General features: G+C 39.5%; 3 protein-coding genes across 3 annotated transcripts; 1 reads left to right on the top strand and 2 right to left on the bottom strand.

Moving 5' to 3' along the window:
* The first annotated feature begins 43,073 nt into the window (after positions 1-43,073).
* Positions 43,074-103,376, top strand: LOC134547281 (spermatogenesis-associated protein 7-like). The gene is made up of 13 exons (XM_063391035.1): positions 43,074-43,587; positions 55,178-55,252; positions 59,675-59,767; positions 62,680-62,727; positions 75,202-75,323; positions 75,768-75,797; positions 76,605-76,936; positions 86,421-86,591; positions 86,684-86,744; positions 87,918-87,982; positions 88,562-88,633; positions 90,968-91,025; positions 100,780-103,376. Exons 2-13 carry the CDS (start codon positions 55,192-55,194, stop codon positions 100,900-100,902), a joined length of 1,236 nt encoding a protein of 411 aa, XP_063247105.1. The 5' UTR covers positions 43,074-43,587; positions 55,178-55,191; the 3' UTR covers positions 100,903-103,376.
* Positions 77,131-82,959, bottom strand: LOC134547280 (uncharacterized). Its single transcript, XM_063391034.1, has 2 exons — positions 82,726-82,959; positions 77,131-79,333 (listed from the first exon to the last, which is right to left on the bottom strand). The coding sequence occupies exon 2, from the start codon at positions 79,319-79,321 to the stop codon at positions 77,810-77,812; it is 1,512 nt and encodes a 503-aa protein (XP_063247104.1). The 5' UTR covers positions 79,322-79,333; positions 82,726-82,959; the 3' UTR covers positions 77,131-77,809.
* A 140-nt stretch (positions 103,377-103,516) lies between the features above and the next one.
* CENPF (centromere protein F) lies at positions 103,517-137,219 on the bottom strand. Its single transcript, XM_063391037.1, has 20 exons — positions 137,104-137,219; positions 136,432-136,636; positions 134,920-135,116; positions 133,513-133,628; positions 132,406-132,497; positions 129,793-130,060; positions 128,075-128,277; positions 126,548-126,673; positions 124,774-124,902; positions 123,145-123,267; positions 120,360-120,495; positions 116,437-119,879; positions 113,632-115,914; positions 112,934-113,074; positions 111,715-111,891; positions 110,757-110,918; positions 109,321-109,507; positions 108,146-108,625; positions 106,662-106,855; positions 103,517-104,194 (listed from the first exon to the last, which is right to left on the bottom strand). The coding sequence occupies exons 2-20, from the start codon at positions 136,591-136,593 to the stop codon at positions 103,994-103,996; spliced, it is 8,820 nt and encodes a 2,939-aa protein (XP_063247107.1). The 5' UTR covers positions 136,594-136,636; positions 137,104-137,219; the 3' UTR covers positions 103,517-103,993.
* Between the last annotated feature and the right edge of the window lie 6,960 nt (positions 137,220-144,179).

Genomic DNA, 144,179 nt, shown 5'->3' with positions numbered 1-144,179 from the left:
GTGCTTATGCTCCCCTGCATGCCTTGGCACGCCCCGGGGTCCTGCTGCACAGAGCCTGCAGACCAACGCCCGGCTACAGCGTGCCGTGGCTCATCCTCCAGCTGGGCCTGGGCTTCCCTTGCCACGGGAACGGGGTCTGCAGGATTCAGGGACAAAGGATTCGAGCACACCTGGGCCTTGCCCCAGTAGAGCAGTGCCACTCAGCCTGCACCTGCTCTGAGCACCAGGAGATGGGGAGCACTCGCACATACCATGGCACAGGAGTAGCCTGCCCACTTAAAGAAGTTGCCATGGATGCTACTTACCCATCATATTTAAAATCAGTGTGTGAATAAAGCCAAAACACAGTCACATATTAATTTAGAATGCCAATTATTCAAAGTGAGTTATTCATTTACTCCTTAACATAAATTTTCTCTTTAGTACAGACTACCAACTTTAGGTAGGTAAGATGTGTGCACTGGCCTCATTACAATAGCATATATATGCTAAAAATTGAGAAGTACTCTCTGTTTCAGTGATTCTTTAAGGTGAAAAAGTACTGTTATGACCATTTTTATCAAAGGGATCTAGAAAACAACGACTTGAGAACACTGTACAAGGACTTTCCTTTGACAGCTTGGGGTTTATCTTTTTGGGTGGTAAATGTGCACTGAGAGAACTGGGCCTTTTTTATCCTTTGTAACAGACATTTCTTTCTAAAATCTCCAAGACATATAAAGAATATTATGATCATGGATAGAAAGTTTCTTTCATCATGAACATTTTAAATACTTGCAATGTCCAGTATACATTTTTCACATTATTCTTTTACAACCGTAATGACAATTTCAATTTTCTTTTTTGTGTGTGTGTATGTGAAATTTCCCTCCTAATTTTTCCTTTGCTGCCTATATCTTAATTTAGTTTGGAGCTTTCTAATCTGTTTTTCTTTCTATCTCCAGATGGTTCTGGCCTTGTAGCTTAGGCATTCTCCCTAGGAGAAGAAGCACCACACATATTTCCAGCTTCTGTCTTCCTCAATAATAAGTAAAATTCTGTTTTCAAGGCCTTGAAATTACATTTCGTTTGTATACAGCTGTTATTGAATTGACTTTGTAACTGTACAACCTGGGCTTTTTTCTCTGTATCCAAACTGATTTAAGGTTTCATATTGATCTGGGTATCAGTATCTAGTTTATAAGCAACAATATCACTCATGCTCAAGGGCACATTTCAGTCATCTCAAATAGGGCTCAATCTGAACAATCTCCTTGAAAAAAGCTTCTTTGCTGTGCAGAATACTTATACTTCATTTCCTTTTAGGTATGGCTTCCCATAGATAGCTTTGTTTCTTGCAAAATAGTAGCTCAATCAAAGGCCAGGAACTGCTTTGTTCCCATTTGTTCTGACAAGTTGAAACTTTTGCATTACTTCTTTGCTCCATATGAGAAGGGAATTGTTGAATGGATTTTTAATTATTTTGTCAACCCTTTTTATTTTTTTTTTACTAAGACTTGCTTGTCAGTCCAATCTTCTGTAGCATCACCTCTTTTCTTTCTAAAACTTGCATTCTCATCCAAAAGTGTTCTCCAGACTGGCACAGTAACACAGCTGCTTCTAAATGTGAGCCAGAATCTCATTTCATATTTCTCTCACAATTTTGATCTCTCTACTGCAATCTGATCTCAAAATTAGGAGCTTATAAACAGCAAAATTAAGGGGTTTTTGAAATATAAATTTTAATTTTTTTTTTAATTTTAAATAAATTTCTCTTTGGAGTATATCACTTGCAATTAATCCTCTCAGAATTTCATTCTTTCAAAAGAGTGTGACTCTCTTGACATTTTTTGTTTTTAGTGCAAACTGGTAATTAGACTGCTCTTCTTTAATTGTAGGTTATTAAATTACATCCACTGCCTGTGGCCTGAGGTTAATGAAAAAAGAAGAGTAGCTAGTTTTTGCTCACCTCACTCTTTAGAAACTTTTCTTTTTGAGGGGAAAAACATTTCTTTAATCCTTCTGTCTGATGAATTTCATGAGAAGCCCAGATGCAACAGCGGCAGTCCGTACCTGCTATTCCAACTCCTTCATCCCTCACATTTTCTTTTGCTTTTTTGGCACCAAACACATGTTATTTTTTCTGCTTCTTCTTCAGATACCATAGAGCACTCTCACTTGTAATTAGTACAAGTGCCTGGGTTGGATCCTATAACCCTGATGAATCTTTCTAATGGTTAACAGGTAAACTAACAAATATTTAGCAGGGATATTTAATACTGGAACTTGGAAGAAATGGAAGCTGATGCTTGTCTTCTTCCTCTTGGTGTTGATTTGTTCTGGTTCAAAGCAACACATTGCACAGGAAATGTTACACTTCTGACTTAGATTGTTTGGGGTCCAGTTGAGCTTAAATCCTTGCTTCAACCTGACTCTAAGATAATCTTTGTGGCCACAGGTGACAGGAAAAAATTTTTACAAGCAGTAAGTCTCCAATAAGTGCATGGAGAGAACTAGTACATTATGCATAGAACCCAAAGTGGCCAGCTCCTTGAGCAGAAAGCCACCAAACATCACACATTTGTGGTAGATTCTTTCAGATGACCTACAAATAGCACTACCCTTGGGGGCCACTGTGTCCTGGTTCCTGATCCTCGCGTTACCACTGTATTAAAGACAAAGATAAGCCCCATAATCAGCTCAGCCCTTGCAGCCTGATTTAACCAAATCAAACAGAGGTTTTGTAAAATCCACCATTTTGCTCATACTGATTATTTTTGTTAGTATCAACAGTACACAGGAGGTGAGTTTTGGCCAGCAAGTGCCATCAGAGCACTGTATGCCAACCTTGGTGAAATTTCAGTGGGGAAAAGTGCACTTAGTTCTAGTCATCAGCGACCCACAAAGATTAATCCAAAGAGGGACAGTAAAGATTTCTAGATGAATCATGTCAAAAGAAACTGGAAGAGCTCAGCTCACTTAGTCTGGCAAAATGAATGCTGACAAGACTCTGATTGCTGTGTGTAGATCAATCAAAAAGTCTTTTTTGAGCTAAGGAACCAGGTTGGCAACAAATTCAGAATTTATTCTGTGAATAAATTTTGGCTGGAAATCACAAAAAGCAAGAGAAGAGCCAACTTTTGGAGCAATCTCTCAATAAGGAGGATTAGAACAAAAACTTAACATTGTAAAATAGAGGGTGGCCAATTTATAGAAAAAAAATTTATCTGACATGCTGCCTGCAAAAACAGGAGTTTGTTCTCAGAGGCTCAGGGGTAAGATGGTCAACTCTCTTGAACCCATAAATCAAATTCTCTAGCAGTCACAGAGCCACATAACTTCAGAGAGCTGTGGGGAGAGTAGGCAGCTCAGCAAGCCCCAGATATTTTAGTGTTCCCTGGTGGGTTTGGTCTGGATGGCCCCTGTTCCTCAGCAGCCTCCAAACCAATGCAGCCCAGCGCCACATGAGCGCTGTAACCCCAGCAAGAGAGTTCATCTGGCATGCAGCTCAAAAAAAAAACCCCAAGTCCTTCATCCCAAACCCTGCCAGCCACACATGGAAATGTAACATTCTTCCAACCCACAGCTCTCAGGTACCAGACTGTCTCTTCTCCAGACTGAGAAGGAAAATCATCTGGAAGAATATCTTTCGGAATAAGATTTTTTTACAAGTACTTGTTCTCTGATCTCTTGCAATTTTAGCAACAGTAGCATTAAGAATACAGTGAATATTTTTATGCTAAATTATTATCATCAGGGTTAAATGCTGTACTGATAATTTAAGAAGATTTGAGATTTAAGACGTAATAACAGTGCCCTGAACTGCATGTTCTACCAAAGTCGAAACACTCACAGCAAGTAAGTGTCAAAGCCAAGGGTATGTGCCATTTATTAATAGAAGATGAAGCTATTGCTGAGTTAAGAAGTAGCCTCAAGTTACTAGTATAATTAAAAACTGTGATTAAATATTAAGATGAATGAAATAATTTAAATAGTGAGCTGTCAAAGTGCCAAGTAAATAATTTAAAGACAGATTTAAAAAGCAGTGGGAACACCCTTTTTCTGCTTTTGCTACTTCTTCATGTTACCAAACCTTTTTACTCTTTCTAATCTAATCCTCACATTCTTCTATGATATTTGCATATGTTAGCAAGGTTACTTTCTCCTACAATATATTTCTGATTATGGGATCTGCTTGCAAACTACAGAAGAGGCTGTCCTTGTTCCTATGTAAAAAAGAAAAAAAAAATATATCATTGGCAATAGGAGGACAACCCTTTCTGGGCCAGCCACAAGGAACAAAATAGATGTTTGTGGATAAAGCAAGGAATATGAGTAAGGAAAGTGGGTATGCGCTGACTGAGTTGTTTGGTTATCCAAATACTTTCTTTTCAAGACTTTTCCATCTCCATTTTCTCTGCTGTTAAGAAACATTTTTCTCAGTTTGGACAAATAATACCTTTTTCTTCTTTCATCAAAAGACATCAGTGGCCAATGCTGATGAAGAGGAAATAAAAACAAAGGCAATTGCTGGCCCTAAAGTAAGACAGAAGTGTGTGCACTGACTGCATGGGTAGCCAGGTGGTCAGAAGATGGATTACTGCAGGTCAGGGCCCTCACCAGGAATATTGAACAGCAGTTAAGAGACAGTTTTACTCTGCTTGATCCAGCACCCTAGCTAGCCTGGCAGTATCAAGTCAATGCCCTATTAGCTCCATAGTGGAGCTGAAAATGGAAGTTCCCATGGGAAGCTTCAGTCAGACCAGTGCTTTTCTATGAGCAGGGGTTTTGTTTGTGAAGAACTGGCTTCTGTCATCAAAGATATTTTAATACACCTCAAAAAAATTCCCCACCATCTCCAACTCATGGGGGAGTTCCCCACAGATCCTTGTTCCCTCTATGCCAGATGTGCATTCCTGATGCCATGCTCTGTCTGCCACCAGCCTGGTGAGGCCACTGGTCTTTCATGAGTGTTGTACATCCCTAGGTGCTCTCTCTGCACAGATGCAAATAGACACCCATAGCTAAAGTACAGGGTATAATTACATCCATGCAGAAAAACTGTGCATGGCTAAGGCACTCTGAAAGGTTGAATAAGCTCAGTAAAAACAAAGATCCTGTCCTATCATTCCCATTCCCATCCCATAGGAAACAGATTTCTGACACCCATTTTAATGTCAGCTTAAAAGTGCCCAATGGATCAGTAAATACATTTTTGAAAAGGCAAAACAGAGGTTTCCATACAGAAGTCACCTAGCTGTAGTATTTTGAAAGAATGTTTGAGAGTTAAATAAAGAAAACAGCAGACTTTCCCCCCATTCTTAACCTGTGCAAGGAAGGTTAAGTTCTTCTCTGCTGAAGAACTGATGATTTTTTGCCTAGAGGTCTGTCATAGAGGCTGCTTTACATCGCACTCTCCAGTCATACAGCTGGAGGCATCCATAGGTCTGCCATCACTGTCCCTCCATGGTTCTGCTTGCCTATACCTTTGAATACACTTGAGGTTTTGTGGAGAAGCTGTTCTCTACCCACACCTAAACCCAGGATGGAGAGCTTTTCCTAGGATTCCCAAATACTTTAGCAAAGCTTGTTGATAAGAATGTTTCCTGGATATGGAAGCATTTTTCTTTCCTGTCATTATACCTCTTTTGAGAGACATTTTATGCCCACCTGTTTTAAATATGATCTTTTAAGCCACCCTATTCGATGCCTTTGCACTTGTGAAGATGATGTTCTCATCCTTGCACAAGGGTTCAGTTTTCTATGGAAGCAGTAGCATCTGTAACTTATAGAGGACTTCTATACAGGACTTCATTCCTCACCTGCATGCCTTCTTTTTACCACACAATAGCAGTCTGGGTGAGCTTTTCATGGGGCTATCCCCTTCTGCTGGATACTTATCTCAGTTGAATAGAAACCTGAATGAGTTTCTTGAATACAAGTCTCCTTACAGTCTGCATAAAGGCAAGATTAATGGAATGAAGCATATAAAAGACCAAAGATGTGTATTTTCAAGGCTGGTAACATACAGTTTCTTCTCACTGAGAATTTTACTTACGGTAAAACAGTTTTTTCTTCTTATTCATATAAAGAATAGGATTTTCAGATGCATTTTTTTATATATTGTGTATTGTTGATGAATACCAGAAATATACCGTTTGCTACAAATTCCTTGTTCATTAAATTACTCTTTTATTACCTTTGGTAAAAAGGCTAAGGTTATATGTCACCTTCTTTTGGATTTTTTAATATCAGGCTGTATTTATTCAGCAAGAGAACCAAGGCTCTTGCAGCAATTGTAAGTAAGATTCCCAGAACACTTCCTCTACAGGCAAACAGCATCACAGTTCATGCGCAGGGGCCAGGCAATTAAATAGAAAAACCATCTTGTTAAACATCTGGAATAAAATACTGGTTTCACTGAGCTTCAGCACTGATCTCCATTGAGTTTTACAATTAATTTTACTTTTATATCATACACTTTGGTAAAGGCAATAATTCTGCCCCACCTTGAAGAGGATAAGTACTGGCACTTTCTCTTTGGTTTTGTGGTCTTTATTTCAAAGGCTGAGAGTGGCCCTTTCTCAGTAACTCACAGAACCACTGTAAAGCCACAACTGTCCCTTCATGTAGAAATTGTCACAGGCTCAAAAAGCACTCAACTACAAACAGCACATACAAAGAGCAAGGGAAGCAGTAGCATGAGGCATCTCCTGAGTGTCTTGCCCTTGTTTGCTGATGTTATTAAAATACTTGATTGTGGGAAAAGTGTGAGAATGCTTATCATTTTTCATCACGTTATTTCTAAACAGACATCTTTCTACTTCAGTCCCAGGCCAGATTATATATGTAACTGTGGTTTTTTATACTCTTGTTGACCAATGGCTTTCAAAAATCCTTAAAATTATTACAACAACATTTGAAAGTAGTCAATGTCTTATCTGAAGCACTAGAGCATCCAACAAAAGGCCTTATGAAAAGCTTAGTAGTAGTAGTAGATATAATTTCATAGAATCATAGGATAGTTTGGGTTGGAAGGGACTTTAAGGACCCTGTAGTTCCAACCCCACTGCCATGGGCTGGACCACCTTCCATAGACGAGGCTACTCTGGTCAACCTATTCCAGTGCCTCACCACCCTCAAAGTAAAGAATGTCTTCCTATTGCCTAATCTAAACCTACTCTCTCCCAGTTTGAAGCCATTCTCCTTTCTCTTGTCTCTCCATGCCCTTGTAAATAGACTCTGTCCATCTTTCTTGTAAGTTCCTTTCAGGTGTACATTGTAATTAGGCCACTCCAAAGCCTCCTCCAGGTTGAACAAACCAAATTCTCTTAGCCTTTCCTTGCAAGAGTGGTGCCCCATCCCTCTCATCACTTTGGTGGCCTCCTCTGGACTTGCTCCAACACGTCCATGTCCTTCCTGTGCTGAGGACCACAGAGCTGGTGGAATACTCCAGGTGGGGTCTCAGCTGAGAGTAATAGTGGGGCAGAATCACCTCCCTAAATTTACAAATTCTATTTTGTTCTTTGAAATAGTCAAAGTTATTCTAGAATTAGCACATTTTTACAAAAAGTTTGTAATGTAAGTTCTGAGTGGTTTTCAAAATATTGCCCTCACCTCAAGTGTTTTATCTCTGACTGCCTTGACTTCTTCAGACGCAAATACTTATTCTGGGAGAGATCAGGCTGCATACACAAGGCTCAGCCAGTAACATGCATGTTACAGGTGGACCCTGCTGGTCTGCCTGCCTTTCTTCTGGACAGCTGGCCAGAGGCCATGCAGGCAGCTGTGGTGTTGAAATAGCCAAATGCAATCTCAAATGTACAAATACGTACAAGTTTGAGGGTCTGCCTAGTGCACATGAGAGGAACACTAGAGTGAAGGCAGACCTGCTCTGCCCTATGGATGGGTCCACAGGCACGACAAGCAGCTGCCATGGGCTCATTGGCTCACACCTTGAGAGCTCCCCCCGAAGGGGATGGAGATTCAACCCCCAGAGCCACTGAGGCTGTACAACCCTAGGCCATGTGTTTATGGTTGGGGATATGACCTGAGCTCTTCTGTGTGACAAAGATCAACCTGCACAACCTCTGGTACAGTCCCTGCATTCCTCCTGCCACTTCAGGGATGGTTCTAACATCCCTGAATGTGTCCTTATCCACCAAGGAACAGGGACAGAACAAGATTTTGAAGGGATCCCGCAGCAGCCTCCAGAGAGTTCTCTAGAGGTAGAGTTACAAGCCTGAGGAAGCAAATTGTGATGCCAGCACTTATTTTACCATTCTACCAACTTTCCTGTGTGTGCATAAGTGCTCACAATATGATAAATTGTTTTGTGAGCAAATATAAAGCAAATAGTAGGTGGGAAAATTGAAAGATCTATTTGAGGGAATAATGACAATATTAGCAAGATAAAATCATTATGTAGGCATGTCTCCCAATGAGGACTTTTTGTTTTGTACATGTATTTTTGTTAAGAGTGGGAACAAATAAAGGAGGTTTTAGATAGATCAGAGGAAATCCAAACAGATGCCCTTACCTCAACCTACCAAGAATCCAGTACACATCTAAAGCCAAGTCAATGGGAATTTTGCCTTATTCGTGAATGCTACAGTCCCAGGCACCCTTAGTGACAACATTATTCACTTTATAAATTATGCTACAACCCATATATTGTTTATCTGGTCATACAATGTGGTTTCTATTTAAATTTAAGCTATGTATTTCACCAGGTTGCAAGGGATTTGACCTTTTGCTTGCCTTTCTCTATTACTTACCAACACATTTTTCAGACTGTGATACATTTCTGGTTTGGAACATGATGAAAATGAAAACAGAACAACACAACAGCAAGCATTTTTCAGTGACATAAAGGATAAAACTGGAGATTCTGTGATTACTGTACAACTCAAGTTTTCAAATGAACAGTGCACCAAGCAACACTCCACTATTCAAATGATTTTTAAGAAGCTTTTTTTTTTTTCTGGTACTAACAGACACTCAGTTTATAATATGATACACCATATATTTCTCCAAATCTGTGAGGGAGAGAATGAGCCAAAATAACATTTATCTTTAATAACCTACACATATAATTTTTTAGTACAAACATACAAAATTAAAATACTTTTTTTTTTTCCACTTTGGTGCAAGGCTTGGTCCATGTTAATACAGAAATAAGCAACATATTTTGGCTTAGAACACAAGATTGGCACTGTTTCTTCTATTTGTCAGTCAGTTCTGAACTGCTTGCTATGTTGGTGCAGAATCCCACTGATTTTGTATATGGAGAATTACATATTTATCAGGCAGCAGGAAAAAGTGAGGTTATGAGCTTCCCTAAGCTGTTTTCCAGCTGAACTATTTGTGTCCAATACATCGTCCCAGTACAACAACAACAACTAAAACTACCAATTCATTTTGTGGAAAAAATGTTGCTCTTCTCTGGGCTTCTCTTCTTACCACATACCACCAGTAAAAAACATTATATTTTAATCTGAATTCTGATCCCAAAGTAAATAAAATAGTTTCCTAGTTTTGCCATCAAGCTCTTAAATAAGTGACTTTTAACTTATGAAGAGTCTAAGACTAAGACAAAAACTTAATTGAGATGCAAAGAGAGGTTGGGACATATTTGAGACTTTTAAATTGCTTCATATACAGTTTCAAAATTAAAGGAGGGTTTTGTTACATATAACCAGCAATAGGTATTCTTCATCAAATAGAGAGGGGTTAATGTTTAAACAAGTAGTGTGGGGTCTCCTGATGTCCCAGAAAATCCCTTTACTAAGGACATTCCAAATGATGGTAATAGCTTTTAATTTGACCCCAATCCCAAACCTTTAGGTTTTGATGACATTTTACTGACATATATCTGATTTTCAGGGATCACAATTCTTTTGGGTATTATTTCAAAGAACAAATATCCTGTAGCAATGAAACCAACATTTGATTCTTTGTGACAGTCAAATTTAACTTATTTCAAAGGAGTTCTCCATTCAGTTGAAAAGTAATGTTTGTGGGTCTATAAATGCATTAAATTATTTGTTTAAAATCAAAACATTTGTTTGTTTAAAATCAAAAATTAAAATATCCTTATTTTTACCAAGAACAGGCAGAGCATATGAACCAGCTTTACATGGACACACTTTTGCTGTTTACACTCTTTGGCACTAGTGATTTACTGTGGCCTCACATTTGAACACAGCCCTACACACACAGCACACTTCTAGAGCACAGCCATACACAGACAATACGTTTCTAGAGGACAGACATATATGAAAAACACATTTCCAGAGCACAATTTTCTACCTGCTGGAAGCAGACTTCAAAGTAGACTTTTGCCATTGTCACTTGTTTCTATATCCATTTCCTAAGCCAGAACTGAAGATGTGACTCCACACTTAAAACAAGAAAACTTCCTGGAAGTGTGACTTTGTGGCCCCTGGCCACAAAATATGAAGTCATCTACTACAAAAGGACTTTTCTTTCAGGAAAACAAAGAAGCTCTGCAGTCTTAGCATTAATTCAAGGAAAAATGAGGTACTCCGTGTACCTTGTTATTTATTATGTATGCTAGATAGGGGTGAAAATATCCTCCTTTTAACTTTAACATTAAATAAACCATTTTAGACATTGTAGAACAAAGGAGTGATGTTCTTTTTCTTTTTAAAAACATATAAACATATTGGGGGGGGTGATTCCAACTTATTAAACTTGAAATTTGCAAAATTTGATGCTTCAAGCTCACTAGTTGGAAATTTAATGCTTTTTCTGTTTCATGCATCCTGAGTTTTGTTTTTGATTTTATATTTTTCCTGAAGTAAATATAGTCATAAAAACAGATTTATGCTTGAAACATTATTGACTGGCAAAGGAATTTTGATTTTACGTCTAAGAACATCCTGTCTTTATTCTGAGTCCAGATTCTGGCAAGATGTGTGTTAAAGCATATTTTAGACTGCAATTATTAAAACCTCTTTCAATGTTATATAACATAGAACACATGAATCTTTCTTAAAAGAAAAAAAAAATTAAAACCATTGATTACTTAGATTGCAGTGTCCCTGCAATGCAATGGATTTATTTCAAGAATTAAAATACAGTCATCCTGTAGGAATGCTGGTTTCACTAAAGCTTAATAAAGAAAAAAAGCTTACTCTTAATGATGCTTTGTAAATTATCAATGTTTCAGCAAAAAAAGATTAAAGTAAAAATATTCAGCTTTTTCTGCCACCATTTTCTCTTATTTTACCAAAGAGGCATTGTTCTACTTTAATCACAGAAAGCATAAAGCAGTCAAAAGATGCAGAGTTGTACAAAGGTTAGTTTGGTGTAGTTTGATAGAGGTGAGAGTTTGAAAGCTCTGTCTCTATTTTGAAAGATTAGTTTGCCTAGATAAGTACTCAATTCTTCTCTCTTTTTCCCCTGATCATACAGACTGAGCACTAAACATCACAGTCTTGTCACTGCTGGCTCTGGACCACTCACCTTGTGGAAAGAACCAGAAATAAGTGTGTTTTTGGTCAAACTTTCTGACTGTTATGGCAAGAAAGATGTAATGTGAGGAGGGGGTCCCACGGCAGTGGTGTAGCCACTGCTCTGAGACTGCTCATCTTGAGACCCTTTCACAGTCCACCCTCCTCAACTCACTTCCTGGAGGAGGACTCTAAGGGCTGGCTTTGTACAGGTGAATAAAATCCATGAATTATCTAGTTTGCATAAGAGGTGTGCAAAATAAAGGGGATTGGGCCCCCTCTCTTTCTCTTTCACTCTTGCCTCACAACCCCAGCTCTGGACCATCCACATGGCAGGATCGACATCAGATCCAAGGACTGCTAATATTCTCTGTTCTTTCTCCTTTTTCTCTTTATTTCTCTCCTCCTTTGCTTTGTCTGGGCCACACACAGCTGTCATATTCTACCCCATGCTCCATACTGAAGTTTGTTGTGGCAGTGGGGAGACTGTGGCAGTGTGTTGTGGCTTGTGAGCCAGCGCCTTCAAGAAGGTTGCTGTGGGAGCTGATTGCTTATTGAAGTGTACTGTACAAAATCCAAGGACTTGTGGAAGTCTACTGTAGAATTTAGGAGCTAGTGAGGTAACACCTTTTGTGTCTAAACAGTGGGCTGGGTGCAGGAGTTATGGTGACTGCACAACAAAGTACAAAAGTTCCCAGGCGTGGTCCAGAGTTTTTGTTCAGCCTGATGAGAATTTGTAAGGAGCATCACTGCCACTGCTGGTGCGTTGGGACACCTTGTTCCTACCACCAGAACCCCTTGCTTTGACACTGGATCCTCACACACCTGCAGGGTGTATTTGTCTATCACAGTTACAGTCATTTAAAGAACAGAGCATCTAGTTATGCCACTTAGTCCTGGTCATGCCATTTCAAACAATAAATAAAACTAAATAAAACCAAATAAAACCAAATAAAACCAAACTCCATCTCCTTCCAAAGCTCTGGACCTGAAGCTGAACACTAAAGGTAGGCTCGTGTCCCACACCTGTTACCACCAATTTTGATTTAGGAGAGTGTTAATGCAGCAATGCTTCTGGAGGCCAAAACTCAAAAGTCACGGGCAATTTTTACTCAGTACTTATTCCGAAAAATCACACTGAACAATTTTGCCCAAATATTTTGTGTTGTTTATATAAACAGGAAACAGATCCTGTCCAAACTTTATGGGTCTTATTAGTCAACATGAGCAGGCAGAACAGTTAGGAAAGGAATTCTTAGTTCCTGGCCTAAACTCCTGGGGCTGGGAAAGAGGAAGTTGAAAAAAACTCCAGCAAATTTGCACTGTGGAAACCTGGATTAGGGTATATTACACTGCACTGTGAACATGCATTTTATCTTTACAGGAAACACTGCAGGAATAAAAATATCCCTCTCCCAGCTCACTCTGCCCTCCCTTTACAAACACAGGCTGAGGAACTCAAAAAATCATAAATGGACAACTCTATGGATTTACTGTAATGTTTCAAGTAGGAAGTGTTGTCTCAAAACTTGAAACTGCTTAAAAGTGGTCATAACTACTTTGAATCATGTACTTTTTTTTCCTCTCTGCCAGTGAAAAATAAAGAAGGATGTAATAAATAAAGTAGTGGAAGGAAGCCAAAAAGGTATTTGTCTTCATGTTATTTTGTGGCTTACCACATCATATTGAAGATTTCAGCATTATACCCTGTTGAAGGTTATGTCAATTTGCCTGCCAGCACAGAGTGGTTCCTTTCTCTTCCAAAAGCAGATGTAGGAAGTAAATCCTCTCTTTTAATTGCAGATTAGTTTAGATGGGAAGTGGTTATACAGTCAGGAAAGTTAACCTACCATTTATTTTAAACATATTAAAATAAAAGTATGAAAAGTCTACTTAATCTCAACATGATGCCCTTCAAATTCTCGAACATTCTTTGTCAGTAGTGGAGATCTTTTTGACTTCATATTTAACAGGTATTGGGAATTAATTTCTGTCTGGTTTTTCTCAATCTTTTCCAAACCCTGACACTTTATCTTCTTCTAAACATTTTTCAGCTTTCCTCTCTTCCTGCACTTGATATACGTCCAAATTCAAGATGTTGACCAAGTGGAATTCTCACCAAGGCTCAGGAGAAACATAAACCACACATACTAAGCATACATAAATTTAAATAATATTTGAAAACTATGTCCTTACAGTTGACAGCCAGGTGACAAATGATTGCCTGTATTTATTGATGCTGCTCGTTAACTAATCTAGAAAACTAGAAAGGTTAAAAACCAATTAAACAGAGGCTACAGGAATAAAACAACACTCATTTGGCTGGAGTGTGATCTAGGATGCTCTGAAAAATATTTGCAAGGTGAGCAACTAGAATGACTGCCAGTTCTGAGGCACTCTTTTACTTTGTCCTCCACTTTCCGACATAATATCAGAAATATTTTTTCCTTCTATTCTCCTAACAGACTTTCACCTCAGCTTCTCCAGCATCCTCAGAGAAAGATGTTGAGTTGCAGTTTGTGTTATTAGACCGTTTATGATTTTTCCTTATTTCTGTTCTTAGTTTACCTTTCTCATTTTAGATTATGTCTTTTCTAGAAACAACTGTCATGGACATACTAAGATAGCATCAATAACCCTAAGGATGTACATATTAAATGTTCATTACATACAACCTCCAAATCCCATCTGATCTTGTTGGTTTGTTTGCATTATGTTTTGGGGTTTGTATTTAAAGATTTTTATAGTATTTACTCCCACATTCCTCCCATATGGTGCAGCAACTTTCTTTTGAGATGCATTCCAACGTACGCTTCAGATTTTGGGCCACAGATAAGATACAGAAAAGGCCTATGTTCTGCTAATCCAAGCTCCTGTATGACACTTCCATTTCAGAGAAGACAGAGTTGTTTCTTCCTTCCCTTTACTTTTGAAAAGTACTTTTTGGTTTTGAACATTGAGTTGGTGCAATTTCTCCTGACAAGCAGCAAATAACTGAATTTATATTCACACATTCTATAAAATGCAGATTGCATAATATAGCATGATGGCTCTATACCATTATGCTTCATTACTAGGTTGGAAATTACTCACACAGTATGTTTTTCTCTTTAATACTCTATCATTCTAAATTATGGCTGCACTCTAGGTTACTCTATGTAGTAAATAATCTAAACACAGTTCCTGCCTGGCACCCTACTAACAGTGAGCAACACTTTCCTTCCCAGGTGAGGCCTTGCTTGAATTTTAGCTATGTAATTACATTCGACCTGCCTAAGGTCTCCTTTAGACTTTGCAAATGTATTCCTCATTTGTCATGATTTTATAGTGGTGCCTCAAGCAATGGAACAGCTACTTGGATGCTACAGTGTCGTGGTTGGGGGGAGGTGAATTTTTCTAGGGAGATGTGGGCAGTCTAATCAGTGATCAGCTTTTCTGCTGGCACCTGGGTTAGTCACTCGGAGGTTTGGACACGCCTCTGAGGACACAAAGAGTTAAAAGCAGGAGTCTGGGGGGTTCGGCTTCTTTTCAGATCCTGGTTTTAGCAGAAGGATGTGTCAGGCCTCCTTCCCCTGCCCGGCCACGAGGCTGGGTGGGGGAGGGGAAACACGTGGTCGGCTCAGGTAAGCCGGAGCCCTCGGGGGGGAGGAGAAGAGAAGGGACAGGACTGGAACTGAGCTGCCCCGTCCAGGATGGAGGGGTGGAAAACTGTGGAAGTGCCTTCTGTGTGTGCTCACCCCCCTCTTCTCCCCCCAAACTCCGGGAGAAAGTGCCGAGCCACGTGGGGGTTTGCAGAGCCTGGGAGTGCCTTGAGCCTGCAGCACCCTGCCGAGAAGAAACTGTTAACCCTTGCTTGGCAGAAAGAAACTTTTCTTAGACATTGATTCTCATGACTGGTGGTTTTCGGAGAGAGGGAAGCGGCCTGGGACCGAGATGATAAAGCATGATTGGAAGGAACTCGATGGAAGAATGAGAGGAGTAGCCTTGGAGCTGGACTTTTCTTGCATAATGTCAGCCATGGACTGAACTTGAGTCTCTTTTGAACACAAACTGCATTTTTGGGTAGATGCAGCTGCCCCTTGCTTTTGCTACAGTGACTGGCACTTGAAGAGTTGGAGCGAGCAGAGAAAAGAGGGGGAGGGTGAGGTGGTGCCCTCTGCCCTAAGGGCAGACCTGCTCCTGGAACCCCGGCCCCTGGGTGAAAAGGGGAGAGCTCGGCATGCAGCATCCTTAAAAGAGCCCTGTATGCAGTTTTGGCCTATGAGACAGCAGTGAGAGCGCTGGACATAGGAAAATGAGAGTGTCACCTTAGCAGACTTCTCCGGGCGGTGCCACGGGTGACATGGGAACACATAAGGGGTAGACCCGTGTTTTCTGAGGAACAGTCTGTGGTGCGAGAGAGACTCCTCTCTCCCTTGCTGAATTGAAGATTAGTTTGTTTTTGAGTGGTGATTGTTTAATCTAAAACCCAAGAGTTGGTCTTTGAAGAGTGATGGGTGGGGAGGTAGAAACTGGGAGAAGAAATGTTCTAAGAAGTTTTTATTTCTGTCTCTGTGTGTGTTTAAGAGTATTTCTGTCCCTGTTCTTATGTAATTAATAAAGTTTTGGTGGGGTTTTTTTTTGTTTTCAAGATTTAAGCCTGCTCTGCTCTGTTCCTGATCACATCCCACAGGAGTTGTTAGAGAAAAAACATATATTCATGAGTGCACTAACATCTGGCCAGTGCTAACCCATGACATACAGCAATCTTGGTACCTCAGTATAATTTACCTCAGCTCTTTTCCATTTTTAGAATCATGGGAAAAAACCTGATCATTGGATTAAAACCTGATAGAAAACAACTTGGTGATGGTGTTTGTTTTCAGTACTTAAAAGTGAATGATTGATTGCATCAGCTTCCTAAAGGAGTAAAACTGCTCATTCTTCAGCTTTAATGCTCATGATTGACAGGTTATCTAAAGCCTTTGACATTGCTTGAGAAAGCAGTGTAAAACTAAATCTAGAGGAAAGTATGTATTCACTGACAGCAGGAAAGGAAGTAAAACAAGGAGAAATCACCAGCAGGCTGGGAGTTTTTAATCAGTAACTCCAGACTGAACATCCGCCTCTGTGATACACACCTTAAAGCAGTAAAAGTAGTCTAAGGTTATGGTTCTATTATTTCAAGGAGAAGTGATCTTTCAGTTAAGAGGGTTAAGTACTTTGGAAGGCATCACTTCAGCATGATTAAACATCTAAAAGAAAGACAAGTTCTATTTCACTTTCAGAAATATTGAACAGCAGACAGTGATTCAAGAAACACACAGCTCTGCAATCAACAGAACTGCACCAGAGAACAGAGTTGCATGGCACTAAAGGTTCTGCTGTGAAGGTAGTAAGTTGTTCATGCCCAATCCAAGACTATTTATCACTAAAGATTGTGTTTACCCTTATGCTCTGTGAGGACTGCAGACAAACAAGAGAAGAAAATGTCTGTTTACAAACAAAAACCACATACACAATGCTGGAAGGAAGCAGACATTTTCTGAATTTTGGGGGAGGAAAAAAAGGCAAAAAAAACCCTCAAAAAAGCAAGGGAAATATTCTGAGCCCAGCTCCTTCTTCTACTAGTTCAAAGTTCAGAGATGAGTCAACTCATCTCTAATTCAGAAACCTGAAGTTCCCGTCCCTTGTCTGATAGAAACCTGCAAACAGGTTTTTCTGTTTCATGTGGTCCAAGCACTGAAGCATTAATTTTTTCTTTCTAAGATTTTGACTGAGATTTCCTCAAGGCCTGAGAAAACTTTGCAGTCCAAACTTACCTGCTGATAATTCCCAAATAAAAACACAAGGACTTCCAATATCTACCTGCGATAGTAACTATTCACATTAAGATGTTTAAGGGAACGCGTTGTTTTAGGGGTCATTTTTTTGGATAAAGATCACTGTATTCATCAGTTTCTTACTTTCCAAGCTCCAAATTAATCATCACATTGCTACATGTAAATAAATATGCACAGTATATAAGTGATATTTGTGATCGGGGCAAAGTTAAGGATATCTCCAGCTTCCCAAATAAACATTCTCAGTAATAACATACTTGATAACTGGTCTAATTTTCCTAAATATCATGCAGATATAGCAAACCTTCAATATACACAAAAGAGTTATGTTGAAACAGACCTTCCTAAAAATTGACATTTCAAAAAAAAAAAAGCCATTAACTAAAATAAGACACTCTTATTTAGAATGGATATATATGTCATTCAGGCATTTTCTACAATTTAATTCTTAATCAATAATCTAATTGGACATTCTAGTTCACCATCTCAAGTAATGGAGACTGATTAAAACCTGTAAAGCTTCACTAAAGAAAGGATTTGTCTTTAGTAGTGGTACTTACAGTAAAAACTATGTCTTGCTTGTGGGTTCCTCATTTGGTGATGCAATATTCAGAAGTCACCATGCTTTTGTTCTAAGATAAAGCATTTTCTTTATTGCCGTCTTTAAGAAGTCTTCTAAGCAAGTCATCTCGTCATAACATATTCTCTTCCGAAGCACAGTTATTTTCTCTCTCAGTGTTTCCTGTCCAAAATACTAAATGTACAAATACAGGTAAAGTGATAAGTTACTAATTATGACACATGGCATTTATACAATGTCATAGTATTTACAGAAGGACGGTGAAACAACATGATAGGAAGTGCTTACAAAACTGAACCAAAATTATTTGAGTCTCTTAAAAGATGGAATAATTGTACCTGAAATGTTCCAGAATGTTTATAGGAACATACCTTCATTAAATTAAATGAAAGCTGGAATTTCCATTAAGTTCTCCTTTCTTAAGCATCATTCATACGAGCTATATGCATTGTGCAGTCTAATTGCTGTTGAAAGGCCACCAAGATATCAGGTGTGCCTCCAGGTACAAAATTTGTTCCATTGTTTAAAGAAAGAATATGTACATCTCTACAATTCGTTTTGTTATTTATGAGTTTCCTAAAGAGCAGTCACAAAATAGACTGTTAAGCATCTTTTCTCCACTGTACCAATAGTTATTGATCAGGATGCTGATGAGGAGTTAGTGGCTTTAAGGAGGGAATAACAAAACCTTTAAAACTTAATTTTCTTTTTTGTAAGCTTTTTTTTAATTGTCTTCCCCATGTGCTGCAATATTATGAATATGTCAGATACACATTTTCAAAAGGGATCCTGATTCATTGAGGTCCTTACCTTCAGTTGTCCACAGACTTGCCAAGTTCAGATGTCATTAATTTGAGGCATATTGCTTATATTTTCATCAAATTCCTTAAAAGAAAATAATATGTCGCAATTATTGCATATTCTAGAAAATCATATCACAGAGAAATCTTGCACAGAAAATCTGGGCTGTTAGTCACAATATTTGTGAAAATAGAATTGCTGCTACAGTCTCGTTAACAAAGTAGACAAAGAATAGCATTTTAAGCCATGTGGTAATATGGCAGTCATATAATCTGATTCTTAAATTTCTGACACATTTTAAATATTTGAAGATATCATCAGGGATTAAGAGAATGAATGTAACCATCTCTCTCTCTTTTAAATATTCTATATAATCCATTTTTAAATACATGCATACACAAACAAAGGAATATCTTCATCATCAAAAGAAAGTCTAGCCTGATCTCTGGGATTTTAAAATGTAGCCAAACAATTATGCATGCTTCACCTTCAAGCCACTATTTAATATCCCAAGCCTTTTTTGGCCAAGAGACGAATTCAAAATTAATACAATCAGAAAAAAAACAGCACTTGAACTTTCGCTCATTAATTTCACAGGCTGCTAATCTGGACCCAGACTCCAGAAACAGAACCATGTGTCATGAAATTAAAACATAGTGCTCACGTACTGTCAAATTATGTAATTTAAGATTTTCATAGAACTCCTCAACAGGGAGAAGTGCCATACGTGAGTCCCTGTAATAGATACTTCAATACTTTCACACACCTAAATTTCACAACTTTCCACCAGGAGGTCTAATATTTCGCTTAAAGCCCTGAAGTCAGGCAAACAATGTAGACCACCAGGGCTTTTTTTCTTTGATTGTTAGTCTTTTTCTTGCAGTTAAGAGTTGGAAGGAGGAGTTGTAATTGATAAAGACCAAACTAAACAGGAACAGAGTAGTATTTTTTATCGACTTTGAAACTTTACTCTTACCAAGACTCAGATACCCATGGTGGAGATGGACATGCAAATTAAAGGAAAATCTACCTTGCAGCAAGACTTATCTGTGTGTTGTTACTAACCACTACTGTAAGAAGTTATTTAAATTAAAGAATGTTTTCTATTTTTGACCATTTACAGTACAGGGTCCCAGGTACTCTGTAAAAAACTCAACTGTTCTGATAGACACTTCTCTGCTCCCAATAAACTTGAAGCGATACAGATATTTTGATCCATCCTTCTGTCTGTGAAAATAAACCTGTACATGCTACCACATAAGAACCAACCAAAATCAATACCACAGAAAAACAAACCCCAGGAATTCTGGGGAAAAAAAACAAATATGGAATTCTTAGAACTACAAGAATCACCAAAGGTGGTCAAAGCAAGCCTGAAAGCATTATTGATTATGGGAGATTTTCCACATAGTATGTGTTTCTGCTCTAATTCTGTTTTGGTTGCTTGCCTTTTTTTTTTTTTTTTCTACAGGCAAGATCATTTGTCTGGTGTGCATGTTTATGAAAACACTTTCAGATGATTGATTCTCTTTACTGAGGCCATTTTTGATCATTTGGTTATTACAGTAGCACACAAATTGCCTGGTCTCATTTCTGTTAAATTGTGTAACTCATTTCTGTGAGCAGCTGCCACAACTCCCTGTAAATCTTGTGTGCCTGCACTTGGGTACTGACAATAATTAGGGAACTATGAATTGAGTTCACTGCATATGAGATAGTTAATGAAAACCTTCATGTGTAAATTCAGAGTAGGAGAGGAGTTACACTCTATGAATAAGAGACTAATTGACAAGTTTTCTTGGAATTCCTAAGGGAATGGGATCTCTGCTGGGTTTTCCACTGAGAATAAGGGCCAAATTATCTTTTCTTTGATAAAATTATACAAATCTCATTCATAGTCTAAAACTATGTAGCCATAACTCTGATATCAAGTCTCTTCATGATCTTCAATTTTACTAATTTTCATTTTCTAGAAACTGAAAAAAAAATATTACAGCTAGTAATATATAGTAATAGAACTTACACTCATTTCATTCTTGTCCTCACAATGTTTCCTCCCTTTTTTTTTTTTTTTTTTTTTTTTTTTTTTGCTACTCTTTTCTCTCCAATCCTGTCACCAAAAACATTTTTTTCAAGGATCTCTTAGTCTCTTCTGTACCTAGATGGTTCAGAAGATTTTCACCTCAGATAGAGAAAATTAGGTTTAGAAAAAACCCAGAAATTTGTTCCATAAGTTTATCTGCTTTATGACAAAGTTTGGGCTTTTTATTGTGTTCTGTATTTTTGTCCATTCATCTATAATTTTTTCCTGTGCTGATTGTAATTTTCAGCTGTGAATATATTCCTCCAAAAGTCCAAATTATGCATTTCAGTAGAGTTCAAGACTATTCTCAAAATTGCTTTACCTGTCTCTCCTTTCCCATCAAAAACTCCATGAATGAATTCCAAGTTTCTCTTGGCAGCCTTTTAGCACATGAAAGTACAGTCAGTTTTGATTGATGTGCCACAACCACACACAGTGCACACAAACAGCAATCCAGGCTTGGGAGCACAGCAGAAAAATACCCCTAACCTTGGAATTGACCCCAGAACCATTTTACCTAATGTACCAGAGAATTTTTTACTGTATTATATCAGCTAATAGAAGACAGAAAACATTCAAAGATTCTGCCTTCTACTATGAGGTATAAACCTGTTGAAGTATTGTAACAAATAAAACCAATTACTCAAATTGCCCCTCTCTGAAGAAGATAATAAAGGACTTTACTGATGACAAAGTTCAGCAAAGTTCAGATACTTCCCTCATACCTAAGGCATGGAAAGCTACCAAAAAGAGGAAACACCTCAATGTCCCACAAGACAATTAATACCAGCCAGTTGGTAAAAATACTAGGCTGAAGACATCCACTTACTTCATCATCTGGAATAACTGGCCTTAATGCCTAGTATCTGAGAAAATGGACCAGTTCCAAACACTGTCCACATTCAAAGGCAGTGCACAGAGACACCTGAACACACAGGAAAGTTGCTTCCTCAAAGTTTCATCCCATTAGCACACTTAGTCCTTGCCAAGGGGATAAAACTGAATATTTAGACCTCAACATCTTCCTAAACCTCAACATCTTCCTCTCTGTCTTGCACCTGAAGTTATGTCTTTTCCCTCTTGACCAAAACCAGCTGAGTTTCAGGAATTGCAGGTGTTGATTTTAACCAAACTCTGTGACTGGTTGCCTTACAGTGAATCTGCTTTTAGTGAGCTGTTGTTTGTTACCTCTTAGCTTCTAGCTATTACTTCTCACATCAGCCACAATGCCTGAAAATTGTCCCAGAGGTAGGCTGTAAACCTGCTAACCCCTGAAATGGGCAAGTTTAGCATTTCAGCAAGCAAACCCTAAATGAACATGGGTAAATAAACCAAGAGTGCACTCTCACGGAATCTGTGACTGTCTTTGTTAAAGTGACAAATGCTTTCCTTATTTAAATTTCCTTATTTAAATAAAGCTGTATCTTCACAGCTATATTGCTCTGTGAAGATATAGCTTTCCTAAAAGTGTATTGTTTTATATATTTATATCAGATATATCATTTAGAGGAATAAACTGCACCACTGAAAAAGTGACATTATTATGTCATGAATAAAACATTCAAAGCAAGTATTTTTCTTATCAAATCTTATCAGATTAATTTAATCCCTTTAGAAATCAATGACAAAGAGCACTTTGGAAAATTCCCACATACAACTCCTAAGAGTTAGAAATGTAAACGATTTTTCTAAGTAAAAATATGTATGTCTCTCAAAGACATACAAATCCTAAATAATCCTCTATATACAGGTTCCATAATGCTTCATAGAGATTCAATCTCATTTTACTGAGGTAATATTGACTGTATTCTACTGTAGAAATACAAATCTTTGGTCAAAATAAGGTACCTTAACTGTGCCAGAATTGGAAGAATTAGGGGTAAAACTGCTCCTGCATAATTGTTCAGTCCCTCAATTACACTGCAATTACAGAAAAGCCATGCAATGCCTACAAAATTCTGATCTACTGATATTGTTGGAGGGTAAGTGTTTGAACCCCTGCACCTTCAATAGCACCACAGGTAAAACTGTAGTATCAGCACCGTTGATTTCAGGCATAATTAAAGTATTTGCAATGATGATTTTGTTTTCGTCTAAGAAATAAGAAACAGATCCATAGGAACCAAGTTGTGAATTTTAGATGCAAAATCATATTTTAAAGGCATAGACATCTATATGCAACTGCTGACACTAAAAGTATTATTAAGTAATAGGAATGGTTTTGTGTTTTCATATTGCATATTCCACTGACATAAAAACAAAGCTGCAGTGAAAGTAAAAGATGATGAACTCAAAACTGAAAAGAAAACTTGTTTCACTGAATGTGAAAAGAATTCAAAAGATCCATATGAGTAGAAGCATTTATGTGACTACTGTTATGTAGAAGAATATCTGGAATTATGTACTTGTAATGAAGGGTAAAAAATAAATTAATTTTTTGCATCAATTCTTAATAATCTTTTTCTTTCATAAATCATATAGAAAGTTTAAGAAAGCGACAAGACTAAGGATGGATATGGAAAAATAGCACAAGAGTGAATATGAGGCAATAGCATTACAATGTAATAACAGAAAGACTAAACAGCAAAATGAATTTTAAGCAATGATTGATAGGAAAAAAAAAAAGCAGCCAAGAGAAGGTTCAATTAATATTTCAAAATTTGGTGAAAAACAAAAGAAAGTACAGACTCATTACTTCACAAGGGAAAAAGGAAACAACAGATGACTCAGAAGGTTGAAGCTTAGTGAAATCAGGAAGAATGTGCAATTAACATCGTCCTACTCACCTTGTTAAGATGGAGTCTCCCCCAAGAATAAGACACTCCATGTCTCCGTGGAAAAATCTATGTAACACTGAGGTAAGTCACCAGGTTGCTGTTAAATTAATATTTATGCTGTGGCTATTAAAGTCCGTGAAGGAAAAATGAACTACTACGGCCATTTCAGACAGAAGAGTGTGGCATGAGAATGTATTTGGCTTTTCGGGGAAAGGATAGGAGTATGACAACTTGTGTTTCTAAGAAAAGCACTCTCATTGTGAATGATATTGCATCAGCCTTAGAAATGGCCCCTTAGCCAACAGCTAGGGAAGGAATGACTGCTCATGAAAAGGCTGCCAGTTTGGAGGAGAGAATGGAGCACGAAAAGGGAGAAATTTGGGTAACCAACAATCCAATTCAGCTCTGTTTTAATCTGCCACAGCTTTCAGCTATTTACTGCATTCATTTTTTCTTGTATCATCCTCCCCCAAAGAGAGAAACACCTTTCCTTAAGCAGATGATCTCTTCATACATGCTCACAAACTGCCAACTTCAGCCCAGCCAAGGATGAATTTTGGAAAGCTGGATTCTGCTCCTCCTGGATGAACAGAATCAGATGGATGCTGTCTGCAGCTAGAGCTGCAGTAACTTGCTATGCCCAACAGATCTGTGGAGCCAGGTTTAATTCAAAGTCTGTGAGACTGTATCACTAGAAAGAGACAGCATAAATCCATACCCCTAGCATGAAAATGGAGTTATTTACTGTCGCTTTTCAGAAACTGACTAAAAGTTTGTCTCAATTATACAAGAGTACATCTCAGTTATAGTAAAGATGGGTGCTTTTGTATACTTGAGGCAGATGGATGGCTGCTCTGTCTTAGAAAAAAGAGCTGCATGTTAGAAAAACAATACCACATAAGATAATATTTAAATATTTATACATAAAATAGGTGATGCCAGATACTCAGACACTTTGCACATGTCGTTTGCATTCAATTAAGCTGTTGTGGTGGATGATGGCAATGTGACACTAGGAAATCATAACAAGACTTTCTGATGAGTCTGACTGCCATCCAAGTAGGATCTCTGGAGTAAGACTGGCTTCCTAAGTTGTTCACATCCCCACCACCCACTCAGCATTTCTACATTGCTATAGTAGAGAGGTGAAAAATCTTACCCAAGAAACATCAACACATAAATGGGTTGAACCAAGAACCTGCCTAATAGCTTCATTTCTCTTTCAGTGCTGCTGGGCAATGTATTCCTGATGGTGGGGGTGCTGTGAACCTCTCCAATTGCCTTCATCTGAAGAAAGGCAACAGCTCCATGGTCCTTTGAAAGGTCAGTATTAGTAATTCTCTCGGTAACAGCATTAAGAAAATCCAAGCCTGCAGGTTGCCTATTATTAAATACAATAATTATATTAATGGACATCCATTACAGCTGTACCTCATCCTTTCTAATGATTTCATAACCACGAGGAACAAAATGATTTCTATTTCCCATGGAGTACATATGTCAGATTTAATGGTCTGAAAGATGAATAAGAATTGAGCTGCTAAACTAGCATCCATGAAAATTCAAATGTTCTCCATTGCACTGGAGAACAAAGGGCATTAGATATTTTCAGGTCATGATCTGAAACATAATATAATATTTTGCCCAGAAGGCAAAAGGAGTAAGCAGAAATATTTCCAGCCATTTCTATACAAAGTATAGAGAATCACTGCTAAAACGTGAATCAGTTTACATCTGTACCCAAACTATTCCAAAGGACAAGGGATTTCAAAATTACTGTGAACTGTAATATTCTTCCATGGACTTATGGATATTTGCATTCTATAAGTAGATAGCTGAAAGCATGCATTTCCTCCTACAGCACTACAGGGAGATTCTGCTAATGGTGTGCTTGAGGAAGGGAATTTACTCCTCACCAACTCACCAGGTGAGAGAAGATTCATTCCAAAAATGGATCCTGTTTCTACTTCCTCCTGTACCATTAGTTCCACAGTCAAGAAAAAATCATATGTGGATACAGAGGTGTTCTCCCACTCTTGTGACAAATAAATTTACATTTCGAGGCTAGCATCATAATAGATGGGAGGAAAAAATACAGGCAAGGATGAATACAGGAGAGGACTCCATCTCTATTTAGACTGTAGCAACTTGTAAAAGCAAGTTGAAGACAGGGACAGGAAAACTGCAGAAGCTTTCACACCTTTTGTTCCTCCCAGATCCTTTATAAGCAAAGGTGGTTTCAACAGTCCCAGGGAAAGCTAAGGAATAAGTCAACGGGGCAGTGTAAGCAACCAAACTCAATCTCCTTGCCACTACTTATAATCATGACAAAGAGCAGTTAACCCAATTCCAGCCTTAGCTTCAACCATTAACTTTTGCAACAGAAATAAATTTTCCTTCCCACATTGCTGGAAATCTTTGCAGCAGCTCTGTCACAACACAAGTAGCAAGAGAAAAAATGTTTGACAACCTTGTTTAGCCTATATCTTCCCTGTGATGTGGGAATTACATCTCTCTGACCTTTCTTCTCACCAACCTGTCATTTTACATGTTGTTTCTGCATTTCATCTGAATTTTGCCAGTTACCAGAAGAAAAAAACAAATCATCACACATATCCCTAAATCCAGCTGAAGGCACTAAATGTAACAGTGTGATAAAATGATACCAATTACATTACATTAAAAATCCAAGCACCTAAAAGCATGAAAATGAATAATTAAGGACATCAATCTACTGCCCGTGATATCACCACATTATGCCCATTTCAACATAACACCATTAACTGTCACCTTGATTGTTTTAAAAATGTATAATTTTGTTTTCTTGATGTCAGTAGCTAAAAGTGTTCACTGAAAAGAGTGGGTTCTGGGTGGAATATACATAGAAACAGGAAAAAAAAAGAAGGAAGCATTACTTAGAAATGAGTTGAATTGAGTACTGCACCTAGGCTTCTACTAATGGGGAATGAAAGACATGAAATACATTAACTCAAACACATGCTGCAGTGGAGGTCTAGCAGAACCAGAAGTTAAGTCCAAAATACAAAGACAATCAGATGCAGGATGGTCATTTAGTCCAGGCATGAGACTGCTATAGAACATCTTCTCCAGCAAAGACATTCTAAACTTGCAAATGAGCATCCCCACCCCTAAATCTTGGCATTTCCCACCAAGTTTATATTGTGTCAAGGAAGTCAGACCATGCATTTGGAAAGGGGAATGAATAATCTGTTATTATTTTACACCGAGTCATTCAAAATAGAAAACTTAATCTGACCTCTTTAATGTAAGAATGTCATATTTCAATCATGTCAACCTGAATTTTTCTGCATAAAACTTATAGAAAAGAATTTGAATAAGCATTCATACAAATATTTACAAGTCAACAATTTCAGTTATCTTTGTATTCTCTTCCTTTAAACCAACAAGAGATATTTCATAGACCTGAACATGGAAAAGACATTTCAAAAGTGTGTTCACAACTCTGAATTTCACATTCTCGCATGCAGGAACTGGGACCTAATCTGAAACCAGTGTCTTTTACAAGTCCATGGGAACTGTGCCATTCACTTCGCCCATGTAAGAAGATCACCTACGTACCCGTTTAACTCAGGGACTAAAACATCAGGGCTGAATTTTGCAGGTTTCCTCTTGCACAATTTTTTTGTAGTTGTTGTTGTTTAAGCAGAACTCCTTGCAGTACTTGAGAGACTGCTTATGTTATTTGAACCATTGTCCTAAACAGAGACAAGAACAGCTTTCAAAGGATTCAGGTAGTATCTGGAAAAACACATGAGAGAAATGAAACCTGAAGATGGATTTCACAAGCTGAAAGAGAATAGATCATACTGAATTATTCATCCAGCTCCAAACATTGATTAAATCCATAGCTGGTGTCTGAGGGCTCAAGCCAACACAGATTTACAACTGAATAAAATTTAGTACCAGAAATAGTTCCATCAGTAGTGTTGCAGAGCAAGCTGCAGTTTCTCCTTCTCTCATTTTTGAGATACACTCAGTTAAGATCTTATTATCATGCTTATATAAGAGAGGGGGAGAAGAGGACTTACATTTTTCTAACTTGCAGTTCAAAGACAATGCCTCTGCTTTATAAAAAGAGATTCTTCTATAACATTATTTTATTGTAATGACAAGTATATAAGTTCAGGCAGTATGAGGAGCTGGCTTTAAAACAATGTTAAATATTGATTAAAGAATATGGATAATAGTTTAAATTCTTGAAGCTGCAACAGGAGCAGACAGAAGTTTTTTTCTGTCTTTAAACTCACAACATCTGACTAGTCGATATTTGCAAGCGTGAAGTATTAGGTCATGGCCATTGTAGGAAATAGGATATCTGACCTGATCCATCAATAGTCTAAAATTATTCAGAAAGCCCTATGTCTCTACATCCTCTAAAACTCATAGAAATGTGTGTGTTGCACAAGGAGGCTTGATAAAATCAGGCTACTCTCATGGTCTGCTCCTAATGCACAAGGCAGACCACTGCTGCTGTACCAAGCAAAAATTCAATCATATCAGATAGTTCTCAAGAGGTGCAACTTGTTGTTTGTGCTCTGCCTATGGAGAGTTTTGTTAAGGAAAGTCAAGTACTGATGAAATGCCATGGCTTTGCAGGCTCCCTTTTTCCCCATGACTATTTATTCTGAAGTTTAATCTGTCAAACTGGAGGAGTAAGAGGATGCCCTACAACGTGCCATGATTTCTTTACCAGTAGAGTGCATGCATATATGTAATTCATACTGAAATGACATTTGTCATCCACACACTTTCCTGTGTTGTTTAGGGCACAAAAGTAAACAAAGAGGAGTCATCTTTGTTTTGATTTTTTTCAAGAGAGTAATTAGAAAATGTAAATTTGACTTGTGCATAATGCTTTCAAAGGATTCTGTAATTCAGTTGTCCTATTTTGTTTTCAACTGGCAGAATTATATTAGCTTGAATGGAATCACTCTTGGTCTAGTCAAATGTGAGAACAAAACAATCTAATTCCTTTGTCTTTTCTAAATCAGCATTGTTGTGATACTCCCAGTTCTTTCAACACATCTATGATTTTCAAAAAATATCATGGTACAAAAACTAATCTTCTTTAATCTGCTCTATCTTGATCAAATTCCAAGCCTCATGTCATTTTTGTTGCTAATATTACCTCATTTTGAAATAAGTCTTTGTACATTTTTTCAGCTCATAACTTTCCTTAATATAAATGCTATAATTGTACTTTAACTAGAGAATTTGAATGGGTGAGAAAAATACCTTATTAAATCTATGATGAAGTAGAGACTGAGCAATTATACACTGGAAAGGGAAAAAATACACCAGCAACCACACATGACAAAGGTTGCAAAGTGCCATGATGATCTGACTGTGGCTCTCTGATTGATGAAGAACAGTAGATATGCATAAAAGAGTGTGGGTGCCTCAAGCGTGTCTCTGCCTTCAGAGAAGCCAGAGAAAAGGAAAAACTAAGCGCTTTGCAGAAGCCCACTCTCTTGCCCGGACTAATATGCATACAAAATAAAGAATATGCATTAAATATGAGTGAATGGAATGCAGAAAGTATATGTCCTCACACTTACTCTGTTTCAGCATATTCATCCAAATTAATCTCCTATGTTATTTCTGTGTAGCCATTTAATACAGAACAAACGTGGCTCACTCTTGACTTGTGTTCTGACATGAAGCAAACCAGTGACAATATCTGTGAATAACCAGGAGATCCAGCCCCTTAATCACCTGAGAAGTGGCAGTGTCAGGTGAGAGGGTATCCAGCCACTCTGACAGAACCGAGCAGGGAGCTCACCACAAATAGCAGAAAACACACAGTGCCAAGGGCAAAAGGCACCAACCGCTATCTGCAACTCTGTGGCCTTGCTGAGGCAAGTACTCCACCTTCTCCTAGACTCTGTGGGACAGACAGACACCAATCCCACACAACTTCAGCTGCCATAAACCTAGAAAAAAATTAATAATAGTTCAGCAGGGAGAGCTTTGAGAATCTGCAGAACAGAGGAACCACAGTAAAACACTTCTCAATCTTTATAATATCTGTATACACCAGAGTCTAGACTGGAAAACACTTCCAAAGAGCATTCCTCAGGAACAACATTAGTATCTGCACTTTCTAGAAGAGTAGCCCAGTCTTTGTAGCTGGTGGTTTTTAAGGGCTACATGGCAAATATGAACACAAATTTTGACCAAAGTAAGAGGATGTCAAAAATAACAGCGCACAAATTTTTAAGATTCAGGGAAATAAAATAATACAGAATTGGGGGGGGGGGGCAGGTTTTTTTTGTCTTTGTAACTAGTAAAATCAGGTGATGGAGAATTTATATTTGAACTCTTTTGTGTTCAACTTTTAAAGAAAGTACCCACTGACTTCACCTACATCCTGCTGTTTCATAGAAATCCTATGACAACAAAATTCTTCTGTAAAAGGCTACATTTTACTCACTGTTATAGTGACAATTCTCTCCGTTTTCTCTCCTCCAAAAATTCCTAGAAGGAATCATAATTTTCAGCAACACATACTTGTTTTCTGTAGTTACAATTATGGATCATACTAATTACATGCTGCATCAATGGGAAAAGTCCACTGACTGGAAAATAAGGTACTGAATTCACTGGACAAAAATCCACATTTGTGTTGCTAAAGAAATAATTACATCCAGTGTCTGTAGATATCACAATACTATTCCTTGCTACTATCTTACGCAGAAATGTCTACAAGTAATTCCCGTGTCTTAAAATGTAAACTTTATGGTGACTCAAGGAAATGGAGGATAAGTTTTCACAACTTTTATATGTCAGCAATGCAAGACCTATTTTTGCCAGTTTTTAATCAATATCTTCCCACTACTGTGTCCTGAAATTATAGATTTATCCCTGGGGGAAAAACCGACATTGAATATTTGTTCTTTTGCAATTTTCCTATTCGCAAAGAAGTTTCCTTTCCTTTAAGCCCAGGCTGTTTCAGTGTTTTATTTTTATCTGACCCAAATATCCCAAAATCTAAAAGTAGCTGTTTTTATCAACACACACTCATTAAGAAGCATCACACCGAAATAAACAGCACGCTTTCTGTTGCATCCTGTCTTAAAACTCAAGAGCCAAAGCAGCTTTTAGACTATCATAATTTAGTGGACAACTCTTGTTCCCTTGCATTCTGTACTCCTTAGTTCTTTTGGTATGACCTGGAAGATGTTCCCACAAGAAGTTATCCTAGAGCAAGTCAATTGTCATCTAAGGACTTGTATCTGGAACGTGGCCCTTTTTTTGCATGGATACTGGAGGAGATCAGCACACTGTAGTGCAGCCCTGTCATCCAAGAAGCTTTTCTGTCTGCAATGAGATCTAAGGCATCTTGACTTGGGCATTTAGAAATCTAGAGACTGATTAAAGTTCTGGAATATTCTGACAACAGCTGCTTTAAGCAGAAGTTACCAGATGGTAATATTTGTGTGGGTACCACGTCATCTGGCAAGGAACAAGCTAATGATGCACAAAATGCTTTGATGCACAGCCTTCAAGCAGTAAACTTAAAGTGATATGAGGCCATACAAGAACTCCTCTACACTGCTTTGCAATTCTGTGTGATGCAACTAATTTTTGCCAATACAAGTGCACAGGTAAGGAAATACGGAGTTATTTGGCACATAATGCTTGTGGTATTAAAATGAGCATCTTTCCTCAAAATGACTAATATTTGTGAACTTCTATGTAAATTTGCAGGAAGCTATAGATCACATTTTAGATATATTGCAGTTGGGATGGTGGGTGTTTGGAACATAAAAATCCAGCAGTCACATGGAGATTAAAGCACAGGCCTCTTTTAGTCACATTTTGGAAATGGAACACAATGGCAGCCTAAAATCCCAAAACCAACTGACCCTGTCAAGTTTAAGGAAAACCACTGGAAAACTCAGGAAATACTTCTTGTATGGGAATATCCTCCACACAGACAAGACCAGAGCTCTTCCCTGCAAAGAACAAGTTTGTATTTCAAGACAGCTGGTTTCAGAGCTATCTGTTCTATAAATATGTGTAAGAGCCTCTGATTCAACTCCTTTGATATGAATTACATGATTGATAACAGAAAAATGACAGAAAGAGTTAGTGAATTTCTTGTACTGGTCTTGTAAGGATGTGTGAAGACTCTGAAGGCTCAAAGCATCAATTTCCTAGGGTTTTTTACTTATTGAAGAAATCCATGGAGCGTTGTTCATGCAGAAGTAAAAGTATCAGTATCTATTTACCCATGTGCTATTTCAAGAAATACATGGTTGTGGTCTGCATTTCAATTCTTACTCCAGGGTTCACACATCCTATTTGTAACCAGTCAAGCTATGGAAAATGCAAAACTAAAAATAGGCCTTCACATGCACCTTGATTTCACTCTTTCATTCAAATCCTTGAGCACTTGCACTACAAAAATGAAAACATTTTCAAAGTATATACTTTTATAGATCAGGGCTCAGCTGGAGTCTCTCTGAAAATCACGTTGAACAGGTAGCCTGCTGATTTAAATTGCAGTGTTGAAACTTTTACAAAATAATACAAAAGAATACTGAGTGATTAGTTCAACATTCTTGTGTGCTTGAAAGCTCTGAATTTGGGAATTTTGTTTGTTTTACTGAAAAATGTAGCTGGCTTGGTTTGAAAGAAATAATTTACTTCTCAAAAAATGCATTTTTCATAAAAGATGTCTTCTGACAGATAAAGCTTGACCAAGGTCAGATAAATTATGTTCATGAATATATACCTTTATAAAGCACAAATATGTTACTCATTATTATTTTTACTTCTCTTAGGAAAGACTCCTTTAGTTATGCATATGCTGCACAATCAGCTTTTTAAAATAAACTAGGGTGAAATTCACTTTAGATAGTCTATGTCTGTTACTGGTCTGTGATTCTGGTGGTTATCCTTAGTTCCCCTATCTTGCTATTTAGGACTTCTGAGAAAGTAATTAGAGTGATAATTGCTGTCCTTAGAAATTTAAGACAGAATAATCACATCAAATAATACAAAATTATTTCTGTATTTTCTTATTTGTTCTGTTGGATGATTTCTCCAGGACAACTATTATATTCAATATCCTCAGTATATTAGCATCCTGCAGTAATGTATTTAGGTCGGGCATGTTTATTATATTTATTAACCAAAGGAAAAAATAACAGAATGAGATATAATAGAACACATACATCTTCTGTGCAGTTAGCAAGCAATGTATTTAATTGTTTCTCATTCATATCTGTTGATTTAACTGGAAGTCAACAACAGATCCTAAATTCAATACAATTTACTTAGTACAGACCAAATTCTGTTCCAGAGGTTGAGCAACCCTGAACTTTTAAGTACTACCATAGCGTTATAAGTTTCTGCAGCAATGGTGAGGAATTCCTACTAAAATGTATCGGGATGTCCGCATTGGGAAGGGAGGTATATCCTGCATAGCCCTGTGTCCATCAGCAAGGCTGTGGTCACACAATGCCCTGCCTACCTGTTGTGTTGGGCTCTGGCACTTTAGGAAACCTGGACCATGATCCCTCTTCATTCTCCCAACACCTGAGGTGTGAGAGAAGCTCTTGTGCAAGAGTGCAAAGCCAGAATCCAACCGTGCTCTTTGGAATGAGCTGGGTAGTAACAAGAGTGAGCAAGAGCTACAAACCACCCAAAATGCCAATGGCACAAGGCTCAGCACCGGGCTACAAGCACCTGAGGCCAACACTGTTGTCCCCCACTCCTGAAGTGAAGCTATCCAGTCAAGGATGTGGAAGAGTGGCACACAGCATCGCCTATTCCCATATGCAGAGGGGAACTAGTGCAGCTTCCAAGATCTTCCACATCCACCCACACTAACGAAACAGTCAGCCCAGCACCTGAGCACCTGTCCTTGAGAACTGACACAAGTGTGTACACAGAACAGATTACTAGGACAGCATAAACAAAATCATCTCTCTTGGCAGACCCTCACAGATTTATCACACATTTATCTCACAAATTTATCTGTCATCATTTTACCATTCCTTACTTCATCAACACTTCTACTTTCCCGAGAGCTGGGTCTTAACCAAAAATTTCACATGCAGCTCTAAATTCCTCTGAATTTTCAGATTAAGAGATATGCAAGAAATTTTAAGTTTATTTTCCCATAGCTGGGAAATTATTCTTACAAAACAATAGTTCTCTCCAGTCCAAATACAGTAAGTGGGCACACACTTGATTCTTCTGCCTGCAACTGTACAATTATGCTTTTCTTATGTTGTTTATTTGTCATGATTTCACTTTGATCACATCTATATACTGAAGTATTCAGCTGATGGAACCACTGGCTTTCTTTTTGAATACTGGATAATGAGCAATGAAAGTAGAGAAAATCTGCATCTGACGTGATGCTGGAATGCAGATACATGATAAAATATCTCAAGTGCTAAAGCATCTTATGCCTTAAGTCTTATGCCTTTAGTCCTGAATCATCACAGGACTAAAAGTGTTACATGGGGATGAAGTTGGAGACAACACAAAGAGTCATTTAGAACAGGCATTGCAGTCTTCAAATAAAATGTGGATGAAAATGGTAGAAACTCTGGAGGTCATTCTGCTGTCATCAAAACAAATTGCAAAACTGGTTCAGGGGAGAGGGAGCAGGAGCCAGCTATCTTATTGGTTATTAAATGCTGAGCCCTATTTAAAAGTATATCATTTCTTCAATACTCAGTCTTCAAAGCAATTTGTCATACATGATCTGGTTAACCTTCATAACATAAGAATTGCTTTTACATTTTGAAAATACAGTAACTACAAGGGAATTAGTGATCCTCTAGCAAAAGTGGGGTAACTGTGCCTCAGGAGCTGCCTCATTCTTTCTGGCTCTGAGTAAATGTCAGTATCAGGATTTAAAAACAGAATTTCTTGGCTTTTCCTCTCAGGACAATATCCAAAACACTGTGTCACTTTCTATGCTGCATGAAAACAGACTTAAAATAACACCAGCATCTTCCACCTTGTACTATGTATATCCCTAACTTTAAAAATATTTCATGTAACTCTATCCAAGCTCAACAAAAAGAACCCATGATCTGGATCCGAGCACACCAAGTATAGAACTCCCCAAGGTCACACCCTCACCAGCTTTTTTACACCTGCACTGCACTGCCTGCAAAAATAGTTACCCTATCGGCTAACTTCTGGAGAAATTCCTGCTTTTGTAGATCTGTTGTTGTTAGGATACAACAATATCAAAGTCATATAAGGCTTGCCAACTGTTTGATCATTGTTTTACACCCTGTGGGCAGAAAACAAGTAAAATTAAGTCAAAACTGCAGAGATCCAAGAATTTCGTATTTTTCTAATAGTGAACCTGTCTTTAACCCACAGCTCTGCAATGTGAATTAAACATAGACATAATGCGCTAGTAAATATTCTAGATTAACATTTCAATCACTCTCACTACCTTTGTAACAAAGAAAAAAATAATAAAATCACTGCAGGATTAAGTAGTTACTGTCTAATATTTCCAGTGTTATTATGATTTGTTCAAACCCATTACATGTACTTATATATGGCAATTCTCAGAGAAAGCAAATAAAAACTATCTGTGTTCAAAAATAACATTTTGTAGCATGAAGCACTCCTAGTGATGCAACACAAAACCAGTAGCTGGATAGAACAAACAGGGGCAGTTTGGTCCTAACAGACATTTAACAAATGGGATTTTCATGTCAGTCATGGCCTGCCATTTTTAAATGGCACCTCCTAACCCTCTGCAGGAATGGGCAAATGGTGCTGGATGCTTCCTAGGTTTTTTTGACACATGTGTCTTTAGGAGAACATAACCGTGTTAATCATATTTCTTCTAGCATACTAAAACAAAAACATGATCCTCATTGAGTCTATGCAGACACTCACGAGGTTTTTTATTTTGTTTTCTCTGTTATCAAGTACAAACTCAACTTCAGCATGAAGCTGCTATGCCCAATTTAGACAATGGTAAATCTCCTTTAGATTACTTGTTTTATGCTCTCTTTACATCAGTAAGTTGTATTAAAACATGTCTTTCCAATTGGTATATTCCATGTATTGTTTAAAGACTCTGATTCTAATAAGTTTGTCCACTTCAAGATCCTTTTATAACTTCCTGTGTAGGTAAGCAGGATTTAGCACAAAAGAGAGTGCAACTCCAAATATAGATGGTTGTGTTTAGCACAGTGTTTGTTACCACATTAATTTCCTGCATTCCTGTTCCAACATGAATATAATTTCCCAGTGCAGAGAAACCTCAGTTGTACACAGCTTACAGAGATCAGCCTCAGGCCATGAGTACTCTGGAAGAGAAAAGTTATTCTTTCCTTGGAGACTCGTGCCATTTCTGGAATGAAGGATGATTTGTCAGCATACAAACGAGGATATTAAGTATATTTCTTGGAGCAGGCATACCTGAAATTTTCCCAGGGATAGCAAAGATTGTAGTTTCCCTGGTTTCAGTACTGGTATTATATATTTTCAGAAGCAAAAGAATGAGGAGTGACCACACTCTGCAGAATGATCAATTCTTCTCCTTCCTACTATCACCAAATATTTCCAGACCCTTTCCCTCTCTCTTGTCAGGCTGATCACTCTCCTTATCCCCCTATTTAAAATCGTGAGCGAGGAATGAATGTTTTATTACTGTCATGAAGGAGTTGTTGCTCAGGGAGTAGGGAAGGGAACACAGATGCAGGAAACAGGTATGTAGGTACATTTGGGTTTGGTTCCCTACCTACACAATAGTCCATAAAGATTAATGGCACTGCAGCATTTCATAGCACATATTGCCTTGTGTACAGTTAAATAATTTTTTTTAATTTGGAAACCTAACATTCAGCAAGAATGCTGGCTTGGCAGTACACAGCAGCTCCTTCATCCAAGGAAGAATTCACATCTCCAAGAGGGACATATTCCTTCTGCTGTCAGTGAGCCATTTTCTACTTTGTGCCAAAGTGTCTGCAGAAGTCTGTCAGTCAAGACAAAACACATAGACTCAAAAACTTGGCCATGCCATTCCTCACAGTCTGCTACAGACCCGAGAGCAAGCCAGACAGCATCTGTGGAGGATGCAGGAGGGAAGGTGACCTCCAGTTCACCAGCGGGTGTGAAGAGATAGGAGAGATGTATTGATTCTGCTATTCTGGGTACATCCCACCCCAACACCCACGTTCACACACATCCATACGGAACATTGCTGAAACCCCCAACACAATGTGGTGCACTGCATCCTTTGCACATTCATTCAGGACACTCCAAGGATGGAGCCTATCCCACCTGCTTGTACAGCATCCTATGTGGGACTGTCCCACTCTCACACTGCCATTGCTACAGTTCCAGCCTATCCTCAGCCCTCCTGCCTTTCTCAGCCCCTGTGCAGATATCTCCGTATCATTGCAATTGCCCCAAGGCAGCCGTTCTTACCTTCACATCTTGCACCAGGGTCCTCGCCAGCAGCAGCTGACATAGATCCTGTGACTCACGGTCACAAGCCTATGTATATCCTATGTAGTGCTGGTTTGGTTGGGAAGAAGCTTTGGTTGGAAACAGAAGAGCGAAGAGACAAAGATGGATGTACCATTCATCTCTCAGATGTGACTGGAGGTACATGTTGCTGCAACAGATTTACAAGTAGACCAACACTTTTTTTCAATTTGTTTTCAGTGCTCAGAGTTATTTTTGGCCAAGAATGCTATTCTTTGAGTGTCTGAGCTCCTCTGGAGGCTTCTTCTTCCTGTGAACCATGGACTGGTTCACTGAGCAGCCTCCAAGTCCTGTGTGGTAAGCTATCAGTTCCAAGAAGAATGAGTCAAGTGTTTGCCCACATGAAATTCATTCCCTGTTATTTTAGGAAGAAGCAGAGAGGCTCATAACTCATTCTCATCATTGCTGGGAAGCAGTCACCAGGTCTCTTGCACAATGCATTGAACTGTGCTTTCATAGTGATTTAGGCAATATAATGTTACAGCCAAGGTAACACATGACATGGCAATGCCATGGAATGTGCCCTTGTAACAAATATTAAATATTTCAGCAGACAATTTCAAGGATTATCCATCTACACCCAGACTGAGATCTGTTGAAAATATTATAAAACAGATTCATCTAATTATTTTTAAACTTGTTAATGAAATAATTACATTACTTACAATGATACTTACAATGACTACTTACAGTAATAATTTGAATTCTTGCTAATACCATGAACTAAATTTCATACATGTCCATCAGCATTTATATTATTTGTTTTTCCTTTGAATGTGAAGGGCTTGGAATCATTGGATCATGAGTTTTATTTTGGAAAAGTTAAGCTCAGACAGCAAACCTATATTTGATCTTTCTTTTCTTTTCTTTTTTAAACAGACTGAATCTGTATTCATCCTTCCTTTCACGGTGCAGATGCATCTTCTGCAGTGCACACAGAAAAGCAATACTCAGCAAAGTCTCAGGTGAAGATGTTAACTCCTCCACTCCAAGCCTAACTTGACACATGGCCTCAAGATACTCTCCTTTATCAGCCTGAACATTTCTATCTTGAGTGTCACTCCAGACACAGAACTCCTGCAGTGCTCCATATGGCTGGTGGATGAGTTCATCAAGGCTGAGCTACTTCATCACTGTAATGCTTAATTAGCTCCATTATTTCAGGACATCTAGATTCAGCCGGCCCTGCCTACAAAGCCTGTATCACGACCTGAGGGTACTGATGCTGTACCCTCAACCAGGCTTAGAGAACAGACTTGTTGCACCACTCCCAAATCCGGCCTTCTCTTATGGTGCTGCATTCAGCTGTGTCGTTTCCTATGAAGGCTCAAGGCACAGTGCCCATTCTACAGATGTTTGATGAACCAGTAAAAAGCACAGAATAAAATGCAAATGCTATGCAAAACCCAAGTGGCAAGTGGCCACTGTAGCTGAGATTGAGGTTAACTTTATTTCTAAATCTTCTCTGTCAACAAGTTATTTAGGGCTTGCCTTAATATTTTTATCCTTCCTGCTGGTTTGAGTTTCTGGATCATTCCTGCAGATTAATGATAAATATACTAGTAAAATAGACTTCCTCCCAGTGGTTGGAAACATGTATTTTAGAAACTTGTTCCTCTACCAGTTTATTTCAGTGAGAATTAAGGTTTCCAAGAAACAAAGCAAGCTATTTATATATTAGATGAGAAATAGTAAGGATAGATTTTACTTTTTAAACTTCAGCAAAAAAACAAGAGTAATTTATAACTGTGCCATGAAGATGTAGTCTGGAGAAAAATGAGCAGATGTAAGTATATTTCTAAGTACCCATCAGTTTAGCTTGGTGATGAGTGAGAATGCAGATTTTTTACATCCCATATAAAAAAAGAAGATGTTGGAATAATTTCACCAGCATCTTAATTCTGCAGTCTTTATGGCGTGCTTGGAGTTGCAATATGCACAATCTCCACGGATGTTCACAGGGTAATGTAAGCATTGAAAGTTGGTAATTTCTCTAAAGAAGTAAAATCTGTGCTTTGGGGAGCCCCTTAAGAGAATGGTCTCCTCCCTGAGTGATAATTGTATATGGCAACCACAACCAATAAATACTTTTCAATTCTAATAATTTGAATCTCACATTGACTCAAATGTGACCCTTTGCTGATGTGACCACTTTGCAATGTGAGAGGTATGTTGGTTAAGCTCATGTGACTGCAGCTTCCTGGAAAGAAAATTTAGAATAATAAAGCCACAGACAACTGCAGAGAAAACTCTAAACACATCACAGTACACCCAGTATTTAACAGTATCCACCGAAAGAAACACAGAGAGAAAGAAGGCAGAGAACTAAAGGACAATATTAATTCATATGAAAATCCCACAGATGGATTAGGATTGCTGAAGGCTGGGATTATACAACTATGTCTGATAGTTATGGTTCTGCAAATTAGGTTCTTAAGCCTCTAAGGGATTTTTGCAGCACTACTACAACTGAAGTCCTAGACTTGATGGCTTTTTTTACTCCAGGATTGTTCTCTGTGTTTGGATTAGCCCTATACACTGAGATGGTGACTAACAAATGTAGTAACACAGATAGAAAAGCTCTTTAGACCTCTTTGGGGGATTCAGCAAGAGGAAGACTGACATAGATTGGTTTACAATTTAAAATGGAATGACATCACACTTTTGCCTTCCTTACCAATTCTTTAGGATATACCACACACAAGCAGGGAAAAATTCTGTGGTGTTTATCTGCTTTTGCTTATAAGATAGAGGATGGGGGGAGAGGGAAGCAGATAGGAGGGAAGGAGGGAGGGAAGGAGAGAGGAGAAAGGGCAAGCTAGTTAATGTTTTTCTTTCAGCTTGTTTTTTATGAGTCACACCACTAAGTATTTGCATTAGCAGGTCTCCTGCTGCTGCTAGATCATTCAACTGTTTGTTTAGTTGCTGTGCCTCTTGAAAAGTCCAGCAACACTGAATTTTTGTACATCTTTCTTATATTTTATTAATGAATTGAATCTTTAAGAAACAAAATGTTCCCATCACTGTTCTTCTACCTGTAGGAGTAGCAATCCCTCCAGTCTCAGTGCTATTACTCACACAAATAAAAGGTTACAGAATCAGACCAATATTTATTATTACTTCATTTTATGTTGTCTCCTGACCAAATTGTATCAGAAAAAGTGAAAATAACAATATAACTGGCATGTCACAATAATCAAGTTTAAAGTTCAAAGCTTCTTATTCCCACTTGTGAATTAAAATAAAAAAGTTGCTTAATCTTAAACATTTGCAAAGCCAAACACCATGTATAACTTTGACCAAATCACTTTGAAAGAGTTGTATTTCTTTCTTTAACTATGAGACAAACATTGTCCAGAAACATATCAAATCAGAAGTTGTGTACAGTAAGATTGAGACTGCCCTATTCTTGCAAAACTGGGTCTTCAAAAAAAATCTTGTTACTGAGTTTAACCAAAGTAAGGCTGTAAGCAGAACTCTAACATGGTGAGCATGAAGATAAACTGCTAAGTCTAATTAATGAAAAGGAAGAAAGAACAGCAGACAGCTTATTTTTCTTTGTGAAGATAACCAGCAATTTGCTATTTGATGATCTTTCTCTCTTGCCTATTCCTCAGCATTCTGAATTTCTTTAATAGTTTACTTTCAGCAAACCTGGTTTTTTTTCATTTTCAAGAGTGCCAGCATAAGATATGCTAATTAAATATAAGCCACAAACCTGCCCTACATGAAAAGACAATAAAAGCATAAAAACTTACCTGTTCACAGAGAAGGGTAGTTCAGACTAGAGATCCACTTTATGAGGGAGACAGGCTCTCAAGAGGAGTGCTTGTAAAGGAAGCTCTTCAAAATACCTCTGTATCTTCTACATAAGATGTTTGTTTTGGTTTTCCTCCTCTTTAATCAAAACAATGATTGATGGGAGAAAAGTAGGTATTTTAAGGATGTAAAAAGCTTATCTTGGTTGTAAAAGAAACAGCACATTAAGAGAAACTTTTCTTCATTGCAGGCGTGTGATCTACGCAACTTTCTCTTGGTTCCACCCCAAACGGCGACTGTGGATAAATAGTATCTTCTTACTTATGACATCTGTTCCCTGTGTGAATTCGGACATGCGTGTCCTGACTTCAATAACAAAAATGCTTTTTTTTCTAGCTACTTGTTATTCTTGCTACACCAACATAACTGGGAGAGTATGAGCTATAGCTCTCGTCTATCTTCAACAGAACTATGGGATAATTAAAGGACTACTCAGTTATTTCTATGCAAATTAACTGCCTAGGTGAAATTTAAAACATAGCTTAGTCTTAAGAACGTTTGTCACTTGTGGTGATCTGCTAGAAGACAAGAAGTTAAATTACAAAAATGTTCAGTTGCCTGGTTTAATTAATCTGGAGACTTTAGGTAGGGAGTCTGCCTTCCACTTGGCACATGAGCATATTTTTTGAAGTGACTGAAAACATCGAACAATTCTCTGAAGCTGGAAGTTTAACCTCCCTCTTGTACAATTACTGCTCCATTCTAGATCCATTCTTGCCCTATATGCCCTTCACTTGGGCTGAAGATGATTTTCAGAGAGGGGACTTTTAGGATGACTCTGAAACAGCAGGTCACTCTCTACGTAAAGAATGGCAAGACACTGCAACAATTTATGTGCTAAAACTTAGACTCTTTTCTGGGGCATGGTATGGATGTTTAAACCTCTTAATGTATACACAAGGAGCACCAGTGATCAGTATGTTCTACTCAGAGTGCCCTTCCTCACCTCTTACTCTACAGTGGTGAAACCCACTGGCTAAAACAAAGCTGATTCTCTGCCGTGGCTCGGGCACAATATGTAAGAGTGTATTATAACTGCCTGTTAAGTAAAATATTCCTCCAGGTGAAGTGCTAAAACACTATCTGGGCTCTGAAAATGCTAGATTTTATTCCTGCTAACAATCTTGTGAGGATTTTGCTTCAAATTTACACAAGCCTATGCTTTCCTCTGGTATAAAGTTTTTGCCTGATCCTATGACCTCTACTCTTCCACTGAGGTTTCTTCAGTTCCAGCTCTACACTGCTAGACAGCTTCTCAGCAGCTTCTTGGGGAGCTGCATGATCTGACAGGGAGTGGACACAGAGTTCTGGATAAACAATTTTTTAAAAACTGCAGGAAATGTCAGGGTAGTGCTCACATGGGGCCTAATTTATCCTCTGGTCACTTCACGCAGATAATGGAGGGCAGTGATAGAGAGTGCGTGCCCTGGGCTATTCGCTGGTTCATTACACACACGTGGCTCCCTTTAAGTTGAATGTGAATTTAACGTTCCAAGGAAAGAGAGGACGTACCCTTCAGGGTGAGTGCACGCTCTCAAAAAAGCTGATGAACTCCCACAATAATGCCTGTTTCTACGATAGCTCCAAAGACTGAATATTGATAACTGAGCACTTTTATGACTGATACTTAGGCTTCAAGTGTTCATCTCAATCAATAGCTCTTTACACCATTAACATCGCCCTGAACATTAAATGTGTGGGGAGCATTCCTGCTTTCAGACCTTGTGTTTTGGGTGACACCTTCAGAGATGCCCGGTTCAGAGGGGCAGTGAGGCACAGCCCTCGCAGGGCCTGCTGACCGCCAATATTGCGCTTGCGCTCGCTTGGGCCATGCTCACACCTCGGACTTTCGGCGCAGGAGCTCCTCTGGGCCTCTCCGGGCCGCCCCGAGGGGCTGAACCCCAAATGTTCCGTGTGCCCGGCGGAGCCTTCCCCGGGTCTCGGCGGCCGCCCGTGTGCCAGCGCTGCGGGCCCGCGCCGCTCCCGGCCCCTCACGCCCCGCCAGCCTCGGCTGCGGAGCCGGGCCCGGCTGGCTCTAAAAATAGCGCGCCTGAGCCATAAATAGCAGCGCCCGGAGCCGCTCCGAGTGCCCCCGCCAACGCCGCCGCTGCTGCTGCTGCGGGAGGAGAGCCCCCGAGGGGAGCGGGGATGCATGGATGGATGGATGGATGGATGGATGGATGGATGGATGGATGGATGGATGGATGGATGGACGGACGGACGGGAGGGTGTGGATGGCTGCGGGGCAGCCTGCCAGGGGTGGGCACGGCCGAGGCAGGGCACGGCGCTTCTCCCCGGGCTGTGTGGGACCGGGGCTCCCTCCCTCCTTCCCTCCTCCGCTGCCTCTCTCTGCCTGAGGGCACCGCGGCTCCCGGGGCAGCGGGAGGGCAGCGGGCGGAGCGGAGCCCTTCCAAGGGGCGCCCAGTGACACCGGGGGCCATGGGGACACAGCGGGCACTCCCTGGACGCCGGGAATCCCTGCCCCGTGAGGCTGGCAGAGCACAGGCACAGGTTGCCCGGTGAGCTCTCCGTCCTCCTAGCAAACATTCGAAAGCCGCCCGGACACGGCTCCGGGCCTCCAGCTCTGCGTGGCCCTGCTGCAGCAGGGTGCTGGACCAAACAGCTTCCAGAGCTCCCTTCCCACCGCCAGTGCCCTGTGATCCTGGGAAATCCTGTAGAGCCTCACTCGGAAATGGCAGAACTGAGGACCCTCATTCACGTAAGGCTTCCAGGACTGTGCTAAAATTTAGTAGGAGCTTTCTAGTCTGGTGTGTTGCTGGTGCTTACAGCTTTGTGTTGGAGAAGGTCTCTCAGGGCAAACTTTGATTGCAGCTAGCAGGCTTCCAGTGGAGAGCTGCCGGTGCCTTAAGAGAGCAAGCAGCAGGGAATTGCATTTAATACCTCCTCCTTTCACTTCTGACGTTCTTTCTGCAAGGAACGGCAGGGCTCCCCTACTATGCTGTATGATCTTGCTCTGTTAACTAATTTTGCCTTGTAACAGGACTGCTCTTGCTTGCACGGTGAAAATAATAATAATAAAAAAGTCTCGTGCCAGTAAAGCCTGTCGGCTTCATGGTGCTGTGGTTTTGAACAAAGTTGTTCTCTCCTACAGAATGCTCTGCTTGCTTTCTGGTCTAAGCTGTGCCTTGCACCGTTTGAGAAGATAAGAAAGAGCACACAAAAATCAGAAAACTGTCCCACACTGCTGTAGGTCATTTACCGAGAAGAAGAGCTGAGTCTCCATGATGAAGGCAGCCAGTGTTTTGCTGTAGTAGCCTGGTCAGTACCACCTTGCAAAAATTCATGCATCTGAAGATACTCAGACCTCCTTCAGAGGGATTCATTGTAATCAGATTATTTTTTCAATTAGATGCTAGCAGAAAGTGACTTTTTTCAGAAAATAAGTTTAGTTACAAAGATCCAGTAAAATTGCACATTTTGAAGAGTTCATTTTGTTAAGTCTTTAGCAGTCAACAAAGCCCCTTTCAGCCAAGCCCTCACGTTATTTGAAGAAACTGCTTGAGTACATAGTTTTAGAATACAAGATAGAGGTGTGGCCTCTGTTGCTGTCACAAACATGCATATACCTGCCCATATTTCTTCATACCTTCTGCTTGGAAACACCTGTAAGCTCCTAGAGGATCAAACTGTGACTTTATTGAGGCCAATGTCAACACTGTTGTGGACTTTAGTGGGGGCTGGAGCAGGAATCAAATTTACAATTGTGATTGAAAATCACAAGGAAAATGCACTTGCTCATTACAATCGTTATATATTTTTAAGTGCTTTATTGGGACAGTTGTATAAAAATGGGAAGCAGGTTTTATGGGGTGTTTTTTTCTCTCTACTTTTTTTTGGGTTTTTTTAATGAATTACAAAGAAATAAAAGTATGCAAAAAGGTGACCTGATACTTCTGGGCTAGCATAGCATGAAAATACTAAGAAATTGCAACAATATAAAAAAGTTCCCATCTAAATAAACAAAATGGTTATGAAGTTATAGAAACATGCTCACTCATACATGAAGAGCTGTAGCTGCCCAAAAATGCAGTGTCCAAAGATCTTTTTTAAGACACACCAAGGAATATACAGGTACAGCTAGGTAACTAGAGACTTCAAGATCTGGCTGGTGCTGGCAGCCTGATCCATTAAGATAATGAAAAAGTCTAAACTCTTTTAGTTATTTACAACTGCTTGGCCCCATTCTGCATGGGAAGCAAATTCCTACTGAAAGCTTTTATGTTTGTCACTTAGCAAAGACACATAAAAAATCATTCTTTTCATTCTGTAATAGCTGATTAAGCCAAGATCTCACAAACTTATGGTGATAACTTTACCACGTTTAATTCTCCCAAAATTTTGCTGGTCTCAGCCTTGGCTGAGTTTATCATTAATATCTGATAACGTATTTTTCCCTGTCCTCCAATTCCACATTAACTTTGTGACAGCGCATCTTTAGAGAATTTGGCTGTAAATTACGGGCTTAATTTTATCTCAGTACATTTAGACATCAGTGGCTGTCTTCAGTTCTTTAATTTAAAACTTTGAAGTTAATTTGGTCTCATTAGTTGAAGTGCTACAATATACAGTTCACAGGATTATTTGGAAAATTTTAAAATGCTGAGTTAATACTACTTGCCACTTCAGAGGAATTGAAGCATTTTCAAGGTAGCTGGTAAAGAGTTTGCCACTTCAAAAATGTATTGATAAATACTGAGATCTTGTTTCTCATCCTTTTAATTGTGCTTAAGATGACACAAACTGATACATCAACTACTCCATAGCAAATTCTAATAGAATTACTGGGAAGAAAAATTATTTTCTTCCTTTATTCAGAAGGTAACTTCTGGGTGTTAGAAGATGGAATATGAAGACAAGAACAGATTGGGTTATATATTCACTTGCTGAAGAGGTTTTTTTCAGCTACTTCAAAGGCAGTACCCTGTGGTAGGATGCTGAACTAAATGGACTGCGGTTCTGATAAAAAGGAACATTATTTTATTGACATATGTCACAGAAAGGATGCTTCTCAAACAGACAGTGCTCATACCCTCAGTGCCTTGTACTGGCTCTGTAGTTATCCCCTGAATTGTGCTTCATACAGCCTCATATGGGTTTTTTCCTTGGCATTTAGGAACAGAAGCATCACTGTTCCTGCTATCCTTGTGCTAGAGGCTTTATGACTAGATGGAGCAGAGCTGTTTTATTGGCTTTTGGCCACCAGGAATTTTACAGGCTTTTATGGGCTTTTTGACTATTCTGAAGAAATTTCCATTTTGCTGGAATTTCCAGTGCTTCACCCTCGCATGTCACTGCTGTGCCACACTCGTGGCTGATGGGGACTTTGCTTTGTGACATCTGACACTGCTTATGCCTCATCAGTGCCGAAGGTGCTGGACTGATCTTCCTGGCTACCCTGCCAAGTGCACAGCATGGCCCTGACATGACATAAAGAAAAGAAGAAGTTCCCAGTTTTTTCTTACTCCTCTTCAGCCATCAGTCTGTTATTTCTATCTGGTGCAGCTGCTGCAGGAAGAGGCCGTATTACCTCTGTGAACTGCGGAAACTTGTAGCTTACTGCTGTGAGCCAGCAGGTTTCAAATGGGAACTGCAGTTCCTTGTGAAGATCTTATGTTCAAGATGGTCACCTTTGACCTACCACATGGCATATCAGTGGTGGTTTACAGCTCTGGAGGTTGAAAAATGGAAAATAGAAATAATACTGTAATACTAAACAGCATGATGATTTAAAGGGATGAAATTCTTTTCTTGTTGAAATCCTAACAAAATAAATGATAGACTTATTCACGTAGTTCATTCATGCAATAGTGTAGTTTCAACAATTGTTCTGAACACTGGTTTTATCTTACAGTGCTTTATACCTGACAAAAACAGGGAAAATTCAGCAATTCCTCACTGTATAGAACAGAAGTTGGCTTCAAAATTTCTTGCTTTGTCAGGCAATAACATTCCAATGTCATATCATGTAGAAAAAGTCAAAGCATGTGCATCAGTGGAGGAAATCCAGTCAAGTAATGGAAAAAAAATCTAAAACTCAAGGGAGAAGAGACAGCAATTACCAGCTGCTCTAGTTAAATATTCCTTTCTGTGCTCTCTTTCAATCTTTTGATTTAATTTCTTTTTTTAAGGTACATTCTTAATTCTAAGTTAATGTCGTTCACATATGTCCTGCCATACCTTGACATGTAAACACTAGGATAAAATTAACAGAATAAGTCATGTGAAGGCCTGTTAATTAAGAGTGAATTTGCTCTGTTCTGTGGTGGTTTGTTTGTTGTTTTTTTTTTTCCCAACTAGGCATTATTTCCAGTTTCAGCCTTTGTAGGCAGGAGGAGATCAAATAGTAAATAAAATATACAAGTCTGGGGGAGCTGGGATTTCTTCTGTTTGTAGATCAGTGGCCCTGATGCAGTCTGTGGCTTTATATTACCTAAAATAATGGAGATGTGTTATCAGCCAAGCTATAATGACAGAAGAAACTGAGTCTGAATAGTTTTTTCTTTTCTCATTTATGACTTATATTGTAAATAATATCATTTATAGGAAGACTGTAAAAAGGCAAAACACTTCACCAGTGTGGCCCTGCATCTGACTAGAAGTTCATTTGGTCAAATATGTCTCCAGTACTGGCCATAAGTAGATGTCTGGGAAAGTCTAAGAACAGGACAAGAACATAATACTTTTCCTTTTTCCTTTCTCAGCCCTTTAGGGAAAAACGGCCTTCAATCTTTGGTTGACCAGTGTGGTGGACACATAAGCCTCTGGGTTTTCCAACAGCATCCATCTCGTGTTTCAGTGCTTATTTGTACTTAAATTGTTTCTCGTGACTCACTGGCTATGCTGGGCTAGTGCTTAAATGTGGCAGATCAAGACTCATTTTTTGAGGCACATGTCTGCACAGAGTGAAGGACAGCTATTGCCCTGAGAGACTTTAAACCTCTTGTTTAACTAGACAAAACAGACTGGAAGGGGAAAAGAAACACATCATGGTCCTTGATTCTCTAAGTTAGGCACTAATTATAGACATATTCCTAAAATCTGACAGATAGTGTATTGCTGCACAGTCTCTACGACAGAACTCTTCATAACAATTTGAAGCTCTAGGAAATTTCCATTGCCACAGCACTCAACATTCTTCACAGGGAACAGAGAGAAAACATTTGCTTGCTCTGGGGGAGAGCAGAGCGTGCTGATGGAGTAGGCTGCACATCTTTGGCTGGATGCTGCCACAAACCTCCTGGGCAGTAGAGCAGTGGATACTCCAAGGTGCAGACCATGTCCAAGGTGAGCCTTGGGCATTGATGTAAGGGAGACAATGTATTGCACCCATCCTGCTAAAGTCAATGTTCTTTCTGCTAAGAAGAACAGATTTTTGGAAGGAACAGGTAAGAGATGGGGGTAGATGTGATTCCAGGGCTTGAATTTTCAAAGGAGTCTAAAATAACTGAAGTAAAGTGCCAGCTACAAGTTCATATCCATCAGCAGAGACAGCATAAATTTATTTATATCTTGATTTTACCTGCCCAGGAAGGGGCCATTTTTCTTGTTGATAAATGTGAAGTGTTTCACTTACAGCGTGCTTATTTTAGAAACCCAAAAAAGTGTTCCTGCCTTTATTAAAATAAGTACTTGACTGTGATGCCCACTGAAATCCATGAGCTTCCACAGCATGCCTGTGTACTTGAGAGGTAGCTCAGTTACTTTCTCGGGCAATCATGTAATTTGTGCTTCATCAACTACAGTTTATATATTAATGAATAGGCTCCTTGCTACCAAGTTCTTTCATTTGGATGCTGTGTAAATGATGACAATTTGCAGATGAGCTCTGGCCCATGAGAAGCCCAATAGGAGTCATTTTTTATCCTGCAGGGCAAGAGTATAGGCTAATCAGTACTTGAGCAGCCCACAGATGTTTAATTGGGATAAAAGGACTGATACAATTAAGGTGCTCTTTCTATTTATTTCAGAATCTTGAAAGCTTTACTAGGAAATTATGTATCTGTCCCGGATGAGAAGAAATAATTGATCTGTATGCAGAAACGACATGCAGGGGTGAAAATGTCTGAGCACTTATAAAAAGAAAGACATCTTCCTAGTATCCATCACCAATTACATCATGTTCTGTTTTGCTAATTACAAGAGATAGAAAATAAAGAGCAGAGTCATAATTTTTCCACATACTTTTATGATTTTCTTATTATTTGTCTCCTGTTCTTATTTTTCTGCCTATATAGACACGCAAACTGTGACACCACCCTTATACATCAAAGAAATTTGATGAAGGACTGCCTTGATCTTTCTTGCTTTCATCTGTCTCTCATTGCTCCTCCATGTTTTCTCTGTAGCTACAGGTGGATACCACCCAGTGACAGCAAAGGCATTTGAAAAGCAGTGTCTTTGCTCTGTTGAGGGGCCTTGCAGCTGACAGGCACACTGCTAAAATTGGATCCCATGATCAGTGGGAGGATGGCTCAGGTTTGGGTTCATCTGTATCTTCACAGGGGCTTGCTAGGGTATCAGTTATGTAACTGTAACAGTTGCTTAATTTGCCTCCAGCTCCCAACAGTTAATCATATGGTTTATGATATCAGATAAATAAATACCACAAAATACAAATTTCATGTTCATCCCATAGAAGTAGGATAAACTTCAGTAGAGGCAGTTAAGCAACAGAACTATTCCACAGGAAGATCCAAAACAAAGGAAAAGAAATCATGCCCTATTAGAATAAATATTAGAACTCCTCTGCTTGTGCCTTTACATTATTTTTTCTTTTTTAATTGATTGAATCTGGAGGGTCTGTCTTGATTCCCAGATTCCAGAGCTTTCAAATTTTCACCTTTTTTTTTGCAATTTGTACCACAGTGAATCCTGAAAAGTCCAGGGGAGGGTCTCCCAGGGCTTCAAGACTCAGAGATTGGGCATGAGTTCTCAAAGGTCTCAGGTTTTGTGCTGCTCAGCAGGAAGGCCAAAAGTAGTTTTGGGGTTCAAAAGAGAGAGGATGGTTCTGCTACTTCCACAAAGCTGGTGGGCCTGGAAACAGCAAGTGTTGGACTGGCTGCAGACCCAACAGAGGGGATAACATATGGTGTGACTGAGTCCTGGGAGCCTCTGCTCTCCTGCAGCTGGCAGGATTCCTTGCAGGTCTTAGTTATGAATTTAGAGAAACCCTGTTCTTTCTCTGTAAAATATTTCTGTTTTGACACACCAACAAACAGTGCCACAAAAATCCTATTTTTCCAGAAATCTTTGGACCAGCTTTAAAGCCCTGCACAAACAAGAGTCAAGCTGAATTTGTTTTAATGTTCTGGATTAAGCTTGTAAATGCTGCTTCCATAGCTGATGCCTCACAAGGGATCCAGGCTTCTGCAGGTGTTGAGACATAGACCCAGAGTAATTCCAGTCCTCTAGGAAATTAATGTGGACTTTAGGATGTTGAAAAATAATACCTGTCTATAAGTCAGGTCTGAATGCCAAAAGCTTATCTTAGACACAGTAGCTCTGCATTCCTGTGGATAAAGTTCCACTCCTTTTTACCCTAACTTGCTCTATCAATAGAAAACTCCTACATCAAGCATAAATGCCATTTCTTAATAGGAATGATCAAATCTGCTTCTGTTTCAGAACTATTCTAAACTTTCCACATTCTCATCAATGGAAATGGCCTCATATGTACCCAAATTTCTAGCCCACTGTAGTATGTGGAGATGAATCCTAAAATATGACTGTGTGAAAGAGGATATTGTGTCAATAGAGAATAATAACAGAGGAGAGTAGACTGATGTTGGAACCTGCTTAAAAACTGCAATTGTCACTAACTTTTGTACTAAGAGTTAATTTTTTCAACACACATAGCCCTCAAATCTGGGAGCTGATGCTGCTCAGGAACTTACTGGAGACAAGTACAAAGCTTCAGAATCAAATCCCTTGTTTTTGGAGAATGATCCTCTCACAGCAGCAAATGTTTAGCTGTATGTTTGAATCTATTTCATTGTAGATCATTTAAAATATTCAGAAAGAGCTGGTCATATGTTTTCAGTGAATACCAATAGCAAGGTCATTTCTTATCTGTGCATTGTAATTATTGAAAAGGTGAAAGAAGCATCTCCTTTGCCTCTCACTTCCATTCAGAGCTCTTACCATCACCTTTTTAGGTGTGCTGTGGTTTATATTCAGTAGGTATAATTGCTATAGAATAGAAACCAATAGGTAAACCATTTTAGCATCTATCTGTCTGCTATAAAAATGACCCAAATTTTCTCGCATGGATTTACAGTCTGTGTCTCCTGTTGAAAGAACTGTGCATGGATGTAAAGTAGCAAAGTATAATGCTAACCAGTTGAACTGATTTATTATGATCCAGTAAAATTAAAGCAGTTTGGCACAAATGAATGTTACTGCTGCAGTGTTTCTGCAGGGAAACATTCAGGTGTTACAGAAATGCAGAAAACACCAGGAAATTGAAGAGACTGTGTTGACAACAAAACAAATCATTAAATAGAAATGAACTCCTGCTATATCTGGGTCTTGTTCCTTCACCTAATAACTGCAGAGATCAGGGCTTAATTTATAGTTGGGTAGGTAAGTATTGAGTGTTTGTTATAGATTCCCTACTGTGTCTTACACAGATTTAACAGAGGTGGTCATAAATCATGATGCATTTAAAAATTCCTCCATTCTGAAATTATCCCAAAACACAACTGCTTCTGTTTCTGTACCTGAGTTTAAGCAGAAGTGAGACAGAAGCTTTGCTCTCTCTGTCTACTGTGGCTCAAATTAGAAACTTCACAAAAATTAACACTATCTCTTCAAATGCTGTAGATTATTTGTGTTCATTCTAAGAAAAGGCAGAAATAATATCATCTGCATAGGTGCTGAGATATTTTAAATATAGCACTAAGGCATGGTTTTACAAAGGAAAGGACTTTAGCTCGTAAGGAACATTGACAAATAACTGCTTTTAAGAGACTGAAGCTTTCATATTCAGAAGCTCTTCAAGCCAGTTCTCATGTTACATTATCAGACATTTTGCTCTGGAAAATGGTGCCCATCATTCAAGTCCTGATCTTGCAGTTAACTGGAGGATGTTGCCAGGTCCATCACCTTGCCTATGCTCTGCTTCCATGTGTGGTGTTGATCATCCCAATGAATGTTCAGAATCTGAACTATGATCTGATTAGTTTTCAAAACACTTCTTGCCAAAATATTTTTTTTTTTTTTTAATGGCTTTCTATGGTGAAACACACCATTCCTTGGAGACTGTAGAGCTCCCTAAGTCAAACATGGCTGCAGCTACAAAATCAGTGCAGTTTCTTCTCATTAGAATGAAAATTCTGCATATTTCAACGAAGTTAAAAGAAGATGTCTTGAGCTTTATTCACAGGTCTGATACTCAGAAAATCAAGTTGCATTTCTTTGCCATTAAATCTTTTCATCTCGTTACAATGAACAAAGCCAGCTTTTTCAGCCTCCGCAACAAAGACAATACTTTTTCTTCCCCCTAACTGCTGTTTATCTGGTTTGCAAACTTCAGTTATAAACTTCTTGGGTCTGTTAATGAGTGCCTGACTGTTTGTACAGAGCCTGGGACAGTGATCTGATTGAGACTTCAGGAAGTCACTGGAGTTCAAGCAACAGCAGCAGCATTCTGGCATGAGTCAGCTGCTGAAAATGCTCCTGCAAGGGACTGGTTAATTACAGATCTGCCATCACTGTGACTTTGTTCCATCACAACAACTGTTTAGTGCCTGCGTCATGGGTTACATGTAGCACGCACATATTAAATTAAAGGTGCTTTTGCCAAAGAGTCACAATTTTTGATACATGCTCCTTCCATTTTATCTGTCCTCACTCAGAGAAGTTTCCCACTGATGTTTTTCTACTTCAAATAATCGTAATTATTGAGCTGAAGTGGTAGGATTGAATACAAGAAGATCAAGGATTACTCTGTCCTAAAGACCTCTTTCCAATATATCCTTCTATCTTTCATGCCTTTCAAAGATGTTTGACACTAAAAAGACAGCCAAAAGAAGCAAAGATTAAGCCAGAGATAATTTATATTTCAAAATAAAGAATCAAAATGGTTATTAGTAACTTATGAGATGTAGCTAGAGTAATTTGTTTCTAAATCTTTAGCCAGTATATATGAAGCTATGATCAAGTTCCACAATTTTCCAAAACATTACTGAAAATGCTTAAGAAATACAACTAAATAAATAGCATTTACAAAATAACCAAATATTTTGATGTGTTACCTTGGATTTGAGAGCAGTAACTTCCTTTGCCCATATCCTGTTGTGACTACAGAAGGATGTTTTCAAAAGACAAAAAAAAAAGCTGACCTTTTGATGATTTTATTAACTTAGGGACCCATGACAATTAGAAATATGAGGACAGAAGAAAAGCAATAAAGTTTACTCTGCTCCCATTTATTTCATAGCATTTTTATTTTATGTCTAAGGTGGCAGAGAATCTGATACAAAAAAAAAAAAAAAAGGCAAAAAAAAAAAAAAAAAGCATTTCTCATAATCTTTCCAGCCTTTGTTTTCTCAGAACACTGCCTAGTGCTCTCTGTTACCTGCATCCTTTTATCTTTAAGAAGACCGTTCTAGACAGGTGATTTTGTTAAAAACTAAGCTCCCAGTGTGAGGCCTGAATTTCAGAACCAATTGAAACTGCACTCTGAAAGAAACAGCCTCTTTTTCAGGAGCCATCAAATAAAGGTCTAAAACCTGACTAAAGTCTCTGCCCTTAGATTTTGTTTAAAGGTGTAAACATATGGTTTGCAAACTTGCAGCAATGCCTTTGAAACCAAAAGTTATTCTGAAATATATGTATGAGGACAAAGGAAAAGGTTTGATTGTTTAAGGGGCAGACATCTCTTGTTCCTCTCCCAAATTATGATGTTGCCTTGAAACCAAAGAAAGAATTGTATTGATTTTTCCAGTTCTGATGACACTTGGTATGTCCTTTGACATTCAGGATCATCTCTAAGGAGATATTTCCTTTACAACTGTCAAATCAAATCAGGCAAATCCAAGTTCACAATTAAACAACTTCTGCTGCCAGACAACCCTTTGGAGTATAAAGCTACTGAGCACTTCGTATGCCAGTTGACTTATCTGCCTAAGAAGCATGGAATTTTATGTGTGGGTTTAAAGTGATAAGATTTATCTGGTGGAGAAGATTATGTATGCACATTGCAGTGCTACTGGCTTGCTTCACATTAGAGGAGTAGGTTTAAGATGAATCAAAATCAGTCTTTAAACTGAAGACAGTCTATTTAAATTACAGTTAAAATTGTTGCTGTAACTTTTGCATATACACAAATAGTTTCACTAAGATGAAAGTAAGTTAAAAATGAGGACTGAAGTTTAGCCTCCATGATCAGATTTGCAAATTGAGGTACCAGCTTTTCCTTGATTTTAGTGGGATTTAGGAACAGGTTTGAGTTGAGAGTTTTCTGTCTCTACCACTGGACAGGTAGAGACAGAAATCTTCTGGATCTCCTATGAGTCTCTGTCAGTCTGACTCCTGTGAACTTATGTGGCTTTGGAAATTGAGACTTGGTCCCTTCAGCTGTTAAATTTTACCTTTTAGCTGTAAAATTTACCATTACTTGTCAGATAAATTCATCTCTCTGCAGTGCGACATTTCTTCATAAAATAGGTGGACTTCTGTGTATGTGGAATTTGTCTTCTTGCAACCTGCCCTTAATTCAAAATGAGTGGGGACTTGTTTGCTTTCTTTGCTGTGTTGGGTCTCACTTTTCTAGTCTGGCTTCTGTAGGTCTGGCTCCCGTAATGTGAGCCCGTACTGTTTTATGAAGTATCTTCAGAAAATCTTCAATGCTGTGCTTTTTTCCCCACCGCATCCCTTGGGCACATGCAGCACAGTAACAGACTGAGCAGTTTCTTCTTTTGCCTCGAAGTTGTTTAGCAGAGATATCTTTCAGATTGCAAAATATGTGACCTTTGCACAATGCCATGGCTCATTTTTGTGGCCTGTAGAAAATTGCCCTGCTAATGCTGTTGTAACAGAGAATTTTCTCTCAAAGCCTCTGGTGTAAAAGGTTCTATTAACTGAGAGGGATTAAACCTAACAGAAGAAATCTGGCAAGGAAAGTAAATTCCAAACTTCCAGCCTTTCCATACCTGTGTCAGTTGTAATGTGGCATTCTGGCCAGGACCCAATTCTTCAGTAATTCCCATAAGGACCTGTAGAAAGATAATCATTATTCTTAATATTTTCATTAATACATAACCAGCCTCTTTTCCTTCCCTGCAAAGGGTCCAAGATAACCATGGTGCCTACATACTCTGTGATGGGACCTTTCAGAGGACACATGAGTCTCAAAAGTAGCTGTAAGTATCCACATTATTACTTGAAAAGTAACTAAGTGCTCCAATTTTGGAATAACAGCTTAAATGTTATGACACTATTAAAAATACGTATTTTATTAGTGAAACAACATAAAGTAGATAAGCCCTTCAGGTATCTGCTCTGTATCTCAGTCTTAATTTAGACAAACAGCATTCCTGTTCAGGATCTTTGCCAAGCACCTGTGGAAGAACTGCTGGAAAGCTGTTCTGCCTTAAACTTCCCTTCTCAGAAATGTTGTTCCACTGTACCTTCTCCAAGTATTCCCACTAATAGGAATTAACAGTTAGCAGTGGTATAAACTCTCCTCAGTATAGCAACTCTGCAGTTACATTAGTCTTTAAAGAGTAAAATTGACATTTTACAGAGAACAGACTTTTACCCCAGTAAGAGGCAAAAAGCAGTGATATTGAATCAGCAGTGTGGTGAGAAGCAAAGTCACCTCTTGTGTTTTTCAAAACCTTTTTTTTGGTTTTCAGCTACATGGAAAAGACATGTTTTATCACTGTCATTGTGTATCAGTCAAACTTTAATACTGCTACGACTGGATTTATGGTATGGCATTATATCTCTAGACATGATGTATTCTCCAGACATGATCTGCAGAGGCAATATCTTGCAATTCAATCAGTGGAAAATAGGTAAATTAGTCATTGGGAAACTAGGTAAATTAGTCATCACACAAGTACACATTCAGGACTATAATAAATTGCTAGGAAAGTCACTATAAAGTTGGAAATAAAAAAGATTCACTGTTGAGAGGGTTGTCACTGTTCTTTATCATTCTTTGGAGTTGGTTTCGTGGAGATCTTTCCTCATGTGTAGAAACAAGATGTACATGTATTGGAAGTACAGTAGTCCTCAGAGTCTGGAAAGATTTTCAAAAGCAGGCAACTTCCTGTAGATAGATCTGTGCTCATATGTAGAACATGTTAAAACTCTGAAACATTGAAAATCTGGATAAAGCAATTTGCTGAATGTTGCAGCAAATGGGATCTGTGTAAGGCAGCAGAAAATACAGAACTTGGATCCTGTTCAAAAATGGGCTTACGAACATTGCCTGTCTTTACAGCATACAAAAGGGCTGTTTCAATTTGACTTGACGTGTGTTTGCACCGTCAACAGAGCCTCTTAACAGGGCTACTTAAAATTCCCGGTAGATTTCTATTTCCCATTTCCTTCAATTTGAAGTTGCTCAAAGAAAACATAAGAAAAAAATTGTTTGAAAGAGTAAACTTTCCAGTGAGTTCAAATGAGATGGCCCTCTGTAATGGTGGGAAATACTTCATTGGACACCTCCAAAGTCTCCCCATTTCATTGTTTTTACCCTTAAAGCCTTTTCTTTGAGAAAGGGGTGTGCTTTTTCATGTCCACTGTTCAGAGAGATTGAGACACAAAAACACAGAATAACTTGCCAAAGTTCAACAGAAAGTCTCTGGCAAAGAAAGGAATTTGCTTTTTTTCCTTTCCTTACATAGGAGTAACCACAATGTTGCTTATTGCACAATGTCAGTAATTTTCTGGACACAGCATAGAGTTAGATTTTATGAAAGACAAAAATTAGATTAAACTACTAGTGCCTTGTATATCTTTAGCATTTCAAATTTGGGGCAGTTATCCATTTTGAGAAGAATGTTCTTTTTATAAATGGATTTTTCCTCCCTTTTTAATCTTTGGATATTTTTTAGATTATTGCTTTGTTCTTCTGCCATGCTTTTTCACTGCATATATTGAAATCAGCTTGTCACTGCCAATCAGGGAAAGATTTGGGGCATTTACCAAAATGCTTTCTTTCTCCTTAGTGACAAGAGCCTCTAGCTGCTGTGATTTAGAGCTTTGCCATTCCTTGAACTCAGGAGAGCCACCCCACTTTAAACCAGCTAGGTAGGGATGGTGCTGGATGTTACTGAAGAGCTTGCTCCAGTTATTTTTGCCAGCAGGAGGTTACAGCACAACTGGCAAAAGGAATGAAAAAAATTATTTTTAGAAGTTTTGGAGTGAACAATTACAGGTCTCAAGCATATAAGAGCAGAACAGCACTGATTTTAACTATTTAATTTCGTTTTTATGGCATTGACATCCGTGAGTGGTTTCCCTGAATAAAATTAGACATGTAAAGGTTCATGATTATAAAGTTTGTCAGCTTTGTATTTGTCTGCTTCAGGTACCAGATTCCATTGCAGTGCATGTGCTATACCTGTTCAATTTAGTTGAGAGGAGGTAAATGCAATTTGCTCAGAATACTGCACCAAGTTCTCCATTCTTCATAGCCAACATGGAGTCACCATTTCTGCTGATGTCTCTGCACCTGCCTGTGTGCTGGTGGGAGCACTCTGGCTGTGCCCGTGTGCTCCATGCACAATCAGAATGGGTGGCCCTGGAGCTGAACAGCACCTTTCTTCAGCTCGTCATGTTGGGATGTGCTGCTCCTCATGGACCAGCTGTTGAGATCAAGTCTTCATATCAATGTCCTTCTGGCAGACTCAGAGTCACCTGCAGGAACACATCAGTGAATAATACTAAGTTGTTGAAGTTCTTGTCTCTTTCTAGCTCCAAGGTCAGGATAAAGATACACGGGAAAGACAGATGTCGAGTTCGGTCTTGGAATGTTTATTATTTCTTATCTAAGTTACTGTTTCACGAGGTGTGAGCCCTGTCCAAAAGGCAAGAAAATGGCTACTTCTAACCTGTTTCAAGGACTTTTAAACCATAAACAAAACCAATTAAAACCTGACACCTAATTTATTCTTATTTGTAACCCAATTAAAGATCATTCAATATTCGCAATGTGGGCTTTCACTAATCAACCAGAAAAGACCACCCAAACCTGAGAAGAAAGACGAAGAAGAAAGTGAAGAAGAAGCACAAAGACAACACCCAAAATCTTCTGTCTTATCTCATATGTATTACTACACACTAAAACCCCAAATCTAAGTTTTCACCCTGTGAAATCACACAACACTGTCTAAACTACACATACACTGTTTCTGTGCTATCACTCAATTCATGAAGTTTTTTCCAAGGTCTTAGGTCAAACAAGGTGTTTACTTGAGAGCTGGCACCCTTCAACTCAGAAAGCTCAAAGTTTTCAGCCTTCAGATTACCAGCACTAAGTGAAGCAACAAATCCAGCATCAGGTGTTCTGTCCTGCTCTTTCTTATGGTGCTTGTTCAAAAGATGACACCATAAATTGAATGTATTCAAGCTCCCTGGCAGGGAAAAGCAGTTTGTATCACTGGCTCACTTTGGTAGGCAAGAGATAAGAAAAAGCAACACAGCAAGGATGCAGCCAAACTGAGATTAGAAGGATTGATTCCCAGACTCTCAACCCAATGTCTCCTATTCTTTCAAAACATAATATAAAAGCTATGAAAAAAAGTTATTACCTTAAATTGTACATTGGGGACGTGAACAATGAAACAATAATTTATTTTGTTGGCTCAGAAAACCAAATCTGGATAGGGTTGGATGGGCTGATTATCTCAGTGTAAGGGTCATTCTGGGTCTTTGGATGGAAAATCAGGCACATTAGGTTTCTGATCTCCAGTATTGTGTTGATTTTTTAATACTATGTGCTAGTAACTTTCCATCTACAAATCCTGTCTGCTAGGAATTAGAGAATTTTCAGAAAGAAATAATATTTTTGTTAGGAAGCAGATGGAAAGAAAATTATCTATCTTAGCCACACTGGCAGGTTAAAAATTACAACAAGTAATTTTTACAACAAGCTTATCTGCTTCTCAACTTCTTTTTCAGAGTTAATGAACTTAGGTCACATACAAATTTTTCTGAATCTGGGAAGTCTGGTGAATTGGAGATTCAGAGGGGTGTCATGATCAGTCTGCATGTAACACAGTTTGGTTCCATGATCTGGTTCCCCTTCTGGCCCTACTTCTGCCTTTGACTGTATCCAGTCCATTTACCAAACTACAGAGGGTTCAGGTTAGGTCTGGTATCACCCAGAGGTGAGATATTCATATGTATTTTTCAGTACTTTGTAATATTATCTAATAACACTATCAGCATTAATAATAGTATTAATGCTCTCTGCTGTTATTTAATACTCTCTAGTATTAAATCTTTCAGAAGGCAAATGCTTTTAATTATATCAGATATTAGACAGTAAGATCTTCTGTTATTCTCCAGAGTTCAACAATATCAAAGGCTCATGCATTTCTTATTGCAAGCCATAATTCTTAGGTACTCAAAAACATGAAAACTGGGAATAATCTGCCTTTTGTTCATGTTACATTCTGTGCTATTCTTACTTTTTGGAATAAAAGAATGAATACGTACTTGATGTTATTGCAAGCAGGAGAGGATAAATATTACAGTATTTTCAGAACTATTATTACCCAAGACATTGCTTGTCCCACTGAATAAATTCAGTTTCTTTCCACTCGCAGCTTTTTCTCATGGACCTTCCTGCAAGCTCTCCAATCAATACATCCTTCAAGACCACATGGCTTCTCATTTCAAGAAATTGATGTCTGCCAAAGGTGTGTACAGTCTTTAATTATGACAATATCTGTGTAGGTAAAGGTGAAATCAGAGTCAAGGATATGTTCATTGCCCCTATTTTTGGCTAGCTGCTGAATTTCTTCCCCTTTCTTTCCTCCCTCTCTCTGTCACTAACTCAACAGGAGTAGGAGGATTTAAAAATGAGGCATAAAATGATGTGCCCTAAGAGATATGTAGAACACTCAATTGGAGCTGTAACCTTGTCTTGGGAGAAGCTTGGGAGAAATCTGACTGTTGAAAGATGTAAAGTCTACGGAGAGAATCTGTTCCATGAAGTGACAAGTTCATGTGAAGAAGACGAATGTTATCTAATTCCCCTGTGTTATTCTGTTTAGGTATATATGGCAGTGGACTAAAAGGAAAGGAAAAATGAGAACTGGGGCAGGTATTTGTTTAATTGGGAGGAACTACTGAGGAGTAACAGTGGAGTTGGAGCTTTTGACTTTTAGAAAGTTATCAGTCCTAAGTAACCCAGAGGGAAGTTCCACTAACTACATGTAGTTGTGTTTGTGAGGGCTCTTCAAATGCCTGCCCTCCTGCAAATAGCCACAAGTGACTAGAAACAAAACTCAGAAATTAAAAAAAAAAAAAAAAAAAAAGTCCTTTATCAACTGTCTGGAGCTGTGTAAACTTCCAGGTGCTTCAGGTGCAGATGAAACAGGTGGAGTTGAATGGCCATAGCTGTAATTATGTTCCAGCAAGACTTCCAGTCCTGGGCCTCCAAAGGCTTTCTGACCAAAAAATCCACTGATCACATGCAGCGAGCTTTATAATAACACAGAACTGTTGGACAATAGATGGCATTGCTGCTGTGGGGTTTTTGCCAGGAGACCAATCCTTTAGTCAATTTGCAGTGCCAAAAGCTTTATCTTAAACTGCTTTGCTCAAATGCAGTGCATCTTTTCATTGTGGTGTCAGAATCCTCTTTGAAAGTTTGCTGACCTCCACCATGCTACGGTTCATGACTATCCCACTCACATTAGGAGCTTGAAGCTGGATTGCTGCTGTGTACTTTCCTACTCAAGCGACTTCTGCTTTTTCATGGCTAATGTCACAGAAACAGTGAACTCTAGGAACTGTAGAATTCACATCCTAGAGCTTTACTTGTAAATATACAGGAGCATCAGGACTAATTAAGAGCAGCAAATACTGCCACATAGAATCAAAACTTTATTCTCAACTGGTGAAGTCTCAATGAGAGAGTGAAGGTCAAAAAATAAAAGGAAAGTAACAGATGTTTTGCAGTCTTCTTGTCAATTACATTCTTACTCAGAAGAAAATACACAAAAAATATTCTTAATATAAAAGGACCCAAGTGCTTTGTTCCCAAGCAAGTTCCCTTCTTTTTTTTTTTTTCTTTCAAATGTGAGTCCTGCTCCTCTGCAGCAGAATTCAGTCAATCTGGAAAGAGCTTCTCACTGTAGGTGCTAATCAAAACTTCCAGGGGCTAAAATTTCTAATTCTTAGGTGTTTCATGATCTGAATTTACAATTCTCAAAAGTCAGATTTGGAACCTTTAATTTTAAAACACTTCTTTTGCTTATTATAGTGCTTCATCATTCACACAGGTTTTCCTTGTAGAGCTAACTTTTGCATGCATATCAACACCTGCAGTATTGCAAGGATATCAAGGTTCTCTTCTGTACATACCTCATGCTGTAAAATGCTGATTTGCCACCTATTCTGTACAGCTTTACAAGAGATTATAGAATCTTGTGCCTCTGAAAAATCTGGTCAGGGTATAAAGGCCTTCTTCAGTATCCTTCCAAATATTCTCCAATCTTTTTGAAATGCATCTGTTTTTTAAACTACAACCTATTTGGCCAGCCCTGCATGTCCAAAACTTTGGAGCACTTGTACAAACTACAATTGGCTTTGACATTTGGCAGTAATCACAAAAGTAAAAGATGTAAATGAAGTCAGTCCTTCAAATGCAACTGGAATACTGAGCTTCTAGGAGATTACTTTTCCCTCCACAGTCAAAAATACTATTTCTTCATATACCTCAATTACATCCAGGGGTATGCAACCTGACATAGAGTTTCATTACCATCCTTAACATCTCCTGCATGGACACAGGACTTAATGAAGGCTGAGGAATGCTTGATTCCTCGAAGCTTACTCCATTTAATTTTTTACAACTTAAACCACATCACCACATAAAAGAGAATGTGGTGCGCAAAACTGTCTGTAATTGCATAATGAAATAGCTCCTTTTGCTAGGAAGATGATGAGCAACTGATGACCTGAGCCTCGGGAGATCCTGGGACATTCCCCGGATGAATCACATCTTGGGGCATCAGTTGGCAATTTCCCCTCTCTGATAGCAGCTGCATACTCATCCATGAAATATAAACTTTCTGGGTAGCAGTAAATGCCAATATGAAATGAGTACAGCTTTTCTTAAATTGTAAATTAAAATGAAGGTTAATAAATGTACCCATACAGGCTCTAATTTCTACATCTAAGTAGACGTGGGTGCAAGCCACAAAAATGAGATCCAGATTTGGTACTGAACCAGTAACAGCACTGCTGAGGCACTTACGCGTTTATGCAGACAGAGACAAGCAATCAAATCCTCAAAAAGAATAATTGCAGTTGTAGTTGGTCGAACTCAACTGATTTCACAGCATTTAATCCAGGCCAGATTTTGAGAACCGACCAAGGACAAAGATACTAGAAGAAAATGGTGTTCATCAGTAGGGAAAAATTAGGATTTGGTGGTCAGTAGATTTGCATTATTCATAATGATACTATTATGCAGTCTGCTACTATATTCACATAGGGAATCCAACACCTTAGGATTATCAGTCTCATCTCTACCCATTTTGCTATGACTATTTGTGATGTTAGTGTTTCATTGTACTGAACCTACTTTTTGTTAATACAGCTGCTGTTGATTCATCTGCACCAAAGAGTTTGCATACCAGTGTTAAATGTGAGTAGTTTTATTTTGGTTTGTTTTGAAAATAGGTCTGCCTCCATTTGTTTGGTTTGGAAACACTTGTCCTCTTTTATGATAAAGGTGTTCTGAAAAGGCATATATGTGCCGAAAATGTCCATTGTCAGGGTTAAATAATAGTGTCTGGTATCTAATCTAGTATCTAACTTAATTGTATCCAGCACTTTGTTCCTGTTTGCACAGATACAAGTTAACCTGCAGAGTGTGGGACGTGCTGAAACACCTACTGCGAACAAGGCTGTTGGAGTCATAAATTGCTTTAGTTTTCCAGCCCAAATTCAGGCCACCAGCCCTTTGAATTCCTTGCTATTCCATGCTGTATTTTTCATTTCCCTAGAGGCTCCGTGTGCCTCTGGACATCGGGCACATGAGTGCTGAAACAGGTTTTGGAGAATAAATGGGGTTTGGTAAGAGAATGAACGTTGCACTGCACCTTAACGCCACCTCTTGGCTGAAGCCTGCAGGACCCAGTGTCAAGGCAGAGCCTCTCCTGCCCTTCCCCTTTTTGATAGGAAGGAAGATTGATGAAAAGGAACCCCTTCATACCTTTCCCTGGAAACACAGCCTTCATTTTGGAATGTGTTTGGTTTCCCTCATTCACCAGGTTGTGAGGCATGTTCTTCTTATCTCTATTCTATCTTCTCTCTCTCTGATAGTTACATACAAGGCAGCACACACGCTTCCTACACAGACACCTCCTGTTTTAGAATGAAACTCAGAAAACTGGGAAAATGGAAGCTCCTGTTTTTCCACAGTGCCAGCACGATGGGAACAAAGTATCTGAGACCTGCAGAGGGCTGCTGCTCTGAGCAGGGCACAACGCACTCAGAAGCAAAGATAGCTCGGAGGCAATGGTGAGATGTAGTTGTTCCAGCAAGATACACACAAGTCAAGAAGGCAAACATAACCCTTGCCCAAAAAGAGTCAGAAAAATGTATCATATGAGAGCCTCATTAGACAAGAGCAAGAGAACAAGTTCAAGATCATAACACATTACAATCAAAACTTCCTCAACTTTGTTTTTTAACTCCTCATGATCAACAGAGTTTTCCTTTTTTCCAGAGCTGTCTTTTATATAATAATTTTAAGATTAGTATTTTGTATTAATCACTTTAATAGTGATTTAACAGTGCTCTAATAATAGAAAGAAATGCCACGGAAAGGTTTCTGAGAACATTAGTTTGACAGAGAGATGATCCTGACATAGAAGTGTCTCACCTCCTTGAGAATAACAAGAGGACCTAGAGTTTGTTCAGCTGGGTTTCCCACAATAACAAGTGACCCTAGATGATGTACCAGAGGGAAACACTATCTGCGTTTCTAAAAATTCTTTCTTAGCAAGAGACTCAACTTACAGAGCTAATCAGAATCAAATTGTTTTGTGCAGTTTTTGTTAATTTAGAAGCTCACACAGAAGAGTACAAGCTGCCTGATGGTCATAGGAGCCATAATGTGATACTCCAGTCAGAGGAAGTGAGCACCCAATATACCTTTTGTCAGTAGCCCACTGGGGAAATGCAAATCACCTGTGTCATTTAATATTTATCTTCACTAAAACATGAAGCTAAGTCATTTTCCTGACAGGTTAGCTCCAGAAATGTCTGCCTTGGCAAAAGAAATTTTATCCCTCAAAGAATAAAACTTAAAATTTAGAAGTCACCATGAAAAATGTGCATCAGAACTTCTGTGTTCTGAAGTGTTAAGTAGGGCAGTAGCACAGTGGAGGTACAGTTGCTGTTGTTGGGGTTGATGTGCAAATCATTTGAGCAGTATAAAGTGACTTTATGCCTACAAAAATAAGTTTCTGTTTATTATTTGCATAATCAAATATAATTTGCATAAACAAAATAAATTAAGTCTGTTTTGCCAGCCTACTACAATAATGAAGGGACAAAACTAATTTTCTGCTTAGTACAAGATTACAGCATTTTTTTTCTTTTCATGTACAATTTTCTCCCACAACCATCTCCCACTATTACTTTTGCTAGTTACTAAATGTAGAGTGCTTTTAAAACCTTGACATTTATTAGAACTTTGACAGGTACACATTCTGAAGCCATATATTTTCTTATCTGTTCTCAATCCATACACTCAGTTGGGTATAACCTTGTTTTCCAAATGTGTGAACTGTGTTGGATTTTTCCAAATGTGTGATCTGTGTTGGATACCACACGTTTCAGTGGTAGGCAGAGAAGAAAATTCAGGTCACTCGGTAGTGATGGAGACATACAAAAACTTGTAAAACTAAAGAGAAAGACTGAAACAGCTACAAAGATTAGTTCTGAGAAGTCAGAAGAAAAACAGCTTGCGGAGACTGCAACACTTTGTTTCATTTTAAGAATAAATGTACAGCAGATAAAACATTGTAAAGAATTTGCAAATATTTCTTATAAAAAAGCTGCACCATTTCACAAGGCATCTGTACTGTTGCACTGCAGATTCAGAACGGTACAAAGTGTGAGATGTGCAGTGGATAGGACTTTCTCCTGAATGTGTTCAGGTATATTTTGGATTTTCAGTTCTAGGCTTTAGAAGGACACTGTTTTAAATTTGTTGCTTCATTGGGCTTTCTGCACTTCTAGATTTCATGAAGTTACTAATGTTGCAGTGGGTAAGAGTGCCATTGAATAAGCTGATTTTTTTTTCACATAAAAATTCTTCTAAAGACCTTCAAGTATGGTTTGTCAAGAATACAAAGTGCCAAATTTCATCAGTTTGTGAGAATGGAATGGAATGGAATGGAATGGAATGGAATGGAATGGAATGGAATGGAATAGAATAGAATAGAATAGAATAGAATAGAATAGAATAGAATAGAATAGAATAGAATAGAATAGAATAGAATAGAATAGAATAGAATAGAATAGAATAGAATAGAATAGAATATTCACCTGGAAGGAACCTGGAATGTTCACCTGGAAGTAATCATCCAGTCCAACTGCCTGACCAATTCAGGGCTGACCAAATGTTAAAACCTTTAATAAGAGATTGTTCAAATGCCTCTTTAGCACTGATGAGCTTGGGTCATCGACCACCTCTCTGGGAAGCCTGTTCCAGTGTTTGACCACCCTCTTGAGAAAGAAATGCTTCTTGATGTTCAGTCTGAACCTCCTCTGGCAAAGCTTTGAACCATTCCCACATTTGTATCACTGGATGAAATAGTAGTGAAATAATGGTGAAATAATAGTTGTGTCTCTTTAATGTCAAATTAACATTTGAAATGCTCCTGAAATTGCACTAACTTTTGACAAAAGTTAGGCAGAAACAGTTAAGATAAAACTTCCTGAGCAGTCACTTCTCTTGAACCCAGAGTTGGCTTTGTTGTAGCTGTAAAACTGAATCTCCAATGTCTTTATGCTAAATGTCATGGGCCATTTTTTGGCTTCCCTTGAAGAATTGAAAAACATGTGTCTGTCTCATGCTTTAGGAAAGGTATATTAGCTGTAGATGCAGCAGAGATCAGGGATATGAGAGATACAGTTCATCATCACAAGTGTTCTTATGGAGATAAAATTATACAGAGGTGTTTTAAGAGTCACAGGAACAGCATGATTTATGAAAGAACTGTGAAAACAGGAATTCCTTGGCCATTCCAAGAGTCTGTGTAGGAAGATGTTTACATTTCTTACTCTCAGCAGAAGGCCCTCTTCCTAGAAAGAACATCTAATGAGTATGGAAAGAGGATAAAGTGTGCTGCTGAAGGCACCAGTGACAAGGTTTCAGAAGGTCTCACGGATCAAAAAGAAGAATTTGGACCTGTGAAAGTTCTGGGGCAAAAAAATGTTATGAGGCATTGTTTCTATCTGAACAAAGTAGAAAAGTCAGCGTAATTTTGTTTGAAATCAGTGCTTTATTTATTTATACAGCACTGAGCCTGAGACTTAAACTTAGCTGTTGCATCCAGAAGGTCCTTTAAATTTCTCAGTTATTAGAGATTAATAGTTAACAATTAATATTTAGCAGTTGGATCACATTTTTGGACTTTGAAAGCATAAGACAGCTCTAGAAGTCTCTTCTAACCATTATTTCCATGTTACAATGATGTTCTGCCCCAGATTTGAAGAGTCCAAGTTTGAGTTATATCTCCTGAGGCTTATCAGCTCAGCAAGGGGAGCAGAAACCTTGGCTGATGTACCTATGATGCTGTCCCAGATTAGCTGGCAGAAAACTAGGGAAAAACACTCATGAAAGATTAATCAAAGCAACCCTAAACAGGAGATCTATAAAGGCCTTAGCCCCACAACTCATACAGGAGAATGAGGCACCCAAATTGTTAGCTAATCCTGCAGTTCTGAAAACCTCATACTAAAGCTCAGCCCTTTGACTCTATCAAATTCATCAGTACAGGGAAGTGGAGTGGTCCAAGGCACCCTACCCAAATTATCTTCCTACTCCCCCATTCCAGTAAAGAGAGTGTGTCCCCCAAGGGTTGCTCTCATGCATTTTTTTGGTCCTAGTTTTGCAGTATCTGCTGTGCTTCCATTAGCAGAGTACTGGGTATCAGTCCAGCAAAACACACACACACCAGCATGCTAGGAAGCTGTGCTAGGAAGCAGCCAGGTCACTCTACCCAAGCTAAAGAATCTCCTGAAGAAAAACCCAAGGTAAATCTGCCTCTCTGAGCACACTTCCAGGTGTCTACAACCTTGATCTTAAGAAAAGCCATTCCTTCTTCTCTCTGTTGAGCTACAATTTGATTACCATGTCAAGGTGAACTACTAACGGTGGCAAGATGAGCTTTTCAGACCACTGTATGTTTTACACAATTCCCTGGACTTTTAAGAGTACGGGATATACAATTACCCAAAAGGAATTACAAGTAATATTTTATGTAAGTACAAGAAGCCATGTGACTGTTTCTTGTTCACCTTTTGGGAAGTGTTGATCATATAATTACTTCATATGCTGTGACTCATTTTTATAAATATGAAACCCAAACACAAACAAATGTGTGCAGAAACATATGCTTTAGTAATTGGAAAAAAGAATAATAGCTTTCTTTAGGAGGAACTTTATTTTTCCATGTACCAGCAGAGAATTTAAGTGGTTAGATGTGGCACATACTGGTCTTTTTATAATCTGTGTTTTTCCCTTTATAATTCTCTGCATGAGACAGACATTAGTCAAAATAACAATTTCCATTCAGGTTTTAGCCAGCTGGAAATGAAGTTGCTTTGTGATTTTCAAGCCCATAGCACCTGTGAAAAAGAACAAGCTGTTTCTCCTGACAGTTCAAAGACATACAAAATTCCAGAATTTTCTCCACAGTTTTTGTGAACAGAGTACACAGTCAATTATATAAACATAATTTTATCCTTACAGATGAGGAATCTCAGTTGTTATGAATCTTGGGCAATTGAACAAATCATCTGGCAATCAGTGAAAATTAATATGTTTATACAGGCAAACATCAATTTTCTAACGTTGTAGGTTTGCAGAGGATTAGTGAGCTGTTTTTTGATAAAAAGTTTTGTAGTCTGTAAAAAATAAATGCTTATACCACCCTCACAAGAGAGCTGCAATAAAAGGACTATCAGATGTATGACTACTGTGTCATTCAGCTGTTACCCATGATTAAACAACTTGTCTAGTTCATGAATTTCTTGTCACACTACAAATCCTACACTATGCACCCAACTCCATTTGGGATCTGACTTTCTTCACAGTGGCACTGCACATTTCAAGATCATCTTCTGGGAGTATCTGCCCATAGTGATGCACCAGCTGAAGCAGAGTATATGAGCATTAATATCCTAATTTACAGGGAACAAATTAAGACACCAGAGATTAATTAACATACCTGTGATCACTCTGGAGCTGGGAACGATGGATATGTTTCCAAGTCCTACTATAGTGTTTTAATCACCAAACCATCCTTACCAACAATTCCAGAGTCTGTGCTGTTGAAAGGGGTATTTTTAAAAAGGGAGGAAGAGTGCAGTGGGAGCTATTGGAGGATGTAGAGAACAGGAATCTTGTCCCAGCCACTGTGCACTGACTTTACCTTTTGCTGCCAAAGGGAAAGTAGCAATCAGTCATTACTTTAAACAGGAGTGAAACATCTCGACATTTCTCTTGTACACCACATTCTGGAATTCTTTACTTATGCTCACTAAAAGACTAAAAAAACCCCACTTTCCCTACATGAGTAGGGAAAGTCAAATCTAGCCTTTGCTTAAAGAAGAGAAGAGAGTGTGTTCTCTCCTAATTTTGGTGAGATCTACACTGGAATTGTGTCACGTGTCATTGAGAGCCGTGAATGTGTTAGTAGGGCAGAACCAGTCAGAGCAGATGTGGGTTATGGCCAAATGTTTCAACCAATTCAGAAATGCTGGAAAGGGCTGTCTGTTGTGGAGAGCTGATTACTTTTTGCCTTAATCCCGGGGAAATCCTGTTAATGTCAACATGGGCACTCACAGTAGTAAAAGGTGCGGAATTTGGCATATGCTTAGAAAACAATGTGGCAAACAACAACAGGCAGTGCCACTCAGAAATGTTTCTTTGTTCTATCTGGTGTTTCAGAGATGTTTCCTCCCCTTTAAAATTGTTGTTATCCACTCACCTGATAGCATCGTAGCATTTAAATATTGCTGAAAAAAAATCATGCTGAACCAAACCTTGGGGCTTAAAAAACACCCATGTCCTGTAGCTTAATGTGCCAACATAGGCATTTTGTAAGGACAGCTAACATAGAAAAGAGCCTCTGAAATCAAATCTAAGCATTTGAGCCTCACCACTGGTTTCTGCTGAAGAAATGGTCTTTTTTGCACTGAAATGCCAAAATAAGCAGTTCCCCCACCAGACAAACTGTTAGCAGTGCAGACTACAGCACCTGGCCCATAGATGTGAACTCCACAAGTAATTCTCCTTATATCCCTGTGTATTACACTAGCCAAAAATCTAATATTATATCAATTAAAAATAGCAGCAAAAAGTGAGAAAAAAAATGAGGTTTTGGAGAAGTTAGTAGGTGATCTGTGATGACTGACACATATCTCTGAGTTTCACAGATACACCAAGAATAAACTGCTGTGGTTATATAGCCTGTTTTTTCCCTAAGTCTTCTCTGCTTTCATTGCTATTTCTGAAAGTTGTGTGGGAAAAGGGTTCAGATGTCCAAATCTTGTTTATTTACATCTCACTTCTCATTAAAGGCTAACTTACCTTGCTATGAGCAACTTATACCTCTCCTCTAGGATGCATTTGTATTGTTTAATTTCTATTCTGTCTATAGGTAGTCCTAAGCAGGAATAAGTTTACTTCTTAACCATCCTTTTGCTCAATTAAATGCATTCAGCTCCTTAAATCTGACTCTTAGGAGACTATTATCCAGAGTTCATCATACTTATGGGTCTTCTCTGTATCCTTCCCAATTTGTAAATGCTTCTTGGGTAGTCAAATTTTAAGGTAGGATGTATAATTCCAACAGCAACTGTTGAGGAAGCAGAAGTAAAGGCTCCTTGTACTTACACTTGAGGTTTCCACTCTTTGTGGGCTGTGGTATTCCACTAATTTTGGCTCCTCTGTCACTATGGGAAATTACAGGCTGTTGTTTGTCTAGAAGAAGGTATGGATGTTTTTTTAGTGACACTGATTCCCAGATAAGACTCTCCTTCTTTAGGTAAGAGCCTACCTTTTTACAGTGGAGATGTTCCATTATCCATGCTGAAAAGTATGCTGCTTCTCTACATCTTCATCACTGAGCAATGCACATCACTTTGTTACAGTAAACCACCCCTTTATTATTCATGAGTTCCCAAACTGTAGTTATTCAAGCTTTATGAGAAATGATTTTATGTTTTCTTTCAGATAAATGAAAGAACTAATTTAATATTACAATATCAAAAGTGATCCTTGCTTTAGAAACACCTGCTAATTACATTTTCAGATCTCCCCATTCACCATTTTGTAAACACCTGTAGTTTTGTTCTAATTTCCTAGTCAAAATGCCATGCAGACAAACAGAACAAAGCCAGGGAGGTAACAGAAGTCTTTTAAACAAACACCTTTATCTCATGCAACAACACTCAAAATCTCTTTTCTTCTTATCTAGTTAGCAAGGTTCTGTGTTTTACCTTTTCGACTGGTGCTGCTCACATTACTTCAAATGAGTCTTATAACAGCCTTTTGTTGTTATGTTCAGGACTGATCCTAGTCTGGAGTTCATTTACCACTTTTGCTCTTCTCTTTTCCCCACAGTCCTTTGAAACTTCCTTGTTGTTTCAAAAGTCATGAGGAATTAAACATCAGCCAACTCTTTTAAAACTCTTGGTAGGAATTAAAGAACTTCCATTCTGAGTTAAGAATGAAGGCATGAGCCAAGGTGTGGCTTCTATTTCTAACTATAATCACTGAGTTTTGTAACATCTGGTAAACAAGGGAAGCCTTTTCTGGTTTTACATCCTATGTTCATATTTGGGCCGTAAAATTCTGCCAGAGACCCAAAAATAACCTTCTCTTTTAGGAGGTAGCTGTGGATATATTCTAAGGTGTTTAACAACTCTTCTTCCTATGTAAGATAAGGATAAGTAGAACTAAAAGGAACTGGATTAAAACAAAACAAAACGAAACAAAACGAAACAAAATGAAACAAACAAACAAAAAAAACCCAAAACAAACAAAACCAAAACAAAACCAACCAGAATAATTTTGTGTTCTTCAGATCAACCAATATTATCAGCTCAGCTGCTTCTATTATATCAGGTAAGTTAGTGCCCATTCATTTTGTACACAAGACTTCCACACAGCAGCAGAGGAAAGACAAAGTGTTTTATCAAATGGCAAGCAACAAGAACTGCCAGGAAAACAGAGTGGGAGTTATAGTATCTGATCTTCCTCTGGTTTAGGGACCAGATTACAACCAAATCCCTTTTATTTTCTCTGCCTTTGTCACATTGACAAGTATAGATATCAGTACAAGTACCAGTGAAATTGTGCTCTAGTACTGATGAATTAATGCCTGCCACAGTAGGCAGGACAATAATTTAGCAAGCAAATGAGCTTAAGAGAAAGGCTGTTGAATACATTTGCCTGAATAACTCCTGCACTGGCCACACTACATGATTCTATTCCCTGGGAAGCAGTTCAGCCAGTTCTTAAACTCTTCAGTTAAGACATGAGATCAGAAGGCAAGGGAGAGCTAATTTTTGCTTTTCTAAAAGAAAAAGGAAAAAAACCCCAAGCATCATGCAAAGTTTTCATGCTATTTTCTATTTTGTTCTTGATCATTGCTGTTTTTAAAAAGCTTTTGGAGAAAGACATAATGGGCAGGTGGTTGTTTTCTCCTATGGAGAAACTGGAGAGCAGGGCTGGAAAGTGTTTAGGCAAGTAAATCCCTTAGCAGACATGTCAGCAAACCAGGATCTGCTGCAGGACCCCTCAGTCAGCCTTACCTGGCTGTGGCACATACAAAACCCAGCACATGAAATGATCAGGAAAGGGGAGGGAGAGTTGCTGTGAGACAGTCTGTCCAGGAGCTTTTGCTAACTCCTCAAAACATAAATGTTGTTGTTTAAATTTATGGGGGGTCCCCGGGGAGTGCCCCCCGGAGACCCCCGGGGTCTTATGGGGTCGTGGTGTTCCCGCGCTGGCAGGCAAGGAGACTCAGATGCCGGTGGGATGTTGATGAGGTGAGGGTTTATTCACTGAGGGAGAGGGGAAGGGAAAGGGGGGGGAAGGGAGGAGAGGGAAAGGGAGCATCAGGAGGCCTCCAGGGGTAGAGGGGCAAGAGGGGCAGAGCCTTCTGCCTTAGCATTCTTATCACAGAGGTTCAAAGGGGCGCGGTAACATTCTCCAGCCAATGAGGGTACAGATACAGGATACTGCAGGGAGGGTACAGACTTGGGATAAACCATACATTTTCCAAGGGTGAGCCAGAGCAAACCATTTCCATAAAATGCAATCCCACACATAAAACTATAATGCACTGGAATAGGACATATTTGAATAGGCTTGCTGCCATGTGGCATGTTTATAACCCATATTTATAGTCAAAATATCAGTGAAATACTAGACAAAAGCTGTTTAAAACCTGTGGCTCCTTGACCTGGAACATTTTATTTTCTTGCCCTTGGCAAGGCTTTCTGAAGGCTCAGTTGTCCTGCCTCACCTGTGCCCAGACAGAAGGGAGAAGTGGCACTTTTTCCTGAGGGCTCCCAAGCCATTGGCACAGTCCTGAAAGAAACCTGGTTCCCTGACTGGTGGCACTGTTGCACAGACACCACACAAGCTACCTTGCCTGCTGTTTTTCATAATTGCAGAATGCAATTAATCAGAATGGGGGTTTCCTTTGATTGGACCCAGTGAAAACTGAAATAAACGGGGAAGGTATTAATATCTGCATGAGTGCCACTGAGCAAGTACATTTTGTTATTTGTTCCAGTGAGTTGTATAATCCTGCTTCCCAGTCATCCAAATAGGATTTAGCATTGTCAACATGTTTTTCTTAATAGGATGAGGCTATGAATTCATGTCTATGCAAGACTAGAAAGCCAGATTACATGCCTCGGGAAACTATATATTGGTTTTAGCTGTCAGTGAAATCTGTTTTCTTCAATGAAAAGGACACAGCCTGGAGGCCATTTTAGACTGTGTGATCGTGTGCCCTGTATAAGACCTCTCACAAACTTTGGAGGAGCCACCCATTTAGTATATAAGTGTTTTGGTTTGTTTTTAAAAGAGTTTCAGCTGCTTCTTTTCCAAAAGAAATAGTACTGTAAGACTAACACTCGGTAACCCTCCTATTAATTCAGAAATTTGCAGTACTAAATACAGGTCAGTGCATCTCCCCCTTCAAAAAACCCATCCTTTGTAAGTGCTGCTTCTCCAGGTTTCAGGTGTTATTCTGTGACATTAGTGAGATGGCCTGCAATTACACCCCTTCAGAGGAGGAGCTTCTCATTAGCAAAAAAATCACAACATATTTTGAGGCCAAGTTTTAGTCTCTTGCCACAGTAGCAGTGTAAGGGGACCCTGGGCTGATCATGAACCTGTTGTGAATTTTGACAGGAATAAGTCATTATTAATCAAAGCATCATCACACTACAGAAGTCACATTTCACCAACCCTCCTGAAGCCTTTCCAGCTCTCTAGAATTACATCTTCAAGTAGCCTCTGCAGCTCCAACCAAAGGGGAGGGAGCAGAACACATTTCTTTGCTGGCCTGCCTGGCAGTATTGGCATGTGCTACCATGTGCCAGAGCTCCACAGAATGAGGAAATCCTGACAGAGCAGCATTTTCAGCTCAAGAGATCATATGCAGCTCACAGGATCTCACTGAACCTCACTTTATCGATATTTTGTGTGAGTCCTTAGTTTCAGCTAGAACTGAGGGGGGAGGGAGGATATTTTTTAAACATTTCTCTAAAAAAGAATTGTGCTGTTTCCCATCAACATATACTTTCTCTCAGAGCTGTGCATGGAAGGAACACAGCAGGTAAAAAGAGTTGAAAATTTTGTTCATGCATCATTCCTGTTTGCATTGTTAAAAGTAAAGTTCTGACAAAGGATGGTGAATTGTGAGACACTTTGTATTATACATAAATATGCCCTTGAGGTTTTCTACAGCCTTAGGTAACCCCTATCTGCTTCCTACCTCTGTATTTTCTTATTATTATTTTATAATACTTAATATATATTACATATTAAATTCTATAATATGCTATACAGCAATAATGATTGTAAGAATAAGTGTTCCTATTTCTACTCTCACTTGTATATTTTCAGGAAGATCAGAAGGTCATGAAATCATCAAATGGTTTGGGTTGAAGGGGATCTTAAAGATCATCTGGTTCCAATTTGCCTGTCTTTGGCAGGGATAACTTGCGTTAGATCAGGTTGCTCAGAGCTCCACCCAGCCTGGCCTTGGACACTTCAGGACTGGGCATCCACAGCTTCTGTGCCAGTGCCAAAGGGCTCAGTCTGTTTCTGTTCATTTTGTGTGTGAGGGACTAACAAAAGGGTCACCTTACTCTTCTTAGCCTGAGTTTGAGCAGGGCAGAATGAGGACTTTGTTGGGACTGCAGCCTGCAGACCACAGTGGCAGCCTGGCTTTGGTCATTCAACTCTTAGTATGTAAACTTGCATCCTTACTCAACTGCCTCAGCTCTTCTGTTTTGACCTGTCTCAGCTTCTGTCTAGGAGAGGGGAAAGGATGGACAGGATGGGAACAAAATGTTACAATACTCTCTTATCCCTCCAGTAGCTCATTACTGACTGAGAGATGTAAAGGAGTCCTGGCTCCCACTGATTTCAAATTTAGATGTGTGCTGAGCACAGAAGCAGCAAGAGCCAACTGTAAAAGGCAGAATGATTGCATTCTCTGTTTGTTACATGGTATTAACAGGAGGAGACAAAATAGTCTTTAGTGACCAAAAAGAAGAATGGTGATACTCTATAACCTGATCACTGATGTAACAGGAACAGATTGTATTTTCATATTTACATGTACAGACAAGGACCAGCAGAGAAGAGACAGACTAATCCAAACCGTTGAGAAATACAAGAAAGATCTTGAATCTGGTCTTCCTGCCTCACCAGTCAAGTGCAGAAGTATTTCTCCAAAGCTGCAGAAGGTATGTGATGTTCTGGCAGTGTAAGGCCTGTCACACAGGTGGCATTGAGCCATGTGAAAAAGCCCATTTCCCCTTTAGTTAGCTGTGCTCTGTGCTGTGGGGAGTGCCTGTAGCACGGCAGTTACGTGCAGGTTTGTTCAGTGTGGCTTTTTATAGTCTAGTCAAGCAGAGATAATATTTGACTCTCAGTTTTGCCACCTGGCACCTGTCCTCCCACTGAACCATTTCTGTCCCTACATGGCCTGCAGAGGCAGGCACCCATGTTATGTGACTAAAATGTGTTCAAGAGAACACAGTACTTTCAAGAGAATGAAATTCCAGTATTTTTCTGTGTATTCTCACATTTTGAGCTGTTTTACAGCATTTCCCTGAATTTTAGAACATTACTTATTGGTAAAACCAAGACCCTAAAGTAATTAATCTTATTTCTATCTATTCTGCTAGATACCAGAAACTGGACAACCCCTTATTAATGTGAGTAGACTTGTTCTTCACCAGGTTCTGCCAGTGGACCTCACCTCAACAAATTCTTGCAACATTTCATCCTACCATAGTCCAGTGTCTCTCTCAGGCAAAAATTCCTCAGCAGACTATATTTAGATTGTAAGACTTTCTACAATTCAAGAATCATAGTGGGTTTACTACTAGATTTCCAATTATATAGTTGACAAACACCATCCAGTTCAAACTTGCGTTATTTTGTTTTGTAAAATCTTTCTCCTAGTGAGAGGAATAGCAAACAATAGATCACAATTTCATCTGTGATATTTGTGAGGAAAGCAGTGGTTCTGCTGGACTTCAGACTCATGAGATGATGTCATGCTCACACCTTCAAAGCCACACAAGGAGAGAGAACAGAAGATACCATTGAAGGAGGACTGTGAGGTGGCCACTGAGTCATCAATTCCACAGGCACTAATACACAATGTCCGAGGAAGAAAAAAGGTCTCTTGTTCTCCCTCTGTCAGCCCTGGCAAGGAAAATGGGATTTCTGTAGTTTCCCAAGACTACCTGCTATTAGAAACCCCAGCTTAATAAACAGAAGGAAGGAAAAGGAAACTAGGTGAAGGACTGGTTAATTAGCTCAAGCACAGTGGCAGTATGGCTTTATTTACTAACCACTAACTGTGGTTCCCAGAACTGATCAAGTCAGTTATACCTCTTAAAACCAACTGAGCCAGTTTGAAAACAGTTTCTTCAGAAAGAGCTACTTTGTAGGAAATAGTGTCTCTAGCAAATTCTCATGCAATTTATCTGTCAGTTTTGTTCTTTAACTTACAGACAAATGGGGCACTGTTGGAAAATGGTCACCCATTGTCTGGTCAGAGCAACTATCCCAGGACAAAGAGAGAGCAGCTCCTCTCTGTATCATGTCAGAAGTTCACTTCAAGGACTTTGATGCTGGCTCCTGCTGCAAGAAAGACCATCTCAAATACTGCTGTGTGTGCTTTGTCTCAGACACCAGTTCACACTCCTAGTGCCCAGAGATCATCTGTTTCACCCCTCCTGCAGCCTCACATACCTTTGGGCAGTCACAACAGGAAGAAGGCATTTCAAAACTCTGTTCATAAAACCTGCTCTGGGGATCTCCTTGACAAACATGCAGCTTACTTGTCGCGGTGCCGCTACTAAGCCCCTTGGCTTCACCCCGAGCCAGCCCAGGCACCGGAGCAAGCGGAATCCGAGCCGCCCCTCAGCGGAACGAAGGGGTCAGCCCTGTGGGTTCTTGTCCCTGGGAGAGGCCGGAACGGCAGTAGGATAACTGAAGCGACGCGCTAAGAGCGAGAAAGGAGGATCCAGCCAGCCAGACAGAGGAACCACAACTTTAATCCAACATAGCACTGTCCAGACCGAAGTGGAACCAGGCTGAACTGGAACTGGATCCCGAACAAAGAAATGCACCAGCTTATATGCTTTCGGGGTAGGGGAGGAGAAATGGGAGTCCCTCTTTGCGGCAACCAATGGAACCTTGACACTTGGGAGATAAGGGGAAGGGTTGCAAGCCTTGAACCAATTAGGGGATAGGGGAGGGATAACACAGTGGCGGGAAGAGGGGAAAAGGTAACATGTGACCAAGGGGAACTTATGAATTTCAATTAAGGGGGGGGTGTACAGAACATACAACATTGTGCAGAACATACAATATAGGACCCACCAGCCTTTCATCTTTCCCACATATCTAAATCCTTCCTACTTGGTAAACCACCCATATATCTTTCAACTTCTCTCTGCCTCAAAACCCTCTTTCCTATATCCTTCTTTCAGCACCCTCTCCTTTTTCCTTAAGTCTCTCTCTTTAAATCCTCTCCCTCGTCTGTCCTTCTTTTCCTTGTCACAGTCCTTCACAGCACCTGCTTGTTCCTGCTTACACTGTCCCAACTTTCTTTGTGGAGTCCAACTGAGGTTTAACATACTGAAATGGGGAAAGTCCAACCATCCACACCACCACATCTCCCCCTTTTCTTTTATTTTTGACCCTGTGAGTTCTATCTCAGATATCCGAATTGAGGGGGGTCCACCAGGTGTTCAGAACGTGGGTATGATTCTGCAAACCACTGCTGTTGAGTAGGCCATTGTTCTCGAGGAAAGCTGCGCACTTCTTCCACGATGATTTCAAGCTGTTCAGCCTGCTCGTCCTCATCAACGAAGCTTTCCTCCTCTTCCTTGAACACTTCTGGGCCTACTTCAACGGCTACTCGGTGGACTTCAGCTTTGAGTGGTGATGTGGAGGAAGAAATCAAATTCTGCAACATCTTTTTCATTAGTCCAAGGCTGGCAATAGCAACAAAAAGCACAAAAACAATTAACAGAACAGTTCTAAGAATCGATCCCGTCCAACCCGAGATCCCCCATCCCTTGAACAAATTACTGAGCCAGTCCCCGTATTCTTGCTTGATGTCTCCTATCATGTTTTCCATTTGTTTGAGTGCCTCGCGAGTCCCCTTGGCCCTAGATGTCAAATTAAAGCAGCAGAGCCCCTCAAACTCCTCACACGAGTGACCGTGGAGGAGCAGGAGGTAATCGATGGCTGCACGATTCTGGAGGGTTGCCTGCCTCGTAATTTCCTCATCTTTCAGGAGGTTTGATAGGGCCCTAGAAGTCAAACGGGATTGCTTAGCTACCCAACATTCCAAATGGCCTAATTCTCCGAGGGTCTTAGCAATGGCGACCCACGGCGCAAATACTGTGATTGCGATGCCTTTAGATCTGCTCCAATGGATAATTTCCTCATCGCAATCGTCTGCCAATTTTTTGAGAGAGTAGTCTTCTCTCTTCTTTCTAGAGTGTGCCAATAGATGTGCACCATTTGTAGAATTTTGTGTAACCCAATCCAAAATTTGTGATTTGTTGGGTGAAAACAATCCGAGGGTCCCAAAGGTGCACGGGCCTCCGGAGAGGTGAGAGGGGATACCTGCCCATGCGTGGTCTCCGCAAATCAAGAATGTTCCCCTAGGAAGCTGGCGGGGATGGGCAAAGACTTGGGCTGATTTTTGGGGAGGGATTGGAGGATAACTAAAGGACACAGCGTTGCACCAATGAGTATTAAAATGGGCTTTGGAGGAGACAAAATGACGGTGGTGACGCTGGACGTGGTCGTTGCGGATATGAAAACAAGATTCGGCTCTGGCGGAACCTAGAAGCTCTAGCTCCTGAGGCTCGTTTTCTAACTTTGGAAGACTTTTAATATAATTGTACCACGCGACGATGTAATGGGCATGCTTTAGGTTATGCTCCATTTTAGCAGCTTCTTGTCTAAGTTTTTGAGCATAACCTAGAAGCATCTTGGGCATCTCACGATCTTTAAATGGGATCCCCACGAGGCAGGATGCCATGGGATTCGCGGCACTCGCTTGGTTGAGACATATGTGGTCTTGGCCCAGTGATTTGGCCAAGACAGCCCAGACGTTCTGTTGCGGCTGGGGGACGAGCCACGCCTGGGCGATGGTCAGGAGACTGGCGAAGAGGACGGCTGAACTGATGGCAGTCTTGGCGCTCATGGTTGGACGGATCTAAACAGAAACTCAGAAAAACAAATCGTTACAAAGTGGGAAATCACAGAAAAAGGGGTCCTCCCAGCCTTCTGACTGCTCCTCCTCTTCCTCTGAGTCACTGGACTCACGCCTTCTGCGGCGGAGAGCCGCGGAGGCGACTTGAGGCTTTTCGTTTTCTCGGACTTTTGTTTTTCTTTCGATATAAGGCTTTACCCATCTGGATGGTATCCACTTCGGCCCGGCATCAGTGGAGACGCAGGCGTACCCGCGCCCCCACGTCAAAAGCGTCAGTGGACCCTCCACTTTCCCTGTTTCGGGAAACCTTACGGTCACCGGCGGATGCTGCTCACTCAGGTCCCAGTCGCGGTTGCTATTGAAATGCCGCACAACGGGCGGATCTGGTTTTTCATAAGAACAATTTAGGAAATTTAACACATAAAGTGCCCTTGCCAATCTGATTGATGGAGTTTCAACCTTCAGGACTGGTCTTTGCTGTTGAAGGACCCGTTTGACGTTCTGATGGGTCCTTTCAACAATGGCCTGACCCGTGGGGGAGTGAGGGATGCCCGTTTTATGCTCAACTCCCCATTGCTGCAGGAAATCTGCAAGCTCCCTGGAAGTATACGCAGGGCCATTATCTGTTTTAATTTCCTTGGGGATGCCCATGAAAGAGAAGGCCTGAATGAGGTGTTGGATGACGTGGGAGGCCTTCTCCCCTGCGTGTGCGGAGGCATAGACTACACCCGAGAAGGTATCAACGGACACATGCACGTACCGGAGCCTCCCGAACGCCGCCACATGGGTGACGTCGGTCTGCCAGATTTCACAACTTCCCAGCCCTCTGGGATTGACTCCGGCGTGCATGGTCGGCACGGAGTGGGATTGACACGATGGGCACGAAGCCACAATCGCCCTGGCCTGTTGCCGGGTGATACGAAATCGGCGGACCAGGGCTGGTGCATTCTGATGGAACAAAGCATGGCTGAGCTGTGCCTGTTGAAATATGTCAGGCAGTGGGGTCTTTGTCACAGGAGCAGCGAGAGCATCTGCTCTCCTGTTGCCCTCTGCAACAAACCCTGGCAAATCTGTGTGCGACCTTGTGTGCATCACGTAGAAGGGGTGCTCTCGGTGGGACACAAGCTTTATAAGCTTCGAGAGCTGCGCATAAAGCGCGTCGTTGGAAACCTGCTGTAATACTGCCTGATCAGCTCTGGACACTACCCCTGTAACATAGGCAGAGTCGGTAACTATGTTTAGCGGTCCGGGAAATCTCTCTAATGCCCTGACGACTGCGGCCAACTCAGCGACTTGAGGCGAACCCTCAACGATTTCAACATCACTGTCCCACTGCTGAGTTTCGGGATCCTCCCAGGTCATCACTGACCTGTGAGAAGCCCCGGACGCGTCTGTAAAAACGGTCAAGGCCTGGAGTGGTTTTACACTTCGGACACTCCTCAATGCCAATTCAAAATTTCCATCCAGATTGAACAATTTGTGGGCCGGCCGATGAATTGAAATTTGGCCCGTAAAAGAGTCCAGAGCGAATTGTAGAGCTTCATTATTTTGAAGCAGAGTTTCCAACATGGGTTTGGTGATCTGGCCCGAGGATAATTTGATGGGGAGATGGATGCACTCAAAGTCACAACCGGCCAACTCGCAAAGGCGCGTACGTGCCTTGCGGATCAGCTCAGCCATGATTTCTTGTGGCCTCGTAAGTCTCTTGGGCCGGTGGTGGCTAAGAAAGACCCACTCTATGATCAGCAGTGGATCTCTCCCACCGTGGCCCTTGGTGTCATGCTGTGTGGTGTTCGAATCCCACTGAAAAATGACCCCAAAAAGATGCGGGAGCTTACCCAGCACCACGAACCGAAAGGGTAAGCCGGGGTCACATCTGTGCGCCTGGCGTGATGACAACGCCTGTTGTACCTTCTCCAGTGCTTTCCTTGCCTCCGCGGTGAGCGCCCTGGGAGAGCTAAGCTCATCTCCCCCCTTCAATAAATCGAAGAGGGGTGCTAGATCCTCCGTGGAGAGACCCAGCCAGGGCCTCACCCAATTCAACTCTCCGCAGAGTCGATGGACATCCGCAAGGGTCCGGACTGATGTCCGGATAGCCAATTTTTGGGGAACAATGGTCCGCCGTCCGATTTCCAGCCCCAGGTATTTCCAGGGTGGCATCCGCTGAATCTTCTCTGCTTGCAGCTCAAACCCTGCAGCAACTAACAAATCTGTTACGCGTGTGAGGACTCTATCCAGTTCGCTTGTTGTTGGGGCGCAAATGAGGATATCATCCATGTAATGGTGGATGATAACCTCCTCCGCGGCTGCGCGCACAGGACGCAGCAAGGAAGAGACGTACAGCTGGCACATCACCGGGGAGTTCTTCATACCTTGGGGAAGAGCCCTCCAGTGATACCTCTTCCTTGGGGCCGCTCGGTTGATGGTAGGCACCGAGAAGGCAAAACGCGGTGCGTCATCCGGATGTAGGGGAATTTGGAAGAAGCAATCCTTCAGATCAATAACTGCCAGATTCCAATTTCGGGGCAGCATGGCAGGGGATGGCATTCCTGGTTGGAGGGATCCCATGTCCTCTATAACGTTATTAATTTGTCGAAGGTCGTGAAGGAGGCGCCAGCGCCTTCCGTCACTCTTTCGAATGACGAAGACGGGCGAGTTCCAGGGGGAATTCGTTTCCACGATATTACCCTTCTGTAACTGCTCCTCCACGAGCTCCTCGAGCGCCTTTAATTTCTCCTTGGATAGCGGCCACTGGTCAACCCACACTGGATTATCCGTTTTCCAATTCAGTTTGAGGATTGGGCGCTCCTCAGTGACCGCTAGACAAAAAACCTGAGGGGGGTCTGGGATACTAATTGTGACCCCCCATTGAGACATGAGCTCCCTACCAAGCAGGGGCCGTTCATATTTGCAAACGAAAGGGCGCGTATATGCCAATTGCCCTTTCGGCCCCGTGAATTTCACCATGCGCGCTGATCTCTTAGCCGATTGAAAACCCCCTACTCCGGAGATATTCGCCGGCGCGTCCTCCAAGGCCCAATGTGACGGCCACTCCCGGGTGGGAATGACCGTGACATCCGCTCCTGTGTCAAAAAGAAGACCTTTATTAACGGACTCATCCCCAATGGACATCGTACATTGTATTATAGGTTTTTCTTCTGTGATCCGATGCACTGCGTTGACTGAAAGTGGCCTTTCCTCAGGGTAAACCTGATACTGATCTGGCCTGGTGTGTGGAATTGCCTGGGCCACTATTTGTCCCTTTGGGTGGAAAGCTGGGGGATGAGTGGAACGCAGCCAGACATTGAGGAACCTGGGGTCACCCTTATAGGTCCCCGGGTATACCTCAATGTCTTGCGGAGTGTATTTACAGTCCCCAACAACAATGAACTTACCTTTCCTTTGAAACGGCCAGTCCAGAAGGTCTTCGCAATCCACGCGAACTGGGTACCAGCTGGTATCTCTGAGGTGCGCACTGTGAGTGAGCCTCAACCTGTAAGGTTTACAAAATGGTGTTAACGTCAAGTCCGGGAAAGTTCCCTCCTGGGAAGGGTAAAGGAAATGCCAGTCCGAGATAGTTGTCTTGGTCCAGTGACCCCCGAAGGCGTTGACTGCCTTCTCTTCTGCACTGCCCACCCTGTTGGGGTCATCATGCCGGGTGGGCCCGCACTCCCCCCCTAGTTTTTTGAATTATGTTGGGAGTCCTCCTGCTGCGGCCGAGGCTTTGCCAGCAAGTTATGCGGGCATTGGCTCACAAAATGCCCTTTTTCATGGCAGAGGTAGCACTCGACCCGTGCTCTAGCTGGGTTCGACGCTGCCGGCTTGCGGGCCTGTGGGCGACGAAGAGTCGCATCTTCCGCAGCATGCACCTGCCGAGTTCCCTGCTTGCTTGCGGTGGTCATATGTTGAAGCAGGAAAGGGACCTTTTGCTGGCAAACTTGCAGCATCACCTGTAGAGTCCGTGGGGGTTCTGGAGGGAGACTTAAAATCGCTTGTTTGCACACATTATTAGCATTAGCAAAAACAATCTCCTCCAAAATTCTCTTACGGGCAAGCCCGTCCGTTACTTGTATTTCTAAAGCCCTAGTCATCTTGTCCACGAAATCTACAAATGATTCTGTGTCCCCTTGCCTAATCTGGGTGAACGGCGGCAGGGGTGCACGAGGCTGCATCGTGAAAAAGGCTTTGCAGGCCAGGTCTTGCACCCTAGGCAAAACTGCTGGTGGAATGAGCAGTGCCTGAATTTGAGGGGACTCGAAGGAACCTTCTCCTCCCAGCAATTCAACAGTAAGGGGATTACCTCCCTCATCGATTGCTGGGAGTGGCAGGTGCGGCAGCTCTTCCCGCAGGGCTTGCCTAAATGCAGCAAGCCATAATTCAAATTCAGCCGGTGTCATCAGGCAAGAAAATAATTGCTTTAAGTCTGCAGGAAGGGTTGTCGCAGCTGCTAGGTCTGCCTGAAGGAGGCCGCGGAAGTACGAGCTCTCTCTCCCAAACTCTTTGTGCGCCTTACATAAATCTCGAATTATAGTTTGTGAAAATGGCTGCCAATTCGGTTTAGGGTCGCCACCCCCGCGAGCCCTTCGGTAGGTGACAGGCGCAGCTGAGAGATGCACTTCCTGGTTTCCATCGCTGTTGTCTTCCGGTTCCCTACCGTGGGAACCGGAAGAGGCAGCGTGGGAACTACCATTCCAAGATGGCCTCCTTCCGGGGTGGGGAGAAGTGCCTGGCTCCGCCCCTAGGGCGGGCCAGGGGGCAGGAGTGGGAGGAGTGTCAGCGTGGGAAAAGGGAGGGACCGAAGGCGGGGTTTGGGCGGCCACAAAGGGAGGAGACATCGGGTATGTGGGAGGAGCCATGGGTGGAGCAAGGGAGGGAACAGAGGGGGCGGGTGTGGGAGGGACCAAGGGGTAAAATGGGTTGGGCAGATAAAAGGGGTTGGGCGGGTATGAAGGGGTTGGGTCAAGGAAGGGATTGGATTTCGGGGGAGGGGGACGCGGGGGAGGGGTAGGAGAACGGCGCGAACGGGCGCCATCTTGTGTGTCGCAGGCGCCATCTTGTGGCTCCTGTGACGCAGCAAGATTAAATCTAACTTTTGGTCGACAACGTGGGGAAACAGGGGAAGGGCTGCGTCCCCGGGCCGCTTGTCCAGGGCGACCCGAGGATTCCTCAGCAGTCCGGACAAGACTGCTGAGGCTGGGGGACCGGGAGTTCTGATGAGAGCCTGGGCTGGCAGACCTAGGGTCTGCGGCTCTCCTCAGAATTCCCTTCCGAGGAACACGGGGATTGGGAGAAGGGGAACGGGAAACTGGGGCGGGCGGTCGCGTCGGCTTTTCATGCAGGGGAGAGCTGTTAGCGATCGTTTTAAATTTGACAATCAAAAACATAAAATCTTGGGGACATTTATCCGAATTGGCCGCCTTTTTTTCGATCGCCTCCCAGTAACGGGGGCTCCTCACAAGCTCCTCAGACGTGTTACTGAACTGCACGGAAAGCCACCGCACCAGCCTTTTTAACGAACCGCGGGAGAACTGAACCTTGTTCTCCTCCAAAACTCTAACAAGAACATAATAAACTCCTTTCTGGGTGGTCGAAAGCGAGGCACCCATCTCGCCGGTGTTGAAAAACCACCCTCACCCAAGACCGGACCAACTAAATCTCAAACAGAAAACCGTAACTGCCGCAACTTAAAAACCGGGCAACCCTGCACTCGCTAAAGCCACCGATCCTCCCGGCGCGCGGCACACGCAACGTCCCCAAAAACCCGACTCTCCCCCAGCTCCGAGCCTCCCTCGAGAGCTGGCAGGAGCACTCGAACGAAACAAACCCGAACGAAAAGAACTGAAAACCGCCTGGGCACGACCAAACCGGGAGAGAAAACAAAAGCGTTAACCCCCCGGTCCTGCGCAGACTTCTCCTCGGAGCCCTCCCCCGTGGCTTGGAGAGGGGGTCCTGATCGCGTGCCCCCGACGGAGGGTACTTACCTGCGGTCTTGGGGAACCCTCAGCGCACAGAAGACTCCGCCGGGAGTGCTGCCGACGAAGCTACCTCCTGGATCTGCGAGGAGCGCTCCTCCGAAGAGGCTGCTCGACTCGCAGCGGTGGGACCGCCCTGGATCTGAAACTCTTCGGTGCTCGCGCCTGGTGCAAGCACCGCCAATCCTCACGGGGACCACAAAGAGGGAAGACAAGAGCCTCCACGGAAACTCAAGGCTTCTCCTCAGGGTCCCATCTGGGGTGCCAGCCACCTGTCGCGGTGCCGCTACTAAGCCCCTTGGCTTCACCCCGAGCCAGCCCAGGCACCGGAGCAAGCGGAATCCGAGCCGCCCCTCAGCGGAACGAAGGGGTCAGCCCTGTGGGTTCTTGTCCCTGGGAGAGGCCGGAACGGCAGTAGGATAACTGAAGCGACGCGCTAAGAGCGAGAAAGGAGGATCCAGCCAGCCAGACAGAGGAACCACAACTTTAATCCAACATAGCACTGTCCAGACCGAAGTGGAACCAGGCTGAACTGGAACTGGATCCCGAACAAAGAAATGCACCAGCTTATATGCTTTCGGGGTAGGGGAGGAGAAATGGGAGTCCCTCTTTGCGGCAACCAATGGAACCTTGACACTTGGGAGATAAGGGGAAGGGTTGCAAGCCTTGAACCAATTAGGGGATAGGGGAGGGATAACACAGTGGCGGGAAGAGGGGAAAAGGTAACATGTGACCAAGGGGAACTTATGAATTTCAATTAAGGGGGGGGTGTACAGAACATACAACATTGTGCAGAACATACAATATAGGACCCACCAGCCTTTCATCTTTCCCACATATCTAAATCCTTCCTACTTGGTAAACCACCCATATATCTTTCAACTTCTCTCTGCCTCAAAACCCTCTTTCCTATATCCTTCTTTCAGCACCCTCTCCTTTTTCCTTAAGTCTCTCTCTTTAAATCCTCTCCCTCGTCTGTCCTTCTTTTCCTTGTCACAGTCCTTCACAGCACCTGCTTGTTCCTGCTTACACTGTCCCAACTTTCTTTGTGGAGTCCAACTGAGGTTTAACATACTGAAATGGGGAAAGTCCAACCATCCACACCACCACACTTACTTTACAGAAAAGAAGCAGTGTTTTACTCCTCGGATCTTGAAGACATCACATCAAGCTTTTCTTGTAAAATACAGGTATTATAATCCTCCTTCCAGAAAAAGGAGCTCCTCCCCAGGCAGATCATCAATTAAATCAGCAGACATCAACAAAAAAAAGAGCGAAGGCTTGCACAGGTACTGACATCAGTGCTAACAGTTACACAATTTTGTTTTCATACACATCATTTGAATCATAGCTGTTTCTCATGGTGCTTTTAATCTTTCAGATTTTTAGAGGATGCACATATGAGACCACATTCTGCTCACTTTTCTCAGCAGCCAGTTGAGGTTAGTGTACCCAGTGAGTTACAAAGAAAAAAGGGCAGAAAACACTGCTCATACACAAAAGTTGTCCTGGTTACGTGGAAATGAAATGGATACTGGATTCAGTGGCTTTGGGGAATCTTTGTTAAGTGCAAATATCTCATGAGAAGCAACTAAGGTTGTAATTGAGAATTCCAGCACGCAGGGCTAGATAGGGTCAACAGGCACCTGTGAATAAAACAGGAACAGCTAAAGTAACTGGTCTCTCTGAGAAACACAAATGAGACACTATGTGATGTGGAAAACAGTGTATCCCAACACAAATCTGCTCTTCTGAAAGCAGAGCTCTTTCCAACTTGACTGAACTCTTGCATTTTGGTTGGTTTACTGCCTTTCCTTCCATCCACATCATAACTTGGAGCCCAGAAATATCCAAAGTTCACTCAATCTACGGTCACTACTGTAGAATGCCATGCAAGATTTTGTCTGAAGTTACACTCCATTAGTCATCTGGATTTTCAACATGAATGGTGGATTGATTTAGGAAATTTTAGTGCACTTAAAAATACGGGCTGCTTAACAATAGCCAAAGCCATGCATGATAAAGGAGTTTTGTATAATTCCTTGGCCCACATACCCCTCTACAGAAGCATGCTGAATTTCTACACAGCTCAGCAAAGGAACCACAGGCATGATTTGTCATGGCCTATTTCAGGCCTTGTTCCAACCACCAAAACCTTCATTTAACAATATTAGCAAGAGAAGCTCTGTTTCTGACAAAACAGATCTCATTTGATGACCTGATGTGATTTTTTAAGTTCTCTTTCAAAACCACAAATTTTGCATGTCCTTCTAACAAAAGTGCTGTTGTATTTGTATGGAATCTGTAAAGATTATCAATTTTGACAGAAATTCTGGTTTTCTTTATTTTTGCATCATTTCTCTCCAGTTATACAAGCTGATTTCCATTTCTGTTAATACGAACCTACCCAATAATAATACTTGTTCATTCTTTAGATGAGTGATTGACACTCAAGATGTTTATTTCACATGAGGTAGAATGTGATACAGTTGTGATTTTGATATGTTGTGGAATCAGGTGATTTCCCCTGGTATTCTGAATGGAAATAAACAATGATAATACAAAGACAATTAAACAAATCATTTACTTTTTTCTTCTTTTCATTTTTGTGGCAGAATCATGAATTGTGGAGTCATGATTCTGAAATACCACTTTCCCCAGGATTACAACTTGAAGAAGTGTAAGTCAAATGTTTGTTTGTCCCTTTTGACATTTCTAAGTTTCATATCAAAATATTAAATTAGAAATCTAGAGGAAAATTGAAAATATGACACAAGAGCCTATTACCAATGGCTGTATGCAGTGAGTAGAAGGATTCTATTGGGAATAAAGGATTTGGCTACTTGCTTGAGAAATCAGAAAGTTAGAAGAGCTTTTCTGGTTCATGACACCCCTCTCACTGTAGGCAAGCTAAGTATGTTAGACTAATTAATAAATAAACAATAATAGAGTTATCTTCAGGTACCTACACTTTGTTCACTGGAACCATTTTTAACTGGTTATTCACAAAAGGCATGGATCTTTTAGATTAATGAAATTAGTGGAATAGAATATTTTGGGAGTTGATCAACTCAGAATTGTCAAAATCAGTAATTTTGAAACTTATGAGACTGAGTAGTAAAAAATGCAGACTAGTGAATAGATTAAGCACTTTTGTTTAATTACTCAAAAACTACTGCCTCTTTAGTTGGTATTTTAAACCTCATTTGTATTCCATGTATGTTAAAGAAAGATGTTGACAGTTTGTGTGTTTGTATAGAGAAGAAGAGTACCTTTGTTTTCTCCAGGATCTTACAAATGATATTTTGAATAGAAGTTGCTACCAAAAAGAGTAAGTGCTTTGCCTTTAACATTTATTCCTTTGAGAAACAAAATTTTGACAAATCAGTGTAAAGAACTGGTGGTTTTAATGACAGCAAACTGTAACTCTCATTCAGTTTAATTGGATGAATACTTTTGTGACTGCACTGTATGGGAGTCATGATCTAAACTGAGTAGCTGAATAGAAAATAATCAGCCAGCCTCGTATTTCCCACTGAATTCTAAAACCTGGAAGTATCATATTTGCTAACCCTATTCTCAAGCTCATTCCTTTATACAGGATGGTGATGGATATTATTGTTACAACTGTCTCAGTCCAGTTCCCACCAAACTTGAGCTAGCAACCCATGGAGTCCTCCTGAGCAAAGTTCATCAGAGCAAGATTCTGTGTTTAGAGTTCCTCCTCCCTGCTATCAAAGTAAAATAAATAAATGCAATGATTGCTTTCTTTAGGATATGGGCAGTCTCAAGTTAATGATTCACACATAAAGGATATAGCCAAACACACATCATGCTGCTGGTGTCTAAATGCAGCAACTTTTTCTGGGCTCATGTTCTGTACATTCTAATAGTAAATCAACACATTTCTAATATTTAGAGAGCTGTGATGAACCACAGAGCTGTTCACAGCCCTGCTAAAAGTGACAAAACTGGGTGCCCCTTTCCTAAGCGATTTCTTGCTTCCATCTTAACTGGAACAAACTCCTCCTTTGATAGAGAATTTTACCTCAGTGACTGAGATTTTAAGGGCTTTGGTGCTAGAGAGGTGCCTATCCCTCAAAATCAATCCAGCTCAGCCTGACACCAAGGTATTTCTTTTTCAATTTAGAGGATTTGACTTAAAATCCTTAAGACCCTTTTAAAGGAAAAACAAGTGGCCATTGACACAAGACATTAGTGTGTTTTCTGAGCAATCAGTTACAGGTAAAAGCTCCCCTCCTTCCTTCTAGGTATCTTAGCTTTCAGACAAACACAAGGTCCAAATTAGAAGTGAAATTTATGGATAGAGTGAGAAGAACACTAGCAGATTTGAAGGACACCAATTCATTTACATTGAAAAGGTCACAAAGTACGGGGCCAGCCCATACACACAGTAAAAAAAAAAGTTCAGGGTTTGTGTGTTTGTGTCCCTGCTTAGGCCTGCAGGGTGAGAAGACCACTCTGCTGGCTTTAGAGGGAGGTGGTTTAGATGCTGTGTACTCCTCCCTCAAAAATAAAGTTTACTAAAAATTTGTGAAAAATCATCCATTGTGTTCTCAGGTTGTCCCTAATAACAGAACTTACTTCCTCTGCAGAAGAAAAGTGAACAATCAATAATATCCTTTCATTTTAAAGCACAAGATGAATTTCTAAATAGGTTTCATGTCTAACTAGGAAAGAGACACAACTTATGGCCTTAGCTACCCTGTGGGATTAATATTTTAGACACATTTTAAAGTTTCCATTTATTCAGGCCAGTATTCCAGGGATAAAATCATTAATGCCCTCTCAATTCTAATATACAGTATAAAACCAAACCAGCTCTGCTGAGCCCTCCAGCTCGTTGCAGACATTGCTGGAAATGCAACCATTGGGTTAGATTTGTGATAGCAGAACCTGGAGACCTAATTTCCCTAGTCAGATACGTCTTTAATTTTACCAGTTCACACACCCTTTGCTCATAGCTGATCATGGCTCTAAAACAATTATGGAAAGAACTCTGTGAAGACATTTCCCTTTACCTAGCACACCTATTAAGGAAACTAAGAACACGAAAGTCCAGCCTTCAGTGTTTCGCTTAGAAGTTACTAAGGAGACCCAAGAACAAAGAGATCATGCAAATGACCTTCAGAGTATAAAAGGTGCTGGCTAGAGGCAGTTCCAAAGTGCTCTTTGAGCAGCACCATTGGACAAAGGAACATTTTACAAAGCACCCCTGGAGCCCCAGCAGTGTCACTCAGCGCGGTGGGACAGAACTAGGCAGTAGCAAGAGAGACTTAGACCCCACCAAAACACAGAGTGGGACCACTGCAATGTGATGAGGAGCACCAGTACTCCTATATTTTTTATTAAAAGTGGAAGAAGAAACTAGAATTATGTACATGAAAGTCTTTCCCTAACATAGTTCCTCCCAAACAGCATGCACTTGGAATGAGAATATTCAACAACCTTAAAATGTTCAAGATTTTAGTTTTTAAATCCACTTATTTATGGATGGGGAGGGGATGGAGCAAAAGTGGAAGGTTGGGATGTATTGTAAGTGATCTGAAAAAAATATCTGAGTAGTTATTTTTCATTTTGAAAGTATATGGACCTTGAAGTTGAGGTTTTTTTGCACTGATGTTCCTTTTTCTATTTTTTAAAGGGCATTAGAAGATGTATTTCAAATGCACATCAAAAGTAAGAGGCATAACCTTGATGAGGTGAGCAAAAAACATCTAATATTAAATATTCTGTCACCTCCAGTGGAAATGTTGTACATCAATGCTGAGCAACAATTTATGGCAGATCGACTACTATGCAATTTTAATAAAAAGCAAGGAGAAATTCCCCCTAGCAAAGCAGCTGTAAGAGTGTTTTCCATAGAGGGCTGGTAAAGAGAGATTTTCCTGTACATTTTTGTGTATTGCTCCAATAATGTTTCTAAAAGACAGATAATGTAGTTAGCAGGCAGAATGGCTTTAACCACATGAAACCTGTTCACAAAGAACATTTGCTGCTGCACTTTTTTGCTGTGACTGCTGTTTTCCAGAGTAGACCAGCAAAATAGGCTTGGAGGCTGTGACTAGATCCAGTAAGAAGACTTTAAGATTTAATAGCTTGAATTTAGGAGTTTGGTCACCAGAACAAATGTAAAACTCTGAGTCCAACATTAAGGCTCCCCAGGTGGTGCCTGCTAGAATTATACACCTCAAAATGCTTGTCTGGACATCTCCCACACAGAGAGGGAAGAAGCCCGTAGAGAAATAAGAAATGCCAGGCACAAATACACAACCACAGTCCTGTCTCTCCTGTCTGCAAGTCTGGCACCTTATCTAGGATGAGCCAAAGAACATTTGCCTGTGTTAATCCAGGCTTTAGGGCCCTCTCCTGAGAGCACAGCTTAAACCTGCCCTTTGAAAAATTTGGAAAGAAGACAATGTTTTCCTTTTAAAAGTCATTCTCAGAGAAAGTGGCATTAGTGGCACTGCCATTGTCTTTGCTGCAATCCCAGTTTGGTTTAAGCACTTGCCGATAAAACGGGGAAGGCAGAATCCAAAGGCTGAGAAGATCCAAATCCAACTCCTCATGAGCAGGTGGCTCAACTGAGCTCTTGAACTAATTGCTCTAGGTTAGACTGTAGGAGCAAACGAGGAACAGGAGCACTTCAAACAGAGGCTGAAGCACTGATTTAAAAAGCACTAGGTTTTTCTGCTTCCCAATAACTGATAATATAAATAAATAATTCCATCTTCTTTACAGACTCTGAATTAAAGGGAAAAAAAAAAGAGATAAAAACAATTCCCAAGGGTCTGCTGCAGAACTGTGGGCTCCACAGAGGGTACAGAAGTTCATTCACAGCCTTCCTTGCATTTCCTGCCAACTGCTAATTGGAGGGGCCCTGCCCAGTGCACAGGGCTTGGGGCTTTTTCATCCTGTGCTTCTTCCATGTCCCACAGGGACTGAGCCTGCTAATTCTGGCCTTGAGAGGGATTTGATGCTTGAGTTACCCTCCAGTTCTTACTTTAAAGGCCTCTGCACAAAATGACATTTCATTGGGTCTGATGATCCAAAGATTTCATGGTCAAGGACTTGGAGGTTGCATTTTAAAGCTCATATTGCTGCAGCAGACTCAGGTGGAAACATTTCTGAGAAACTGTCAGTGTGACTTTTAAGCAAGGTACCTTGGCTTGTTTCTGCAATTTTGTAACCATTTAGAATTATATTTCCTTCAATACTAGGCATGTGGGAGTTGCACACATGATTTGAACACTGAATAAACAATAATCAAAGGAATTATAAAACAATTAGAATGCAGAATGTTATTTTGTCTTTCAAAATGCTACAACTAGAGGAGAGGTGGTATTTTGGTAACTATTTAGTTGCTGGACTGACAGGCAGTAGATGGAAAAAGTGTTTAAGGAATGATCTGAGTTGAAATTAGTGAAATTTAAATTGGTTTTGTGGGAAAAAAAATCAGCAGCTGCACCTCAATTTGAGAGGATATGTATTTTACATCTGACTAGAGGACGCTGAGCATATTTGTAAGGTCAACTGTTGCCTTAGAGATGGAGCTGAGAAACCTTTAATAGGGAACTGAAGGTACATGATTGCTTCCAGAAGGATGAGTTTGCAAGCAGTAACAGATTTCTGCTATGTCCCATTGCAACGTTTGACATCTAGGAATACATTGTTCTGCACCTGAGTTGAACTTAAGCCTGGTATCTTCCCCTTCAAAAATACTGACTAAAATTTTTAAAGAAATTCAGAAAAGAGGAATAAAATTGGTCAAGAACTGATTTAAAGCTTATTGTTAATCACCTATTTGCATGTTTAGCCATGCATGAGTGAAAGGAAAAAGAACAAAACTACATCTGAAGAGGTAGATGAACACAACACACACAGGAGAAAAAAGTGTTCTTTGGAAAGGTTAAATAAGAAGTGTAAGCATAACATACACCACGAGAAGCTTGTGAGCAGTGACATTTATTAGACCAGGCACAGTTCCCACAAGAAAAGTAATGGAAGCTGAATCACTTTGTGGCTTTTAAAAGTGAATTGGCCAGTGGATGGAAATGAATTTCATAGTGAGTAGACTTTTGTCCTACAAAAATATATTTTTCTCTTTCATTTTGCTGTCTTCAAACCAAACTCTTTTTATTTCCTACCACTACTTTCTGGACCAGACAAAATAAGGAGATTGAAACACATGTCAAGGTGTTTGCAATGTCTTTTTTTTTTACCCACACTGGATGCCTGTCAAATTTTTATTTGGGTACTTCCTTCTCTGGGCTCTGCTCTTCTGTGCATTTGCTATCCAAAACCAACACTCCCCTCTCCAAGTTCCTGCTGGCATTTGCTCCAGCACAGTGTCTGAGATTTGCTCCTTGAAATAATCTCCATGTTGGCCAACTGCCTGTTAAACATCATGAGGGTGCTTAAACCCACCCAGAGGTGTTGCCTGAGCCACTGTCCGTGCTTGTCCACACACCATGTCCAAGCAATGCTCACCACTTGCTAGGGAATTCACTGCTCTACAACCTGCAGCCTCTTCTCCAGTTCTGAGAAAGAGAGTAGCACCATTGCTTTTCCAGAGAAATGGTCACACACTCAATGGGATATTAAATGGGGACTGAGGGAGGGAAGAATGCAATTAGTTGCCTAGTTCAATTAGGAAACAGAGATAGATTTTTTTTTTCATTTTAGAACATGCAATCTCAAACAGCATGCCCAGGAAAAAGCAGGCACCAGTCCTTCCAGCAAAATTTATTTCTTCTGTTCACATTGTTTCACTGCCTCTGCAGACTGCATTCAGTGATCCACTTAAAAGTCTTCAGCTGAGGGCTCTTCTCATCTGGCCAGCTCTGGATATTCAAACATTCTTTTATGATTGAGCATGACAATTTTTTTTCCTACCACACGAATTAAGAAACTGAAGACAAATTTTCAGAGGAAACAGGTTCCCCCATTTTCTGTAGTAATGAAATAGTCTCCACTCAAGAAAGCTTGTAAAAATTGAGTTTTATTATCTAGCCACTTGCTTGAATCCACCATCAGAGAGTTTTATACCTTTAGAAGTGCAAGGATGACATATCTGCTGCAGAACCTGATCCATACTCGGATACATTTTGAGAAGCTATCAATTCCATTAAAAAAATCCTTGAAAAGAAAAAAATGCTGGTCCTTGCTAAGAGGTACAAGTAAAAGGGTAGCTCTTATAATCCAGGAAAGTGGAAAACATATCTCCTGGGCTTGAAACAGGCATCAAAATTGGTCTGTAAGTGCATCATTTCAGCAAGTTGATGGGAAACTATCACAGCACCTGCAGGGGTGAGGGATCCAGTGCCCATCAGTCTTCCAATGAGCAAACTATTCCAAGTAACTTATTTCTGAGAATTTTATCACATAGAACCAAAAGCTTCTGAAGACACAAGGTAATATCTTACACTTGCTTTATGCCTTTGCTTTTAAGAGGCTCATAAAGTGTTCATTTTCAAAAACATACAGTGTAATGACACCAAAAGTTTTATCTCAGGTGAGGGAAAGATGGGAGACATCTGATAAATGGCACCCTGCAGGTTACCAAACATTTCAGGACAGGAATCTAGAACAGCACAGGCAGCTGAACACCCCAGTGGTGTGGAAGGTGAAAAGACACTTTATTCAACCAAACAAAATAATTTCCTGTAATTACTGTGCAAGTATGGCCTCAGTGATAAGACCTGGCAGAAAGTGTCATAGGGCCTTTTACAGCTATTAACAGAAAGGACTATTTTCATATTTCTAAGGAGAAAAGCCCCCTCTTTTTCATGTACCACACCTCAGCACTATCTTGAGTCACACTGGAGCAGACACAGGAGAAAGCAACATCTGCTTAATCCTTGGCATTATCTCCTACATGTTCTTGGCCCTTCCCTTCTCTAAAGAGTGCCATACCCTTTCTACTTAGCCCATGGTGCCTCACGGGATTGCCTAAGGAGACACATCACAAACGACTGTGGTTTGGGATGCTAATGCAATAATTAGCGGCTTAATCATCAAAGTGAAAAAGCGACTTACCAACAGTCCCTTTCAGCCCCGTGCACTGTTACCATTTAAATACAGCATTTTGTAATGGACCACAATTAGATACTGCGCATGGGAAAGTTTTAAAAGTAAACCAGTAAAAATGAAAATGACTGCTCTGAGATGAGCACAGCACCCAAGTTTATTCTTCTCACAATAGAAAATGTCAGTGATCTGGTATGTGGAAACTTTCTTCCAAACCAGTGCTGACCCAGTGGTCCCATCACAGGCAGAAGGGGAAATGTCCTGTGAAACAAGTTCTCTTACCCGTGTGATTTTAAGTAGGAATATTCTATCTTGGCAAAATTTTAGAAATCCCAGCATGTTTCATTTCAATTTCTTAAATTTCGTCTGAAGTTTCAACTGGATGTACAAATTTCACTGCCTGCTCTGGCCATTTATACAGCAGAGCTCATCCCACTTCAAGTGCACATTCAGTGGTGTGCCTGCAGGAGCAAACACTCTTTTCTTAAGTTGCTTATGTAAACCAGAGTTTCCAAACATGAAGACAACTGGGAAACTGGACAAGTACCTCACAAACACGGTCCACCTGACTACCAGAGGACATGTGTACGGTAGATTCTTAACACCTGCATTGGTTACTCTGGCCACTGAAACCAAGCCTAACCCAGACCATGATTTAGTTATAGGTCATCAGGCTTTAAAATGAGGTCTAGAGAGGGAACTCTCATAGGTAAAACACACATCACTCACCTAGTTAAACACAGGATCCAGTCTGATGGCTCAGCACTGTGCAGGCCTGGCCATAAACTCTCACACTTCCCAGCCTTCCATAGTCTTGGCTGCTATACTGGATTTTTCCCTTTTGTTGAAGGTTCACTTTAGCAAGTCAGCAAAACAGAACACAGAAGATATAAAATTACCTTATAATATTTACAAAGAGCAGCCTTGCAGATAGGTTTGAATAACTTTTATATTAGTTCAGAAATTTTTGTGAGAATTTCTTTAGAGCCATGGAGGAGGCTTTAAAATTGCTCTTTTCACCTACTTGGGTATTTCTTAATGTCTATCATAGGACATTAAGCGCACAAACTTCTCAAAAGAAAAAAATGCTGAAGATTGCAAATCTCATCAGTCAGTTTTGACAAAGCATGTGCACGGAGAAATTCACTGGATTTCCAATCACAATCCTATCACAAGGAGTTTGCTCCATATTTTCTGAACACTGAAAGAAACAAAGTACTGGACATTTTGTGTTTCCAGCTCACGGAGAGTGTCCTTTATCTTAACACGTTTCAACAGAACAAATAATTTTCTGTTAAAGTGGCCAAGATCGAATGGTTGTTGTAATGACCTTCAAATTGAGCCAGAGTTTTAAAATTTTCCCAGTAAGCTTCTCCGAGTCTGCCCATTTTTTCCCTTTCTGTATGACAGCTTCCAGACTCCATTCCACACCATGAATACCCACAGATCTTCCTCCACAGAACAAAGAGGCCATCATGATTATCACCTCTTAATAAAGCTAAGTTCAGTGAGGGTGCTCTAGGAATCCTAATTGATTAAACTGTAATCCATTTTCCCCTTGATTCATTCTGACAGTGATAATAATTTTCTCAGTCTTGAGCAAGTCAAACCACACCAGTCAGTGCTCTCAGTCCATTCTGCAATCATCTGCCTTTCAGAATCTACTCTTGTACTTTCCAAGATACGTGAACTCTGCTTGCTTACTAACTACCTGCAATCCAGACTGCTGACTGCGTATTTCATCACCATTTTCCCTTCTCCCAGTACGGTTATACTGGATCACTGGTGTTTTTTAATTTCAATGGTCTTGGCTCTTTGTAAGGCTGAAATAGAGAAACACATGGAGTCACAACAAAATATAAAAAAACATATGTTATGCTCCAATGAATTCTGGATGTTCAAGCTGCTGTCTTACCTACGAGGAACCTGTGCCCAGGGTAGGCATTACCTTGGGTGACATGCAGCCCCAAGCCATGATGTAGCAGCTTCCACATTATTCTCACACAGAAAAGGTTAATTTGCTGCTACTTCATGCTGTGTGTTCCATGGAGCACCATTCCATGGGGAGCTTATTGTAGGCTTCCCACAGAGCATGCTTCACCAAAAGCAGAGGGATAGAGGTGAGAGCCAAGTGCTTTCTAGCAGTTACCTGCCCCATCAGTGCCTAAGACACCCCTGCAAAGGCACAGAAGTACCACAGATGAGGCTCAAGCACTGCTCATGCTGCCACAGTTGTGACCTGGAGATGTTTGTTTCTACCCTTTTCTGGTATTTAATGTAGATGGGAACGCATCTTCTAGAATGGCATTTTCCAGGAGAATTTAGCTAAAAGATAGATCATCTAGACTGCAAAGTGCCTTTCAAATTGAAGACAAAGTCTCTGGGACTTGAGTGAGCTAGAGGAAATAAATGAATGAGGTAGTGGGGACAGAAGTGAAACACCTACTTAACTGAAACCTCATTTCAGTAGTTTTCTCCAGTTAATTAAGTATTGAGGAAAATGGATGCAGAAAGTACATTTTAAAGCAATCAAGTACTGCCAGAAATCAAACCAGCAATTTGAAAAGAGAACAACACTGCTCTCTGGCATCTGACAAAATAAGATATTTGACAGGGAACAATATGTGCAGTACTGGTTAATTGGGAGGCAAGGAGAAGAATAATCATAGCTGCATTACTGAATTTATAGAAGTGTCTCCAGTGTACCACAGGGATGATGTGAATTTGTGGAATCCTCCTGCCTGCTACAGCAAGCCAGCAATCACTTACATTCCCATCAACATTTTTTTTCAATGTACCCTAGACAGCAGTGCAGAATTAGCAACTGTGGTGGCTGAGCCCAGGAGAATTGCATTTGAAATGACTGAAAAATCCCCCACTTTCCTCTGCTGATGAAGAGACGTTGGATAAGCAACAAGTGGGGAAGAATTAACACTTGGCCTCCTCAGTTAAAGTTCACCAGAGAAGGGTACAACCCTTTCCCAGTTATCTGAGTATGGAATATGGTGATTCCAGCACCAGTTCTACAACAATTTAGGTTGACTGTGTGTTTTTGCAAAGCATCAGCTTTAGAGCAAAGACAAGACTAGCTTCCTCGTCTTGTACTTCTAAGCTGTAGCAAATACCATGGGAACTCAACCCATAAACTCAGCTATGTTTTGGAAGCTCTGGAAGAGCATTCAAGACTATATTGTCTTCCCTGCAGCTAGTTCACTGACCTTCCATTTTTTTAACATGTCATTTTAAGCACATTAAAATGATACTTTCAACACAAGAGTGCTGCTTTGTCAAAGAAGTCAGCAATGGTGACGGAGACACCTGAACAAACCAACCATTTGGTACCCTTCCCACTCATACTTAAAGGGGATGTGCACTTTGTGGGAGATTCTTATTTAGATTCTTTGAAATAAACCAATACTTTCATGTGTAACTGCCTCTCTCAGCAGATTTGTGACATGAACATAATATCAGGAGCCAGATACCAAACACTTAAACAAAAAGACAAGAGCAGCTAACCAAGTTAAACAAGCAGTTAAGCAAGTAGGAGATCTGGGAATCCCAAAATAGATTCTTTCCTCTGTAATTGCTTGCAAGAAATTGAAGGAAAAGAAAAATCCCATAGGATGAAGTATCAGTCTTCTCCATTACTACTTCTAGCCTCCATGATCGGAATCAAAGCCCAAAATTAAGCTAATCCAAACTATGCTCCCTTCAGAACAACTAAAACCTTCAATCTCAGTGCCAGGCAGTGCCTAAAACCACACATAAGTCTAAATATCAACAACAATGCTGAAGAATACAGAACATTTCCCTTTCTCTATACTGAAAAGAAGAGAATGTAAGCAGTCCTCAACCACAATTAATAACTTCCAACTTCCCATTTTGCCTCTAAAAGAAAAAATCAGTAGTCAGATGTGGATACACAGTCTTCATGAAAAAGATCAAGATGATTTCCTTCAAAAGATCAAATGTATTTACACTGTATTTTATGTGGTACTCAGCAGGCCATCTAAATAAAGGAGCCCTGAAATAAAGGAACCTCTGTATCCAGCTCAGAGCAGATTCTCACTAAGCTTCCATCTGTTTAATTTATGAAGCACAGTAGCAGAAAAGCAAAATACAAAGAGCTGCTGATTTTTCTATGCATCCATCAGACCTTTCACTGAAGTATTTCAACAGCTGTATTGTCAATAGAGATCATAATTTGTCTACTGTTAAAAAAGCTTCCAGGAATAAAACCATGCAAAAAGCCAAACAGATTTAGCTGGTTTACAGCTACATCCTGTTTTCCTATATTCCATGGAGTTTCTGAACTCTACACTGAAGTAAGTGCTTGGGTGTGCAAATAAGTATCAGAGAACATGCACACACACAAATATAATATATATATAGTATATATATATAAATTCTATTTTAGATATTATCTATATTAAAATTATATATATGTATTTTTTTTGCAGAGGTCATCTCTTATCTCCTGTCCCTGGAATTATAGATAGACTAGTCCTTATATCAAGCAAATCCACGCATTGCCTTTGAATACTGCTCCTGCAGTCTGCTTTCACCACAGTTCACCTTACATACAGTTGTCAACACCATTACGTTCAAACAGCTGTTCTCAATTGCTGTTTTCTGCAGAAAATTACTGGCAGCCTTTTGTAATTTATGGCTGTTTAGGATAAGATAGCCAAAGCAGAGGGAGGTGGAATCATTTTAAGGGTTAGACAGCTGAAATCTCAGACAGCAAGAACAAGGCACCTGAAACTAGTTCTGGGACAAATCTGGAGTGTTCTACTTCACCTGGGCCATGGAGTGGCACTGGTTTTTTTCCTACAGTGTTTACATTGTTCAGCAATGTCACCCTGTGTAAAGGGAACTTGTTTGTCATGTATTGTACAGAGAAGTTTCAAATTAGGTGTGTATTGCACTTTTCTCTGTCATCTCCTTCAAGGTTTGTAGGGCACTATTTGTTGTCCAATACACACTTCTGAGTCCAGGCCCTAGTATTTTTCTTTCTGCTTAAAAGTCTATTAATGTGCATCAACTCTAGGACACACCAACAAAACTAGCTGGATAGTGAGAGTGTGATTCTTGTTTCAGCTCCATCTCTCCCTCCCACTGCCCATCACTGGATGAGCAGACTCTTCCAAGTGGTCCCAGTGAGTGAACAAACATAGGAGTGGCAACACAGTCCCCAAGGGTGGGACTGCAGGGCAGTGCAGGAACTCATGATCCATCACCCCTGGAGCCAAGTGGGCTCCACAAGGCAGGGCAGCATCTGACATTTTAAATTCTGGGAACATTTTAAATTCTGACACCTGAGAGATCATTTCAGACATAATTAATAATAATTAATTTTTAATAAGAAGAATCCAGGAAGAGCAGCCAACAAACAAATCTCCTTTTTTGTTTTTCTTTCATTACTAGGTAAAAATGAGAAGAATTGTTCAAAGTCTGAAGAAAGAGCTGAACACCACAAACCAGCCAGACCTTTCCATCAGCTGTGGGGGAACATGGCAGAAGGATGCCAGCATTCCTGCATGCTTTTAGCTCAGGGCATTTCAGGGAGCATGCAAAACCACTTGAGATAGCAGACTAGATTTTACACCAATTACAATGTAAACCTTGGGTAAACAGGAAAGTGAAGAAGAGATCCAGCTAATGCATCTTCCTGTGATGTAACACAGTATCACTATGGCAACAACAGGGTTAGCATGCTAAGAACAATAGCAGAGCACCAAAGACATTTTTACAGGGACTTTCACAGAACAGAAAGCCACACACAAGTGTCCTTTCATTCATTATAGAGAGATGACAAAACGTATCCTATGCAATCCTACTAGGAATCCTGATCAGGCACTCTGATTTTTTTGCTCTGCGTGCTTGATATACAGAGAGGTTGGAAATTATGTTCATGACAGAGCTTCCCTATGTGGATTGTGACCTGAAGTCTCATCAATTGCAAGGGAATGTAGAATATTTCAACAGATTTAGGCATTAATCTAAGACCTCTTTAAAATCTTAACCTACATCAAAAAGCTAAGACTACCCAGTACTCCAATACATACTAGTTGCTAAAAAAACCCAGACTGTAATCTTTCAAAATGAAAACATTTCACACTTAATGAAATCTAAAGGCTTATAAAATACAAAATGCAGCCAAGTGGGAAAATATGTAACAACTAAAGTCTCAATGCTTTCTTCTACTGATAGTATTTTTTTTCATTATAACATAGTTGTTCAAATTTTCCTGGTTAAGAAAAATTAGACAGCTTTCTAAAGATAGATGTTTTTTCCACACTCTTCTCCAAGTGGGACACTTTTCAAGGCATCAGATTAAAATAGAAAAACAATGATTTGGATAAATAAAACACACCAGTTTTGTTTGGGTTTTTTCTATTATGGGCTACCAAAGTCTCTTCATACCCATGCTTCTACCTCAAGACACTTAATACTTTTTTAAATTGCTGTAATTCCACAGATGATCCCTAAATAATTTCAAGATACAAAACCTGGTCTGAAATAATTTAGCTTTTATGAGCTTTGACAGTATCCTGACATAAGATGAGGCAATAAAATGCATCCTTTAAGGTGGGCCCCTTTCAGTGTTTTTGGAAGATATCTTTAGGGGTAGTGCCACAGGGATTGTTTTAATTACCTAACACTTGAGTTAACAAACAACTTAAGATGTTTAAGGAAAAGCTGCAAGGTCTACTGCTGTGATGCCAAGCACAGGTATATCTAGTTAATGAAGGATAGATTACATGGCAAGATTTTGATAATTTGAATAATGAAAAGTATTTTCATTTGCCTGACTGTTACACACATTTGATACAAATGTTGAATGCCTTTAAAGATTTTTTGGTTAGAACAATGAGTAAATCATTTGTCCTCCTAAACTGACTGCATTCAAACAGACAATACTGTAAGAAAGGCAGAATAATGGAGATATGTATATAGAAAGAAAAACCCACTCTACTTTTGCAAGGAGCAGAAAACATTATTACACACTTTTGTTGAAAGAAGAAACATTCTGACATAGTAACATAACAATGCAAAAATGCCTCTCTGCTGTGCATCTTGGAGCTTTAGGGCACTACTGGTACAGGAGCTTGATTTCCCTGTCCAGGCCAGGTGAGTATAATATGAATTATCAGAAAGTAATTTCTGTTTAGTTGGATACTGACTGATGTGATGGATGTCACCTTTTTCTAGACAGTTAAGTTGGTCTGTGCTCCTAAGCCAGCCCAGTTAGACCTTTGAGATCAACAAGCTGGGGGGAGCAGTTTTGTAATGAATCATCCTAAATTCAAGTTTATCAAGAACTGGATGGAATTATTTCTCTTGTATTGATGATACCAGAATCTTAACTTCTATTTGAATGAAAAGGAATTCCATACAGATATTTCTTGACACCTGACCATTTCCCAACACATCCACTCTCACTACAAGCAGGTACAGGTCCTCATTAATGTTCATAGAGACAGATTTGAGGTTAAGCATTGTCAAGGTGAAGGGCGACCTGCAGAGGGAACAGCAGACAACCATTGCTGGTACAACAAGAACAAATTTGTTGTTACAGGGTCCTTTGTGGCCTGGTACAAAGTGCTCAGTCCCATCCTGCTGAGGATTCCTGGCTGGCTAAGGGCCATTTGGCAGATGTGAAGATCAACACAAGATCTTCAGCTAGGGAAGTACATGGTCAGATGCTTAGTTTCAGGCAAACAAGGCAGTCCTCTCTGGCTTTGTTTGAATCATGTCTCACCCCTATTTGCACAGTATGATTATAAGAAGGGATACCAACACACAGGACACTTGACTTGTGCACTGGATGCACTTTATGGCTGTTTCTATATTTTTGTCTTGCACCCAGAAAGCAAAATCACCGCTTCACTTTGAATCATCCAATAGTGTTTGCCCCATTTTTCCTGGAAACTAGTATTTTTAGATACCTGAGTTTGTTTTCCATTTGTAAATCAACCATTGTTACACAATAAAAATGGCAACAATTAATTACATGGCAACATGCGGCCACTTTTTCTATGGTTTAATTTTTTAACAGATTTATAAAGAAGTATTTACAGAAAATGCTACAATCATAATTCTACAATTACATCTAAAAGGAGGTTGTAGCCAGGTGGGAGTTGGTCTCTTCTCTCAGTTCACCAGCAATAGTACAAGAGGACACGGACTCAAGCTGCACCAGGGGAGGTTGAGGCTGGACATTAGGAAGAAGTTCTTCACTTCAGAAAGAGTGACTGGGCATTGGAATGGGCTGCCCAGGGAGGTGTTGGAATCACCACTCCTGGGGGTGTTTAAGCAAAGACTGGATGTGGCCCTCCGTGCCATGGTCTTGTTGACAAAGTGATGTTAGGTCATAGGTTGGACTCAGTGACCTCAAAGGTCTTCTCCAACCTAATTTGATTCTGTAATTCTATAAAAAGATCAATTTATCTGTTCACTATTATTTCACAAGTTTAAGTGACTATTGGTATTAGTAAACATTATCAAAGAAGCTCTGCAGAACCCATATAGCCTTATTCACTGGAGAAGAGAAAATGGTGCCCTCCATACAGTTCAGATACTTATTTTACAAACTGGTTTTGACCACCAGTTATTCTGAGTAGTGACTAAATCAGATTTACTGCACCTTACAATTTTCTTTTTGCTCATCTTTCTCATCTTTCTCTTGTTCATTTAGGGAACTTTTTGCTTTGTGTGTTGTACGACTCTCCCTAGTATTATCAGAGAGAGGTTTTGGGGATTGTTTATGCAGGCGAAGCGGTGACCTTGATGTCGAATTCATCGGTGGAAAAGCTTGGGACTGCTGCTCATCATTTTCCTGTAACACAAACAAAAACATTCTTGTTTACTGGTAATGGAAAACCGTATTAGCTTTCTGCCTTGGGTTGAAATACCTGCTGCAAAAGACTAAATATTGGGAATTTGCAAAAGACATAGACATATTGAAAGCAGAAAAACATATTTTTAAGGCACTTATCACTCTGAATACATAACACAGTGAGGCTTGATAACTCTTGCTTTGTTGTGGTATGAGATGAAATATCTGCTACACTGCTAGCAAGCTATTTTCCAGGAGTAGAAAAAAGCTACACAAGGAACAGACAGTACTCTTAAGCTGTTTACTAAAGTACCTGGTAGTGTGTACCAAGAGCTATATTTAATTTTTTCTGTACATATTCTGCAAACATAAAGCATAGGTGTCACTTTTTTCTGCTGACACCTGGGCAGAAACCACTGCTTTCACATTTTGACCGATGTGCAAAGCACTCAATTTAAATTCTGCATTAAACTCACGTAGAAAAGTGAATAAATTTGCATATGAACATGACAGGCACTTTTTAAACACCTTGAGAAATTTGCAACAGTTTGAAACTGGGTATTTGAAATAAATTAGATACAAGTACCTGTCAGAGAAGGAAACAAGGTTTATTTCACTTTTTAAACAAGACACACCATTTACTGTATTAATATAAAGCATGAAAGAACACATTTTAATAGTTTCAACAAATGATGAAGCAATATGAGCAATTCCTCCAGAAATTCCCAGATGTACATCCTCTTGAAATAAAACCAACACACATATTCAGCAGTGTCCAAGACAGAAGGGCACAAATTCCTGAAACTGATGACTTTTGCATATTTACACTTGGGGGGAACAAAACCAACACTGAAATCTTAATTACTGCAATCTAGTTGAAGGTGAGGAGTAGCCTGTCCTTGGACCTAGACAATACAAGTTTAGACAAACAGCAGGAATGTTTGGGAAATCCCTTCTCCAGTTAAATTAGAAAATATTATTACTGAGTAATTGTTATTTACTATAACCCTGACTATGGTCTACAACAAGCTCACACCATGCTGGCAGGTGGTTACTGCTCAACTTTCTGTGACCAAGGCTTCCTTTCTTTTTTTGCACTATCAGATTCTTTACAAGTAACACGATTTGTTTCTAAGGTTATAGGGAAAAAGACATAAAGGAGTATAAATAAAATGTATTGGCATCACTTAATGAAACAGTAATAAAACACAGACCTCCAGGCAATGTCTGTAAGAAGCAGCAACTCTTGGCAAGTGAGGTGATTATCCCTTGAAACAACACACACAAATCCAGTGGATTCACTCTCACTGCAAAACACCAATTTCCTATTTCTATAGCTCAAAAAAAATTATGGGTCTGATCTGATTTGTTTTCCCAACGGTGCTTTCTGGCCTCAAAAGCTATACATCCACTAAACTATGTGGCATTTGCCTTTACTTACTTTTGTTAGCTTGCCAACATACTTTATATTCTAATACAAAATAACTTTTTTTAAAAAAAAGGAAAAAAAAAAGAAAAAATCAAAAAGCTATGTGCAAGATTGCGGTCAAAAGAATTTGACAACAGAAGATTATCAAAAGAATACTTTGTGTAACCTGGCAAACTGGAAGGATTTTTGTCTACTGACATATTTCTGTGTAGCCCTAATACAAAGAGCTAGCAATAACTGTTCTCCTACTGCTCAACTTGAGATAACACGGTTACAAACTTTGGAGGAGGTTTTGGACAGCAAAAGGTTTATTTCTGTCCTAAAGTTGGAAGAATTTTCTACAATCTGCAAAGCATTTGCATCATCTTAGAACACATTGCTCTGATGTACTGTGAAACATTCAGCAATGTGTCTATTACTGAAAATACAGAGTTAATGTAAACTTCATTTACTAACCTTTTCTTAATAAAGATCCACTTTCAAAGCATAACTGTGTAGTATTTATCTGTTTTGATAACATCAAAGTCTGGTAAGCATGAGCAAGCTGGTCTAGTGGAAGGTGTCCCTGTCTGTGGCAGGAATTAGTTAATTTTTAATGTCCCTTCCAACACAACCCATTCTTTATTATCCAAATGTTCCCTCTTCACAAGTTTAATAGCCTCTCAAATCTCTAGTTATTCTATAAATTCCAAGAAAAGCTGTTTGCAGAAAACTTCAAGTTCAAACTCTCAGAGGTTAGTCTTTTTGGTGGTTACTTTCTCTGCAACATGAGAAGCCACAGTACAAGGACTATCTGCTCTTTAACATCCATTATAAGAAATTGAAAATATTCCTATATTGAATTTACATTTCTGACCAGTTGTTCCTATGAGCTCACCAATATAAGCACATGAACAATCTGCAGATTGCTACTATGGTCAAGAACTGTGTCATGTTTCCATCATTCAGTATTTATGATCTTCTCTCCACTGTACTGTTGAGGAACATAAAGAACGATATAAATGACTTTTATACGCAGATCAATTTTTTCCAAGTTACCTTTTGTGGTTTGCTGCCACCAGGTGTCGAAGAGCAGCGCTCACCACGATGGCCTGGTCTGCACTTCTGCGAGTCCTGGGGAGGCAAAGGCCTCTTCTCACTCGAGGAGCTCAGATGGGGACTGGATCTGAGGTGCAGTGTTGTTCTACGTAAAATGTAAGGGCTGACCCTCACACTGGGGATGTCAGCAAACCCTGAAAAATAAACAGCTTCCATAAAAACCAGCTAAAGCAATCACAGCCCTCAAATGGATTTCTTTTTTCAAAATAGCAGTAAAACAGCTGATTGAAATAAATCATCTGTTCCACTGGAGAAAATGGAACAAAGAGATTGCTGAATAGATCTTGCATATTCCAAAATTCAAATGCAATACTCGGATATCACAGAACAACCATTGAATTACAAGAGTAATTCTATAGGGAAAAAAAGAAAAATCAAACAAGTGCTTGGTCATTTCTTTACAAGTACATTATTATGTGGAGAGTAATTTCAAACTGAAAACCAGCACTGGTTAATTCATGGTACTGTGAGATGATACTCCTGATTTTTAATACTTTTCTCTGTGTAGAACTATTTAATTATCTATTTTAATTGACTCTTTATTATCTCTCTCTCTAGCCTAAAAGTCAAACATGAAATGGCACATATGTCCTCGAGACAAGAATATTTTTAGAAGATATAGTAATGCTGGTAAGAAAGTGAAATGCAAATAATGTTTAGCTTTAGAAATCCTGACTTCTGGGAGTGACCACCAAAGTTGGGGCTATTCAGTATCCATATGGTTTGTCCTTTAATGATGGCAATTACATTAATTATAAAGGGCAACTTAATAGGTAGTTGAACTTACTTGATATTTTTCAAGCCCTGATTTGTGCAGTCTTCTCAGTTACCCTCTGCTGCAGTGAACAATTATATGGAATATCAGGCCATCTAATTTCATGGCATTCATAGGAGATGGAAAGTGAATTCTCATGAAGATGTTAATGTCTTACTGCTGTGTGCAAGTCAGTTTCAACTCAGGGAATTCTTGTCAATTTAACATTTTGCAACTTAACCCACTTTTAATTACTGGTGTAGAAAGAAATAAAAGCACACAAATAAGCAAACACTTGGGGAACGCACCTGGGCTTCCCTCCAAACACCAATACTCACCAGTTTCTGGTCTCCAGTTGCCTCACTGCACACTGCACCTGTGAGTGAGGTGATGGGAGCACAGGAGACTTCCACAACCATTTAACTTTTGGCAGAATGGGAGCTATTAATCCAACAGAAATGTGTTCTGCCGGTCTAACACCAGTGCTCCACAAAAGCTCACATGGCACCTACTGCCACATCTCTCACTGACTCCTTTCACCTTCCATCACTGTCACCAAAAATGTTTGCATAGCCACCTACTCAGAGTGAAAGCCATTCAACAAAACAGAAGAGAAAAGCACACCTGCTGTGCTCAGAGAACATTTGCCTTTACAACACATAATAAATACCTTTTTGCACTATTTCTGGAAGCCCATCCAGCTCACAGTCAGTGTTGTCCTGATCCTGCAGATTTTGAGAGACATCACACTTCCTTTTCTTTTTCAAGACAGTCTCTGGAGCAGGAGATCTTGGTTCTCCATTTTCTTTCCTGCTGTCTTCACATCTCTGCCTTTTACTTGAAAGCTTAGTAGTATCTTCATCCGACCTTCTGTCTTTGACAGAGTGTTTGCTCTTCTCTCTTGATGACTTCTCTGAATTCAGCAAAGGAGTGCTGACAGCATCACTCGCTCCCTGTTTCAGCTGAGTACTCAACAAACTGACTTGTGTTTTTAGCATCTCATTTGCTTCCTCTAGTTTATGATATTTAATAATTAGAGAGCAGTATTTCTCCAAGTTCTCATTTGCTTCTCTGGTCTTCACTTCTGTAGATTCTTGCAATTCTTCCAATTTTAACTTAATTTCTTCTGTAATGGCATTATCATCAGCATCTTTAAAAAAAAAAAGACTATTTATATAACTGACATAATAAAAGATGCATACATAAGAATTTATAATGTGATGGTCGTGCATCTTTTAATTACACATGTTCCGTAACAGTGCAATTATAAAACAATTACTGTGAAACAAATTCAGCAATGTGACAGACATAATAATGTCCCTGTTAAATAGAGAACAAATATGCAAATTTTGAAAAGAATTCTTGGCCAGTGCATGGGGAAACATTTTCCCTCTCATTTTGTAATTTCTGAACACTCCGTATGCACCCTCAATTTGCTTTAAGTATCATTTACAGTACAGTGCATCTCATGAGGTGAGCTAAAATATTACAAACAAAGCACGAGAATCAGAGGGAAAAGCCTGCTGGAAAATGATAAAAGAACTTCCACACAAAACTTATTTAATAAGAAAAACATCCCTTTTCTTCAACACCAAAAATGGAGCATTTAATGTATTTATTCAGAACCTAGTATTGTTTCTGAGAAGAGAAACAAGAACTTTAAGAGAAAAAAAGGTTAGCTAGATTTTGAAAAGGTTTGACACTTGCACTTGTAATTTTTTATCCTAGTTAAGAATCATGCTCTGTACCAGAGCTGCATATGCAAGTGGGCATTTCAGGGAACAAGAAAGTTTTACAAATTAATGCACCACTAAGAAAGCATTAAGACAATCTAGATTCAGTTACCTTCTTTATTATGCTTTGCCACACTCAGATTTTCCTTCTTTAGCAGCTCATCATGTTCAGCTAGTTGTTTCTGCAACATTTCCTTTTCCTGTTCCAGCTGCTTACAGGATTTCATCCACATCTGCACTTTACTGTGGGCATATTCATTTTCCTTCTGCAGCTGAATTATAATGTTACTATTATCAGCCTGAAAAATAAGAAATTTAGTTATTTCACCAGAAACATAATTCCTCCTTTTAGACATTATAATATCAAATGGAGTAATAGAATCACTGAAGTTGGAAAAGACCTCCAAGATCATCGAGCCCAACCTTTGACTGAACACCACCATATCAACTAACCCCTAGCACTAAGGGCCACCTTGAGCTGTTCCTCAAACCATTCCAGGGGTGGTGACTCCACCACTTCCCTGGGCAGCCCCTCCCAATGCTTTACACGGTTTCCTATAGCAAAGGAATTCTTCACAATGTCCAACCCGAACCTTTTATCCTCCCACTGGTCTGGGACCAACCTGTGTGCAAATTCCACAGAGTGAGCACAGCTAGGAGCCTTCTCTGCTCCTCTGACACTACCATGGGACTTTATCCTTGGACTGCTCTTATTAACCAAACTCACACCACAGTGGGGGGCCCTAAGAATAAAGAACTGTTGAGCAAGATAATCATATTGTAAATCAGTGTTTACTTGCACATAAATTGAATTGACTGCTTCTTCAAGAATGCATTTAGAACGACACTAACTCCTAAAGTGGGAGAACAGAGCTGGAGCCAGAAATCAATGATAGACTGAAGCAGCACCAAAAAAAGACCAAAATCACCCAGAAAAGGGATCCTATTGCCAGACAGGATTATTGGTACAGAAGTTCAGTATATGGACCTATGCTACCAAAAAACAAACCAAGAACATGAAGAACTATTCCCAGTTATCAGTAGCTATAGTATGTGGAACTCATATTCCAGCATCCCTGAGAACAATTCTGCCAGAGAATTACACCAGCTAATAGCTGTAATGAGAATTCTATATAAAATGGAACTGAAAAAGCTGAATCAAGAGCAATCTCTCAAGACTAATGCTTAGGGATAGACCATGGTACATTTTACCATCAAAGTAATTCACAAACAGAAAATTGAGACACTGCACAGTCTCACTGAGTGAATTCTAACCACGTTTTAGCTCAGCTGCAATGCTCACTGTAGTCAATAGACTGCTGTGTTTAGGGTCACAGAAACCAATTCTAGGTGATCTCAGTCATGGCAGAATTTTTCTAATGTACATTAATATTGCCAATGTTTTTTTCTCCAGGCTTTATGATACCTTTAGTGAAACAAAGGCTGTACCAAAGTCAAGCCAAAGTTCAGGTTCCCAATTCTATGTTTATTTTGCTACACAGTGTCTGGAATCTCATGTAGTTGGTCATACTTAGGGGTTTTTCTTACCTTAGTTTTTAGGAGTTCTCCTAAGGCTTGATTAGCTTCTTTAAGGGAATTATTGAGCTGTTCTTTATTTGACTTCAAATGCTCAATTTCCAATTTTTGTGAGCTGATAAAGTGCTCCAGTGAACTAATCTTCTCATGACAGGCCTCAATTTCTACTTCATTCTAGAGAAAGAAAAGGTGCCTAATTACTATGATACCCAGTGAAAAAGGACACTGATTTGTATTTTAAAGATGTACCTAACAGCATATCACAAACCCACAGGAATTCCACAGCAAATTGAATAGTTATGCTTTGAGGGGTTTAAAATTGAAAGGGCAACTTGTCTCAAGTATGTATTTTGAATACTAGAATCTTGCCTCTAAGAAGTCTGTCAGAAGAAAATCCTTATCTTTTACTGTAACTTTTCTGTATCTTTACTGTAACTGTATCTTACATCTACTTTATATTAATAAGAATGAAATTTTTAATTAATAAGAATGAAAACTATTAAAAAACAATAATAGTAAGTTATTTGCCTGTGTTCTACTGGCCTCAAGTAAATGTTCACAGACATTTCTGCAGAATAGTTGATAGCTCTTTGCATATAGCACATATGACAAATGTTTTCCCAACAAATTTGCCCTTATATCGTTGTTAAATTTTCTTCTCTATTCCTACCAAAACAAACATTTCCTGGATTAAACATATTGTTGTTGTTTTCCTTTTTTAAGGTTATAGTCCCAGTGAATTTTTATATAGATTAAATGCTTACTGAGTTGTGAGATACATTAACTTTGAAGTGCTCACTATATGTAAAAAAGTCAATTTGACACTTACTAAGTTCCAAGGTAAGTACATGTAGATTTTGGAAATATTGTTAGCAAAGATAAACTCTTTTGCAATAGGATCAACAAAATTTTGTAAAATACACAGAACTGAATTAAAAACTCACAGCACTATTCCTATTTTCTGATTTACCTTTCGATTTGCTTCTGTCAGAGCATCCTGATGCTCTTTCTCTGCTTGAAGTAATCTGTCTTTGTATTGTGATGTTTCTCTTTTAATTTCACTTTCTTTTTCTTGTAGTTGATTCTGGACCATCTCCAAACTCCTGGCCAGTTCATTTTTTTCTGAAGTTATTAGATGCAGCTGAATCTGTAAATAGTAATGGCACATTCTTTGGTATATGGAATTATCTCAATGGAGAAAGAGTTGACCCATTACACCATTTAAAACTGAAGCATCTTTGAATTTTCAAAAACAATTAGGCAAGGAAAAGATATTTAATAGTGCCTAAACACACTCTAATCAAAGAAGAGAACATCTGAAAAGGTAGGACAGGACGCAAAGGAAAATTTTCTTGAAAGATAATAAGTGCAAGTTTGCCAACAGTGTTAAATCAAGCAGCACTGCCAAAATCAAAGCTTAACCTCTTCCAATATTGTTTCCTCTGAGAGTGACTTGAGAGGTTAAGGGTCACTTTCGTCACCCCCTTTCAGATGACAAAACTTCCTAAGCATTTGAATTTTTGTCCACTTTTACTACTAGTTTTTGGATAGCGAGCCTGTATTTCCATTTAGGATTTCTAGAAGTTGCAGAAATCCCTGTTCTTTTCCCACTCCAAATCCTCAATGCCACAATAGAAACAAGTCGCTGGCCACAGAATTTTGTAAATAAAGCTAGTAGGTCAGACAACCACATAAACTGGTTTGAAGACACAATATTGTTCACAAATAAGACCTAAGGTTGTCTACATGATAAAATAGCTTCTCAAAAATAAATGCAAACAAATTAAAAATAAAGGCTCCAAAATTGTCTCTTCCTTGACTTTGTCCTGAATTACTTCAGCACTACTGAAACTCTGAAAGTAGTTTCAAAAAATGTTTTATTTCTTATCTGACTTCCTCAGTCTGATGATTGAAAGCCTGAAAGTAGAGAATTTCTCAACTAGGAAAAATGTCTAGCTAACCAGCAGTGGCCTTTATGCCAAGAAAACAAAGTTTGGATGGAAGGATGACAGAAAAAACTATTAAGTAATCATTTTATCTCAGAAGAGAACATTGGATTTTTTGAAACTTGGAAGCAATAACCTCTAATACTGTACGTTACCAAAGACTCCCTTGACCAGACTCCACCCATGTACTGTACTTGAGCATCTGTCCCTCTACACAAAAATATTGCAGATGGAGTAACTCACTTGGTTCTTTTCTGAATGTTCTTGAACACATTGCATTTCTTCAGCAAGCTTATTACTTTCTTCCTGTAATTTGGCAATCTTCTGCTCACTATTATTTAGCTTGACTTGCAGCTCAATTTGACTTTCAGTCAGTTCATTTACCTGAAATAAAATTTTCCAGAATTATTTTTAATACATGTGTCATGACCTCCAGAGAACGTACTTACATGTAACAAGTAGTTTCTAAGATGAATTATTTTATTCCCATAGTTTGTCAAGATTTAACAAGAGTCACAACAGGCTAATGATTTTTTTCACATGGCAAGTGCACTATTGTTGTTTCACTTTCTTTGAAGCTTTAAAGTATTTATTCTTGACACAAAAACTCAGTCACTCAGTACCAATTTGTTCTTCCTCCTTTTCCTCCACAGGAAAACGGAAACTATCCTGCATTATTTGATTGCGTAAACTTCTATGTCTATTTTCAAGCTACCTTCTCATTCATCCTATGCAAAACAATATCCTGCTTCCCAGCTCTGCAATGTCAATGAAAATTTATGATTGTATGGAAAACAAAATTTTAAAAATAGGATGTTTCCTGCACAAGTCTGAGGTTAAAATTATTTTAGGATTTAATTTATTAAGGAAGTGGTAAACCCAGAGGACACTTTATCCTTGCTCATACAAAAGGAACTCTACCCTAATGGAAATCATATTACCTTTTTACATAGAGTGTTCTTTTCACAAAGTGTAGATTCCAGTTCCTTCTCAAGGTCCTTATAAGACATTTTTAGAACATTCAGGATATCGAGAGAGGTTTCACCATCAGAAAAATGTTGCTTCTTTAGATTCAACTCAGCAATCAGTTTCTGCAGCCTCTCTTTTTCCTGGTGCCAGCAATTAAGTTCATGCTGCATGTGAGTCAGCTGCAAAGACAGTGCTTCTGTTTCTTTCACCTGCTTTTCAAGAACCCCATTTTCCTGCACCTTTTCATTGAGTTTTTGTTTACAATCCATCAATTCTTGAACAAGTACTTCCCTTGCTTGATCCAATCTGATGTTTTCATTTTTTATTTCCTGACGTTCCTGTAACAGCATTATTTTATCTTGCTCAAGACAAGCCACCTGATTAATCAAGACTTGCTCTTTTGCTCTAGCATCTGCTTCCTCCTTGCATGAAAACTCTAATTTCTCAGTCACATCTTTGAGCTCAGATCTCAGCAATGCCACAGTATTTTCAAGCTCATCTTTAATTTGTATCTTTTCTTCCTCCTTTTCTTCCAACTGTTTTGCTGAAGTCAAATTTGACGACTCTAGTTCAAGGAATCTTTCTTGCATTTCTTTTAAATCTTTAGCCAAAGATTCTTTTTGTGAGGTGATGACATCAATTTGTAAGTTAGAACACTTTAGCTTTTCAGTCATCTCTTCCATCTCAGTTGCTAATGTTTCTGCCTCTGCTTTGGCAGTCTCCAACTCAATAATTGTATCTTCTAGATTTTTCTCTGACATCTCCAATTCCCTTTCAAGCCTCTCTATTTTATCCTGAAGAGAGTCAGCTTTCCGTTCACTGTCTCTCAGCTTTTCAGCAATGTGACGTTTTTTCTTCTCATCAGACTCAATTTTTACTTTCAGCTTCTCAATTCCACATCGCAATTCGTCTGCTTCTTTCTGTGCTGCGCTCAGTCTCGCAGCAAGTTCTCCTTTTTCCATTAACAAGCCCTCCAATGATTTGGAAAGCTTTGAATTTTCATTTTCTGATGAACCTAATTTATGCTGCATCATTCCCAACTCTGTTGCAATCAGCTCTTTTTCTTTCTTTGAATCTGCTGCTTCTTTCTGGAATTTTTCTTTTTCTAAGGTGCAAAATGCAGCATCATTTTCTAAACTTTGCAGCTTCTGAAGAAGATAGTCTTTTTCACTGGATAATTGATTTGCATCAGATTTTGCAGCCTCAAGCAGATTTGCTTGTGTCCTCACTTCATCCTCTAACCTCCTAATGAATCCATTAGAATCCATTTTAGTTAACTCTAATTCTTTTAATTTCTCTTGTAGCTTTTGATAATTCTGATCCAGCTCTTTTTTGCTTTCAGACAAAGTACTCAGTTCTTGGCCAAGATAGTTTCTCTCAGCTGTGACTGAAACAAGGTGCTCTTGAAAGCTAGAAATAGTTTTCAGATTAACTTCCTTCTCCCTTTCTAATTGCTGACATTTTGCCTGAAGCATTTCAATGTCATGCTCTATGAACAAGGCACGGTTCTCAATATTAACTTGCTCAGATTTTGGACTCCTCCATTCATTTTCAGCTGCAAGAAATTGTTCCTGACCAGCTCTCTTGGTCATTTCTACATTATCAAACGTGTCTGCTGCATTAGGTAATCTAACTTCACACATCTCCAGCTCAGACTTTAGGTTCTCAGGTTCTTTTTCTAATGACACTATTTGAAGAGACAAGTCCTGCTTATTGACAGAAACTGGTGTTTGTTTTTCCTTTATGCCACAGTTTTCTTCCTTAACAGCTACAGAAGCTCCCTCCTGTTCTGCAAAAGCTGAGCTATTTGAAATTATTTGTGCCTCCTGGAAGTTCTTCTCCAAGTTTGATTGCTCAGCTTTTATTTTTAAATCAACATGATTTGGGTTTTTTTCTACCTCATAGATCAGCTTCAAGTTGTCAGCAGTCTGTTGTTTTGCCTCTTCCTGCAGCATTTCAGTGGTTATTTGATTTTCACAGAAATACCCAGCACTCAAAAGCCTACTGTTGGAAAATGATAATGCACTGGCACGGTCTGAGGGGCTGGTTATTTTTCCTAACTCATGTTCCCTAGAAATTTCCTCCGTATAATCTTCCATTAATCTTGCTTCAACAGTCTCAGTTTCATTTTCACACACAGAGGCATCTCCTGCAGCCATTTTCTCAATGGGGATTATTTTAAGATTCTTTTTCAGAGCTGAGTTTTCCACAGGCACTCTCAATTTATAAGGACTATTGTTTTCTTGTTCTATGTTCTGCAAGGAATAAGAATCAATCAATTTAAAAAAAAGGAAGGGGAAGAATACATGTAAGAAAAAACAAGGAAATTTTAAAAACTTCTGTTAAACTATTTTCAAACAACTTACACAGAGTTTTTGCTCTTATACAGAGTAAATAGGTATCATCTCTCCCTACTCCCCAGTCTCCTTTCTTACAGAAAGGATTGACACTTATTTCATACACACATCTTTGGCCAAAAGGTTTTAAAGGTATCGAGGGAGAAATTTCAGATAAATTTGCTGAAAGCCTATGTGCAAAGACACCACATCCTTCTGTATTTTGGGAAAATAGGTATCTGACAAAGTGAACTATTATCAGTATTACTAAAGGGACAAAGATCACTGCTCAAATATGGATTATCTTTCTTCTTTCTCCAAAAAATAGTACTGCTTCTGTGGGGCACAATTTTAAATAGATTTTACTGCAAAAATTCTATTTGGGTGACCACAAATCAAAGGATTTACATAAAACTCATTTGCATTACAGCAATTACTCACATTTTCAATATCTGTAAACAGCAGTGAATGAGAACTTAAATCAAGGACCTGTAGTTGGAGTCTTGCTGCTTCCAGCTCCAAGGAGAGATTCTCAGTTTGTTTTCTTTCTGCTGCCAGTTTGCTCTCCAACTCCATAGTCACATTATTCAGCTTCTGCTGCCATTCTTCCTTTTCAGATAGATTTTGCTGTTTGAGATGATCTATTTCTTTCCTTTCAGAAAGTATAACTTCTTTCAGCTCTTGTATTTCCTCATTTTTCATATTCTCTTGAACATGAAACTGATCCTCAAGCACCTTGATGGCCTTCTCATATGTCTGACAGAGCATCTGAAGTTCTTCAATTCTACTTTCAAGGCTAGATTTTCTTGGAATAATACTCTCGAGCTCTCTAACAGAGTCCAAACTGTGATCATTATGACACTTCTCAACCAAAACTTCTTTTGCACCCTCTGAAATTACTTCTACAGAACTGTCTGTCTGATTCATTTCCTCTGTCCATTTGCATGAACCACTGTTATAAGAATCAACCACATCACTAACTTCTAACAAACAGGGATTTACAGAAAGGTCTGAGGAAGAACCCTTAGTTGCCTTAGTTTCATCTAAATTAGGGAGCGTGTCATCTTGGCTGGATGACAGTGACACCTGCACAGAATCCACATGAGCACTGCTCAGACTTGTCGACAACAAGGAATTTTCTGCTTTCAGTATTTCAACACAAGACTGCAGCTCCCATATCTTTGAGCTCATACTACAGTGCTGTTCATATAATTTTAGGTGTTCATTCTGGAAAGTCAAAAGCTTCTCTCTTACTTCAGCAAAGTGTATTTTAATTTCTTTGCTGGACAATTTTAAATCTTCATAATCAGGAGAACTGCATTCTTTAAGTCTGAAGGACATTTCCTTATTATCAGAACACATTCTCAATTCACTGTTATCACTTTGATCCATAAGTTCATCAGGAAGAACAGCTTTCTCAGCTTTTAAATTGCTATCTGCATTCGTTATATCATCTTTCTCCTCTTCCTCAATACCTGTGGTACCATTGGTTTTTGCATCTTTGAATCCAGAGGCTAACGCAGCATTTTCACTCTGCAACCTCTCACACATTTTCTCAAGCTCACTCAGCTGGTTTATTGTTACCTGCAAAGAGGATGCCAGCAACACTGATGAAGGATTTTCATCTATTCCCCTTTTGCCACAATCCTGGGAAATGTCACCGTAATTATACTCCAGTGAGTGGCCATCTTTCTCTGATATTGCAAGTGAAGAATCTGCAGTTTTCAGCTCTTTAACAGACAGTAGTTCTTGCTGCAGCCTCTCTTTCTCTCTCACACTTTTCTCAAGTTCTGCCTCCATACCTTTTAAAGCAGTCTCCAGTTGTAGCACTTCTAACCTGCAGTTCTCTAGAGAGAGTTCGCTATCCTCAAAATCCATTTGAAGGAGCTCAAGTTTAACCTGGTATTTATTCAGCTCAATGTCCTTTTCTTCTATGGATTTTCTCAACTCTTCTGAACAGAGTCTCTGTTCACAATTAACACTGCACATTAGAGATTCATTTTTTGTTGGTAGTTCCTTCCCCAATTGCTCGTTTTCTTGAAATACAAGGCCACATTTCTCTTGCATTGTATTTTGTTCTGTCCTGACATTTAAATTTTCCTGGCTTAAACAGTCAAGCTCCACAGAAGGCACACTTTGGATGTTGGAAAATTCGGACTGCAGTTGCTGCAGTTCATTAACCAAATCCTTTTTTATTTCTTCTGAGGCTATTAGTTTATGCAAGATATCTTTGTTCTCACTAAGTACCTGTTTCTCTTGTTCTAATTTTGCTTTTTTTTCATCTAATTCAATTGTCTGCTCTCTCAGAATGTTCATAATTTTTCCATTTTCTTCTTCTACTGATTTATACTTGGCCTGCAAAACTTCAAGCTCTGTTTTGATTTCTTCAGCTCTTGATTCAATACGCTGTCTTTCCTCTTCATGTTTTCCAGACATTTCAGAAATTATTTCTTCTCTTTCCTTTAAACTATCATAAATATTTTTATTTGCCTCCAGTAAAGTTATTTGTTCTTGCTTTAAAGCACTGCTTAAATCCCTAAGGGCTGTGTTTTCTTCAGTAAGTTCACCAATTTTTTTACTGTATGAGCAAATCATTGAAGACATGTCCTTCTTCTCTGAACCCCATGTTTCAGACATGATCTTCAGCTGCCTTAGTGAATCCTCAAGCAATTTATTATTGATCTTTAAATCCTGAAGCTCAACTTCTCTGTTTTCTAATCTTTCATTTAGAGTTTGCAGTTGCATGTCCTTTTCCTCAAGAATAGCTGAAGATTTTTCAACTAATTCCTGACGTTCTGAAATACCTGCTTGCAAGTTACTGATGTGCTGCTCAGTTTCTGTCACAAAGTTCTTGTGCATCTGTTCTACTGCAAATAACCTTTGCTCTGTTTCACTCTTTATTTGCAGTAAGTCTTCATACTGCTGCTGCTGATTTGAATTCAGCTGCTTTTGAGCCACTAAAGAACTCTCAAGAAAAGAGATCTGCTCTTGTAAATTGGCCAGATCCTTAGTTTTTCCAATTTCTAGATGAGCTCTTGCACATCCATGATCCTCAGTGTTGGAGTCAGTTGCTGCAGATTGCATATTATGTAAAGAAGTCTTATCCTGTCTGCTTTGTAGATTAACTTCTCCATCTTCTGTCATTTCTGAAGTATCTTTTGCTTTTATAAGACAACAGATTTTTTCATATTCACCAAGCAGGTCATGATAGCACTGCTCCCTTTGCAGTCCTTGACTTGCTGCCAATTGTAACTTTTCTTCTACTTCAGCAACTTGGTTGGTGAGCTGGAATATTTTACAGGACATATTTTCTATCTCTTTGCAGTACTTTTTATCAGAACATTCTGCTTTCTGTTTAAGTTCATCAAAAGCTTTTTTTTGTTCTTCTAATTCTGCACTTTTACGTTCCAGCATATCTTTAAGTTCTCTAATCTCTGTGGATTTCCTGTCACTTTCAGCCTGCATCATTCTAAGTTTCTCACTATGCTCGTGATTTTTGCTTTGCTGACTTTGAAGGGAACTCTCCAAGTCATTAATATGAGCCTGCATACCTTCCTTTTCAGATTTAAGTTTATTTATAAGATGATCAGTTTCATTTTTCCATTGAGAAAAAACAGTAGCCTCTTTCTGCAATTCTTCACATTCTCTCTGCTTTAATTCGAGGAGTCTCTGCAAAGCTTCTGATTCTCCCTCCATCTTACTTATTTTACAGTCTTGTTCTTTGATATGATTATCTTTTTCCTTGAGGAGACCTCGGGTAGACTCTTGTTGCTTTTCCATGTCAGCTAAAGCTATTTTCAGGTTCTCCAGTGAAAGTGAGCTCTCTTGCCTTGTAAATTTTTCTTCCAGTAACTTCAGCTCTACCTCCTGAACAGCATTCTTATCTGTAGAAAAAAATACCATCAAATCCTTTGCCAGTCAAAATTGGCAAGTGTACTGATAACTTTCTACATGAGGTGTTACTATTTACTTTTACTATTTTCAGTTCTCATTCTACTGCCAAGCATTACACTTAAGTTATATCACTGAAGGCTGTTTATATTATACTTAAGGCTATCAGGCACTACACACAGTCAGCTTTCCACAAAGGAACTGCAAAACAGAAGTTTTCTATTTAAAATAAGTTCTATGAAAACAGATTTGCTCATAAGTTAAGGACACTTGGATTATTTTCAAAACAGTGTATCTTCAGGAACTGTACATGTACATTCAGGAACTTCTTTTCATCAACAACAAACACAATGTTCTAAAAAAACCATTAATCATGTCCCCCAGCAGAAACTTTTTACTTAACTCACAATGAAACTTACAGCATTGCAGGAAATATTCAGAAAGAGTTTTGTAAATTTAAAATCATAACTCACTTTTCAACTCTTCTGCAAGATTCTGGCTTTGCTTTAGAGATTGCTTGATCATATTTAGTTCCTCTTCAAGCTGGTGGATCTGTTGCAATTTCTTTTCAAGTTGACAGTTCAGAAGATTTTTCTCCTGCTTCACCTCCTAAACCAAAACCAAATAAGGCCATATTTCATGTAAATTGATAAGAAGATCAATGGACTCAGTTCATTTAAAGTAAAGCTATTCCATTAGATCCTGTTGAGACTTTGGGCATCTATGCCTGGGTTCCTAAGCACTGCTTGGAAACACAAGATGAATTTTTTATTCTTAACAAGTTGACAGCATCTGAGAGATGCTGCCAGTTGACGCAGTCAGCATGCTCCTTGTTAGCATAGAACAAACAGCTCCACGCGGCCTCACAGAAAGAGATGGGACAGGGCAGATTCTACCAAATCCAAGCTGATGAAATCAGGCTGCTTTCCCAAAGCAGCTTGGTAAACAAATCCCTGCAATGGCATCAAAATTAACATGAAATGTGTAGATAAGATTTCAGCTGTCATCATGTAGAAACAAGTTCTCTTTCCACTGAACATCAACAATGTGGCAACACTGGTCAAATTTTAGTTAGAAGTGCTTACACTTTCAGATGGTTGCTTTGCTATTAACAGCACTTTCTTTCAAATAAATTGATTTAAAAAAACTCCAAACAAGGAAACAAAACACACTATCACCACCACCAAAAAATACTGTGTAACTACATTGCACCCAGGAAACCAAACAAAAGTTTTTATAAAGAGACTTATCCTTCTCCAAACTCCTGTGCTCTGGACAACAGATGGCACAGAACTGTCATGGCCCGAATGGAAACAGACTGCCAATTATTCATCCACTTACTAGAAGCAGATGGGCATTGCTTCACAAAAGCAAAGCTCAAGAAATGGGGAGGTCTGAATGAAAAAACTTAAACCTTGCTGGCGTGGCAGGGTTGTTTTTGCCACAAGATAAATAAACTACCCTCAGAACACAATTAAAATTGTCACTGTCGCTAACAGTTGCCTTCCCTTCTACTCAGAGCCTTCCTTACCCACAGTTTAAAAAAAATCCAGTCACATATAAATTTCAATGAATATGTTTCCTGGCAATCGTAATAAATTTTCAAAGAAGTCCAAGCATCTAAACCCCTTGTATTCAAAGCTGCATGCACAAATGCAATACAAGTACATGAACTAAACTAAGCCATTCATTATAAAACCTAGGGTGATCTACAGAGAGAAAAACAAACAAGTTTAAGGAATTAAAATGGCTGAAAGGTCCAATTATTTTGATTTGGTGCAAACATTCCCTATATGCATAGAATCATACATTGGGTTGGAAGGGACCTTAAAGCTCATCTAGGTCCAACCTTCCTGCCATGGGCAGGGACCTTTCTTGCTAGACTGGGTATAGAACTTTTCCTTAGTGCCTAATCTAAACCTAACCTCTGTCAATTTGACACCATTTGCCCTTGGTTCTGTCACTATATGCTTTTCTAAATAGTCTCTCTCCATCTTTCCAGTAGGTTCCCTTCAAGGACTAGAAAGCCACAACTGGGTCACCCCAAAGTCTTTTCTTCTCCAGACTGAACAAACCCAATCCTGTCAGCCTTTCCTTGTAGGAGAGGTGTTCCATTCCTCTGACCATCCCTTTGATGGCCTCCTCTGGACTTGCTCAACAAGTCAGTGTATGAGGGAGAGCCAGCCAGCTGGGCCAAACCCATGCAAAGTGCTGTCCTAGGAACAGTCACATTGCTACAGCTAGGAATGTTCTCAGACATTGTAATCTACCAGCAAGAATGTACCTAAATTTCCACAATATACTAAACCCATATAAATGTCTGTGATGATCTGAACAAAACCCACTATTTTACTTTAGATTTTTGCTGAGAATTTTGAAGGTAATTTTTTGGCAGAGACTATGCCAGCTTATTTTATAGCTACTGATGACAACTGGCAACAAGCAAAATGAGAGCGTTTAACAAAACTAAACTGTGACACAGACTACATAGGTATCCAGCTGTTTTTCCTACTTACTGCTGATTCTCTAAATAAAGGATAAAGTTTGCACTGAGAGGTCTGTAGTGGCAAAACTGCAACAATTTCAAGTGTAGCTGCTCTGGTTACCACCAAAGCAGAAAAATGTGGCTGAGAAGAGATGAAACTTTAAAGTGAAAAGGTTTCTGCATGTGTGAGGTAGTTTGGCAGCATGCAGAAACTTCTCTGAATTTATCTTCATTTGGAAGAAAGTTTTTCCAGCACTGTATATTTATTGGACTTATTGGTCTTATTCTAAAAAAGTATAATGCATATTAATGCATATTTTTTTAAAAGAGGATACAGTGATTGTACAAAATCATTGAGTTTAACAGTAGGAGTCAAAGCAGCAGTCAATGATTCTAAAATTTACTTTCAAAATCAAACACGCATTTTATTATTATTTGATTTTTATTTCGGTACCAAAAGCAAGAATCTCTTGAAACACAATCTATTTTTTTAAAAGTAAATCCAACATGAACTAGGAACCATATCATCAGCATTACAGCAATGAATCCTAACCACACAGCTAACTTCAAAACCTGCACTAATTTCCACAGTGTTAGGGAAGGTCTCATTTTTTGTTACAACAAGGATGAGTTATTAAGGTAGTCTATGAAAATGTTTAAAGATTGCTTATGGGGAAAAACACAATTGTGAGCAAATGCTCTAGAGTATTAAGTGTTTATAAATTGCTGATTTATAGTATTAATTCTGCCAAATGCTCCTCAGCATTGCTCACCTGAAAGCTTCTTATCAGGTCAGCTTCCTTAGCCTGGGCTGCTGATAGAGCCTGCTCTGCTCTGCACAGCTTCTGGGTGAGATTGCTGGTGTCATGTTCTAAGCGTTGTTTTGCTGCCATTACCTGGAAAACCAACATTGCAATCACAGGCACAACTTCTTTCTTTAAACTCCCATTCTTGAACTCAACATTCTACTACAGAATGAAACTCAATTATTTTATCCCACCATGAACCCAAGGGTTGCTTTACTCTTGTTTGGATAAAAGCTGCTTATTGCCTTTCCACTCCTTTGCTTCTGACCAAAAAGATGGGATGTCTCTAAAATGCAGACATTTCTACACTGTCTAAAGCAAGATTAATTCATCCTACTTGCAGCTACATCACCACAATGATATCTGCAGGATAGAAAAGAGATTGGAATACAACTGCCTTTTTGCTAAGCTATGTGAATCAGAAAGTTAGGATCATAAATGCAATTGTTGCTCTGTTGCCACAGATGTTATAAAAAACTAGCAGGTTTTAACTCTTTCAAAAGAGCCCTAAAATGCACTATTAAAAAGCAAGGAAATTACACTAGTGGGTCAAAAAGAGTCTATTCCAGGGTCATCAAGTAATAAATTACCTTTCTTTGAGGAGGAAGTAAAAGGCACTTATTGTCCTCTCAAATAAATATTTTTTTCAGTAAGCATATACAAAATAATATGCATACAATAAAGAAGCCTCCAGTAAAACTTTTGACTGAATGTAGTCCCACAGCTATATCTCTAAAATAAAACAAGCCTGCAAGAAAGCTGTTGGCAATTTTAAAAATGATGTTTCAGTCCAGGCTGCTTGTAAATGGGGCTTCTCAACATAACTTTCAGGAACTTGTGGTCCTTTTTAGAAATTCAGCTCTGCTGCTTGAGAAATGTTCTTAAGGGTTTTTGGAGGCTTTTTCTTCTTTCCTGTTCACACACTCCTGAGGCTTGTGCTGCTTTCTAACCTACTTAAAGTTGGGAGTTTGTGAAAACTAATGTGTTTTAATAGCTAGCTGCTGCCAAAGCTCCTTCATACTGATCTTCTTTACACAAGCCATCACACTCATCTGATTTTGTGGAGAACCAGTTCAGGGACTTAAACTGATAGCAAACACTTGGTTCTGTATACACATATGCTAATTTAAATGTAGTATGTTCTTTGCTCTTATCTCCTCTATCAGCTATCTCCAGGATCACATGAGGAGTGCATGGCCAGGGTACATGAAAATGGGATTGTTTTTCCAAACTGTTGGTCAGTAGCTCTATCATCAAACTACACCTCTGCATGTTTGGGGTTTTTTTACATGAAGCGTCTTGTAATCAGCCTTAGCTGCTCCTTTTCCAGATTTATTTTACCTGCACTGTCTGCATTCACATCTCTTTCCCTGTGAAGAGTGGACTAGTCACAAACTTTTAAAAGCCTATAATTCACATTTAAATACATAGTATGTCAGTATGGTAAATACAAAACATCTAATACATACTGTAAAAACATTAATACAAGATGCCACATTAATTATTTTCTTGCTTTATGTATAATTAAATTAAGGCAGTGCTGTTGAGACAACTAAATACCACTAGTAGTGGACTTGAATGCTAAAAAAAGCCTACTTTGTCAAATTCTGCCTGCAGAACGTTGAAGTCATTTTTGGCTTGCTGTAGCTCCTGATTCAGTTTGCTTCTTATCTGGTTGCACTGCTGATCCAGTGTTTGCAAGGAACGCTGCTGACAAGAGAGCTCCTAGAAAACAGTGCCAGAGGAGCAAAGAAATTAACACACGACCACAAGAAGTCTCAATTTTGGTTACTGCAGAAATAATAAGTGATTTTTATCAGCAGGTACGGCCTGCTCAGGGACACTTGTCTTACAGAGCAAATAGCTTTGATGCATGAAGCAAATGCCACAAAGGCAAGGAGGACATTAACCCAATTACAGTTCTGCTTAAGAACTTAATTACTGTAACATTCCTGTCACAGAAAGGGAAAAAAATTAATTTAAAACTAATGAAAATAAGTGTTAAAATTTTCCTACTAAAGGTAAATTTCATGTAAGAATTACATTACACTACAAGTGAACAAATTCATCTCTGCTATTACTTACTTACCATACTACAAGGCTGGTTTTTTCCACAATATTGCACAAATTTTGTTTCAAGAACATGTAACATAGAGCCTTTAAATAGGACTTGACAGATTAATATTATAAATAAACAAACATTATAAGAACCTGTAACAGCTCACAGATTCTAATCATTGCAGAAAAAGGCCATTAATCTTCTCAATTAATGGCCTTGCTGAACAACTCAGAATGGCAGTATGTGGGTTAACATATTAAGCTTATGAAAGCCTTTTTTCAGCTTACTAGAAAAGGAAAAGCCAGGACACAAGGTTCATAAGCCTTCAACCCATCTTTTCATTAATACAATGATGCTATGACCAAATACAAAGACCAGTTGTTCCAATTTACCACTTCTAGACAAGGTTCATTATCAATTTGAGATCCTGAGGTAGTATCTAGACTAGCAGACTTTGTAAAATCACTTTTTCATTCAAGAGTGCTCGTAGCAGCACTGTTTATTGGCTATCCCACCAGAACTCCCCTGCCAATTATTTTATCTACCTGGACATACCTTAGAGAAAAGGTTTCAGGTTAAACATTTGACACAATCAGCAGTCTTCCTCAGAGCAATGCCCTTATATTCAATCCCTAAAGCAAACTTAAAATGCCCAACTGAAATAGAACTGTAACTTCTGAATCTGCGTCTTGGATTTCCTAATACTGATTACATTATTAAACTTAAAAAGTAAAGTACAAAGAGTTTAGCCCTAATCCAAATCAGTATTAATGTTGGTAATACCAAATATAACTTCATTCCAGAAAAATTCCTGGGATAGTGCTACATTTTTTTCTCTCTGCAAGGGCTGGCATGATGGGAATGAAAGACACTTATGCTAATTGACTATATTAATATCTTCTGAGCATGAACAAAAATAATAATAGATATATAATCCTAAAGAAATTATTTTCTTCTGTGTGAAATGCATTCAAAATTAACTCAAACTCCACAGAAATAATTTAGTTGGTTACTAAGTTTGAGCTCACATAATTTTATGAAAAATGGAGCCTAGTTTCTCATGGATTTGCATGTCATTCCATCTCTCAAACGTGTTCTCAACTGTCCAGTGAATACCAACATAATCCTGCACCTGTCCAACAGCTTCTCCCCACTACTGTGATGTTTGTTTTCCATTTTTTGAGTTACCTGTGCAACTTTTACCTCTCTGTCAAATGTAATTGCAACAAACCGAAAACCAGATACACATCTTAAGCCAAGTGATTTCATCTCCTCAGGAGATAAAAAGTTAAAAGGTTCTCCTTGCCTTACCTGTTGGTGTTCCTTTTCCCTTGCCTTTATTTTCTGTTCTAATGACTGACGAGCACTCTCAGCATTTTGTCTTTGGCAATTCAGTTCTTCTGACAATCGCTTCACCTTTTGCTCCAACATTTGGACCTATAATCATTTAGTTATCAATCACAAGTGTTAAAGGTGCAAGCAATGTTTCACTTAAATATATAAGCCCTCACATAAAAAAGCCACTGCTGTCAGCTACTACAATCGTTCTAGCATTCATATAACCACAGTAACTTTAGCTGGTCCCATATGAATTCTTAGCAATCCAAAGTACAAGACTCATTCATCCTTCCTTATGTTAGTGAAAAAACACGTGCGTGTGTATAGAAAGAGTATATGTACTGTTACATATATGTATTAGATGTGTATGTGTATACATGAGTGTGAACACACACAATAATAAAAACATCTTTAGATGATATATAAGAGAACATATCTTTATATATATTTAGATAATTTTAAAAAAATCAATGTTTTTGACAGTCTGCAGAAAGATGCTACACATGGCACTAAGAATAGATTGTATTTTCAGTACCTCAGATTGCTACCAACTAAGAATGACTGCTAACTGCTAAGCAACTACATGTTTAGAATGAAAATAAACAAATATTCCACTGAAGTTCAGAGTGACTGAGCAAGTTGATTTGGACAGAAAAAAGAAGCAACCATCTTAGGTTATTATAACAGTAGTTTTTACAATTTAAACCTTTATTTTTAAAAAAATCATCAGGATACGTCTAGGATCACATCCACATTAACTTGTTATTTAACTCAGTTGATTATGTAAATATTACATCACCCAAGAGAGTAAAGCATTGTTCACCTAACTTCCTGAACAAAAAAATGTAATTTTTATTCCAGACCAAATCTGTTAATGCCAAATATAGACTTTTTTTCCCCACAATAGAGTAAGAAAAATGACATACACTCTAAATCCTTGACTAAGCAAGTTGTACTAGTCTATTGATTTTTACTATGAATTCAAACTCCTTGGAATTAGGCTGTGAAATTCCTTTTAGAAACTGTATATATTCTTAACCTTGCATTGCATTTTTCCTGGTCATTATTTAAAACAAGCAATTTACGATACAAGGACCATGCCCCCACAATATCCTATATTATAAGCAAAAAATTCTGTTTTTCAGGCAAAGATGTGACAGTCTTTTTCAGGTCAGAACTTGCCACCAGATGTCATTGTTGCTCTATGCAACTTGATCAGTAAATATTTTTCAGAATTTTAGTCAAACCTACCCGAGTATGAAAATTATTTCTTTAGGCGGTGTAAGAACCCTCCAGAAAATGGGCAACTGCTTACATGTATTAATATTCTTACATATAATATATATCAAATTAGCTTATACTTCTCAAAACTTGATCCTCAGAAAACTCTCAAGAAACTTAGTGTGAGAACCTTCGTTCTTACTAAATGGCTGAAAACCCAGGAAATACAGGCAATGCATTGTAAGGACAGTCAGAAGATGTGGGAAGGCAGCATTTTACCTGTGTGGCAGCTTGATCAAGTTGGGTACTTGTTTGAGTCAGCTTGTCTCTGGTTTTGTTCAGAATTTTATCCTTCTCGATTAATTCCAGCTTCAATCTGTCCAGCTCCAGTTCAGTCTCTTGATGTTTACTCATATGGGACCTCGTCAGTTTTTCTTGAGCTTGCAATTGCTGCTCTAGGTCTTTAACAATGGAATTTAGTTCTGAATTTAAAATACAGTAAAGATTAAGGATACTTTCTGCTTTAGAAGGTACCTCTTCCAACACACTTCCAAATATCTAAAATGTTTGATAACAACCCAATTTCCTGACACAGGCAGACACCCTGTAAAATTTTCAGCAAGTTAAAACAAGTTTAAAGTGTCTTCTACTATGACATCAATGACAAAAATCAAATCATCAAAACTGAAAGACAGTTGACTCTAAATCAATTCCTACCTCATGATAAAGAACACAGAAACGTGAGAGCTCAGGAACAAGTGCTACAAAGGCAAAGACAATTTGTTCCTCTGCTGGTTTTTGTTTGGTTTTGTTACTGTTTTTAAACATGCAGAAACATGTCACTTGAAATATCTATCATTTTTTTTCTTTTTATAAGTATATCCACTACAAGCATTTGCTTGGGGCAACTGTGCTTCCAAAAAACCTTTCAACTATTGGCCAACTGTAAATGTGCCATTTCATATTTTAATCTTTTCTCTGTCTCAAAACTGCATACACATAAAACTACAACAAGTAATATTCTCACAGAATACATCAGTAAGAGCTCATCTTCCAAAACCCACAACACAATAGAAAATGTAAGTCAGCTACCAGAAGCATTATCCAGAATTACTGTTATCTGGTTTTGTTGTGTTTTTGGTTTGTTCTTGGTTTTGGGTTTTTTTTCATTAAAAGAAGGCCTGTCTTCCTGATTCTGAATTTGTATGGATTCCAAGTTGAAAAAGCAACCAAAATTGAAGCTGCATGTGAGGTATTGCAATGAATGGTTTGGAGAGTATAGTGACTTGTAAAACAGTGGAAAAGCTGTCCAAAGAGTACAAACAGCACGCTCAAGTGAATGCTCAACAAATGCATAACTAACCAACTATTTCCTCTCTTACAGCTATCAGGCATCAAGAATGATTATTTCTTCATGTCAGTACGTGCAATACAAGACCATATCTTGGGTTTTGATTGTACTTTTTGCAGCATACTTCATTTTGTGCTTCCAGTAGCATCCATCATGGACCAACTCAGTTATGCACTAAGCATGTTTAATCATCAAATTTTTAAGATAGTTATTGCTCAGTCTAAAGTATCAATAGTATAGAAAAATAAGGAAAAAATGTAACTGAATTTAACAGTGAGATGCAATGAAATCCTGAAGAGTATTTTAAGCTGTTTTAAAAAGACTGTTCTATGAGCAATGGGATTAATGGAAAAAGGCATTTTTCCTTTTAGATGATATCCCCTACTCAGCCCAAAAATACAAACTGCTCCCTTCTAATTCTCATGCCTCTTACATAAAAGATACCACAGCTTGTAGGTAATCTCTGTGTATGGCTGATCTGAAAATATACCAGCAGCCAACAGGGCCAGCTGCCAAAAGCAACAACAAGCATCTTCCTCTTCCTCACTAAAGCACTGATTTCAACAGCTTGCTTCTATCTGCACACCAGCTTTCATGAAACCATCCAGGAGACTGCCTCAGGGTCTTAAAGAAATGCATCAGATACCTTGGTTCTGTGCCCTTAGCTGGATCAGGAGGGAAGAACTTGAGTTCTCAGCAAAGCTGTCATCAAACTCATTCTTCTCAGACAGAATGCTTGAATTTGCTTCTTTATCCCAAGGAAAGGAGGACACTGCACCACTTCCCCTTGCAGGTGTTTCTTGGTTTCTGGCTGATGTCTTTTCCTGTTGCCATGAAAACACGGATGAGGAAGCCTGATGCCGAGCAATCTCTCTGTGACTCAAAGAGCTTTGAGGATGAGGCTGATTTATTTTCTGTGTCCAAAAAAAAAAGAAAAGGATTTACCTTTACACAGTTCCTTATCTAACACATAACAACAAAATAACTAATTTAATATTAAGTAGCCAACAGGTCATAATCATTTCACATTGTTAGAGCATTACAGCATCTACCAGTGCAAAGTCCTGATACATGTCATTATTTTTATTCTATGTAAATTAAATAACTTTAGTCCAAGTAGCCAAGCATAGCTGATACTTATAAATACAAACCAGCATACCAAAAATGTATTTTGATCTGTGTATCTTTACAAGTAATACATAAACTTTTGTCCTTTTCAAGAGATCCCATCATTTAACTTCTACATTTTTTAAAATCAAAGACTACATATTTGCAGGCAAGTGAAGACAAGTAAGTTGCAAAATAAAAAAAAATAGAAGTCTAGACTAATCTGATATTTAACCAACATTTAGTTCTACTGGAGAAGCACAGGTAAATTCAAAACAGATTTAATTATTATTTAAACTTATAAACAGAGTACTCCAAAACCACTACAATAAAATCTGCCAGGTACAAGCTTTTAATATTTTCCCACAGACAAATTAAACAGAGCAGGAAAATTAGATATTTTTCCTCCTTTTTAAGTGAAAAAACGCTAACTAACAAAACCTCAAACAGTAAAGCCCCTATTGTTTCTTTAACTGGATTTTGAAATGCAGCTCATTTGAATTACTTTTTCTTAAACTAAATCCCTAAACCATGTAATACCCAGTGTGACTTCTCAGTCAAACCAGAGAATATGCTGTTATCTAGGAAGAGCTGTGCCAAGACCAGAAATCTATATTACATTGTCCAGAATGCTGTGTCCAATCCTGTAAAATAACTTGTTAACAGACAAAGAGGAAAAGAAAACTAACCCTCCGTGCAGTGATCATTTCCACTATATGGCATTTAAATTTTTTGTTTCTGAGACAAAAGTTTAAATTCAGAACTAGCCACAATGATAATCAAATGCTTTCTGGAATCATAGACTTGGAGTCTGAATGTATCAGGTATTCCTTTTTCAAATTACGTTTTCCTGATGTATTACTTACTTTTTTTTAGCTGAATTTTACTCACCATCCTAATTATTGCAAGTGTTACAAAATACTGTGTGGTCTTCAACCATATCACTCAACTCTTTTCCAGGACACTAATCAATATGCTGAATAGTGCAGTTTTCTTTACCTGCATTTTCAGGCTCCTCAGCTGACCATTCCCCAGTGAAAATGGATCATTTTTTGCCACTCTGCACTCAATCTTTTCTTTTAAACTTGCAAGAAGTCCCCTTATCAATTTTTTCCCTTTTATCAGTGTATATCTAACATTACACTGATGTGCAATGTCGCATTTAACTTACATTTTTTCTGATGTGTTCTTAAAAGAAAAACCCCAACAGGTCTGAAAATACACAAGGCATGATTTGCCTTTATCAATAAGTGGTTGACCTTTTCTCCATACACCTACACACACTCAATGAACATATTGTGTCACGTTTCTAACAATTTCCCCAGGACAAAAAGTTGGTCTGGCTAAACTGTATTTCCAGGAAGCAGCACTGTAAGTGTTTATTCTAATGTCATCATCCTTGTCCTCTCCCAGTGTCAAGAGAAGAATGAGGCAACATTGCACATCACAGTAATTCAACAGTCTCACACTGCAGTGCCCTATCAATTAATGGGCAAACTTCTCTACATCTGATTTATTTTTTATTACTATTCATTTTATCAATCTATTTTAAGACTACTTCTGACTTTCCAATTTGAGGCTGTGCCACAGATTCAACCCCAATGAAAAAAGGCTCTGATATAAAAAAGTGTTTAAACCTTTTCTTGCTAAGTACCAGAGATAAAATTATTTCACATTTTCTGCAATGGCTTTTTCCTTGAGGGCTTTCACATCTTATTCATCTTGTTCTCAGAGATTAGCTAATACTGTTCCTCCTTCAGATATGTTTGAAAGATTTATGGGTTTCTATTTTCTAGATGTGAATTATTTCTCACAATCTTTTTCAAGGCTATTTTATTATTCTATTGTATTTAGCTTGGCATAACTGACACTGTTTTATCTTGTCCTTGCTTGCAGGAGACTTCCAGTTTCTGAAGCATGTGTTCTCATTTTTAATGTCCTTCTCTCCTTTGCTATTCAAAGAGGATGGCTTTTCTGAATTCTCCAAGATTACTCCTGAATGGCAGTACACAGATTAATTCGCTCTTTTTCTTTTGAAATTATATTTTATGTGATGTAGAAGATTTTTCACTAGTTTTCCATTTTATTTTCCAAGTTCACTCAGTGATTACTTTCTTAGCTATCACACACACCATTCCTAAGAGATACTTACCTTTAGCTGAATGGCTCTCAGTTGTAATTCTAGCTCTTTATTTTCTTGTACTTTTTTCTTGTATTTTTCTTCTAGTTCCTCAAACTTGGCATCTACAAAGACATGATGAATATTTCTTCATAATCTGCCTTAGTCCAACCAGCCTTTCACCCAATCCAGCCAGGTTTTCTTACCCCTATGGGTCCCTTCCAAACTGAAATATTCTAGGATTCAATGATCTTAATGAATTTAAGGCTGCAGCTTGCAAAAGGAAATAACTCTCCAGGAACACAATTTCAAATAAAGTTAGGTAAATCATTTTAATCTTATCCCTATTTCAGGAGTGCCATGCTTGGTGGAATGCTTGACCTTGCCACTAACTACACCCCTTTTCAGATGTGCATAAAGAAAGTCAAAGGAACAAGAGTAAGAGATTATCTCAGATTTCCCACTGGAGTAAGACTGGGATGCCAAACGCACAGAACACTTGTTCATAGTACTGGAAGAGGTAAATACCATGTATAATATTGAACACATCAAAGTTTTTCTGCAGAAAGAGCATAAGGGCGTCTGGCTACAGAATTCTCCACTTAAGGAAACTTCCTGTTGTTTTTCCAGTTCATTCAAATATTTTAAATTTTTTTGATGTCACTAATTTAAAGACAGAAGTGATGCTTTGAAATGGATACAGAGCATTAATTGTGTAGATTATCATGCACAGTAACAGTCTAAGCAAAAAATAATTTCCCAAAGAAATAACACATTTAAATGTTGACTGCATTTTAGTTAAAGTAACTGGTACAGGGAGAAAAATTTTCTCCCCACAACGAGAAGGGAAGAGCTGGGACCAGGAACAGGCATTCAAAAGATTTCTGCAGTCTGTTGAAGGATATTTTATTACAATTCCATGTCCATCAATGTAGCATTGAAAAGATGTAATATTTGTGATGTGTTCAATCTGCACTAATAATTTTTAAATGGAAGCCTAGGGTGCTACAAGTTCAATACTCTAATAATAAGTTATATAAGAGAGGCTAGGCAACTCAGTACAAATGTAACGTTTAAAAGACTCAACCTTGCAAGAAAGCTGACAACTATGTGTGCTGGATGAAGAAAAGGATCATTTACCATTATTACTCTGAACTGGGGTTAAAGGAGCAGTAAAACTCTTCTGTGGAGTGCCACTGAATGATACATCTCCTGCTGTCAATATTTGCTGACTTCTCTCAAGCTCACATTTGCATCTGTTTAGGAAAGAAACAGCAGCATAAATTAATAATGGAAACTAAAAAGTTAATTAGCTACTTTTAAGAGCCTAACATACACAAATAAATTATATGATTCTAAGAAATTGAAGATCAGTTCAAGACATGTCCACTGAAAAATTCTAGGTGGTGTAACACAAAAATATGAACATATTTTATTTAGAGTTCCCACATATTTTATCAAGTACATAGGAGTCAAAGCTAAAACACAAAATCAAACCCCAAGCAGATGAAAATCAGTTAGAACTGTTTGAGGTCTCACTGTATGAAGCTGTAGTTCAGCTAAACACACCCAAATCATTGCAAGCACTGAGAATATCAAACTCTTACTCTTCAGGAACCATCTTTATGGTAGGAAACAAAACTTCCAGTTGTTAGGTTCTGACACTGCACACTTTTAGAAAACTATGCATACCTTATAAAAATGCAAGGGAATACTCTCCACTCAACAGTGTATTTTTCGTGTGTTCCATTTACATCCCTACCCAAAACACCACAGCAGACAACCCTTTGGAGGGGCTTTTGTGAGCTTGAAGAGTTACCAGGGCATCTGATGAAACCACAGAAGCAGTTCAGAGGCCATGCAGTAACTTTTGTCCTGCTCAGTGAGCACAGGTTGATAAGAGGATACTCCCATGCTGCAGCCCATTGCATCAGTGGCACCACATTGGCCTGGTTTATTTTCCCCTTTTTTACAGCTCAGTGTCAAAAACTGCTCTCCCAGAGGACCATCAGTTGGGATGAAGTGGCAAATGACCACATATCAAACAAAATGCAGACAAATAGAAAATCACAAATGATTGCCAAGAACGAGGCACATGCAGGAACTGATATTTTGTAATGAACAGTTGTGTAAAATAATATAATGGGAAGGGGGAACTCAGCAAACCAGATTTAATTTTGGGAATAGATAAATGGAACACGTATCATCAGCTCACAACCTCTCTGTCCCAACATTTGACAGCAGATAGAGAAAACATCACTGAGGTTCTATCAACCCTGTTGAATCCCACTAGATTCTTCACTGATGGATCTCACCAACTCCTTGCACAGTTGGTGTTCCTACATGCCATAAAATGAGTTGTATTATTACTCACAGCAGTCAAATATCTCAACTTGCTTTAGTTTTCACAACAATCAAGGAGAAAAAAGAAAAAAAGCAACACAGCTTCCTCTTTCTTTACTTCTTTTAGGACGTGTATAAGGCATAATAAAAAAAAAAAAAAAATAACCACTGTAATGATGTTAGAGACATACAACAAGTCCTCACCTTTTCAGTTCTTGTTCTAGCCTTTCAATGTCCTTCTTGCAGGAATTCAGCTGACCTGACTGAATGTTGACCTGAGATTCTTTTACTTGAAGATCATGTGCAATTTTCTGCTTTGCTTTCTCAAGATTATCACACAATTCCATCAAGCTCTGGTTTTCTCTTTTAAGTATTGCAGATTCATTTTTTTCATTTTCAACCTAGTTGGAACACAGAGACATTTTTGAAATTATCAACTCGTGCATTTATTATTTTAGTAACATGAAGTTTTGCTGTTATTTTCTTCCTGGCACTTCAAAATCCTGACAGCTCTAAAAACCTCAGATGTACACATTGTTTAAATATTCTTGGGTGTGAACAAAACCCACACTTCCTAAAATTCAACTAAGTGACATTAACAGTTTCTATTTATTGACAAGATACGAGCTCTTCAAAAGATTGACCAATTCCTAAATATTAATAATCATCCCTAAATATTAATAATCACCATTAGTGCACATTCTTCACTGATCATCTCACTCCCCTTTCCAGCCTATCTTTAGCAGCCACAAGGCCTTGGCTAACTCCACAAAGTGTGCACAATAATTATCAAAGGTCACAGCTTTGAAGATAGAGTTTGACAGAACAGATATCGTTCTCCTCCCAAAGAGCAGCATCATCTTTGGCACAGTGCTGTTCTTTTGACTAAAATTGTATTACCTGCTGCTTGTGAGAGTTTTAAAGCACCCTTTCTTTTTGTTTGGGGAGCACAGCAGTTCCTTGGAATGGTTGAAACAATTTCCTAGAAACTCACAGGAAGAAATTCAAAGAAAACTGCTAGGCTTAAAATTGTCTAAAAAGTTGTAGCAATCTAGAGGTAATAACAGGCAACCTTTGCAAATTATCTCTGAGCTGTAGTCAAATATCACAAAACAAAATTGAACCAAATGGTCACTGCTGACCTCAAGCATGGCTGTGAACAATCCGGTCTTCAGTCCCCTGGTTAGAGGGCTGACAGGGTGGAGTTAGATTAGGTGTAAAATTACAGCCCTAAAAACGAAAAGGAACACCAAACCCCCAGTCTCTACAAAGAAAAACTAAGGAACAACATAAACTAAGATTATAGGTATCTATAGGCAAGGTGAAATAGGAGGAGGCTGCCAACTGTGCAGCTCTGATATGTAAAATAGGCCCAGTTGTTATCATGGATTTTAACGGGTATAACAATAAAATGTTTATTTTCCTAATCATAAAGAGCTGTAGAAAAACCTCAAAGTACAACTAAATACCTAGAAATGGACAACCATGCCAAAGAGATAGGAAGCAGGAATTACATTAACAACCAAAAAAGAACTAAACAGAGGGAAGAACATGATGAGTGTTAAGTAAGGTGAATATAAGCAGTTTATAATTCTGTGCTACCTTTTCTTTCAATCAGGGAAAAGAAGCAAAACACTAACCCATTTCCTAACAAAAAACACCAGAAAATAAAGTGTTGTAACAGTGTTTGGCATGGACAATGGCATTTTGGGTTACCTTCTGCTTCTGTTTCTGCAGAGCTGCCTCCAAAGTCTCTAGCTGGTATTGCCTTTGCTGACGCTCCTTTTTAAGCTTATCCACTTGGCTTTCCAGCTCATGGATCTTCTGCAGGACTCTGGGGGAGAGGCCCTCCTTCCATTCCTCCACAGCCCAGCTCATGCTGGCCTGATCCTTGCTTCACATAAAATGCACAGTATTATGCCTGAAACACAAAGACAGCTACAATGAGACCTTCCAAGACGTTAAGCGAGGGCCCCTTTTAAAGAAATTGCATTTTTCAAGCTTAATAGCGATTAGAACACAGCATTCCACAACCTTACAGGCTTACTGATCTAAACACCAAGAAGCACCTTAAACTATAAGGTCCTACTTTGGCATACTTCTGTGCAGTTAAGAGCAGAAAATCTGGCTCTAATGAATCTCCTGGCAACAACAGGGTTTATATTCTCAGAGCTGTGTTTGACAGCTGCACCTCAGTTGGCGTCTCCTTGCGAAAACACACGAGGCGTCAGCGACGCTTCTTTATTTATTTTTCAAAGCAACGCGGCTGAGCTCGGAGCACCTCAGAGCAACTAAAACTAGAGACCGGCGACCGGCGGAGAGAGCCCTCAAGGGACAGGGAGGCTGCCTGTCACCGTCAGCCCCGCGCCCGACCGACCGCTCACTCACTGTTAAGAGCCGACCCGAGCCCAGCGACAGCGACCCGAGCCGGGCGACGCCGCCGACACGCCGCGATACCTGAGCCCCTCACGGCCGGGCGCGCTCCCGCCGCGACTCAAACCCGGCGCCACCGCCCCGCGGCCGTTTGCGCCCGCCCCCACCATGCCGCGGCCCTGCGCGCTGATTGGCCCGGCCGCCACGCCGCTCGCCACGCGGCCGCGGCCCCGCCGCCAATGGGAGCGCGGCGCAGCGCCGCCCGCCCTCCTGAGTGGCTGGTTCGGAAGCGTTCGAATTCCATTGGAGGCGGCGGCGCAGGCGCGCGGGGCCCGAGGCCGTTGCCCACAGCTGGGCGGGGCCGTGCCCGCAGTCGGGCGGGGATGAGGATGGGAAAGGGATGGGGATGAAGGCGGCGGCGGGGATGGGGATGAAGGCGGCGGCTGAAGACGGTAGTCGTTATACCTAACGGTGGTGTCACATCTTTGTCTAAAACCGCTTTCCCGACCGCAAAGAGAGCCTGAGTTTTGAGAAAAGGAACGACAACACGCTGTCCAGGTGGTCACCCGTTTGCTGGGAAAGATCAACGGAAGGATCTCGAAATGCTTTCGTATTCAGCTCTGCTCCCGCGGCTTGGAATCGTTTTTTCTTTAGGGTTTTGGTTCGTTTGTTTTTAAGGCGAAGGAAGGCAATTTAGCCCAATATTACACATTTTCCATCCAGCAATACAAACACAACCAAAAAGCCCCAAATAGTTTGTGAGTACGGTCTAACAGCGAGCGTGGAATGGAATGGCAACAGTGAGGGTTGAAGGATTCTCAAGTTCCTGTGAAGTTCCCTGGGTACCTGTGACTGGTTTTTCAAGCCCTCTGGTGTTCCCCTCCCTACCCCTCTCCCGCCTCTCTGGGGGGAATTTCGGATTTGAAGCACAATGTTCCTTTCTGTCAGAATCTATGACCTGTGATTCTATGATCTGATTGTCATTTAACCTATTGAAATGTCCTGCCCCTCAAAATCGTTCTGAGAATATTTACTCAAACACTGTTCTTTTAATCGTATTTAGGAAATTGAGTTAAACAAATCTTCCCTGAGAAGTTAAACAGCTCACCAGCCAGCTGGTGAGAGCTCTGATTATAAATAAATATGGCACAACAAACTTGCCAGCACATTGTTTAAAAATCTCCAAACTGTGTCCTGAACAAAACAAGCCATTGCAGTGATGGAACTGATCCATCATAAATACCTCTTCACAAACAACAATTAAAAAAACCCAAAACAACCAAAGAGGTTAGAAATTTCCATGGTGAACTTTATGGTCCTGAGGGAACAGCACAGAACAGCAGTGGAACTGCTTTAGAAGAGTGGAAAACCCTCACACAGTACTGCCAAATAATTAATGAAACCTGAGAACCAGCCTGAACTGAAGGGGATCCTCTGCGTGGTGGACAAGGGGCAAATGTTCTTTAAGAATCTAACACTCATTATACGCTACTTTCAGTGTTTCCCATTGGATAGTAACAAATGCTATTTAATCAATTGTAGAAGTTGAAGAAATTTCATTTTCTAGAGATGATATTACAGTGGGACTACTGATGGACATGGAGCATTTAATCCAGTTCATCATGATTAATTCCTCAGGGAAGACTTCAGTGAAACAGCTTCAACTTCCAAAACTCTGGCATATTTTCCAGAAGGGGATGAATGAGTAGAGACAGCCTTCAGCATTCTTACGAAGCATAAAAAATTAAAATCAGCTGGTGTGTACAGAGCTTTTAAGATGCAGTCTGATTAACATCTGGATAACTGAGGCTAAAGGAAGGGATCCTGACCACTACTGTCAACTTAAATATGAGAGAACCCTTCTTCTGAAGCTGATTTCTATGAATGGTCAGGTTTGTACTGCAAACTGATTTGCAAATTAATTCTTTCCTATTTGACAACATTTACATAACTATTTAGGAATTAACTAATTATCATGAAAGATAAAAACACTCATAAATAGTACAGAAACTTGCTTTTTCTTTTGCCACATCATCTTACTCTGCACGATACCTTTGTAAGTGTCAAGACATTAATTACCAGAAGTAAATACAAGAATCAATATATCAGTAAATGTAAGTTTGAGTTATGAGATACAAGAATAAGATCAAATACTCTGAAAAAATAATAAGTTACAAAGGATGTTAGTAGTAACCATCAGTTTGTCTAATGCTTGTAATTGTTTTCATTATTCTCTACTGGCTAGAATTAGTAAGGTCTTTGTAAGAGGCTCTCAAAATCCCCTATTTTAGAGTTCCCCATGACTTTGAGCAAAGACTACCTCAAGTCTTATGAATTGGCTTTCTCTGCCCTTGAAATTCCATTCAGTTTTTCCCAAATGCCAGACATCACCATTTGCATTTTGTCACCTGCATTCCTTTACTGCAATTTCTAGTAAGGGGCCAGAACAGCAAGTAGAATACCAAAGCCAATATAGGTTAAATTTGTGTTGCTACAGCTTATGTCAGAGCATGTGATGGAACAAAACCAGAAGGAAAAGAAAGGAATGTCTGATGAGAAAATCTCCCCCTGCTTGGACATGACAAGAAGCAGAAAACAGATGGAGCTTTTCCCCCATATTCTTCCTTACTGGACTCAGAATCCATCAGGAAAGGCCAAATTCAAGTAAGTGTATATATAAACACATATGCACATCAAAGAGCACTTGAGGAGCTGGAGCAATCCCATTCACCCAGGGAAAGAGATAAATGGGCTGGGTACTCTGTGTCTGATGGGGTTCCACCTTGCCAAGTTCCCTGTGGAGGCACCAGAGGCAGACACTCTGCCAGGCTGGGTGTGAAAGAGAACATGGATCATTTTCCTTAGCCTCACCCAAACCCCACCCTGTACTAAGTGATGCCTCTTGCCTCTGGAAAACAAAATTCCCCATCTCTGCCAACGCAGGAAAATAACTGAGAAGAGGGTGGCAGTTTAGGTGTCAGTATTGCAGCTGCACGGTTAAGTCTGCACTAATGGAACCCAGAGAGCTAAAATACAATGTTCGGTTGTTTGTACACCCTTAGATTCCCTATTCTTCACATGGTATTTTACAGAACACATAGCTTGTTTGGTGAACACAATGAATGTTAATGTGGATGCCATTAGGATGCAAAGATTACACCTTAGGTTTCTCAACTGCCTTTTGCTCTTAAAAAAGGTTGAAGTCACCTGCACTATCTTTTTTCACAGTTTATTAACAAAATCAAGGACCACAACATATCACAAATTGTAACTCTGATGCCAGAGGAGATGGGGATGTTTCTTTTGTGAGTATTATAGTAATTTTTTATGTACCAATTGAAACTGTTACTGAAGTGCTAATGCTGACACCTGTGCTAGGGTCAATTGGATGAATGTATTATTAGTGGATCAAATAGCTACAGTTTCTCTATTGTTTGGGATCACATTGGCTAGTACAGCCTACTGAACACCAGAGGGGAGGTTTCCTAGTACTGTGTGCTCGTTTGAAAGCAAAACCAGTGAGACTCCAAGTCAGAAATACAATTTAATAGAGAGAGAACAAACAACAAGAAAGATAAAAATAAAATAAAATAAGATAAATGCAATAGTACAAAGGACCACTGACAGAGTCAGAATGCAAACCTGACACCCTGTTGGTCAGGGTGTTGGAAGCAGCTCAAAGTAAGTCCTCCCAAAGTGACAGTTGTGGCTCCATTTAAGTAGAGATGATCCTCAGGCAAGGGCCCAGTCATCCTCTGGGAGTCCAGTGGAAACAGGCTCCCTTGGTGTTTGGGATTGCTGCTTTTGTCCTGGTGGAAAGGCTTTGGCTCCTCCTACTGGGTGGAGCATCTCACAATGGAATGAGGTGATGTTATTAGTCATGTGAGAGGCCTTAAATGGCCCATTCACAGGTGATGTCCCTCAGAGGAGGATGGGTGGAGGAAGAGATAAGAAGGCACTGCCTTATCTGGTGTTATCAGGCATCCCATTAACAGAAGGCATCTGCCCTCTTTCCACCCCTAGAGTTACAAGAGATAAAGAACAATATCTCCCAACCAGCTTCAACAGATGAAAATAGAATACACATTTTGGCTACATTTTCCTACCCAAGACAACTGAGAAGGTGACTGAGGTTACCTGGTTTGTCTAAGGTGACACAGTGAATCACCTGCAGGTGCTGGATAGGGATCCACAGGTGCCCCTCCCGGCAGTTTAAAACACCTCCAGGCAATCTTGCCACACTGCCACCCTCCCTTCTGTCCCCCACCTTGCCACTGCTCCTTTGTGACAGCTTTGGTACTGATCTGAACTGCCAGGTGAGAAGGTTAAACAGGTAAGGGGTATTGTGTCAAGCAAAGACCTTTCACGTAGCAACAGCATGTACATGTATACGTTGGGCTGCAAGCTGCTGCATTGTCTGGTCACATAAATGCTGTCCCAGCTCAGCAGGTGGAACAAGGATATGCAGGAGAGAGAGAAGAGGCTGTGGGGACACCAGCTCAAATGAGTTAAAACATCATGTAACAAGATCCTAAGTCCCTGTGCTCTAACCCCTAACACATATCTATCACAACGATAATAGGAAACATTTACACAATGAATGAATTCTTGTGTTTTATAACCAGTGTGTTTTACAGGGATAAAACTATCTTACAGCTTCTGCTTTCAGTTAAGTCCCTGATATATTTAGGGCAATTACTCTGAATACTTTTCATCACAGGAAAGTATTCTCTGACTTTACGTGCAGCGTAATATTCCTGTGATTTTTTAATAATCTACAAACTTCTGCAGAAGTGTTAACCCCTGGATTTAAAGCTACTGAGCAGTTACAAAGATAGACCCACTACAAAAAACAATAGTAAATTATTTAAGCATATAAAGGATTCAAAACTAGGGTGCTTGTTAGTTGATGTTAGCAAATGTTAGTTTTGAATGTAAATGTTATTTTTTAACACTTGTTAGTATATTGGGAGGGTGAAGGAAGAAAGCAAACATCAAAAAGGAAATGTTTTTTATCTAAGTGAACACATACCATACTACCTGAAGATGGGTTTGCAGCTATAGCAATAGTTACAGTAGTGAAAAGGTATTTATGTCTTCCTTTCCTGTTCTAAAAACATTCTTTTCAAATGCTATGAATACAGACATTAGCATAATGCTTAAAGGGCTGATGTACTGTTAAGAAAATTATAAATAATTACAGCAATTGCATTATGATCTGATACATCAAGTCCATATTGTCTAGGGCTTCAAATTACTTGTTACTAAACTGTAAATAAGATTGGAACACTTTTTTTTCTTTAATGGTGATTTCCCTCACTTTATAGTTCTGTTGCCAACTAGAAATGACAAAACCAAGCAGATGCTTCATGCTACATATGTTAACACAAAAAATTACATTCATTATACTATCAATCAATCACTGTTATATCTTACGGGAAATGAGTTATCAGATTTCAAAGGGCATTTGGTAAGATGGGAACATATGTCCTTCCTGGTCTGCCATTCCCTAATTTTCATGGATCTACAGCTTGCATCTCCTTTGGCCTCCATTTTTGTTAGAACTGTATGCCTAACCACACACAAGTACATTTACTGTGAGTATCATTGTCTTCTAACTCCAGAGAAAAGAAGTTCAGAAGTGTACTACATATAAACTAAAAGGCATCTACTTTTTTATAGCCATCTCTGACTCCTGCCACTTTTACCATCACCTTTTTAAAATCGGGAATTTAGAAAATGCCAGCTGGCATGTTAGGTTACCTCTATTTCTTGTCAGACTTCTCTAAGGTTGTTTTTTTTTTTTTTCCTTTGGCTTACATTCAATAATTTTTTCCTCCATCACCTTTTACTACTTTATTAACTTTTCTTTTTTACTACTTTTTACTTTCCCTTTTCCTCAAAGGTCACCCCTCCCTGTGGTACCCAGCCATGATATCCAAATGATTGCCTTCACAAGTCCGAGTTTTGCTTCTTTGTTGGCTTCTCTATTCTAGACTCTTGATCATTTATCATGGCTGCTCTTGCTATGCTTAATCTTCAGTTTGAACATCCCCTTCCTATGAACTACTCAAATTAAAGTCTTGGGCTCGTACTTTGTTTCTCTTTTGTTATGATCTGGGATGGTCATACGAATTCAAGTTTTCTTGGTTTCTAATCACTGGCCCCAATTTCAGCTTTTTGTCATGGAAGTTGATTTGTGTTTCTATTATTTTTTGAACATCCACACTGTCCAGGAAAGATACAAATCCATACCCTTTGGAAACACCAGTTCTGCCAGTAATTACTTTGACCTCAAAATACACAGTATTGTATCATTTAAAGAAACTCCACATTTCTGCTTCATTCACCCTTAAATAAATTCCACCAACCAAGACTGTGTTTGGCATGATTTTTCCTTCTGGCAAAACATGACCTTGACTGACTGTTGACAAATGGGTGTTACCTTCTGAAGTACTTGCATGGTGGGTCTCTGCATTTGCACATATCATTCACAGAAGCTATGCCCACACACTTAAAAATAAATAATACTTCTAAGACAAAACCAATATGAACAATATGAACTTCACTGAAAAAAAATCAAACTTGCAGACAGGATTGAGGGTTTTTTTGGTTTTTTTTTGTTGGGTTTTTTTTGTTTGTTTGTTTTTTTGGGGTTTTCTGTCCCAGAAGTGGATAAAGGCAGCTGTGTACAAACTTCTGCCTCATGGGTTGTGTATGGATCTTATGAATCTCATCTGGATTTACATGGGACTGCTCTCTATTTGAATCCCTATAGATTCCCTTGAGCACAGGTAATTCTCTCAGGTATGAATACTCTTCTCCAAGGCGTTCCACCTGCTTGGGCACACTGCTAGGTCATCCTGGAAAGAATACCTTTCCCTCACGCTTGACAGGAGCCATCAGAACACTAAAAGACATGTTCAGCACACTGGATCCTTTCAGATGGCTTATCCGCCGGTATCTCCAGTTCAGCTTCCAACTTCTTGCTCAGTGCAAAACTTAGCAAAGTCTTTCCACTCATCATTATCGCTGTTAAAATGTGAAGTCTTTACCTCATTTGAGCCCTGCTGACTGCTTGCTATCCTGGC

This window comes from Prinia subflava, chromosome 2 (genome assembly GCF_021018805.1).
Source record: "Prinia subflava isolate CZ2003 ecotype Zambia chromosome 2, Cam_Psub_1.2, whole genome shotgun sequence".
In the NCBI taxonomy this organism is placed as follows: Eukaryota; Metazoa; Chordata; class Aves; order Passeriformes; family Cisticolidae; genus Prinia; species Prinia subflava.
Note: the sequence above shows the minus strand (reverse complement) of the source record. Positions and strands in the feature narration are given on the sequence as shown.

Coding starts and splice junctions, on each gene's coding strand:
- LOC134547280 (XM_063391034.1), bottom strand. CDS start 79,321: ATGAGCGCCAAGACTGCCATCAGTTCAGCCGTCCTCTTCGCCAGTCTC.
- LOC134547281 (XM_063391035.1), top strand. CDS start 55,192: ATGGTGCCTACATACTCTGTGATGGGACCTTTCAGAGGACACATGAGT. Junction 55,253..59,674: donor CATGAGTCTCAAAAGTAGCT/GTAAGTATCCAC, acceptor TTCCACTCGCAG/CTTTTTCTCATGGACCTTCC. Junction 75,798..76,604: donor CTGGACAACCCCTTATTAAT/GTGAGTAGACTT, acceptor TTTAACTTACAG/ACAAATGGGGCACTGTTGGA.
- CENPF (XM_063391037.1), bottom strand. CDS start 136,593: ATGAGCTGGGCTGTGGAGGAATGGAAGGAGGGCCTCTCCCCCAGAGTC. Junction 113,075..113,631: donor AGAACACTCTATGTAAAAAG/GTAATATGATTT, acceptor ATTTTATTTCAG/GTAAATGAACTGACTGAAAG. Junction 106,856..108,145: donor TCCAGAAATAGTGCAAAAAG/GTATTTATTATG, acceptor TTTATTTTTCAG/GGTTTGCTGACATCCCCAGT.